Source organism: Vicugna pacos, unplaced genomic scaffold (assembly GCF_048564905.1).
Source record: "Vicugna pacos unplaced genomic scaffold, VicPac4 scaffold_21, whole genome shotgun sequence".
Taxonomy (NCBI): Eukaryota; Metazoa; Chordata; class Mammalia; order Artiodactyla; family Camelidae; genus Vicugna; species Vicugna pacos.
In genome coordinates, this window is record NW_027328742.1 from 6628724 (window position 1) to 6734050 (window position 105327).

At 42.9% G+C, this 105327-nt stretch overlaps 1 long non-coding RNA gene across 1 annotated transcript; it reads right to left on the minus strand.

Moving 5' to 3' along the window:
• Nucleotides 1-34872: 34872 nt before the first annotated feature.
• LOC140694310 (uncharacterized) lies at nt 34873-85414 on the minus strand. The gene is made up of 8 exons (XR_012070040.1): nt 85282-85414; nt 82346-82443; nt 66622-66708; nt 66385-66530; nt 65691-65834; nt 64438-64498; nt 63688-63912; nt 34873-35127 (listed from the first exon to the last, which is right to left on the minus strand). It is a non-coding gene; the product is annotated as an uncharacterized lncRNA (long non-coding RNA).
• Nucleotides 85415-105327: the final 19913 nt, after the last annotated feature.

Consider the following 105327-nt stretch of genomic DNA (forward strand, 5'->3'; position numbering starts at 1 on the left):
AATAGAGTGTAGTAGTCCCTAAGAACTACGGCTCCCTCTTTCTTTCTGTCATTATACAATCCCACCAGAACTCATTACATTGCTGTCTGCTCCTCTGGCAACCAAACTCAGAGAAGAGTCAACTCAGCAGAGCGTCCTGCTGGGGAGAACCCCCGCAGCAGCACTACAGGCTGCCTGCCCTCCCACACGCTCTGACGACCGCTAGTGTCCTCCGTGGAAACCAGGCCAACAGAGCTGTTCCCTACAGCTACAAAGTCCCAAATATTAAATAAAACCTTTCATTTTATACTATATGTTACATATATATACCCATCTCTGAAAACAGCTTTGCCAGAAGCCCAAATCTTCAACATTAATCTGCAAAGGCAAATCAGGTCCCCAAGGGAAAACAAGTCTTAAGACGATGCTAAGACCTCCAAAGTCCTCTCCACGACCATAAACCAAACTGCCTGTAGGTCTGCAGCTGCAGGAGGCTACATGTCTGCTTTTAAAGCAACCCCTTCCTGCCCTCGGGTGCTACAATGCCCTTCTACACCCTCCCATCTCAGGGTAAGAGCAGCCACTGCAGAACCTTGCAGGGCAGCACTGACAGGACTGGACAAAGATGATCAGAGCTAAACTAAGCCTTCTGATGACACGAGTTGTCACTCTGTCACTTTACAGATGAAGATATATATATAGAGAGGTGGGGTGATATTGTTCAAAGTCACACAGATAAAAAGTGACAAAGTCTATAACTCTGCTCCTCCCTCTGGTGTGACGCCCCAAATGGGACAACCACAGGGTTCTCTCGTGCCTGCCTGACCAGTTCTTTCCTATCACTCATGACCCACCACAGGGTCTGATATTAGCCTGCATTTGCAGCATCTTTTCCCTCCAGTTTCTCAGGAACAAGGCTGTTCGGGCCACTTTATGACTTCCAGGTCCCCGAAATCTCCGTGCTCAGGCTGCTCTTGTCTGTGCATCCGGCCCGCTGCTCAGAGGCTCTTCCTCCCCAGCAGGAGGACGTTTCTACTCTTCACAGGGACACCCCCTTAGGGGATCCATCCTCTCGCCCTCAGCATGGCAGGTGTCCCAGGCCACATTGCGAGATGCCCCAATAGGACTGCATCTGCCCAGGTCTGCTAGTCAGAACAGCAGCTTCAGAGCCAGGGATTATGCCCAGGTCACACTGCAAACCTACTGCCCGCCTCACAGCCCCCAGCCAGCAGGTCACCTGGAAGTCACAGTAAGTGCCCCACCCAATCCAGAAGCCTCTTCATTTCCCAGCACCACTGATGACTGGTTTCCAAACTTTGGTCAGTTTCGCACAAAACAACACCTTCTACTGTGAAGCGGGTGGTTTTCGCTTCTGTGCCCCATTCTTACTGAAAACGTTAAGGGAAACCAAAAAGCCTCTTCTCAACCCTTTTCTGATGATACCCTCCCACCCACAATATACATATGCTCAAGAGATTTGGATCCACGTGATTTTGTTTCCCTTACAGTAAGTGGCTCAAAACACTGCAGGATTATTTCTCCCTTGAGGGTATTAGGACTCAGTTTCTCGGCTTTAATCTGTTTTTGTCTCTGTCTTCTTTGTTCCTAGCAGTTGCCACCTCTTACTCCCTTCAGCAGCCTCCCTCCCAACTTCTAGTCTAGGAAATCAGCTGTGATGAGGGGCCCAGGGGCATTCACAGAAGATGCAACAAAGGCAAAGAGAGGCTACATAATTTGCCAAAGATATCACCTTCAACCCCCAACAGAGTGTGTCATGTCCCTGTGTTTAACTCTTATTCTAAGCAAGTTAACTTTTTGTAGATTATGTTTATAAACAGCTGAGAAATCAAAATACATACAAGGACACACATCAACTCTAAGATATTCATTATCTCCACTATTTTGTTTCTATTTATTTTATTTGTATTAAAAAATTAAGAAACCCTGCAATCAATATAGCAAAATGTTACTGGGTTTTAAATACAGAATATAGAGGGGTTAAGTGTGTCATTACTCATCCTTATATATATGTTCACAAGATAAAATTATTTGAAAGTCTCTCTCCCCTCTCCCTACTCACTACTGGCTCTCACCTGAGCTCCCAGACCACACATCTAACAACCTTTCACTTTACCCACAGCTGAACTCATCAGTTTTCCCCCAGAACTCCCTCTGCAGCTTTCCCTCCTCAGAACACAGCAGGACCATCATTTAACTCATTAATCCACCCAGAAACCTGGGCCTTACTCCATCCTACCTTCACAGACAGATTTAATTCTTTCTTTTTACCATCTAAACATGCCTTCAATCTGTTCGCTTTTACCCACTATCCTACCGCTCAAGTGGAAGCCACCAACACTGCCCACCTGGACTCACGAGTCTCCCAAGTGGCCCCACAGCCACTCTCCCCTACTTGAGACAAATGGGATTGTGTCACTCCCACGCTTTTTGGGCTCTTTTGAGACCCACTGTTCATAGAAGAAACTCCAATTTCTTCACCTGGTGAAGGTGTTTGCCATGAAACTGTCAGCTCATTGAGGGCAGGGCACGCCCTCTCCCCTCGGCCCCGCCCTCTGGCAGAGCATCAGCTTCGGAGGACCTGCTGAGCTACATCAGCCTGTATCCTAAACCTGGTCTTGAGTTCTTAGCAAACTGCTTCACTTATCCATACATATCCAAGGTAGATAAGAAAGAATTTAGATGTTGAGCTAGACTATTCATTTGGGGATTTTGCACTGGCAACCTGCAAGTATATGTTCTAATGATTGTGTCTTGTTAAAACCACACCCAGATTAAAGGAGTATTTGTGGAATGTCTTCGGAGTAAAAGGGTTCTGTACTTTTACAGATTTTATGTTTTATAACATGAATAACCCGGACAGGGTCACAAATGGAACCGCCTCACAAGTGACAGAAGACAGGTGAGACGCATATAGCAACAGGTCACAAAGATGGTAAGAGCAATGTTGTTTATCCAACCCCCGAAAAAATTCCTCCAAGAACAGAAAACTCAGAATTTTGAAAGTAAAATACTATCATATAAGGAAAGAAAATAAATAATCCTCTTCATCAGGGTTTCAAGATCTGACTGCAGAGTTATTAGCAGGCTATACTGAATCCTAGCACAGAAAAATCAGATGGACTAGTGGTGAGTAAGTTCCAGGAAAACGGCAGTAATTCCTCCACTTGAAAGAGGACACACACTCACTTGTTCAAGGTGATTGTAAACAACATTCTGCAGAAATTCAGAGTATTCAGGCACCGCTTCTAGATGGTGATGACACGGAAGGATGGCTTGGATGCATGCTTCTAACTGAGTCACTGGCATTCTTACACTGCAGGGGGAAACGGAGGCCCTCAGCCAAGAGCAGAGATGTTCCTGTCATGTATCCCAGGCCGTGCCTCGGGGACTCAGTGTCCTGTAGCAGTCCGGCCCCAGGCGAGGACCAGCAGCATGGCCCACCGAAGCAGGAAGGGCACTGTGCTTGAGAAAGCCCACACCAGATGGAAGCAAGAGTGGCTGGTGGGGTTTTGTGAACCTATGAATGCTCATAGAAAAACACCTGCATACATTCAAGTGATACAATTAACAGTAGCATTCTTTTTAACAAAATTTCAAATGTCAGTGTTAATTTTACCATTCCTTTCCTCTTGTCCCCTGCACCCTGAGACAGGCTTAGGCTCTCTCACACTAACAGCTCTGATGCAATAGTTGTGAAGTTATTGTACTTTACTGCAAGTGTCTTCGCTCCACGTGTCGCTGTGACTGTCGTCTCTTAACACAGTCAGATATCTTCCTGGATCTCTCCATGAGTTCCTTGCTCCTGCTTCTCAGATCCTGAGATAAAGAACAGGTGAAGGCACATGACTGGAAAAGTCAATGTGGACTTGAGCAAAGTCTTCAGTGACCCCCTAGGTGAGTTCTGCCCACCCCTTACCTTCGATTCTCAAAGTTCTGCCCAGGGTGACATCCAGACAGGAGGGAGTCCTGGGCCCAATTAAAAGCTGTGTGGCTTGGGTGCGGGGAAAGGTGCAGGAGCTGGTTCCGTAGCCGGGACCCTCCACACCTCTGCTCCTCTCTCTCCCGAGGCCCCGCTGCCAACCCCCCAGGTTCCCTGATCTTCTGTCCTTCTCTTCTCCTCTACTTCAAGCCCTTTTCCTCTTCCTTTATTCCCTGATTATCTGCAGCTGGAGTGATTTTTCCATCACAAAATCTGAAAAAATTTCCTGCAGCTGAAAAAGAGGTCTCCAGAGGTCAATGCCCATATGGTGGTTCCTGAAGAGAGCCCCTGGTTAGGGGGATCCTCACCAACACTCACGGGACATTAGGCATGTTGCAGGGTCGACCATCCCCAACAAGAGTTTGCTGTGACCCCAAGGCACGCACAGCATCCCTGCTCACTAAAGTGTAGTTGTAATCCGTTATTAAGAAGCAAAATTAAAAAAAATTTCTCATGTTTCTTACTAAAATTATTTATGAGTTAGAAAAAGAAATTGTAATAGAAAAGAACAAATTTGACTCCATGTTAGATGTGTTCGTTTGGCTTTAAACCGGTACCTTGTTTTCTAGGCTCCGACTTGCTATCTCTGCACCTTTTGTAAAAAAAGTTGCCTTTAGCTTGAAATATCCAGGACAGCCTATTCTCCGGGTTCTGATCTTTAAGGATATTAGCTCTTCTACACTTATGTACAGATGGCAAGTTGCAAAATAGATAATAACCTTTCTTTTATTTGGAGGTTTTACGGGGGCACCTTAATTTGACCCACATGGACAGCTGCAGGAACAAAGGATTCCAAGGACAAACAATTCGTACAGCGAGAAGTTTGCAACAACCAACCACATCCCTGCCGCTTTTTAGTATAAAAGGAGACTGAATTCTGCTTTGGGGAAGAGATTTCTACTGGATATCAATATGCCATTTTCTGGGTCTGCCAGATTTTCAAATAAAGTCACTATTCCTTACTCCAACATCTCATCTCCCCATTTATTGGCCTGTCATGCAGCAAGCAGAACGAGTTTGGACTTGGTAACAAAATGACTGCATTAGAGGTAGTATGTCTCCACTGTTTCCTCATTTCCAGTATGTCACAACCTATCAATTTTATATGCTGTTTAACAACATGACAAAAAACCTATTATACGGAATTGATTCCACAGAAATAAAATTATTTCTACTCCCTCAAAACATTTTTCTTTTCTATTTTATTTTGTTTTGCTTATTGAAAAGAAAATAAAAGTCAAATCATTTTATTTCACGTATTTTTTATAGCTACATAATGTAAATACTACAAAAATATTTAAATTGCAATAAAAATTGTTCATATATTTGTATAAAGATATATAAACAATCAATGCAGATTAGGAAAGGAGTAGATATTTACTAAAAATCCACTGCACATCCAGTCTTTTACAAGCATATCCTGGAATATAAGCTCTATGATCCAGGGGTCCCCCACCCCCATTCTCACTGCCGATTCCCTTAGTAATCAACTACCAAGGCAACACCATAGAACCATGCGATCACTATTTTAGGTATAAATGAAGGAATTAGCTCATTCAATTCTAAAACAGAAACCTTAAAATAAATACTGAACTTATTTACAGATAAACAAATTTGGACACAAAAAAGTACAGTTTCTCCCCCAAGACACAAAGATAATAATTGGTAAAGGCAAGATTTGAACTAATCTGCCTGATTATAAAGCTAAGGTGGAAATCCCCTTCGACTGGGGAGGTCCAGCAGCACAGCCCATCACCCTATCTTTGTTCAGATCTGGCTTTAGACAGCCTGAGACAGCACCCCATTCCTATGGAACTCGAGGGGAAATGATAACAATAAGGATTTTATATTCAGTAGTTTCTTAGGTCTCAATTATATAAAGTGTCAGCAGGTCAGCAGAAAACTCTGGGAAATATGAGTGGGTCCAGAGCTTTTCGCTGATAAGAAACTCAATCTATCAGGACAGAGTGACATTCCCATGAGTGGCCTCATGAACATAAACTAAAGGCAGCTGAAATGAAATCTAGCAAGAACATGGAAGTGAAGCAGGAAGGATCCCTACTATCCCCTGCCCAGTTGCCTCTTCACCCGCATGGACAAGATGGCAGAAGACCCAGGTTCTTGTCCAAGTTACAACATCATGGATTCTCACCCATAAAATGTTGCGACTCTATGCTGTCTTAAGTCCTTTACAACTAAAATATGATGACACCAATATCTCAGCGGAATGTCTATGTCTCCACTTTCTCTCCTCTATTAGGAGACTATATCTATGGCCACAAACAGAAATTCAATTAAAAACACCATGCACGAAGCCTGGTGAAAGTCTGTGTAAGAGACAATGTTCTCACTCTCTGTGAATGAAAACTCAGAAAAAGTGGACCTTCTCCCTCTGCAAGTGGGAGGTAGACTGATTTTCTTTGTGTGTGTGTTTGCACGCAAATGTGTGTGTGTAAGTCAAATAAAATATATTCTGGGATGTGCAGTTTTTTTTATGATACTACCATTTCATGAGGATGAGCCAACCTTTAAAGTAATTTGAATCTACTTTTCTGAGAGGCTCTTTTGGTGGAGGATGGGAAAGGGGAAAGGAAAGGAGGAAAGAAGTAAATGAAGCAAAGCTGTAAGAATACTGCTAGGGAAAGGCAAGACATTAAATTTGTTCCTACTTGCATCACACACAAATTAGGGACTGGCTTTCCCCCATGTCTTGTCAAGCACTGAGCTGCAGAAGAAGAGGCGACAGCCCATTTCTCACTGAGCTTGTGACTGTACGTGGCATCTTATACACACAAATTATTTAACCTGATCAAACACTCTAGCAGCAGGCTGTAATTCTCCTAATTTGAGAGACAAGAAAACAGGAAGTGAAAGACGGTATATAGCTTGACAAAAGTCAGAGGACAAGTAAACTAAAGAGGATGAATTCAAACTCAGATCTGAATGCAGAGTCTGATCTTCCCACTCCCAGGGCTGGAAAATCCTTAACACACAGGGTCCCCAGCTCCTCTGCATTGTTCCTGGCACCAAGCATTTCCCATGGCGATGGTCTCCAGTTCTCAGACACAGTGCTCTGTGCAGCCAATAACCTCCATTCGACCTTGATCATCTACCTGCCACGCCTACCAGGCTTCACCATACAGGCAGGAAAGCTGGCTTTCAAGTGCATACAAAGCCACCCTGGCTTAAGCTGGACTGTTTATCAGCTTTTCCAGCATAAAGGCAGCCATGAAAGTGCTCACAGTTTGTACATGAGCCACACTACCTCTCTCCATCTGTCTCCCCACCTACACTACTTAGCTATGACCATTTTGAGAATCTTGGAAACAAATTTTTAAAAACAGAAAAGAAAGGATTCTGTAACAAGTACTTAATACTTACAATTTTAAATGAGAAGTTACAAAGTGAGTATTTACAAACCGAATCTGCCTACCTAGGTGTCAGTTTTAACAGTTAAAAAATATAATAGCAAAAATTTCTCACTTAAAAAATTAACAAAAACATCAACAATAATCTGGAATAAACTCAAAAACAATGCCCATGTTGTACATGGAGAAAGTACAGGACTCTACTGAGGGGTAAAGTAAGAAGTGTGAAAGTAGAGACATCAACATATTGTATGGGGGAAAGCAGTTTTAAAGATGTACGTTATCCTAAAGATAATTCAAAATTACTAAAAAATCCCATGACAACACTTATCTGTTTTTTTTTTAACTTGAAAAAATTATATTAGAATTCTTCAGGAATAATAAAGTCATAACACAAGCCATGAAATTTAGGGATCGAAAAAAGAATCAAAAAATTCACACTGTAATATATTAAATAAATTTTTACAAAATGTAAGATATAGTGCTAGAGTAAGAAAGTAAGATTGACAGAAATAAATCATGAGTTCAAAAAGAGACTCTAGTGTACATAAGTATTTTTTACAGGTGGGATTTCAAATTAAAAAGCAAAGTATGAATTCAATAATTGTCTTGGTACAATCAGAGAATCCCTGGAAAAACAAATTCTTTTCCAGTCATAATGACCACAAGAAAAGTTACTGAAAGTGATGTAAATATTAGAAAGTACTAATAAGGGCAAATACAACTCTTTGCTCATATCAATTCAGCTTCTCCTCACTGTAACAAGTACCATTCTCATCTCCATCTTAGAGATTAGAAAAACCTACAGAAGAGATTTGTACCATTATAAGAAAGCATTTCTAAGAATAATATCAAGAATAAAACCCAAAAAGAAGACATTTGCTATCTAAAGGTTATTTTGGGCCACAACAAAAATGAACCTACTGAACAAAATGAAAGGCAAAAAATGACAAGGGAAAGCTCTGTGATACATGTTGATGAAGACAAGGGGCTAATGTTCATAATATACATAGAGCTGTCACAAAGCAACAAGAAGCTCCCCCACTTAAATGTTTGCAAAGGACAAAAGGGATCATTCACTTTTTACAAGTTAGGTGGCTAATGAGTGAAAATTGCTCAAAACCTCACTGGTCATCAAGTGCAAACTAAAATAATGAAAATCATTTTGCTCATCATATTGGCAAATATGTTTAAAAGATATTATAGCTAGTGTCCATCTTTGAGACAACAAACTGTGAGCGATCTTTTGGAGGATGACATGTCAATGGATATGTAAACTCTGAAAAACGTGTGTGCACACAGGCTGAACTCCACTTTTAGGAATTGTTACATTTAGAAAAAATCAGTTCAAAAAGATGTACTCATCAGAACGTTTACACAGCACTGTTTACAACGGTGGGAAGAAAAGCTGAAGTGAAATCATATCCAGCGATAGAGAATTGGTTACATAATTTATTCTACATCTTTTCATTCCCCACAGGAGAAGGAATTTCTAGATTCACTTGAAAGGATCCTGTGATGTATGAAGTTGTCACATCCAAGGACTAAATTTCCAGAAACCTTAGCTAAAGGAATACTCATACAAGATCACAGGAATGTTTGTACAAGAAGGATGCCAGTCAAACACCCTTTCTGACAGTGGAAAATGGAGAAAACTTAAGTGTTCACCATCAAGACAATGATGCGGTAAATCACGGCGAGCTGTGGGCACTAAAGTTGCGGCGTTTCGGCGTGGTCCAAGGCCTTGTCCACAGTACTCTCCCACGAAAGGTGTCCTTACACAAGAGACCAAACCTGCACATCAGGAGACCCCTTTACTCTATCTGAAAGGACCGGGTGAGTCTGGAGGGGGAGGACGTCTATGATATATACATTAGTGAATAAATCGAGCTGCAGAAAACATATAGTATGGCCTTATTTTTCAATAAAGCATATATACACACACATATACATAGATTTCTCATATACGTGTATGTATGTGTGTATATATATATGACAAAGGCATAAAGGTCATGAAATATATACTCCACATTGTCAGCAGCTTTTACTCTCAGGAAAAAAGGGGAAGGGAAGTAGGGGACTTTCGGTACCACCACAGTTCTCTTTTCAGAATTTCAATTAAGTATACTTGGAATTTAAAAGTTTACTTAAGTACAAAGTAAAATGGACGATGCCTCCACAAAACAGAATGCTATACTGGTCATTAAAAATCATGTCAGGGGAGATAGAATATTGTAGAAAAATGTGTAATAAGCCGAATGGAAAATTGAGGTCTCCACACAGTAAACAGGCACACAGTGCTCGCTGGTTTTTATGACAGAGCTGATACACACTGATGAAAAGAACAGAAAATAGATGTTAAAGTGTTAATTATTATCTCTGAGTACTGGGACCAGGATAGAATCTTTTGACTCTTTTTTCAGACTTTTATATTAAATACACATTATTTTTCATCGGAAAAATGCATTTTTAGATCTCTAGTACCACACATTGGAAAAAATATATGAGTAGTTACAGAAACAAATAACTAGGAGACACCGCAGCACCGTCACACAGTGTATAAAGGGCGATCCTGAATAACACCACGCAGTTACATAAGGACCCACAAAGTGAGAGCACCCCCTGTAACAGGCCGCGGCTCCCTTCTATTTGTCAGTTGTGTCTTCAGGGCTGAGGCATTTCTGAGCACGGCCAGTGTCAGTGCTGGTGTCTGGATGGATGCCACTGGAGGTGAGGGCACCTGCAAGCCGAGAGGAAGAACAGAAATAATCCTCTGCTTTTTCTGTCTTGTTCCTTTTTCACTTTTAAAGAGAGGCGGAAATAAGATAAACTGAATCTTCCCTACTGAAATTTCAGTATTGAAGCCATTTTTAAAGTGTTCACAACTTATATTCTGCCTATAACTGTCTTTTCAAAAAAGCCTCATATTTATTAAATGTTAATTAACTCAGTTAATTAACTACCTGTTGAAACCTTTTAAAAAACATGAAATGCACTACGTGAAAGCACCACACATGCAGTGACTAGCTCAGCTGTCTTTATGGCAGTGCAGTCAGCCCCCACCATCCCGAGACCCTGAGTTCCTGATGCTGGGAAGAGAGCACGCTGCTTCCTCAGATGGAGAGAAACGGTAAAAGCATTTTCTGAAATCTACAGCACTGACAAAACATAACTGACAAATCCCAGGCTCCTTTGAGGCTGTCATTTTCCGTTTCTGGCCAACACCCGTCAATGAGCAGAACCACCCCATTCCCGAGTCATGGGACTCACATGGGCAGCAGTTTTGGAGAAATTTCCAGTTATATAATGTTAACCAACTATACATAAAACTCTGAAAAAAAAAGATGCAATACTCAGATTTTGGAAGACACTCAAAATATTCTCCTAAGTCTTAGTAGTTGGAAAGGCTGGGCTTCTCCTAAGCCACCTATTTATTTCACAGCCAGTGAGCATCTCCCACAAACCCTGCTTCCCTGTGTGTGCTGGGAGCCTCAGGCACATTGATGCTGTCTATCTTATAAGTCACAAGGCAGAGGCGTGTGTCTCACGCCTGCAAATCTCACACAGGCTCAACTCTGAGCCTCAATTTGTGAACTTGGCCCCATTTTCTCACCTGTTTATTTGGTATCTGTTCTTCTGTAAGCTGCCTGAAGTGCTTCTTGGAACAAGTTAGAAGAATGAGTGGGTAGAGAAATGGACAGATGGACAGGTGAGAGATGGGAAGACAAACAGGGAGACTCCAAGAGAAGGGGAGCAAACAAAATTTCCAATGCAAAACCCTCTTCTAGTCAAGGAAGGAAACCATCACGAAGAAGTGTGAAGAGGCAGGTGGCTTAGGACTGTTTCCTGGATTCCATGAAACGTCACACCACGTGATGAGAGGGTAGACGTATAAATAATAAAAGAAAAAAAGCATGCATGTTTGAAAAATATATCTACATTATGTACTTTCTAAAGAATAGATTTATATCAGCAAGGCTCAATAACACAATCTTTGGGTATTTACAGAAGTGAGAATCCCTTCTCCAATCAGCAAGGCATCCATTCGGAGCACTGAGAGTCTACACGGTGTGGTCATAAAGGCGTCACCGCAAAAGCTGTGCTATCCTGCACTTGCGAGGAATGAGCAGGTGTGCTCGGGCTGCCCACTCGCATCATTTACACCCCACAGCACCTCTACAGGGTAGGGATGCCTAGCGAACCCCGTCTCTGCAGGACAGAAAACCAGTCCTGGAGAGGCTAAGCCGATCTACCAGTTCTCTATCTCACAATACTTGTCACTCCAGAGCAGGACTCGAACTCGGACCCACGTTTGTAACCACAGTACTACCGTACTTTATGTGCTTATTGTGTGTATAATACATTTGTTTCTGGCATGAAAGGGTATTTAATAAATGATCGGTTGTCTTGTATATTTCATTAGCTCACAATCTTTATATTTTTGAATTGTACTCTTCCCCTGGAGAAATGAACGGAAAGAGCAGTGGTCAGAATGAGGTGGGGCTCCATTCTTTATCTGTTACCTCATCTCATCCAAGTCCCCAAGCAGGGAGAAGGAGCAAATGTTCTCTTCATCTTTTAAAGAGAGGGCTCCAGTGATGGTGATTTACTCAACTCCAAAACTAAGTCTGGGGGAAGGGCACATGCAGCAACGAGAACAGTATCACCTGTAGGAAAGCAAAAAGAGCTCAGGGGATGGCTCAATGGGTCAGCCTGATTTAATTCCAATTGATAATTCAATAACACACTCTAAAAATATTAGCATGCAATGGATTTGCTCTTTCTTGACATCTAGCAAGTTTCCACAGCCGACATGTAACATTATCATGAACTAGTGAAAGGAAGAGTCCACAGACAAGGAAAATCAATGCCACAGGCAGGCTGAAACCCAGGCTGGAGGAAAGGAAGAGAAAGGGCATATTTAAGAAGAGGGGAAAGTCTGGGAAAAAGACATCATCACAAGGACTCTGAAGCATCATCCAGCAATCATATAATCATTCTTTCAAGAGAGAGTTACTTAGGTCCTATTCTGTGCGAGATTTTACAAATGGCAAAGAGAGACCGCAGCGTCCATGGTGGCAGCAAGTTGCGGGGCTATAATACAATTCTAATCCTGGTACCTTGCACACTTGTCCTCAGTATAAAGGCAAAAATTAAAGTAAAATAATACTATGTAAACCATACACATTGCTGAAATAAATTAAAGAAGACCTAAATACCTGGAAAGACAAACCACGCAAATTCCTGGATCAGATGACAATATTCTTGGGATGGCAGTGCTCCCCAGAGTGAAGCACACATAGAACGTGGTCTCGATCACAATCCCAGCGGGCTCCTCTGCAATAACTGACTAGCTTCTGCTACAATTCATATGGAAATTCGAGGGTCTCAGTAACCAAAACGTACTTGAAAGAGTAGAACAAAGTGAGAGGACTTGTAATTCTCAATTTCAAACATTACAACTGTATCTACAAGTGAGATTAGAGGCCATTTTTAAGTTATTATTGTGTTTATCCTTATTTTCTAAATTCTGTACAACGAATATACCTGTTAGAATAAGAAAAATAAAAAGTAAGGTATCTTTTAAAACAAGCACACCGATTCATTCATTGGGGAAAAATTATTTTAACTATAAAGAGGTAAACAAATGCCTAGTGAAAAAGGACTACTTAAAAACAAGTGTGCATTTACAATTTTCATAAATTGAAAACTGAAAAGCACAAACACATCAAGTTTCTAGGGAGACTGGTGAAACATATTAATAATTATTTTCAAAAATTCTAATTGCACAATGAAAACACAAGAAAGGGAAAATCGTGATTGACAGGCAACTGCGAACACGTGGAGAGCAAAGGCCTTGAAATCACTGTTCCTTTAACTCTGCTACTAGCTCAATACGAGAGGAAATTCCTCACTGAGGGGACAGTGGAATCCCATGCATAAGATAGGATACACAGTACAAACTGCAGTAGTATCGGGAGTGAATATGTTAGAAGAATTCTGAAGTTACAACATTGCTGAAAAACTATAAAAACACTGAAAGACAGATTAAAACACATAGTCATACATATTATATAGAAACATGAACTCTGCTCCCATGTTGCATAGAAATACAAACATATTTGTTCATTTATGGGCACTGATTACTTTATCCCAGGTAGAATATTTCAACTAAAACAAATAATCAATTTTACACTCCTATTGTCAAATGTACTTGATAAGTTACTCTGCTATGTAACCATATGTGTCTAAGATAGATCTAAAATTAGTGAAAAAGAGCTTTGTATGGTTTCTTGAATTCTTCTCAAAATTCCAAGCTTAATTTTAAAATAGATCTGAGCAGTATTTCTATATTACCTTTTCCCTTGTGAAATGAACAACACAGTCTTTTTTCAAAATTCTGTCCTTACAATGATTCACGAGCACCTTATCCTCACAAAACTGCTGGACAGCAAGTCACTATCCAGACACTGTGACCAAATAAATGAAACACAAGGAAGACAGTGACCCTATTCTGGAGGGCTTATAGTCTGTGTCAACACTGGGGTTTTTACTTGATTGGTTTGATTGGGTAGCAAAATAAAATCAATCAAGTACTTTCTTCTTTGAGCATTCTATAAGTCATGACTGTTTTTAGTGTCATTAGCAGGAAAGACTTCAGCATGACTTGGTTAGGTCAACTAGCAACAATCATCACTGGAGAGTGAGTAATAAAGAAGTTAACTGATAGCAATGCTTCTGCCTACATGAGACCTAAAATAAATCTACACTGATATCCGAAAGGAAAATAAGGAGATGAGGTCCCCAATGAGAAAACAAACTAACAAGAAATCAAAAAATGAAAGTCATTTTCATTAACGATTCCAGGCAGTAGTGGAGCATGGTGGTGAAGATCACAAATGCTGGGGACAAACATGAGGGTCTGAAATCCCACAGCACTAGGTAGATGTGACACCTATATTTCAGTGAAATTTTCTGCATCTCAGTCTCCTATCCATAGACTGGGGACAACAACTGCACCCATCTCCTATAACGGTCCTAAGAATTAAGTTATTTTATATATAAAAGCTTAAATAAAATACCTCAGAGTTTAAATAATACCACAAAAGCACAAGAAACAAAGAAAACAGAGACAAATTGCAGTTCATCAAAATTTAAAACTTTGCTTCAAAGGGCACCATCCAGAAAGTGAAACAACAACACAGAGGAGAAAATTTTTTCAAATCACTTATCTGGTAAGGAATTTGTATCTCAAAATGAAGAAAAAAAAATACCCTACAACTCAACAATAAAAAGGCAACTCAATTAAAAGGTTAATAAAGTATCTGAAAAGGTAATTTTCAAGGAAAATATACAAATGTCCATAAAGCACAATGTAATGATGTTCAATAGCATTAGCTGTAAGGGAAATCAAGTCAAAACCACTAGGAGAAACCACTTCACACTCACTACAATAGGGTATAATAAAAAAAAAAGGGTAACAAGCACTAAAGAGGACACAGAGGAAGCGGAGCACGCAGCCCTTGCTGGTGAGGACGTAACACAGCGTGGTCACTTCGGAAAACAGCCTGGCAGGGCCTCAGAGACTTGAACATTTGGTTTCTGACTGACCCAGCAATTCTGCTCTCTGGGCACACACGTAAGAGAACTGAAAACAAATATCCACATAAATAATACCACATGAGTGTTCACGGCGACATTACTCATCACAGCCAAAAACAGAAACAACCCAAATGCGTATCACCTGATGAATGGGTAAACAGTGGGGCCCAGCCATAGAGTGGAATGTTATTCAGCAATAGCATAGCATAGAATAGTGGCTAAGGCCACAACATGAGCAAACATTGAAAACGTTACTCAGTGTGAAAGAAGTCAGTCACAATAGACGTTTCCACTTATATGAATGAAGTGACTCGATTTACATGAAATGTCCAGCACAGGCAAATCCACAGAGAGAAAAGTGGCTCCTTGGGGCTGGGGGAGCATGGGGAAGATGGGAATGTCTGCTTATGCATACGGGGCTTCCTGTTGGGGGGATGAAAATGTTCTAAGATTGACTGGGATGCACAATTCTGGGCATAGAGTAAAAACCAATGTACATTTTAATGGGTGAATTGTATTAAAACTCTTAAGAAGAAAAGGACCTTGGGCCAGTATCTTCCATAGTAAATGCAAATTGCTAACTTTTATTAGAGGAAAAAGAAACTGCTCTCAGCATGAAAGCAGGAGATCAGCAAATGTGAGTTAACTGAAATTGGACAAGAGCATTTCACTTGAAACAGTTGCTGAGTGTACACGAAATATTCAGAAATAGGAAAATCACCTTGACATCACGAGGAAGCATTCTGTTTCAAATACAGATCAAGGATTCGGCAAGCCCAGCTGCCAGAAATGACCAGAGAAGAAACCTGGTTTATAAAACTAGCACCAGAGACAACAAGGAATGGTGATGAGGAAAGCACGCGGCGAATATCTGGAACAGTTCGCTACAAATAATTTCTCCACCAAAAATAAAATGAAAAATAAAATGAAAGTGATGAAATGCTCTGTTGACCTCTCAAGAATGGGCTTCCTTCGGTGCTCGACTGTTCTGTAACCCAGATTGAGAGACTCAGGAGAATCAGCATGGCTCCTGGGGGTCCCCAAAGGACTGCCCACCAGCACGCTGACCACCATCACATCTGCCAGGTTTGAATTGCAGAGAAGAGACCAAGTTCTGAAAGGCACAGGAAATATTGACAAGGGAAGAAAACGCTGAGGTCAGTCCTGGGACAGAGGCCCTCTGAGCAGAGGCCAGAAGGCTGCAGGTGAACTGCAGTAGACCTGGGGCAGGAAGGGATCACAGGGGAGCATATCTCAATTCTCTTCTGTCTCTGCCTCCGGTAGGAGAGATAAAGCCTGCATCCTTCTCACCTGGAACTGTGGGTTCTGGCTGGCAGAAGTCTTACTGACACGGAATGATTATTCAAGACTCTGTGGAAAAAGTCAAGAAATCGAGAGGGAGTAGGGAGCCATCTCCATGAGCCTCTCAAATGCTCCCATATTTATAGGGTATAATCAAAGGAAAACTTCGTTAACAGTTGTGAGATAGTAAGGAGGAAATTCGGGAAAGACAGGATGAGGCAGAGATTGTAGAATACACAATGAGTACAAAGGATTAGTGTATCTTTAGGGAAGTCATGGGTGAGGGGAACAAGATACATTTTTATATATGTTCATTACAAAGCAGACCACCAGACCAGCCAGGTCCTTGTTTTGGGGATAATACACTATCTAACAACACACAAGCCCAGTGTTTATAGCTGAGGGTCTCGGTCCTTGCTTTACAACCAGCAGAGTGCTATCTAAAACCTCAACTACACAAGCAAAGCATTGTCTCTGCTTTTTAAGGCAAGGAGTCTGGAGTGAGGATGCACAGGAACTTGCTTGTAAAGCAGTATCAAAGCATATTTTTTCTTCTTAAAATTCAGACGCGACTGGGGTGTGTTACAATTTGTTAACCCAATCATCTGCTTCCACATGGAACCATTATGGAGGACACCCTAGGATGAAAATCCTGGATGTGGGTCTTTTCCTGCCATCTTCAGCCACTCTATCAGGGTCTAGGCACATCCGTGAATAACGATCCTACAGTACCACTCACTCTCTTAACTCCTGGTGCTTGAAACTTAATTTTAGCTCTACACAACTTTCCGTAGAAAAGTTTCAGCAATAAAAGATATAATATTCCATTTATATCTCATCATATTACTGATTTTCTGATTGCTCTAAGCTGCTTCTACTTGGTAAAGCACCTCATTCTGAAGCTGAATTCAGTAATTTCCATTGTGCATTTCTAGCCAGTTTGGGCTCCCTAACATCTTTTGATCAAATATCGATACACTTAATTGATTTCTTTGTTTATCAATTTCAGCCAGGAGGAGAGGGAGTGTCACGCGTTTCCTCAGCCCACCCTCAACTCTTTTCCCATCAACTCAGGCCTCCTGAAAACAAAACAAAGTATTTTTTTCCCTTCTACTCTTTCCACAAACCCAACAGGAAACATCAGCCTGGAGAAAGAATTCAACACAAATGTTAAAACAAAAATCTATAAACCTGAAACAATACCATCTCCGAATCATGATACACAATGACATGAGAGTAAGTGTGTCAGGCACAAAGCATGCGGGAGCCTGACTACCTGATTTCTATTCTTCAAAGGAAGGAAGGTTTTCGTATTTTTTATTATCATTCTTGGTCATTGTTTCTGATTATGCCAAAAAATAGTTTATGAAATAATTATGCACTGCAATAACTGATTTTAATTGTATCAATTTTAGAAGGCATTCAGAGGGGATAGGAAAACCCACCTCTGTAAAAAATGCAAAATTTCTTCCCCTGTTAAGAACACGTATACAAAATGCAACAGAGAATTCAAATTCTTGTGGAGAGGAGCAAAAGCCACAGAATCAAATCAAACTCATTACAATGAGTCAATTTAAAATTCACTGGACAAACATGCTCAATGCATACAAATAATTTTAAAGGCACACTGCAAACCATTCACTTAATGATCTGCAGGCTAAAGGAAGAATTTCACTCTTTAGCAGACAACAGAAATCAATAGGGTGCCCCACCAAACAAGGAGCAGTGAACAATCAGGTTTTTAACAGTTCTGTTAAATCAGCATGTTCTAAAGATCAAAATCCAGAAATTTTAAACATTCATTCAAACCACAATGAAAAAAGCACTTAAAGAAAAAAAAAAAGAAAGTAAGCACATAGATCATTTCAACAGAACAATGAGAATTTCTTGTACCGCTGGAAGAAAGAACAGGCTATAGCCTTTTACTTGAAAAGAGACTACTTTTAAAAATAACTGCTAAAACACATGTCATCATTCATGTTGCCTTTAAAAATCTGAGGTACTTGTATCTGATCAGAAAAGCAATTCTGAGTAATAGTATGTTAAAATTCAGTGCCAGTTTGCTTTAGAAGAAAAGAGAAAAGTTACTGTTTCTAATTCTGCACAAAGTGTAAAGAACCTCCCTGCCTCTATCTCCTCCCATTTCCTAAGCTCATGCTCCCTAACCCTTCTGAAACAAGTATGAGAAAGTCTTATTCCCAATATGCCAAATGACAACTGAATATCAATTTATTAGTGTAAATATATGCCAACACCTTGAAATGGAGGAGAAAGGTATCAGAAGTCTATATGGAATTTCTTTCTACCTTCCTGAAATCACACACACCAACGTTCACACAGACACAGACACAGACACAGACACATACCCCCTGGATTACTGGGCACTTCACAAGCTTAGTGCTTACAACTTGTAGAAGGTAACTTTGTAGTTACTTTAAAATACAAAACTGTCAGCTTTTGAAAGCCTTCATCATCTGCTAAACCATCCAAATATCAAAGAGACCCAATTAGCCTTCTCTGTAGAATGTAATTTCCCTTGATGGCAAAACAGACTCTAAGAAGTACTGGATCAAAGATTCGTGTTTATCACTACCTATGATCGTTTTTAAGCACATTAACAGATTCAGAAATGTATGTCTCAAAAACATTTATTCCTATTGAAATAGTATACGTGTTCAATTGTCTATACAGTGACTAGGTCCCATGACGGTGTTTAAGAGCTATTTTGCGTATAGCAATATTTACTTTCAAGTGCAGAAAAGGAGGGTGTGTATTACTCAGTTGTAGAGCACCTGCTTAGCATGCACAATGTCCTGTTTTCAGTCCCCAGTACCTCCAAAAAAAAATAAAAATAAGTGCATATTTAAAAATAAGAATAAAGTTATAAAAAATGCAGACTAAAAACCACTGCAATCTAGATGCTACAATTATACTTAAAAAACAAGTGTTTCTATCAAATATTAACTATATGCCAATCACAGAGACAACCACAAGTCACACCTGAAGCATCACGTGTGATTCTCAGCAACCCTACTAAGTAGACACGGATGAGAAACCCGGCTCTGCGGATGAGGAGACGGAGCTCGGAGGAGCCGGGGACGCTGACCGTCCTGCTCCCCGTGACACCGCGTCAGCCCAGGGCAAGCGCTGACAGTGTTGCGCTGAGGGGACACCAAGCTGCATGGAACCTTGGGGCACTGGGGAGTCCCAGAAAACACCAAAAACTTTTCAGTGAAAAACCAGCTAAAATATATTACACTGTGCTGCATCCTTTAAACAGGGAAAGTGACTGAGACCTTTTTGATGCCTCCGTGTCCTTTCTGCCATTATCAGGTACTTGCCCTCACAGTGCGACCAGTGATGATCTGGACCCCATATGAAGTGCACTCAGATGGAAGAGCTTTTCAAGCTGTTTTATGAAGTTTGTAAGACTGTCTATGACTTACAAAGGCGGTCATCCATCACTTCTCACTGGTGTGGACGTACCACCTGAAATGACTCCTTTCTGCTTTTTAAAATCCCTTCATCTACTCCAGACTTTTCAACAGCAAAGAAGTAGCTCAACCACAGACAGTGGACAGCTTTTCACCAAATGGACTCGAACAGCCCATCTGAAAACCTGGAAGCCCTTGTCTTCTATTAAACCCACTTCCAGGTACTTCATCATTTTCTGATTGGTGGACTCGGCCTCTGACTGGCCTACTCAGAGAGCTCCCAACCTCACATCCAGGGGTGGGAGAGGACCATGCTGTTGGGGGAAATCAGTGAGGAAGCTGGACATCCTCCAGCCACGTCTGCACGGGTAGAAGTGCCCCAACGTGCTCAGAAATTATACCGTCATCATCCCTGGGCTCCCATGGACTGGTTTCACATTAACCAAACTCATGAGACACTGATGCAAGAAAACCAGAAACTTAACTTTTTAATGTAACAGAAGACGTGAATCTATGAACCAGACTGAAATATCAGAGTTCAACCATGAGTACATTTTCTCCTCCACGGCCCAATCACGGGCAGGCAGTCACATGGCAAGCATGGACAGAAACGGAGCAGGAAGGGTTTCTAGATTAATTCAATGGACTATATTTCTATTATACGAACAGATCTACTGCCCAGAATTCAATTAACGCCAATCACGGTGCACTCTCCATGGACAGTGGCCAAGACATGACTATGAGCTCCTGTGTAACACTCCTTTCCCTGTCCTTTCTAGGCTAACTGATGCACAGAGGTACAAAGATTCAGGGATGCTGATAATGCTAAACACCCAAAGCCCATCTCTGGGAACCTCAAAACCAGACAGCCAGGGTTTAAATACCAGCTCTGCCAATTACTAGTTCTGTGATTTTGCCAACTTAATTGCCCTCTGTGTGCCTCAATTTCCACACTGTAAAACTGGGATAACAATCAAACCTTCCTTACTCGCTTGTTGAGAAGATTGAAGGATTCATTTCTGTAAAACTCTCAGAAAAGAATGTAGCACATTTTGGGTGTTCAACAAATGTCAACTTAATATCAAATTGTTTTACAAGTCTCCCCTCTAATCATCTTATGTGTTTCCTGGCTAGCCTATGTCCCAAATAAAATCCTTATTTCTCCTTTTATACACTCTTGGGGAGCACCCTTATGTTCCACCCAACCACCTGTTTAAACTGAGGGAGTGGATGTCTCCTAACCACTCCTCTGGGCCATGGAGAGTGCTTCTCCCTTCACACCCCCGGCCCCTGGCCCACAGCTAGCACTCATTACACTAACAGAGTGAGGTGTGAGTCCAGGGAGACAAGCAGGGCATGTGAAACCCTTCCTTTCACTCCAGTGTTGGTCACCATTGGGAAGCACGCAGGATGCTCAGCTCCATGGCAGGAAAGCCCTGTGCATGAAAGGGCAGGTCTTCTCAAGGGAAGGCTCGCTGTGGCCCAGAGCTACATGGGACAGGGTGATTCTGTATTTCTGGGACACAGTATCATGACACGCATTTTCCCACAGCCTTGAAGTTCATGGAGAACGTGGCTTCATCAGTAACAAAGAAGACATTTATCGCCTGTATACTCTTTTGTGTCATCTCTCAGTAGGCTGCTGGAGACAACATGTGTATAAGTATTGGATCTCCTTAAACCCCAAAATATATGAAGTAACAAATAATTCTGTGGCTTAACGTTGGTTTAGGGCGACTGTGTAACAGTTCTGACTCTGCTGATGCTAAATTATGGGTATAGGAACTATGGAACCTCCTCAAATATCTTTCATCATAAAACCATCTCTTCTTATTTTCCTGTTTCTTAGTAATTGCCAAAGACTCTCAAATGATGGCTTCACACGAAACAGTAGCTAAAGTTTAAGAGCCCTCTTGACATACTCACTGTGGTAAACACTGCACATAATTTCTAATTCTCACAATTCTACAAATCAGATACGAATGTCCCCATCTCACAGACGAGGGAAAAACTCAAAACGAACTGACTCAGGCTCAAGTGGCTCAGTGGCAGCGCTTGCAGGCAAACCATATCAAAAACTACACCCCTTCGTATATGTACCAAATCTCCTACCACCAATTAACACACAGCGGCGGGGTCAAAACTCAGGGAACTCAATACACTTTTCACCTTTAAGGTCCTCCAGATGCCGCTTCTAGCTGTTTTATAAAATCCCGGCTCACTGGTTTCTAACACTAGAAGAAAAGCCTGATTTTGCTATTGTTTGCACAGCAAGTCTGAAATGTTCACAGTGAGATGACAGAATAAATCTAAGATATAAGCAGAATAACTTTTCCAGTTAGACAGACATAATGGACATTGGGCTATTCTGAAGCATTAAGCAAATAAACCAAAATAAAATAACGTTGTTTAAGCCTTCTTTTACAAACAGGAAAGTTAAGACTGTAAGAAGGTGCAACAGTGCCACCTATGGCTAAAATGACCTTCCAGGTTATCGGGAATGATGCAACACAAAAATTGCCTGTAGGATCAGTAACGAGTATCAGATAAATAAACGCTTATGTAGCACATGCTGCACTTTGATTCGGGGGAAGGGAGGGATATTCAGTATTTAATCTGATATTGCTAATACTCCTGAATATAAACAGAAGACATAGGCTCATGGAAACTCATCTTAGAAGAGGAAAGAATCCAGTTCAGCCACTTCATTTTACAGGAGGGGAAACTGAGACATGGGATCTGTCCTCCTGGCAATCTGCAGCAAAGCTCTCCTATGCCTCATGTCTTGCACTGTAGCAAAAACCAACAGATCTGTACTAGGCCTATATTCATAAAATTCACGTTTGTATTTTTCCAACAGTAGGTTATCTAAGTATCTTGCAAAATACTAAAAGAGCCAGGATATCATACAATTTTGTTGCCATACCAAAACATTTATTTACATAATAAAACAGCATGAGCTTTATTCTCTCTATTAAAAAAGTGACATGTCAAATCAATGTTTTGATATTTTAAACCTGTTAAGAATGTAGAAAAAAATCAAAATTTTCTTTAATCACAAAATAGAGGAGCTTATTCCCTGAAAATGATCAATATGGATTTTACTAAACTTAATGGATCTGGTCAGAATCCCACGAATTTAAATGTCTGAGTGGATGGTTACACGGCAACATAAATTCTGATTTGTAACAATACATATTCTGTGTAAATAATCTTCAAGGTCATCTGATTAAGGCAATTTAACTAGTCCCTGTCTCACTAGAATGATACAGATTTCATTAAAACTTCATACTACACCAAAAAAAAATGACTCCTTGTTACTTTAAACCATATTCAAATATATCATACAAATACATATTGAATATGTATCAGAAATAAGCGACACTCTTTAGTATTCAGAGTTGATCCTTCTAAAATATCTGTCATTGTGACAGCACACTTTTATTAAGCACCTCTTGGGTTCTTTGTATACAAGGCATCTACCTCTCACAGTCAGACAAATTAAACGATATTACTCAAATTTCACAAATGAGGAAATGTACTTAAGCCATGAAAATAACGTACATATTCATCAACAGGAAAGAAAAGAGTAAAGACTTTTCTTACAATATTCACTGACAATCTTTTCTTCCATATTAAAACTACATAAAACCAATTCAATCTTTGTAAGTATTTCTGTCAAAAAGGGCCACAAGAGAAAAACAAGCAACATCATTAGCAGTGGTTGGACTTTAAGAGCTCACTTCTCTTTTGCACTATAATTATTTTTAATGTTTTGTTTTTAGTGCTTACAGAGCACTAAAATAAAAAAACAACTTTTTATGTAATTACCTGAGAATTAAAAAATTGTGAAAATGAGCAATTTTAATTTCTGCCACTCTGTCTCAACTTCTCAATGGTGTCTCTCCTTTCAAGGCCTCATCAGTCTGAGATCACTAAACTCGGCCATTTATGGAGTCACAGGTGTTCGGGTAACCACTTAACGGGAGGCTGATAAGAGGAGCAATTAAGAATGCATTCTGTGCAGCCTGGGTTCCAGCACCGAGCTAGCCACAGCCTGCTGCGTGTAATTTGGGACAAGTTGCTCCATCTCTCAATCCCTCAGCTGCAAAAAAGGAGACACTGATACCTACAATCAAACACCTGCTATGAAGTAAAACATGAGGAAAGCATTTTAGCCTTAGGTAGGTGTCCACCCACAGCGAGTTTGGTCATTATGATGATGAGGATGCCTGTTAATAAATTAAGCTAGACAAAACAGGAGAAATCACCTTAAAGGAGAAACATTTTAAGTCAAAGAGCATTTCCTTTTGGATGAATTGCAGAATATTCTAATGATTTTTTAATAAACCAAATTTTGTCCATTAATTATAGATTTACAGGTTCATGGACAAGTCTCCAGAAAAAGAATTAGAGGCCTCTTACCTCTGTAAACTAAGAAAGTAAATTTAAAAAAAAATCACGGAGGAGATTATACCTCATTTGGGAGAGTATGTGCTTAGCATGCATGAGGCACTCAGTTCAGTCCCCATTAACTCCATTTAAAAACATTGTTTTTTTAAGAAATGGAAAATTAAAGCAAAAAGATGGAGGAATACAGAATTTTTTAGAGACTCATCTCAGATTTAAGATGGGGAAGAAACCATCCATTTCTCAGAAGAAATCTTGAGGACTATGTAAACTGGATCTGAGATGTCTTGTCCTTTAACATTATTCAAGAATTCATATTACCAAGTCTTAAAATTACCTGATAACGCACAGTGGTGATACTGATCATAACAGCTGCCATCACGGATCGAGCTCCGGCTAGGACTGCTCTGTTCTGACATCTCTGCCCCTCAGGCCTCACCAGGCTGAGAGCACTAAATTCGGTCATTCAAGAGCATCTTTTGTAAGTCCTCCATTTGTGCTTCTGACTCTCCCCTCACCAGCTCCTCTGAGGGAAGCACTGTTATCATCTTCCCCACTCACAGATAAGGCCACTGAGGCACAGAGACTAAACCCGTTCCAGGTCACATTGGCATTAAAGGACTTCTGTATTTCTGCTGTTTGCTTTTGACAAAGGAACCTGAGATATCAATTCAAGGTAGACTGTTAAATAATCAAGTCTGTCAGGTCTTCACCTCAAAGAGCAGATACTATAAATTCCTGATGTAGGATGAGGCTGCCGCCACAAACTGACTCAGCTTGAAATTAATATCCAAAATGAAGCAGCGGATACACGTAAATATTCACAATTGTCAAGTCTGCTCACGGGTCTGGGCCCTTCACTGCCTGAACGGGGGTGAAATCCCCACCCATGTCTGGGAGAGCAGTGTGGCTCTTCCCCGGCTCCCCCAGGCTTCACGGGGTATTTCCCCCCACAGACTGGCCTCAACGATTAAAAGATCTCAAGATTTTTACACCATGCAAATCTAAAAGACATTTCTGCAGATGGAGCACTTTCTCAGGCTTAAATCTTTTTTGCCTACACTCAGCCAGGGGGAAAAAAGAAACATGACTCTACAAAGTCTCTGACCCGCACCACTCACAGGAGTAGAACGGCCAGAGCAGAAGATGGTTCTTCACATTGCAGGATGAGAAAAAAATAAAGATGCCCCGACAACAGGCACTTCCAGAGACAGTGCTCAGCAGTCTTCTGCACACTCACGGTTGTGCAGCCCTAATCACCTTCTATTTCCAGAACACTTCATCACCCCAAAAGAATCCCCCTGTCACTAGCAGTCACTCCCTAATCCCCCTCCAACCAGCTCCTTCCAAACATCACCTGCTCTCTGCCTCTGCATGTGCCTATTCTGGGCTTTTCATATCACTGAAATCAACAATATGTGGCCATTTGTGTCTGCTTCCTTTCAATTAACATGCTGTTATCAAGTCTTGTACATTTTGAAGTGGTATCAGCATCTCTTTCTTTTTTTTTTTGAAAACTTTAAAGATTATTAGAAGGTGGTAAGTACTATCAAAAAGAGTAGAGTGGAGCATAAGTGATTGGGTTTCAAAGGGAAAAGTGTGGGTTGAACAGTCAAAGTGGACTTCCCAAAACAGGTGGCATTTTTCATTTTCCTCTTCTTTTTTGTCTTTTTTATTAACTCTTACGTGTGAATAATGTTCCACTACATGGAGATACTATATTCTGTTCATCCATTCAGCAGCTATTTATGGACGAGGCCAGAAAAATGAGTGTAAGAGGTGACTAGCATGGATGGCCTTTAAGCAAAGGGCAAAATGTGCTTTCAAAAAAAGCCAACAAAGAGAGGCACAAGGAAATTCAGTGTGTTTCTGAGCAAAGTGCTTGCTTGCTTCGGCAGGACTACCGTGCAGGGCTGGGGTGGATATTGGCAGGAGTCACGGTGAGGGAGTCAACTAAGACTCCCCACTGCAAGCAGCTCAGCCAATCCTCCTCCCTCATCCTGTATTGTTAGAGAAATGTTTCTAGGTTACTCTTACTTCAAGTAATAGCAATTTAACTGCACATCTGATCATCTCCATCAGACCACATTATCTCCAAGCCACAGAAAATCATTCACTGACCGGAGCAGCTCCAGGACATAAAGGTGAATGATCAGGGAGTCCTGCCGCATTCCAGCCTGCAGGCACAAACCCCACATGTGCCCTGGTGATGTCCAGAAAATAAAATGCATGGAAATTTCTCACTGCTGGTACACGACATCTGCCCTCAAATTGCCCCAAAATCATGCTGGAAAGCACTACTCAACCCTCTCACTATAAAAAAACCAAAAAGCTAAGAAGGCAAATTTAGGCTCTTCCATTGAAAACCAGCAACCATCACTGCCAGTATCTGAGCAGGAATGCTCCTGACTTCGAAAACCACTGCGCAGATACTTTTCAAACGTGAAACTCATATATGTATTCCAAATAGATGATATTGCAGTAGGATTTTTCTTTTCAAAATTTCCAGTTGCAACATTAGCACAAGAAAATTTATGTTTAGGCTTTAAAAAAATCATTTATCCTCCACTTTCTTAGTTTTGAACTTATTATTATTTTATAAATGGAGTTATGCTGTGTATTATAAACCGTTTGATTTCTGAAAACAAGACCTTTATGACCTCACTTTTTCAGAGCAAACTTTAACGATTCTTTGAGAGGTGGGACCTGGGGCGCTCACTAACAGCTCTTTAAATACTGACAAGGATGTGCTATTAAGTAATGCAAAGGCTCTAACTCCACATTAGCTCAGAAAGCAAAGAAACTACACCAAAGACTTCCTTAAATATTTTATATATTCATATTCTTTTGAATATTAAAATTCTTAAAAGATGATTTTTTTTGAAAAAGACAACAGCTGTTTTAAATTTCCTCTCACCAAGAAAGCAATCTTTATCAAGGATAAAAACCCATATGGAAATCGAAATGACAGGACGTTTCTAGCTAAGTGAACATCCAGATCTGAACACAAACCTAAATCCAATCAGATCTCACTCGAACGAGCTCAACAAAGTCCTGGGCAACCCTGGAAATTAGCTCTTTTGTTCCAAATGTTGGCTGAGCTAAGATCATCAAACAAGGAAGGGAAAGAGAGAAGACGAAAGTCCACCTGGCAGCCTCCATCAGTTTTCTTCCAGCCACAAGGTGCCTCTAGGGCGGCCCCGCTAACAAGCCCCCCATAAAGAAAGCCGGCATCCACACTGCCCCTGCCGTCCCCAAGTAGCCCTGATGCCCATATTCCAGCCTGTGAATGGTCTTCTAATGATCCCCCAGTTGGTGGCACCCACCCCCTCATCCCCGCCACACACACAGAGCCACGGCAGCCTTCCCAAATCACACATTTGATTACATCAACCCCACTTCAAATGCTTCAGAGGCTCCCTGTTAGAGTTCTAGCCCCACCCCAGACCCTGCTTGCCCAGCCTCACGTCAGTACACAGGTTCCCAGTGACCTCAGGGGTCCCCTGACATGCTCCTACCTCTCACTTGCCTCCAGGCTCATTTTGACTGTTTCCCAAGGAAGCCTTCCCTCCCTCCAACCTCCATAATTTGTTCCTCTCTTCCTAGAGCTTTCTAGGCTAAGTCAACTTCTGACAATGCTAAGCTCTCAAGAAGCAAATACATTTTGCTTATTATCGTGGCTACACCCTCTCTCCCCTATACACACAGAAGTGCACGTGTTATGAATAAATAAATGACGGGTTGGATCTCAAAGGGACAGACATACCGGCTCTCGCCCATCCCGATCCTTCTGTCTATAGAATATCAGAAGCAAAACCTGAAGTACCTTTCCTGAGGGTCACTTTCTGTTGACACCCTTCACTGCCTACTGTGTCAGTTCTAGTAAAACTCAACTTATTCCAAAGCCCTAAACCCCAGACTCTCTCCAGTGTCCTCCCCAGCAGGGGCTCCCTCCACCCTGGACTGCACAGGGCACTCTCCCCGGGTCCCCACGCCACAAGCCTCCAGGCCTCTGCCCGGGCTGCACCTGCGACCTGAGCCACATTCTTGACTCCTTCTCCTGGCTGACTCTTACTCTGTCCTCACAACTGAATTTAGAGCCCATTTCTTCCAGGAAGTCCTCTCTGATAATGTCCTTAAGTCTTGTCTGGGCTCTGTCTATAGCAGCAATATATGGAGACCAACTGGGTGCCTGCTCCTAATAAGACCACGAACCCTTGGGGGCCACGTGGGAAGGAGTGAGAGATTACAAGACGGTGGGGGAATCAAAAAGCAAAAATCACAGCCCAAGTCCCAGATTCAAGGATACTTTCTCAGAAAAAAGTATAAACTATTTCACACGTGTGCAATTTGGCTACTATTTTTGTGGCTTGTGGACAGCAAGAACTTGGTGTTCTAGTCCAAAACCCAGGTTACATGCAAAGAAATGTATATATTCATATCCAAAGGAAACCAGAGCTGCTCAACAACAGTTTGCAGTTAGAACTGAAAGGAATTTTGATAAAGGCAATCTCTCTCTCTCTCTTCTTTCTTTTCTGGAATCATATAATTTTAGAAGTATTTGCGTGACTAACAGATGGCTACAGCCCGTGATTTTGCACAGGAGTGTTTGGGGCTTAGGAAGACCAGATTACATTCACTCTGTAAATGAAATCACACCAACAAACTGATAGGTGCCGTGGTGGTGGAGCTGATGTTCCAAAGCAGGCAACCTTATTCTGTAAGAGAACTCTAAATAGAAAGCAAGAAATGCAATGTCCTATACTGAATTTCATTTGCTATATGGGTCATTAACTGATAGTATATCTTGACTAATGGAACCCAAAAATAAATTGTCAACGTCGGTTTTCTTCATCTGACCGTTTTATGCTAACTTTGGATATTAAACACTCACTCCATACGGAAAGCTCAGGCTTACGCTGCAGCACAGTTACATCCCGCGGAAGAAAGCTGACCAAGGGAGAACTGGAGAGTTTCCGTTCAGAAGCTGCAAAGTCTGGTTTTGCACCTGTACATCATTTGCAACCACGTCATCTTCAAAGGAGTTAGACGTTACCTCTGTGGGGCGAAAAGCACTGCGTGCTTCAGAATCATCAAAGAACGCTGAGCTTTTGAAACAGTCCTGAGGCACTTAAATCATACTTTTTCTGAAAGGCTCCAAAACTGACCCACTTCACCATTCCAGGTATAACAGGGAAGTACTGGAAACAGTAGAGAGAACATGACCTTGAAGTCTGACAAGGCCCTGCTTGAATCCTGCTACAGCATTTACTAGCCTCTAAACAGACCAATTCCTTAACCCCTCTGAGAAGGCTTCCCAATCTTCAAAACGGGGCTGCCACCGCCCACTTTGGAGGCATGGATGTGAATGCAACACGCAAGTAGGTCGGCCGACTGGTACCTGACACGGGGCCTGGCTAGTTTCCCTCCGCTGCCCTTCTCCCCCTTTAAACTTGCACTGTTCCCCCGGTAACGATCAAGCCACCAGAACAGACTACCCGTATCTTCTGTGTATCCCTGGATACATGCCTTACCCTTAGGAGGCCAGAAAAACAACTGCCTCCTCCCAAATCACTAACAATGTTCTTAAGAGTCTGGGTATTTTTAACACTATTTTTCAGGGAGACTACTCCAGAACTTTCCAAGCACCATTCTCCAGGTTGGCTTCCCTCCCTTTGCCCATCACTTCTCACCTCAGATCCTCTGTCTGACTGCCTTCTGTTCATGGGAAAGAGAGTCTGGTAAGGTGGGGACTCCCTAGGCCTCCCTCCCTCCCTCACAGGTGACTGTGACTACCTTCTCCCCACTCCCCACTCCAACTTCAGCTTCTGAGGACTCTACCCTCCCAGACCCTGCAGTCTCTGCACCTTCCCAAGACGCACATGTGGCCACGACCCTCCCTGCAGATTTCTTCCTGGCTGGCCCTGCCCACCCCCCGGACCCTTAAGGATAAATAGCATTGCTCAGAAAATGGCAAACGCCGCTAACTGACACACCAAAGCTGCATGGTCTGGGCTTTCCTCCAACCCAGGCACAGCCCTGCCCCCCCTCAGCCTCAGTCTGCAGCCCTCGAGAAGATCTAATTCACATGCAAGGCTGTGAACACCAGCTAAGAATGACGACTCCCAACGTGTATCTCTAGTCCGGCTCCTTCACTTGAGCCCCAGTCTCATAGAGCCGAGTGCCTCTTTGAAGTCCTAACTTGGATGAAAAATGGCATCTTAAAAATACCTCATGTCCACCATTTACTCTGGAATTCGATTCCTGGCAGGTATCTCCCAGACTCCCCATTTTAGTAACAGCCCCAGCACCCACCTAGTTGTCTGAGGTCACATTCAATTTCCACTCTTCCCTCCCCCAGGCCCTGCCCTGTAATCAGTCCTGTTATTTATGGCAATAAGTCCATCTCAAGTGTGGTTCTGCAGGGAACATTGCCGGAACCCTACAAGCTCACAGCATGGTGCACTGAATAACAGTCCTCCGTAGGGTGCTCCCCGGCGGGGGAGGCATCTCCTGCCACTGGCCATCTCAGAAGGCACTGGATTCTCACACAGGAGGCCCAGGAGAAGGGAGTCAAGGTTCTCCCGTGGTCTGAGCTTTGAAGGGCCCGAGGTCTGGGGGAGCTCCTAATTAGCAGACACACTTGAAAGTGAGCAGATGAGGATGAGGGAACCCAGGCAAGGCTATTCTCACTCCAACTCCTGGGCTCACGGGAGCCACGGGAAAGGCCTGTGTCCAGGGTACAGCCCGGCCATCACAGATCCCAGCCTGCAATTGCCAACCCGGACAGCCTAGACTCCATCTACTTGCGACACTTACTTCTGTTCTGTTCACCACCCAGAATGTGATGGACTCATTCAGATATTCTGGCCTGTCTCAAGTGAGACAAATTCAGTGAAAAATGAAGTGTCCACATTTGGACCAGAGCATGAAAGGAGAAACAAGGCCTCATGGTCAGCATGATGGTGGTGGCCACACCCTTCCACCGGGTGAGATGAACCATGGTGAGGGTGAGAATCCAAGGTCCTAGGTCGGCCAAATCATCTTCCTTCACGGTTGTCTGGGGTGTTGGAGACTGACTACCACAAACTAATGACACGGCCGTCAATGGTGAACGTCAGCTGCAACAGAAACGGATTCAGCTATTTACTACCAACATGGGTTAAAAGTAAATCCCTGGGTAGGGAGGTCTGCACGGCTGCTGAGTCAAACCACAGACCCAGCTCTGAATGCCCACTGGCTGAAGCAGAGAGGAAGCTATGGCCCTTTTAGCTGTCCCTGTGTCCAACAGATCCAGGTGAGCCAGCTACTTAGGAGAAGGCCATGTTGTCCTGATACTCAGAAAAACCAGCCTCGTAAAGGGAACAAAAGAGTGGCATGGATTTTAGACCCAATTCGGCCCCTTTATGAAGGCAAAGTAAAGTAAATGGCACGGGGAAGTTGAATGCAAAAAAAAAAAAAAAATTAAAGAACCAAACGGTGACTGCTTCCTCCAACAGCGTCCCCTGCAGATGCTCACCCCCAAGCCGGCCACTTCCTCACCAGTGACCGCCGGCCAGGAAGCGCCGTCACGCACGTCACACAGCGACAGCCAGGAACCGCGTGCCGAGCACGTTTGTATAAAAGCAGGAATCGTGCAAGTTGCCGCAGAATTTGACTTTACAAGTTTAAATACTCCATGAAAAGAATCCCTCAGCAGCTGCCTAAATCAATTCGCATCTCACTTCTTCAAAACAATGAAACAAATTTAATAAGGGCGCATTTGTCACCAAATAAAAGGAGGACCAAACAGGTTCCTCAAAGCAAGGATTTTAACAGGTATAAAATACCATTGGGTAATGTGCAAACAAAGTAAATATTCCAAAAATTAAGAAAATAAAAAATGACGAGGATAATACATGGATCAAGACAGCTGTTAAGTTTTTGCTTTTTAAAACGATTGAGACAGCACGGATGGCAATCTGGCTATTTCCAATGCAGGATGTGCACAGCCCGCATTTTCAGATGCAACAACATGCTCACTGGGCAGTACAAGTGAAAAAGGAATAAAGAAAAAGGAAAAGATGAAGAAGAGAAAATGAGAAATACACAAGAACAAAAATGATTTTGACAGCATGTACAAGAATTTATGTGAGTGTGTGAGGCCAGGGACGCGGGGACGGTGAGACCCACCCTCACCTCCTGCTCCAGGGAAGGCAGGGGCCTGAGGGGAGCGGTGCTGCCGGACGACCCCAACGTGGTCAGCGCCCCTAACCCAAATTCCACCTACAAGCGTCTAGGCAGATTTTGAGCTACAAATTGTGGTCGCATTTCATTCTGGACCGTTTTACTCACTTCCACCAAGAGTAGCAGGAGAGAATTAGGCTCTGCTCCTGCACCAAAGCATTGTTTAAAAAACTAATGACTGTGGAATACTAAAAGCAACAATGGGGTAAAAGTGACTGGAGGAGAATGTGCTTGACCCGAGCTCACTGGCCGTGTTATCTCACTGACGTTCAGATGCTGGCTGAGCTCTTATGGTACCAGGACAGACAGACCCACAAGGAGGGAGATGTAATGCGCTGCTGTATTTTGATGCCGGGAGCCATGCCTGGTACATGAGGTTCTGGTAATCAATGGTGACAGTGTCAAACACTGTGGGCTAAGTACACATTCGGCTACTCCGCCAAGTCCCAAGGGCAGTCTTCAAAAGACAAAAACAAGCTGGCATTCTTTGGTGGCTCTGCAGACTCAGAGACAAGCATTTGTTGAGTAAAAATGTCACCAGTGACTCCCATGACAAAAGAGGAGGCAGTGGCGTGGGGGCTGGGGCAGGGCTCAAGGCTTCCACTGAACACTCACCAGTCTGTCCAGGGGGAGAAGGTGGTCCCTGCTTACGTTGCACCGATACATCTACCTTGACTAATGCCTGGGGCCTCAGCAGGTGTTGACAGGTGAGGTGAACAGAGCCAGACTCGGTGTAGCACGGTGCTGGGAGCTATGCCCTCAGCAGTGCCCAGGCTCCTAAATATACCAGCACATCCCCAAGAAGCAGAAGGGGAGTGCGGGCATGTAGATCACAGGGCCCTGTGAGGACAAGCACAGATCATGGCCACGACAAGCCTCTCCCCTTCCTTAAGCCATACAGGTATATCTGGGAGGAACAGAAAATTCATCCAGAGACCGCTAGGTGGGCTCCCGCAGGTGGGACTGGGGTCCACTTCTCTTCTCACTCACAGGGCTGGTCTAGACATTCTTTTTATCAATTCTCTAGCATCTTCTCCTCCAACTTACCAACAACCAGAAAGTAGGATCTGATCTTAGGTAAGTTCAAGAATCACAGAGCACTGCCTTCACGGCGGGCCCAGCAGCATGTGCCAGGTTCTCCGACCGTCACCTCTGGGACCACCATGAGCCCTCTCCAGACTCAAGGACAGAGGCTGTAGGACGGGGGGACACAGCTTCCCTCACTCTCCCCAGCAAAGGGGGACCACTTCTCGGCAAAGACATCTCACCCTCTTCTGCCCGAGGGACAGCACGATAGATACACCAGGAAACAGAGCAGAAGTTGGGGGGGTAGGCAGCCCAAAAGAGCTCGTCTGTACTTCCGAGGCAAAGTGGGGCCTTTGACTTAATCACAGGGACAAAGTGAGAATGAACATTTCCCTGCTCTGTCCCATACACCGTGATACGCCTTTCCCTGCATAAGGAGTTCATTCGGAAGTCCCTGGCGGTGTTTCTGATGTCCTAACTTGGCATGGTGGCTGTCGGGCAAGAAGAGAGGGCCTGAGCCGAACAGGTGCTGGGCCTGGGAGGCAGGAGACACCGGCTCCAGCCCCAGCTCAACCAGCGCCTCGTTCTGCCTCTAGGGGTTAAGCATCTCATCCAAAAGCAAAGGGATGAGACTGTCCCAGGACAGGCTGCCCAACAGAAATGAAATGAGAGCCATGTAAAAAATGTTTCCCAGTTGCCACGTTTAAAATAGTAAACAAAGAAACAAACCAACAAACAAAAAACAAATACAAGAAACTGATTTTAAGAACAGATCTTACTTAATCAACTGTATGTAAAATACTATCATTTTGACATGCAATCAATGTAGGAAGTAAAGAGATAGTTCATATACTTTTGCTAGACAAGCCTCAGCGTCTGATGTGCATTTGACCTACAGCATATCTCAGCTCAGTCCAGCCTCCTACCCAGTGCTCCTAGCATCAGTGGCTTTGGCTAATTTATTGGACAGCAACTCCAGGGTTCCCACCATGGTCCTGGCTGTAAAGCGGGAGTAAGTGCCCACACTAACCCTAAAAGGATCTCTCTGAAACAAAGGCGGATTCACTTTGAAATGTCTGTAAACCAGGGGGCTGCACCTCCCTCCCCCCTTGGCTACAAGACAGACTTCTTCCTTGCTGATCCCTTTCTGGATGTAGGGAAGAAATCCGGCACACAGCCAGGGTGGGCTGGCCTCCAGGTAAACTTACCTGCTGTCTGTGTCCAGTCCCATGAAGTCCTCCTTCTCAAACAGGATGCAGAGGAGGGGAATCTTGCCCCAAAATTCTTGGGGCCACCATCCAGCCACTTGGACTTGAGCAAGATGAAGAGTGACTCAGTGAAGTCCTCGATCCTCTTCTCCACCACCCTGCAGTCCTCGTAGTTTGAAGTACACGTCGGTGAACGGCTGCTCGGCTACCTCCCCATGCAGCACAAAGACAAAGAGCTGAGAGTCATTAAGCGCGGTGCCATACAGCCCCTCTGCACGTGCAGCTTCTCCAAGGCCTTGGCAGAGAGACAGTTGGTAATGGTGACAAGGCCCACGACTTTGCGGTGTGTCTGGAAGACGCTCCACCCATTCTCGGGCACATAGTGGTGCCTGTAGTGGATACAGAATGTCCACTGGGAGCCGCATGGGCTGATATGGCTCACCGAGGTGAGTAGCTGATAGATGCAAAAGAAATTCTCCTCTGAGATGATCTCCATTGGTTGGACCACAACGGGAAGTGTCTGGTGGTCCTCAGCACACTGCACGTAGTCAGGGATGCTCATGTTGCTGGCCCTGCCGAGAGGGGTGAGGAGACCGAGGTATATAATCTGCTGTGTGCTATGGGCCCATCTGGGTTGCGGTGACCTGGTGTGTACCAGCCAGAAGGCAAGGGAAGCCAAAGCAAATCCGGGGGTACAGTTTGTCCTCAGAGTCTGCACATGGCTAATGTATCTCGGATCAGATTACCCAGCTTTTGGTCTAGGCTTCCTGCCTCTGCAGAGAAGGGTCATTTCTTATTTTCTATTTCCAAGCACCTAGCAAGGCCCTGATGCAAAGTCACTGCTCAAAAATGCTGAATTAAAAATGAACAAAGAAAATGCTTTTCCCAAACCCCTTCAACAGAATATAAAGAAAAGGACCACAGTAGGATTAAAAGATCTGGATTTCTATCCAAATTATTTGAACCCCTAAGCTTCATAATAATGGATAAGAAAATTGCCTAGGGGAAGAGGATACAGTTCAGTGGTACAGCACATGTTTACCATGTACGAGGTCCTGGGTTCAAAACCCAGTACCTCATTTTAAAAAATGAAACAAATAAATACACCTAATTACCCTCCTGAAAAAGTGTTTTTTAATTCAAAAGTCAAAAAACACCTTGCAATTGACACAACATTGTAAACTTGACTATACTTCAATTAAAAAAAAATCCTTGCCTTACAAGAATATATCTGAATTACGGATGTTTGCAAATGTAAAATGTCTAGGGTACCACCTGCATAAAAAGAGGTGACTGTACAATTGTACTGTCCCTCCTTAATGAGCTATACTTCCTTTGGGGGAGTTATAACCTCTCAGAGCTAATTTTCTCAGATTAAAAAATACAAACTTTGCCTGATTCTCAGTAGTGATGAATAATCAGATAAGCCAAAGAAAGCATATGACCCACAGAGTTTACTCAATAAATGTTTGTTGAATGAATGAATAAACAAGCAAGTGAATGCTGCTCCCTGCCACAGACCATCATAATGGTACTGCCTGGAAATCCCAAGCCCACGTTCACCCGACTCTGCACTAACATAGTGGGTGACCTGGGCAGGCCTGTGTGCTTCTCTAAGCCCCAGTTTAATCATGAATAGAAATGAGGGCAATAACACAAACCTCAAATTGTTAGTGAGTCAGTAATGAATTGTACCTCACCACTGCAAGATGGATCCATGAAGGAAAACTGGACAAAAGGATCCATAAGCCCTCTCCATATAATCTCTTACTACCACATGGGAATCAACATTACGTCTCAAAATAAAAAGTCTAATTTTTTTAAAGAGGTTATTGAGGTTAGGTGAGCTCACTGTCTCAAATTAGGAACACACAGTACAAATAGGTCAATGCCCAGCCCATGAGATACACTCAGTTATCATTCCCACTGAACCCACTGGTACCTCCAAATTCAGAGCAAGAGGATGGGTCCTCGTGGCAACAGGCCACAGCACCTGAAGCTAACAAAGCTAATGGTGTCCATTTCAAAGAGCCCCTGAAACCACCCTTGTTCTAATTTTCTATTTGTAATTTTTTTTTCCTTTTCATTAAATAGAAACTCCAAATTCCATAGAATTCTTACCAGATATCATGATGGCAGCCCTTCAAAGCCTGACCAAAGAGATCATGATGGCAGAACTTCTTGGTGAAACAATAAAATGAAAAGCTATTTCCACAAGACCTCTGAGTAAATCTACAAGGGAACTTCATCCTGGACTGAGGAAGAGGACTGGGGAAGAGGGGGTAATCTGGGGCATAGAGAACTATGGGCCACCTGTCCCACGTTGGGCTTTAGACTCACCCTCACCCTCCAGGAACTTAAAATACACACAGACAGTCTGCTATGGACAAGATTTTTTTTAAACAAATCCCTGAATCCCTAGCAGGTCTTGTTTCTACCGAGACACAAATGGCTTATGTGTATAATGTTTCAGAAAAGCCTTAAAATATTATCACCCCAACTTGACACATCAAGAAACTGAGGTAGAGAAGTTTATCACATTCTACAAGATTAGAGAGAGGCCACGTCAGTCACCATATTTAAATCCAAGCCCCTGCTCCAGTGCTCACACTAGAAAGTGAGACATAATGCCCCTTTCCTGCCCTCTCCCTGCAATCAATCTCTGAAGAGTCTTTTCTGTTTCACCTGGGATCACAATCACATTCATTTTCCACAAAGAGCTATGTCACTCCTTGGAGGACTTATCAAAATCTAAAGGGTTGGGCTGAGAGGAGAGATTTGCATTTTCTGTTTCTCAAAGGAAACATGGCTTTAAAAGAAACTGAAAAGTACTTATCAAGTCTAAGCCCTCATTGTGCAGAGAAAGAACTGGAGGCTCAGATGAGAAGAGGAAAGGGCCTTATTAACAAATATTGCCTCAGCGCAGCACCAAGCCAGCCCTGGGCCCTTCTGGGGGAGGATCTGGGAGGCCCAGGAGAATGAGTGTAATAAAACAGAAAGAGAAGAAGCATACAAGGCCCTGTCTCTACACCACCATACCATGAATTTCCACCAAATTACCCAGTATGGGTGCAGCCAATATTAAGGTTGTCTAAACAGGTTATAGAACCCTGGAATTCTCAACCATAGTTGAAATTCCAAAATTTACTGTGCCTTTTTCCCAGTTCAAGCATCAATTCAGTGGGCACTCTGTACCAGGGACTACAGAGGCCTGAATTTCTCTCAAATACAGATCTCTATTACCACGTGTGCAAACCACATAAAGGCCACCAAAATAAAAGCACCCACAGATAAGATGAAATTACTGAAACTGAAAGCAGCCAAAGAGCATATATTACTAGGAAAAACGGTGCTCCTAGAAATGGACTCATGAACATAGAAAGTAAACTGTGTTTAGCAGCCAGGAAAGGGGGGATTAACAGATACAAATTAGTAAATATAAAATAAATGAGAAGGACCTGCTGTATAACACAGGGAACTATATTCAATTTCTTGTAATGAGTTATACTAAAAACAATCTAAAACATATATATACATATTCATATGTTTATAACTGAATCTCTTCTGTACACCTGAATCTAATATTGTAAATTGACTACACTTAAATAAAAAATAATTTAAAAAAATAAGTAAAAATAAAAACAACGCCATTAAGAAAAAATAAAAGAACACTCTAATCCCCTTAACTGTAGGTGGTAGAGAATTCTGGTTGCAAGCACCAAGTCCACTAGATCACTTCAGCAATGGCTGTCACTCTTTCTGACCATCAGAGAGTCACTTGCTTCACTGAGGTTTCTTTTCTCTTCTGTGAAAGGCTACAGCTGCAACTAACGATGTATAGAATCTCATCATTCACAAGCCCAACAAGTAGTGAGGACTTCCCATGGGCCAGGCAATGGACAGATGAAAAGATAGGGTCCCAGATATATTCATGGATAGAAGAAGTTTATGCCATAATGACATTAATTCTTCCAGTTTTGATAGACAGATTCATTGCAATTCTGATTAGAATTCCTACCAGATTTTTCTTGGAATGTAACAAGTTAATTTATGATCAGGAATAGCCAAGAAATTTCTTTAGAACCACCACTGGGGAGGGGTGGATAGGTCATTAATTTCCACTGGTCTTTCTGAAGTGATGAAAACGTTCTGGAATAATAATGGTTGCACCACTGTGAATATGCTAAAAGCTGCTGAATTGTACCATTTAAATGGATGGAATTCATGGTGTGTGAACTATATCACAATAACACTGTTACATGAAGAAATATTTCTTGACAATTATTTTTCTGTTTATACCACTAGTCTATCACACAATTTAAGAAAAACAAAAAACCAAAACAAACCAAACTGTGCCAGGAGCTCTTTAGGACTGCAATATCCCTGGGTCTCCAAGGCCTCTGGTGGTGCTGTTCCTCTTAACACACACTAGCTGGGCTGGGCAAGCTAGGGACTGTAACTATCTTTTTAAAATCGAGGATCACTCCTTTCACCCTGGGAGAGGGAAGGAAGGAGGATGTCACAGCCTCATGCCTTAAGCTCATTTTTAACAGAACCAAGCCCTGCTTTCACCACTGTAATCACTCTCACTATAAAAACACGTGACATCAACAAGCACAGCCATGATAACACCTGAAAGTGTTAAAAGTACTTACCTGCAGCAGAAAAACTGAGGGAGGAGACAGAAGCTCGCTCAGCACTGAGGCTCCCTTTTCCCGACTCCAACTGGAGAAGCAGGGCGTTACAGCCAGAGGTTCTCAGCTCAGGGAGCAGTGCCCAGGCCACTGAGCTGGTCCTCCGGGAGCGGGAAAGGGAGAGGAGGGCTGCCCCGGGGGGGAGGGAAAGGGGAGGGACGCGGGCTGCAGCCCTGCTCGGAGGCCAGCCCCAGCCCCAGCCACAGCCGCCCGCCCCGTCCGGGTCCACAGTCCCCGCCCGCCCGGACACAGCCCTCCCAGGGGCGTGATCGGGCCTGCGGCCGAGGAGAGGAAGCCAGGGAGGAGAGGACTCGCGGGCGGGAGAGGGGAAGGGGACGCCAGCCGCGGACTGAGGGGATCCCGGCTGGGTGAGAGGTGGCAGGTGCACACCTGGCCCTTGGCAGCTGTGGCCGGGGCGCCGGGGCAGGTGGCGCGGGTAGAGGGGTCTGGCCTGAGCAATTCATCTGAACACGGGCTGACTGGCGCCCTTTGGGACTGTGACAGGCGGACCGCCCTCCCGCAGCCGCCTGATCCCTTTCCCGGGAGCCCCCCACCTTGCACTTCCACAGCCAGAGGCCCCGGCCCCAGACAGGAACCAAAGGCCTAACGGGCGACAGAGTTGAGAAACCTTTGGGCCCGATCCCCAGCTAGGATATGGAGCTTCCAACCAGCGGACCACTTGGCACTGACTGCGCGTGCGCAGGAGGGCCATCGATCCTCTCTGGGTACTGTGAGAGAAGGTGGGACAGGGAGGGAGGGAGAAGATGGGAGCGGGTGGAGAGGACGGGAAAATTGGAGAGATACAGATGGACACGATGAGCAGAGAGTAGGGAGGGATCTGGAGAGGGGAGGGTCTTAGTGGAGTTGGAGAGAAAAAGCTTTACCTCTGGGGCACCCCTAGGCTGCAGACCTGCCTCTGTACCATTCTGTAACCCTTCAAGTCCCGCAGCTCAAGTTTTACCTCCCTGATCCAGCCCTCCATCAGATGCTTCTGCAGAAACCCTATGGGGATCACACCCATTGCCCCCACGCGGACCTGGGTTTTCTCTTGCTCTGAGAACCAAGCACCCGCAGGTGTTGTCGCTCAGAACTACCTTGGGAAAGGTACATAATCCCCTTTTACACGCTGGGAAACAGGCAGGCAGGATCACTGCCTTAGCTCCACTGTCCCAGGTGTTGGGCTGGCGGGGAGCGGGATGGTACAAGATCAGAGCCCCAGACAGAGCAGACTGCCTGAGTGTTGGTGCATAGTCCCCATCCCTCCTGGGTAAACCATACCCAACACTAGTGGAAACATCAAGGGCTCACAGTAGTTCCCTGGGTGTGGGAGAGCTGTCCTCATGTGAAGGAAAAGTCCAGCTGGGCTAACAAGCTAAGTCACAAATCTAAGTGTGATTAGTGTCGGTTTAATGATCTAAATTCTGCTGGGCTATCTCATATATCTGAAGTTTAGTGTCAGTTTATTGGGCTAACAACCTAACTCGTAATTCCAAGCTCAACAAGTGTCAGTAATGTGATCTACTACAAATTGATAAGCTCCAGTGTACTGATTCCTTGCTTTTTGTTCTTTGAGCCTTATTGGCTAATTCCCCCTTACTTGTAATTAAGCCTCTAAAACCTCATGTGGACGTCTTGAAGGTGCTCAGAACTTCGGAGCAGGAGCCCCTCTGAGCCCACCGGCATAATACTTCTGAGTACACCAACACCCCGATTGATGCTTTTCATGGCTGGCCTGTTTCCATAACACTCAGCTCCAGTGCCCAGCTTTCTAGGTAGATAGGAGTGTTACCAAGTCGAAATTCTTTCTCCTCAGTGCAGGGCAGGACAATAAGTTGGGAGACCAGATGTTGGGGCATGGAATAGCAAGTTTCTGTAGACCTAGATGGCAAACTAATGTCCTGGAAAACCATCCCCCAAGTCACAATTCAGGCTCCTTTCCTATGTGCTTGGTTGTTGCAAACTTCTTAGTGTAGGAATTCCTTCTTGTTAGAATCCTTTGTTCTTGCAGCTATCTGCGTGGGTCAGATCCCTGCAAACCTCCAACAAAACAAACGTTATTTTCTATTCTGTAATTTGCTATCTTTAAATGAATGAAGAAGTGTTAAATGTCCTTAAAGGTCAGAGGCTTCAGAATAGGCTCTCCTGTATATTTCAGGCTCCAGGCAACATTGATTACAAGCAAGATGAAGCCTAGGAGACAGAGCATAGGGTTAAATTCAAAGGAACAGATCTAATATGGAGTCAGATTTGTTCTGTTCTATTACCCGGCCAGAAGCCACTTGAGGATTTAAATCCGTTTAAGTTAAAAATAACTAAAATTTTAAAGGAATTTACATACATATGTGGGAATGTGCAAAGCATATCTGGAACAGCACCCAAAGGATAGCAAACAGTGGCATCTCCAGAGAGGGCTGAAAGAACAGAAGATGAGGGAAAACTTCTTTCACTTGTGTATTTTTGTGCTCTGTTTGAGTTTTTTTTTTAACCATTTGCTTGTATTTCTTTTTCAGTTAAAAAAAATGTGTAATGGAACAAAGGAGTAACTAGCATAGCAAATACAGCAGCCATGGAATCACTGAGTCATCACTTTTGATTTAAGCCAGAAAGCATTTATTGACTCTCTCCAATGTGCAGTCGTGTTTTAAGAATTCTTTCAATATAATTATTATTATTATTATTATTATTATTATTATTATTATTATTATTACTACTACTACTACTACTGCTACTACTATTAATATTACTATTATTACTATTATTTTATGAAATAATAACACGGTTTATCTCACCCCTGCCCATGGCTGGTGGAAAACCAACTGAGTTTTTCTTGAGTTGTTTTCCAAGGAGTAGAGATGAGTTTATAAACAGAACACATCTTCAGGGTAAAACAGGCAGAGTGCTTTTCCAGCAGGCCAGACAGCTATGAAGGGTTTTCAACAGAGGCACCCAGAAGCTGAGAGAGAAAGCCTCCAGGACACTACAAAAAGCTGCCCAAACTGCCTTCTCCATGGCACTACTGAAATAGGAAAGAACAAATCTGACTCCATATTTGATCTGTACCTTTGACTTTAACAAAGCCAAGTTAATATGCTCCGGTCCTTTCATGGGTTATGATGTCACAGAGGAGATGGACAGGCCAATAAGGAACCACTCTGCCGCGATTACAGAGCCGGAGAAAGGGATGGGCTGCAAGATGTATGACGCAGCCGCAACTGTGCCCGTGCTTCTAGGCAGGTATCCAAAATCGCCTCGACAATGTGTCAAACACTTGTGCCCACGTCCTCAACAACAGACATGTATTAAAGGCAAATGGAACCATATAAAAGGCCAATACCCTTGCTGGGTACACCGTCCAAATAACAAAGTCTCAGTTTGACAACTGGCCATCTCGGTTCCCTGGGATTCATTCTTGGAGAACCTTAAAAACCACTCCTCTGTCCTCAAGAAGTACTGCATATTTGTCCTATCTTTGGCTCAGGGATGGAACACGTTCAAGTGAACTTTAATGTCTGCACAGATTTGACTGTCTTTCTCCAGGTTCACTTGTCCATTCCAAAGAGGCCTGAGCTGACTCCATCCTCCGTAAGATCTATTCCCTCCAGGGACAGCTCATTGAGCCTGCAATTAAAAGCCAAGTGAACAAGACTGTCCTCAGCTAAAAAGTTCACCCACCCTTCACTGTTTTCTTAATCTCCTCTCCTGGCTAATTGCAACAGACTAACACCTCCCTCCACCAAGATACCCAACTATGTCATTTTGTCTCCCCAAAGAGAAAGTAAGGTCCATAAAAGAGGAGAAAACTACATAGTCACCTCTGAATTCTTAGCATATAGTAATGTCAATAAATAGAACTCAGATTATTGCTACTTTCCTTTAAAACCATTCTGGTTATTTGAATGAGACCTTGGAAGAGAGGTGTTTGCTGTCCAGTATCTTGATCCACAAGACTCTGGAGGCCTTTTTCGGAATAGCTGTTCACTGATTCATTCAAAACACAACTTATCAATCAAGGAGTAGCTGTGGTTTTCTGCCAGGAGTTTGTGGTCACTCTCATGCCAGAACAGCTTTAAACTATATCCTTACTTTGGATTTGTTATTTTTCCCCTCTTCCAAAAAATTGACTTTCCTTACTTTCTTGTCTTGAGGAATTTTTTTTTTCCTCTTTCACCCTTTAGTAAACCAAGATTCTCAGGATGGGCTAGGCCCATTATATGATCACCCATCCAACTCCTAGTGTGAGAGACCTGGGGCTAAACTCCTGCCCTCCTGTCAAGGCAACTGAAAATCAGTTCAGGAGCCAACCAGCACACCACGGATTCTAATGCTCACTTATCTCCCAGAATCCCTGTTTTCTCGTTTGTCTTCGCTTCTGAGGATTTCCCCTTTCTTGACAATTAGTTGTGCAGCTTGAAAGATGAGGAAGGAAGGTTTTATTTCTCAATCAGCATTTTAAGAAACTTGTCTAATGAAGGTTTCCAAGAGGTTCTACAACCCTCCATTGCCGAGATAGAAAACACACTAGACATTTTCTAAATTTAGCTCTCATGTGCATTTTTTCTTTGCTTTTTTTTCTTAACTGCTAACAGACATTATTTAATTAAAAAAATATAAGGCCCCAAAAAGGGTAGAACACTGAAGGGGCAAACAATATTAAAGGGCAAAGACAGAAAAATGACAACTACTCTACAAAGTTAATATAATACATACACTATGTATCAGATCAGCACTTCTCAGTAACAGCTAATTGAAACATGACCATGAGGTAAAATTTCTCTCCTGTCAGGACATGGCCAACAGAAAATACAATTAAACCAACACACTAATATCCTAAGTCTGGCAAGGTACCGAAGGCTACAAGCTAAATGTGTCTTCTTCTGGAAAAGAAGGAGACACACCAGCTCTTCTCTGTGGAGCCGGAGCCCACGGGAGGACGGTGAAGTGAGCTCTGTAAGTACCCAATTAGCAAAGTGAGTGATGAATAAATAGACGTGAGCTTTGTTGACAGTGATGATACTACTATTCATTTGTCCTTTAAAGTATGACTTCACTTTCAGTGATCAATACTTCGGCGTCCTCAGGAGTTGAGATTTTAGGAAAATGCACAGCCTGGGCCCAGACTTCCTCTTTAAGCTCGTGACTCTGCGTAGATATCTCAAGGGCACTCCCAACTCAACCTGCAAAGAGCTGACTTCACGGTGCTCCTCCCATAGCCGTCCTGCCCAGGGCTCCTGGTCGGAGGGTAAGGTCTCCCTGCGTCTCCCAACTCAGGCCCATTACTCACAGATGTGAATGGACCCCTCCTTCAGGGACCAGATATCCTCAGTCACAGAGTACCACCACCCTCAACTGACCTACCAGATACTCACTGGCACTCACTCAGCACTGACTCTGTGCTGGAGACCACACTGCACACTGCACAGTGTATCTCTCTGGATCTCCACAACAGTCCTGGGAATTGGGTACATCACTGCTTCAATTGATTAGATAAATTGTTTCAATTCCTTGCGTGTGTCATTCAAACTGTCACGGCTACTAAGCCACAAGCCTGGGCCTGAAAACCACTTGAAAATTGAACACTGCTACACCTCGCAGCCACCCTACTCTGACTCATCACATCACCTCCTGCCAAGCCTTCTTAACTTTTCCAAGCATTCTACAAGACAAATGTGAACTACGAGAGCACCCTACTCTCCTACTTAAAATCTGTCAAGGATGGTGCACTGCCCTTAGGAGAAAGCCCCACCGGGCTTGAGCACAGCCTAAGACCCCAGCGTCCGCGTTCCCTGCGTGGCTGCGCTGCCTCACCCACCACGCAGCTCTACACGTGCCGTGTCCAGGACAGGGATGCTGACTCCGCACAACCCAGGGCTTGTCTCACTCGAACAATGATCACATTCTTCAGTGTTCATCTTCATTACTGACTCTCACAATAATGTTTTCTCATGATGAATCAATATCTTTTTCCTTACAATTTCCCATCATTGATAATGAGCTCCCCCCAAAAGAGAGAAGACCTAATTCTGTCTCCTTATCTGTAAAGTGAGAATAACAAGGAAATATATGAGGTTTTAAGAGAAATAATATTCATGTGAGGCTGAGGGACAATTCCATCATACAGTAAGCACTCAATGTGTGCTTACTTAATATTAGTAAGAATATATTGCATTCTAGCAACCTTCAATCAATGTTTTATGACTTTGTCCAACAGACTACTGACAAACTGTTGGACAAACCACTTTGAGCAGATCAGCACTAGCGTACTGGGAGAGGTAAGCGCTGACTCCAGTTACAGCTTCAGCCACCCAGCACTACGGGGCGGGGGCAGTTTGCTCAAACTCTTACATGTTGCTTGAGCATTTAGTCCTCGTTATAGAATAAAGACAGGTGTACTTTAGTCAAATCTCCTGAAACATAAATCTTCAAAGATTGATGCAAATTAGGTTTCAAGTACAACACTCTCACTAGAATTTATTTGAAAATTATAGTCTTAGCTACTCCGCACATCAAAAGGGCATAATCTTAATGTATCTGACTAAATACACTGAAAGGGTTGTTTAAAAGAAATTAAGAAGAAGCCATTCTGAATAAGCTCTCAGTATCATCTGCACAAAGCCCCACCCATGGGTCTCCTTTTTCACTTCCACATAGGTGTTTTCAAGTAGCTTACCTTGGGTCTTGGTTTCTTATAACACGGGGCGGGGAATAGTTGTGGATAGATTTATGTAGCAAATATATACCTAGGGTATTTGCTGTGAAGGAATTCTAGAAATAAGAAGATTGATATATAGTACCACCCATAAGAAACTCAGCCTTTCCATTTACAACAGCATTAAGAATAAAGTGAGAGATACATTTAACAAAAATTTACAAGATTTGTACATTGAACTTTTTGAAGTATCACCAAAATAAATTTTAAAAGATCTACATATATGGAAGACATTCCATTTTCATGGAATGATTGACAATATTATTAAAAATGTTAAGACTCCTCAAAGTGATCTATATATTCAGTGGAATCCCTATCAAAATTCCAGCTAACTTCATTGCAAAAATTGAAAAACTGATCCCTAAATTCATATGGACGTGCAAGGGGCCCAGGACAGCAAAAACAACCTTGAAAAAGAAGAGTAAAGTTGGAGGACTCACTTTAAAGTGTACTAAAATGCTATAGCACTAAGTCAGTATGAAACTGGCATAAGTTTGGATAAATAAATTTAAGAGACACAATAAAAACCCACGGGGAAAACTTTCATTTACAGACAGTTTTCCACCTGGGGGCCAAAAACACTCCATTGAAAGAATAGTCTATTCAACAAATGGTGCAGGGACAGCTGGGTATCTGCAGGCAAAAGAATCAATCTGGAATCTGAACACCCATATTTTATATAACAAATAAAATTAATTCAAAATAGATCACAGACAGAAATGTAAAAATTAAACTTATAAACTTTCTAAAAGAAGACACAGTATAAATCTTTGTGGGCCTAGGATAGGCTTTGGTTTCCTGGATACAATACCAAGAGCACAAGTGATAGAAGAAAAAAGCAGATAAACTGGACTTCATCAAAATTAAAATTTTTTATTACAAAGGACATCATCAAGAAAGTGAAATGACAGGGGAAATGGTTATCTCAAGTCAGAGAGGGCTTAGCAAGAAAAATAAAATAAATCATTTCATCTATCTGCCTCCCCTGTAAAGAAATTGTTTTAATGTTTAAAAAAATATAGTGAAAAGACAGTTTGCAGAATAGAAGAAAAATTTTGCAAAGCATGTATCTAATAAGAGAGTAGTATCCAGGATATATAACGAATGCTTTCAACTGAACAATACAAGGAAATAGACACAATTTTAAATTTACCATGAATTTAAATAGATATACAAATGGCCAATAAGCATATGAAAAGATGCTCAGCATCACTAGCGAAATCAAAATCAAAATGAGATCTCATTTTACACCCACTAGGATGGTTATAACCAAAACATGGACAATAACAAATGTCATTCAGGAGGCAGAGAAACCTCATATGCGGCCAGGGGAAAGGGACAATGGTGCAGCTTCTTTGGAGAAGTCTGGTATTTCCTCAAAAGCTTAGAGTTATATGGCTCAGCAATTCCACTCCTATATGTAGAGTCATCCCTCAATACCCTTGGGTAGTTGGTTTCTGGAACCCCACACCCTGGATACCATAATCCAAGGATGTTCGAGTCCCTTTACAATCAGCCATCTGGATCCATGTAGTGGAAACTACAGATATGGAGGGCCAAATGTACAGCCAAAAGAATGAAAACATATTCTCATAAAAAATTTCACATCAATATTCATAGCAGTATCATTCAGAGTAGCCAAAAGTTACTAACAATATCCATCCATCAATGAACGGATAAACAAAATTACCAAGAATAGGCCCACAAACTTTTGGTCATTGAAACTTTGACAAAGGAGGTGACAACATACAATGGAGTAAAGACAGCCTCTTCAGCAAATGGTGTAGGGAAAACTGAACAGCTGCATCTTAATCATTGAAGTTGGACTACTGCCACACAGCATACACAATAAAGAATTAAAAATGTGTTAAAGACTTAAACATGTAGACAAGACACTGTAAACCTCTTAGAAGCAACCATAGGCAAAACATCTGACATACATCTCAGCAATGTTTTCCTAGAGCCGTCTACTCAAGCAATAGAAAAACAACCAAAAATATACAAGAGGGATCTAATTAAACTTACAAGCTTTTGCACAGCTATGGAAACAGTAAGCAAAACAAAAAGAAAACCAACCAACCTATGGAATGGGAGAAAATATTTGCAATAAATGAGACTGCTAGTGGCTTAATTCCCAGAATATGTAAGCAGCTTTTACAGTTAATATGAAAAAAAAACAATCAATTCAAAAATTGGCAGAAGTCCTAAAGAAACATTTCTCCAATGAAGACGTACAAATGGCCAGTAGCCACATGAAAAAATGTTCAATATCATTATCAGAGAAATGCAAATCAAAACTGCAATCAAGTATCACCTCTCACCAGTCAGAATAGGCATCATTCAGAAGTTCACTGACAATAAATACTGGAGAGGCTGCGGAGAATTGGGAACACTCCTACACTGTGGAGGGAATTCAGTTTGGTGGAGCCATTGTGGAAAAGTGTATAGCTGTTCCTCTAAAGACAAAAAATTGACCTCCCATATGAACTAGCAATGCCATTCCTGGGCATATATCCAGAAGGAACCCTAATTCAAAAAGACACCTACACCCCAATGTTCACAGCAGCACTATTTACAATAGCAGAACATGGAAACAACCGAAATGTCCACTGAGAGATGACTGGATTAAGAAGGTTGTAGCATATTTGTCCAATAGACTACTATTCAGCCATAAAATAATAATAAAATAATGCAATTTGTAGCAACATCAATGGACCTGGAGAATGTCATTCTAAGTGAAGTAAGCTATAAAGAGAAAGGAAAATACCATATGAGATTGCTCACATGTGGAATCTAAAAAAAAAACAAAGAAACAAAAAGATAAACTTATCTACAGAACAGAAACAGACACAGAGTCATAGAAACCAAACTATGGTTACCAGAGGGGAGAGGGTGTGGGAAGGAATAAATTGGGAGTTCAAGATTTGCAGATACTGAGTATGTAACAAATAAACAGCAAGTTTATACTGTATAGCACAGGAGAATATATTTAATATCTTATAGTATCTTGTGTTTAAAAAGAGTATGAAAATGAATACAGGTATGTTCCTATTTAACTGAAGTGTTGTGTTGCACACAAGAAACTGACACAAAATTATAAACTGACTAGACTTCAATGAAAATATTTTTAAATAGACCAAAAACGAATAAAAGGAAAATGATATTATCAAACAAAAAGAATAAAGTACTAATTCAAGCTACAATATGGATGAACCTTGAAACTTTATGCTAAAAAGCCAGACACAAAAAGTCAAATAGTGCCCTTTAAGGTGAACTGTATCTAAGCTTTTATTTTACTACTCCTGTAAATTTTCCGGTGGTTTGAAATCTATCAATATCAAAATAAGATGTATTATACATTAAAAGCTTAAAACACTTCCTCACAGGAGGGCTTTTATTATTAAATTCAGAAACGCATATAAAGCTCTTGGAAAAACACTTTGCACCTCCACACACAATCACTGCTGTCACTGCCACTCAGAGGGTGGTGCCAGCACTGATGAGAGCAGCCTCCACTCGCTCCCCTGCAGAAAGGAGTGAAGGCCTGAGCTCTGACAGGCAGGGTGAGCGTGAACCTGGGTCAGACACAGCCATGTCCCAGGCTCTGCGTTACCCAACTTTCTTATAAAAACTGCAACATGAAATGTAAACACGCTAGAGGGATGTATCTTACAACACAGGGAATACAGACAATGTTTTACAGTAACTATAAATGGAGCATCTATTGTACACCTGAAGCTAATATCATATTTTAAATCAGCTATAACTTTCTAAAAAATTAATAAATATTTCTAAATTGTTTTCACTTTAATATTCAATTCGGTTTTTAAGTAACTACTAAACAGCTTAGAATGTATAAAAGCATTTAATTGTGCTGTTTGTTTACATAATTATTCACATTCAGCCTCTTGCTAAAGAGAATTTAAACAATTCTTTTAAAAACAGCTTAACAACCTTAACAACAAAAAGGCAAACCTGAGAGTGAAGAGAAAATGGAGATTCAATACTTAAATGAAACCAGGGGGAGATAAACTCATAAAAATGGATTCCATGAAGTCAGAGCAAGTGTTAAAGGCTGACTAGAAATTCAGCTGTAGGATTCTTGGCAGCTAAACCAAAAAGAAAAGATGATGGGGCGGGTGGTAGAGCGTGTGCTTAGCGTGCACGGGGTCCTGGGTTCAAGCCCCAGGGCTTCCACTAACAGATAAATACATCTAATTACCTGCCCCCATAAAAGATCACCAAAGAAAAGAAAAAGAGAAATTTCTTTCCCAAAAAACCCTGATATTAAATTTGGATTAAATACTTAAAAAAAGCAAAGAAGAAAAATAGAAAAGATAAGTGACACTGTGAAGGAAAACCACAGCTGGTCTAACAAGCTAAGTCACAAATCTAAGTGTGATAAGTGTCGGTTTACTGATCTAAGTTTTGCTGGGATACCTGGTAAATCTGAAGTTTAGTGTCAGTTTACTGGGCTAATAAGCTAACCCGAAAATCCAAGGTCAACAATTGTCAGTAACGGGATCTGTTCCAAATTGATAAGTTTCAGTGTACTGATTCCTTGCTTTTTGTTGTTTGAGCCTTATTGGCTGATAGCCCCATACATGTAATTAACCGTATAAAACATCATGTGCACATCTTGGAGGGGCTCAGAGCTTTGGAAAAGAAGCCCCTCTGAGCCCACCAACATAATAAATCTCAATACTCCAACACTCTGAATGATTCTTGTTTCTTGGCTGGCCTGTTGTTTCCATAACAACACAAGGGATAATGCCCGTGAGATAAATCTGCAGTGGCTGCTGGCAGGTCCCCATGTCTCACGTGGGAAAATCTGAAACATCCTTCTCAATACTCAGAGTCATCATAAGCCCACCCCAAACCTGCAGCCTTTAAATGCGGGAGCACAGGTAGGGCCTGGCCTTTGCTGTCTCTGTGTCATCACAGTTAGACAGGATGGAAGGGGGAAGAGCACAGCCATTCAAGGAAGGCCACCGCAATTAACAGAAAAATGGTGAAGGATTCAAACCCCAATAGGTCTTGAGGCTCAGGATGAAGAGATTTAACTTCTAGCAGATCTTGAGATTCAGTAAACATCCATTGTAATAGTAATGTGGTGAATAACATGCCCCAGGCAACATGGCAGTCCCAATGATAGCTACAAAAGGTCAAAGGGTGGGAAATGGCCAACTCCCTGGAAATCCCAGCCCCTTGCCCTAAGGCTGGTCCTTCTACTTATTAGCATATGAAACCACCAAGCCCAAGAAAACAAGCAACACAGCGCCACCTCGTGGTCACCAATCTCTTTCCCTCTTTGGTGAAGGTCCACACTCTGTCTGTGAAGTGTGTACCTACTTCTAATCTGAGCATCAAACCCCCACACCTCGTGAAGTTTCTCTTGCCTATCAATGTATCTCTCTGAATAAATATACCTTTACTCAACACTGGCTTGCTCTTGAATTCTTTACTGCATGAAGTCAAGGAACAAAATCTGGTGGGGCATATCCCAGGGACTCAACAAAAGCCTGGGACACAGCCCTTCTCATGCCCAACCTTTTTTTATTCTTGTATCAACAGGACTGGTCTGTGAAGGGAGGTCTGAGACCCCAGCTAAGAGACAGAAGCAGCCTCCAGGGCTCCAGCTTGCAGGCAGCCTCTCCCCCAGCATGGGTCTTGGGGCCTGCCCGGTTCTCTGTGTTTCTCTGTTGTGCTGACTCCCCAGCCAGACAGCGTACTCCTAGGCCTGTCCCCACAAAACCCTTCTCTCCAAAATACAAGCACATCATGTCACAATCCTCTTGTTCAACCAGGAAATGTTCAGCCCACTTTTTTCCTCCCCAATAAAGTACCCAACTGTCCTCCTTCCCATCACATCACTTCTTTTTTTGTGAGAACTCTGCACTCGCCACACCCCATCCTGAACACAGGTGTCTTGCTAGCTGTGACCGAGATGTTTCTTTCTCACATAGCCTGCGTCCTTTCTCTTTCCCTTTATTACCTTAAAAAAGCCTTTCCTGAGTCACCCACCCCACTGATTCTGAACTCACAAAGTGCTGAGGTTGCAGTCACTATGTGCATACATCCCAGTTTTGGTTAAGTTTCCATCGCAAGATCTTCATTAAGGAGCTGCATCAAGAAGTTTAAAGAGGCTATTCTTACATCTGAGTGGAGGAGCCTGCAAAAAATTTACATGGCTTTGAAGAGAGAGTTAACCAGGGACAGAGAAGTCACGGGTCCTAGTCAAAAGTTTCATGAGGCAAAATGTTCTCCCAAGGCTCAGAGTGGCTTCTGAACATGGAGTCGGCAGGAAGGAGGTGACAGGCAGTGATTAGGGTGGGTGATACAGGGTACGCTCCCCCAGCCGGGAAAGAATAGGTTTTTTTCTAGTTTTCCAAACAATTTCTTGCTGCCTTTCTTCCCTTATTACCACATACCATTTCCTATGAATTAAGCATATCAATGTAAGTCATTTGGGGCACTTGGGAGAAGCTACACGATGCCATTCACAGGGCCGGGACATGACAGCCACACCTGTCAAGGTTGAAAGACCAGTGGGAATATTTCCATGGTAATCATGGGCATGCAGCAAACTCCCCAGCTTCAATGACCTCCTCTCAAAGTTGGCGCCAATAAAGCTACCAGTCAAAATGCGTGATGATTATGGCCAACATCTGTTTATTAGTTAAGTGCCCGAGACAGCTGTCGCTTAATGGGGAATGAGTACGATCAACGAGGCCCTGTCCACCTGGCCACACGCGCCCTGCCTTCCTGCTTTGGTGCAGCAGCAGAGTTTGTTAAGCTGAGGTGAACGCCCCACAGCAGCCCGACGGGAAAGCTCCCAGCTCTGCACGGCGAGATGTGTTCCTTTCCTTCTCAGAGCTGATCACAGTTTGCTGTCGTCTGTTTTTATGTTTATCCCTTTTGTAACTGCCTCTCCTCCGGAGATTTTGCTCAAGCAGCACGGGGCCAGTTGTGTCTTGCGGCCTGCCGGATATTTTGGGCAGGGAAACAGCCGAGCCCACATCTGGCTCTGGTACTGAACGGAGAATGCACAAGGCCCAGGAGCCCATGCTGAACCGAGGCCCCTGCATCCAAAATTATGGTCTGACTTTGGGCAAATCACATAGTCTTTTTTACCCTGAGATTCCTCATCTGTCTATGAAAATAACTGCCCATGGAACACAGAGTTACAAGTATTAAAGGAAATCACCAAATTCACAACCTAGCCAAGGGGCTACCAGTGCATCCTCAACAGATAAATACTGCCTTTACAGTTCTGACACACGCCAAGCTTGGTGGCCGCACAAAGTGTAAACTGCTAAGTGCCAGTGTGTTAAGTGTTTCATGTGTGCTATAATACCCTTTAGAACTTACAACAATCCCAGGAAGTAACGAATATTATCATGCCCATTTCACAGATTCACCAACAGGTTAAGAGTGGTTACATTCTAGTCCAAGGCGCTACGGTGAGGTAATGGCGATTTCAACGTGAATATGGCCCCAGGCCTGGGCTCCATCTCTGTCCCATCCACCTGACCACTTGCCTATGAAATCCACCTGTCCAATACCCAAGTTTGAAGCCGGCCAGCTCTTAAATGCAATGTGTGCCACCGTTTGTCTATGTTCCTTAATTACCATAAACAGTTCTCAGAAAGCACTTCAGAAAGGAAAGTTGGACTCACGTCCCTGCCCACAAAGAAGAGGAATTCTGCCTTGCCTTCTCCTGTAACGTGCAGAAATCCTTCCCATTCACCACCGAATACTTTTGTATGCTCCCTCTGTGTTCATGTTTGCACACGGCTTATTAAAGTAGAAGTTACCTGCAGTAATTCCATCTCGGTTCCTTTCCAAGGTTCCAGATTATCCATAATCAGGGTAATATGATAATTTTCTGTGAACGAAAATACTACAATGTGAATGAAAATACTGCAACCATGTCACTAAACAAAGAATGCTGAAAACAAGTCATCAGCGACTGCTGCCGCACCCCAGTGAAAACAGGCCTGCAGCCACTCACAACGGTGCCCTCTGAGCAGACTCAGAATAAGAAAGGACAGATTACTGGCCCTAGATAGCTAGGTGCTTGTCTAAAGAATATATTCAGTGAGCCCAAATGTTGGCTTCCTCCCATATATTGAAAAGCACTAAATTCTTGAACGTGAGATACCTGGCTTTCTTTAGATAACAAGCAATGTTTTATTGTTCTAACTACCTGGTCTTTGTTGTAAAGCTCCTATATAATCCTAGCTTCTCCACTACTCTTGGGAGCAGTCCCTCAGAGTGTTCCGAGAGGCAGTCATCCTGGCTCGAGTCCTCCTGACAAATAAAACATAACTCTTAATATTCAGGCTGCACGTTTATTTCAATCAAGTCCCAGAATAGACACAACTCATCAATTCTGTAATGGGACACACTGGATCAGGAACCAAAAGAGTGTAGTAGTCCCGAAGAACTACGGCTCCCTCTTTCTTCCTGTCATTATACAATCCCACCAGAACTCATTACTATGCTGTCTGCTCCTCTGGCAACCAAACTCATAGAAGAATGAACTCAGCAGAGCACCATGCTGGGGAGAACCCCCCGCAGCAGCACTGCAGGCTGCCTGCCCTCCCGCACGCTCTGCCGACCGCTAGTGTCCTCCGTGGAGACCAGGTCAAAAGAGCTGTTCCCAACAACTGCAAAGTCCCACATATTAAATAAAAACATTTTATTTTATACAATATGTTACATATATACCCATCTCTGAAAACAGCTTTGCCAGAAGCCCAAACCTTCAATATTAATATGCAAAGGCAAACCCGGTCCCCAAGGGAAAACAAGTCTTAAGACGACGCTAAGGCCTCCAAAGTCCTCTCCACGACAATGAACCAATCTGCCTGCAGGTCTGCAGCTGCAGGAGGCTACATGTCTGCTTTTAAAGCAGCCCCTTCCTGCCCTCGTGTGCTACAATGCCCTTTTATGCCCTCCCATCGCAGGGCAAGAGCAGCCGCTGCAGAAACTTGCAGGGGGCTCAGAGCCAGGGATTATGCCCAGGTCACACTGCAAACCTACTGCCCGCCTCACAGCCCCCAGCCAGCAGGTCACCTGGAAGTCACAGCAAGTGCCCCAATCCAGAAGTCTCTTCATTTGCCAGCACAACTGATCACTGGTCTCCAACCTTCGTCAGTTTTGCACAAAACAGCACCTTCTACTGTGAAGCGGGTTGTTTTCGCTTCTGTGCCCCATCCTTACTGGAAACGTTAAGGGAAACCAAAAGGCCTCTTCTCAACACTTTTCTGATGACACCCTCCCACCCACAATACTCATATGCTCAAGAGTTTGGATCCACGTGATTTTGTTTCCCTTATGCTAAGTGGCTCAAAACACTGCGGGATTCTTTCTCCTTTGAGTGTATTAGCACTCAGTTTCTCGGCTTTAATCTGTTTTGGTCTCTCTCTTCAGTGTCCCTAGAAGTTGCCACCTCTTACTCCCTTCAGCAGCCTCCCTCCCAACATCTATTCTAGGGAATCAGCTGTGATGAGGGGCCCGGGGGCAGTCACAGAAGATGCAACTAAGGCACAGAGAGGCTACATAATTTGCCCAAGAAATCACCTTGAGCCACCAACAGAGTGTGTCATGTCCATCTATTTAACAGTTATGCTAAGCAAGTTAACTTTTTGTAGATTATGTTTATAAACAGATGAGAAATCAAAATACATACAAGGACACACATCAACTCTAAGATGTTCATTAACTCCACTGTTTTGTTTCAATTTATTTTATTTCTATTAAAAAATTGAGAACCCCTGCAGCCTATATAGCAAAATGTTACTGGGTTTTAAATCCAGAATATAGAGGGGTTATGTCATTACTCATTCTTATATGTATGTTCAGAAGACAAAATGATTTGAAAGTCTCTCTCCCCGCCACCTACTCACTACTGGCTCTCACCAGAGCTCCCAGATCACACATCTAATACCGTTTCACTTTACCCACAGCTGAACTCATCAGTTTTCCCCCAGAACTCCCTCTGCAGCTTTCCGTCCTCAGAACACAGCAGGACCATTATTTAACTCATTAATCCACCCAGAAACCTGGGCCTTACTCCATCCTACATTCACAGACAGCATTCATCCTTTCCTTTTAACCATCAAAACATGCCTTCAATCTGTTCGCTTTTACCCACTGACTGTCCTACCGCTCAAGTGGAAGCCACCAACACTGCCCACCTGGACCCACGAGTCTCCCAAGTGGCCCCACAGCCACTCTTCCCTACTTTAGACAAATGGGATTGTGTCACTCCCTCGCTTTTTGGACTCTTCAGACCCAATTTTCTTAGAAGAAACTTCAATTTCTTCACCTGGTGAAGGTCTTTGCCATGAAACTGTCAGCTCAGGGAGGGCAGGACCCGCCCTCTCCCCTTGGCCCTGCCCTCTGGCAGAGCTTCAGCTTGGGAGGACCTGCTGAGCTAAATCAGCCTGTATTATAAACCTGGTCTTGAGTTCTTAGCAAACAACTTCACTTATCCATACAAATCCAACGTAGATTAGAAAGATTTTAGATGTTGAGCTAGACAATTGATTTGGGGATTTTGCACTGGCAACCTGCAAGTATATGTTCTAATGATTGTGTCTTGTTAAAACCACACACAGATTAAAGGAGTATTTGTGGAATGTCTTCGGAGTAAAAGGGACTGTACTTTTACAGATTTTATGTTTTATTACATGAACAAGCAGGACAGGGTCACAAATGGAACCGCCTCACAAGTGACAGAAGACAGGTGAGACGCATATAGCAACAGGTCACAAAGATGGTAAGAGCAAAGTTGTTTATCCAACCCCCGAAAAAATTCCTCCAAGAACAGAAAACTCACAATTTTGAAAATAAAATTCTATCATCTAAAGAAAGAAAATAAATAATCCTCTTCATCAGGGTTTCAAGATCTGACTGCAGAGTTATTAGCAGGCCATACTGAATCCTAGCACAGAAAAATCAGATGGACTAGTGGTGAGTAAGTTCCAGGAAAACGGCAGTAATTCCTTCACTTGAAAGAGGACACACACTCACTTGTTGAAGGTGACTGTAAACAGCATTCTGCAGAAATTCAGATGATTCAGACACCGCTTCTACATGGTGATGACACGGAAGGACGGCTTGGATGCATGCTTCTAACTGAGTCACCGGCATTCTTACACTGCAGGGGGAAATGGAGGCCCTCAGCCAAGAGCACAGATGTTCCTGTCATGTATCCCAGATCGTGCCTCGGGGACTCAGTGTCCTGTAGCAGTCCGGCCCCAGGCGAAGACCCGCAGCGTGGCCCAAGCAAGCAGGAGGGGCACTGTGCTTGAGAAATCCCATCCCCGATGGGGGCAAGACGGGCTGGTGGGGTTGTGTGAACCTATAAATGCTCATAGAAATAAACCTGCATACATTCACGTGATAAAATTAACTGTAGCAGGCTATTTAACAAAATTTCAATTATTAGTGTTAATTTTACCATTCCTCTTGTCCCCTGCACTCTGAGACAGGCTTAGGCTCTCTCACACATGCAGCTCTGATGCAATAGTTGTGAATTTATTTTATTTTGCTACAAGTGTTTTCGCTCCTAGTGTCGCTGTGACTGTCGTCTCTTAACACAGTCAGATGTCTTCCTGGATCTCTCCCAGTGTTCCTTGCTCCTGCTTCTCAGATCCTGAGATAAAGAACAGGTGAAGGCATATGACTGGGAATGTCAATGTGGACTTGATCAAAGTCCTCAGTGACCCCCTAGGTGAGTGCTGCCCACCCCTTACCTTCAATTCTCAAGGTTCTGCCCAGGGTGACATCCAGACAGGAGAGATTCCTGGGCCCAATTAAGAGCTGTGTGGCTTGGGTGCGGGGAAAGGTGCAGGAGCTGGTTCCGTAGACGGTCACTTCCATATCTCTGCTACTCTCTCTCCCGAGGCCCCGCTGCCAAGCCCCCAGGCTCCCTGATCTTCTGTCCTTCTCTTCTACTCTAATTCAAGCCCATTTCCTCTTCCTTTATTCCCTGATTATCCCCAGCTGGAGTGATTTTCCCATCACAGATTCTGAAAAATTTTCCTGCAGCTGAAAAACAGGTCTCCAGAGGTCAATGCCCATATAGTGGTTCCTGAAGAGAGCCCCTGGTTAGGGGGACCCTCACCAACACTCACGGGGCATCAGACATTTTGCAGGGTCAACCACCCCCAACAAGAGTTTGCTGTGACCCCAAAGCACGCACAGCATCCCTGCTCACTAAAGTGTAGTTTTAGTCCTTTATTAAGAAGCAAAAATAAAATAATTGCTCATGTTTCTTACTAAAATTATTTATGAGGTAGAAAAAGTAATTCTAATAGAAAAGAACAAATTTCACTCCATGTTAGATGTGTTCGTCTGACTTTAAACCTGTACCTTGTTTTCTAGGCTCAGATTTGCTGTTTCTGCACCTTTTGTAAAAGAATGTTGCCTTTAGCCTGAAATACCCAGGAGGGCCTATTCTCCGGGCTCTGATCTTTAAGGATATTAGCTCTTCTACACTTATGTACAGATGGCAAGTTGCAAAATAGAGAATAACCTTTCTTTTTTTTTGGAAGTTATACGGGGGCACCATAATTTGACCCACATGGACAGCTGCAGGAACAAAGGATTCCAAGGACAAACAATTCGTACAGCAAGAAGTTTGCAACAACCAGCCACATCCCCGCTGCTTTTAGTATAAAAGGAGACTGAATTCTGCCTTGGGGAAGAGAGTTCTACTGGATATCAATATGCCATTTTCTGGGTCTGCCGTCTTTTCAAATAAAGTCACTATTCCTTACTCCAACATCTCATCTCCCGATTTATTGGCCTGTCATGCAGCAAGCAGAACGAGTTTGGACTTGGTAACAAAGTGACTGCATTAGAGGTAGTATGTCTCCACTGTTTCCTCATTTCCAGAATGTCACAACCTATCAGTTTTATATGCTGTTTAACAACACGAACAAAAAACCTATTATACGGAACTGATTCCAAGAAATAAAATTATTTCTACTCCTTCAAACATTTTTTTATTTTGTTTTGTTATGCCTATTGAAAAGAAAATAAAAGTCAAATCATTTTATTTCACGTATTTTTTAAAGCTACATATTGTAAGTACTATAAAGATATTTAAATTGCCATAAAAATTGTTCATATATTAGTATAAAGATATATACACAATCAATGCAGATTAGGAAAGGAGTAGATATTTACTAAAAATCCACCGCACATCCAGTCTCTTACAAGCATATCCTGGAATATAAACTCTATTACCCCGGAGTCCCCCACCCCCATTCTCACTGCGGAGTCCCTTAGTAATCAACTACCAAGGCACCAGCATAGAACCATGCAATCACTATTTTAGGTATAAATGAGAGTATTAGCTCATTCAATTCTAAAACAGAAACCTTAAAATAAATACTGAACTTATTTACAGATAAACAAATTTGGACACAAAAAAGTACAGTTTCTCCCCCAAGACACAAAGATAATAATTGGTAAAGGCAAGATTTGAACTAATCTGCCTGATTCTAAAAGCTAAGGTGGAAATCCCCTTTGACTTTGGAGGTACAGCAGCACAACCTATCACCCTATCTTTGTTCAGATCTAGCTTTAGACAGCCTGAGACAGCACCCCATTCCTATGGAACTCGAGGGCAAACAATAACAATAAGGATTTTATATTCAGTATTTTCTTAAGTCTCAATTATATAAAGTGTCAGCAGATCAGCAGAAAACTCTGGGAAATATGAGTGGGTCCAGAGCTTTTTGCTGATAAGAAACTCATTCTATCAGGACAGAGTGACCTTCCCATGAGAGGCCTCATGTACATAAACTAAAGCCAGCTGAGCAATGAAAACTAGCAAGAACATGGAACTCAAGCAAGAAGGATGCCTGCCATCCCCTGCCCAGTTGCCTCTTCACCCGCATGGACAAGATGGCAGAAGATCCAAGTTCTTGTCCAAGTGACAACATCATGGATTCTCACCCATGAAATGTTATGACTCTATGCTGTCTTAAGTCCTTTCCAACTAAAATATGATGACACCAATATCTCAGCAGAATGTCTATGTCTCCACCTTCTCTCTTCTATTAGGAGACTATATCTATGGCTACAAAGCCGAAATTCAATTAAAAACACCATGCACGAAGCCTAGTGGAAGTCTGTGTAAGAGACATTGTTCTCACGCTCAGTGAGTGAAAACTCAGAAAAAGTGGTCCTTCTCCCTCTGCAAGTGGGAGGTAGCCTGATTGTGTGTGTGTGTATGTGTGTGTGTGTGTGCACACGTGTGTGTGTGTAAATCAAATACAACGTATTCTGGGATGTGCACAGATTTATTTTTTATGTTACTATTATTTCGTGAGAATGAGCCTACCTTTAAATTAATTTGAATCTATTATTCTGAGAGAGTCTCAGGCTCTTTTGGTGGAGGATGTGAAAGGGGAAAGGAAAGGAGGAAAGAAGTAAATGAAGCAAAGCTGTAAGAGTACTGCTAGGGAAAGGCAAGACATTATTTTTGTTCCTACTTGCATCACACACAAATTAGGGACTGGCTTTCCCCCATGTCTTGTCAAGCACTGAGTTGCAGAAGAACAGGCAACAGCCCTTTTCTCACTGAGCTTGTGACTATACGTGGCATCTTATAGACACAAATTATTTAACCTGATCAAACACTCTAGCAGCAGGATGTAATTCTCCTACTTTGAGAGACAAGGAAACAGGAAGTGAAAGAGGGTATATAGCTTGACCAAAGTCAGAGGACAAGTAAACTAAAGAGGATGAATTCAAACTCAGATCTGAATGCAGAGTCTGATCTTCCCACTACTAGGGCTGGAAAATCCTTAACACACAGGGTCCCCAGCTCCTCTGCATTGTTCCTGGCACCAAGCATTTCCCATGGCGATGGTCTCCAGTTCTCAGACACAGCGCTCTGTGCAGCCAATAACCTCCATTCGACCTTGATAATCTACCTGCCACGCCCACCAGGCTTCACCATACAGGCAGGAAAGCTGGCTTTCAAGTGCATACAAAGCCACCCCTGGTCTAACCTGGACTCTTCAGCAGCTTTTCCAGCATAAAGGCAGCCATGAAAGTGCTCACAGTTTGTACATGAGCCACACTACCTCTCTCCATCTGTCTCCCCACGTATACTACTTAGCTATGACCATTTTGAGAATCTTGGAAACAAATTTTTAAAAACAGAAAAGAAAGGATTCTGTAACAAGTACTTAATACTTACAATTTTAAATGAGAAGTTACAAAGTGAGTATTTACAAACCGAATCTGCCTTCCTAGGTGTCAGTTTTAACAGTTAAAAAATATAATAGCAAAAATTTCTCACTTAAAAAATTAACAAAAACATCAACAATAATCTGGAATAAACTCAAAAACAATGCCCATGTTGTATATGGAGGAAGTACAGGACTGTACTGAGGGGTAAAGTAAGAAGTGTGAAAGTAGAGACATCAACCTTTTGTATGGAGGAAAGCAGTTTTGTAAAGATGTACGTTCTCCTAAAGATAATTCAAAATTACTAAAAAATCCCATGACAACACTTATCCTTTTTTTAACTTGAAAAAATTATATTAGAATTCTTCAGGAAAAATGAAGTCATAATAATAGCAAAGAAAAATAGGGATCAAAAAGCAAGTCAAAAAATTGCACTGTCAGATATTAAATAAATTTTTACAATATGTAAGTTATAGTGCTAGAGTAAGAAAGTAAGATTGACAGAAATAAACCATGAGCTCAAAAAGAGACTCTAGTGTACATAAATATTTTTTACAGGTGGGATTTCAAATTAAAAAGCAAAGTATGAATTCAATAATTGTCTTGGTACAATCAGAGAATCCCTGGAAAAAACAAATTCTTTTCCAGTCATAATGACCACAAGAAAAGTTACTGAAAGTGATGTAAATATTAGAAAGTACTAATAAGGGCAAATACAACTCTTTGCTCATATCAATTCAGCTTCTCCTCACTGTAACAAGTACCATTCTCATCTCCATCTTAGAGATTAGAAAAACCTACAGAAGAGATTTGTACCATTATAAGAAAGCATTTCTAAGAATAATATCAAGAATAAAACCCAAAAAGAAGACATTTGCTATCTAAAGGTTATTTTGGGCCACAACAAAAATGAACCTACTGAACAAAATGAAAGGCAAAAAATGACAAGGGAAAGCTCTGTGATACATGTTGATGAAGACAAGGGGCTAATGTTCATAATATACATAGAGCTGTCACAAAGCAACAAGAAGCTCCCCCACTTAAATATTTGCAAAGGACAAAAGGGATCATTCACTTTTTAAAAGTTAGGTGGCTAATGAGTGAAAAATGCTCAATACCACACTGGTCATAAAGGGCAAACTAAAACAATGGAAATCATTTTGCTCATCATATTGGCAAATATTTGTAAAAGATATTCTAGCTAGTGTCCATTTTTGAGACAACAAACTGTGAGCGATCTTTTGGAGGACGACATGTCAATGGATATATAAACCCTGGAAAACGTGTGTACACACAGGCTGAACTTCACTTTTAGGAATCGTTTCATTTACAAAAAGAATCAGTTCAAAAAGATGTACTCATCAGAGCATTTACACAGCACTGTTTACATTGGTGGGAAGAAAACCTGAAGTGGAATCACACCCAGGGATAGAGAATTGGTTACAAAATTTATTCTACATCTTTTCATTCCCCACAGGAGAAGGAATTTCTAGATTCACTTGAAAGGAGCCTGTGATTTATGTAGTTGTCACATCCAAGGACTAAATTTCCAGAAACCTTAACTAAAGGAATACTCATACAAGATCACAGGAATGTTTGTACAAGAAGGATGCCAGTCAGACACCCTTTCTGACAGTGGAAAATGGAGAAAACTTAAGTGTCCACCATCAAGACAATGATGTGGTAAATCACGGTGAGCTGTGGCCACTAAAGTTCCGGTGTTTCGGCGTGGTCCAAGGCCTTGTCCACAGTTCTCTCCCACGAAAGGTGTCCTTACACAAGAGACCAAACCTGCACATCAGGAGACCACTTTACTCTATCTGAAAGGACCGGATGAGTCTGGAGGGAGAGGACGTCTGTGATATATACCTTAGTGAATAAACCGAGCTGCAGAAAACATATAGTATGGCCTTATTTTTCAATAAAGCTTATATACACACACATATACATAGATTTCTCATATACGTTTATGTATGTGTATATATATATGACATAGGCCTAAAGGTCATGAAATATATACTCCACATTGTCAGCAGTTTTTACTCTCAGGAAAAAAGGGGAAGGGAAGTAGGGGACTTTCGGTACCACCACAGTTCTCTTTTCAGTATTCCAGTTAAGTTTACTTGGAATTTAAAAGTTTACTTAAGTCCAAAGTAAAATGGACAGGGATTCCACAACACAGAATGCTATAATGGTCATTAAAAATCATGCCAGCAGAGATAGAATACTGTAAAAAAAATTGTAATAAGCCGAATGGAAAATGGAGGTCTCCATACAGCAAACAGGCACACAGTGCTCGCTGGTTTTTATGACAGAGTTAATACACACTGATGAAAAGAACAGAAAATAGATTTTAAAGTGTTAATTATTATCTCTGAATACTGGGAACAGGATAGACCCTTTTGACCCTTTTTTCAGACTTTTATACTTAATACACATTATTTTTCATCTGAAAAATGCATTTATAGATGTCTAGTACCACACATTGGAAAAAATACATGAGTACTTACAGAAACAAATAACTAGGAGACACCGCAGCACCATCACACAGTGCAGAATGGGTGATCCTGAATAACACCACGCAGTTACATAAGGACCCAAAAAGTGAAAGCACCCGCTGTAACAGGGTGCAGCCCCCTTCTATTTGTCAGTTGTGTCTTCAGGGCTGAGGCAGTTCTGAGCACGGCCAGTGTCAGTGCTGGTGTCTGGATGGATGCCACTGGAGGTGAAGGCACCTGCAAGCCGAGAGAAAGAACAGAAATCATCCTCTGCTTTTTCTGTCTTGTTCCTTTTTCACTTTTAAAGAGAGGCGGAAATAAGATAAACTGAATCTTCCCTACTGAAATTTCAGTAAACAGCTTTATATTGTTCACAACTTATATTCTGCCTATAACTGTCTTTTCAACAAACCATTATATTTATTAAATGTTAATTAACTCAGGTAATTAACTACCTGTTGAAACCTATTAAAGAACATAACATGCACTACGTGAAAGCACCACACCTGCAGTGACTAGCACAGCTGTCTTGACGACAGTGCAGTCAGCCCCCACCATCCCGTGGCCCTGAGCTCCTGATGCTGGGAAGAGAGCACGCTGCCGCCGCAGGCGGAGAAATATGGTAAAAGCATTTTCTGAAATCTACAGCACTGACAAAACATAACTGCTTAATCCCAGGCTCCTTTGAGGCTGTCATTTTCCGTTTCTGGCCAACACCCGTCAATGAGCAGAACCACCCCATTCCCGAGTCATGGGACTCACGTGGGCAGAAGTTTTGGAGAAATTTCCAGGTATAGAATGTAAACCAACTATACATAAAACTCTGAAAAAGAAAAGATGCAATAATCTGATTTTGGAAGACACTCAATATATTCTCCTAAGCCTTAGTAGTTGGAAAGGCTGGGCTTCTCCTAAGCCACTTATTTATTTCACAGCCAGTGAGCATCTCCCACAAACCCTGCTTCCCTGTGTGTGCTGGGAGCCTCAGGCACATTGATGCTGTCTATCTTATAAGTCACAAGGCAGAGGCTTGTGTCTCACGCCTGCAACTCTCACACAGGCTCAACTCCGAGCCTCAATTTGTGAACTTGGCCCCATTTTCTCACCTGTTTATTTGGTATCTGTTCTTCTGTAAGCTGCCTGAAATGCTTCTTGAAACAAGTCAGAAGAATGAGTGGGTAGAGAAATGGACAGATGGACAGGTGAGAGATGGGCAGACAAATAGTGAGACTCCAAGAGAAGGGGAGCAAACAAAATTTCCTATGCAAAACCCTCTTCTAGTCAAGGAAGAAAACCACCTCAAAGAAGTGTGAAGAGGCATGTGGCTTAGGACTGTTTCCTGGATTCCATGAAACGTCACACCAAGAGATGAGAGGGTAAAAGTATAAATAATAAAAGAAAAAAGCATGCATGTTTGAAAAATATATCTACATTTAGTACTTTCTAAAGAATAGATTCAAATCATCAAGGCCCAATAACCCAATCCTTGGGTATTTACAGAAGTGAGAATCCCTTCTCCAATCAGCAAGGCATCCATTCGGAGCACTGAGAGTCTACACGGTGTGGTCATAAAGGCGTCACCGCAAAAGCTGTGCTATCCTGCACTTGCGAGGAATGAGCAGGTGTGCTCGGGCTGCCCACTCGCATCATTTACACCCCACAGCACCTCTACAGGGTAGGGATGCCTAGCGAGCCCCGTCTCTGCAGGACAGAAAACCAGTCCTGGAGAGGCTAAGCCGATCTACCAGTTCTCCATCTCACAATACTTGTCACTCCAGAGCAGGACTCGAACTCGGACCCACGTTTGTAACCACAGTACTACCGTACTTTATGTGCTTTTTGTGTGTATAATACATTTGTTTCTGGCATGAAAGGGTATTTAATAAATGATTGGTTGTCTTGTCTATCTCATTATCTCACAATCTTTATATTTTTGAATTGTACACTTCCCCTGGAGAAATGAACGGAAAGAGCGGTGGTCAGAATGAGGTGGGGCTCCATTCTTTATCTGTTACCTCATCTCATCCAAGTCCCCAAACATGGAGAAGGAGCAAAGGTTTTCTTCATCATTTAAAGAGAGGGCTCCAGTGATGGTGACTTACTCAACTCCAAAACCGAGTCTGGGGGAAGGGCACATGCAGCAACGAGAACAGTATCACCTGTAGGAAAGCAAAAAGAGCTCAGGGGATGGTCAATGGGTCAGCCTGATTTAATTTCAATCGATAATACAATAACACACTCTAAAAATACTAGCATGCAACGGATTTGATCTTTCTTGACATCAAGCAAGTTTCCACAGCCCACATGTAACATTATCATGAACTAGTGAAAGGATGAGTCCACAGACAAAAAAAATCAATGCCACAGGCAGGCTGAAACCCAGGCTGGAAGAAAGGAAGGGAAAGGGCATAGTTAAGAAGAGGGGAAAGTCTGGGAAAAAGACATCATCACAAGGACTCTCAAGCATCATCCAGCAATCATATAATCATTCTTTCAAGAGAGAATTACTTAGGTCCTATTTTGTGCGAGATTTTACAAAGGGCAGAGAGACCCCAGCGTCCATGGTGGCAGCAATTTGCGGGGCTATAGTACAATTCAAATCCCGGTAACTTGCAACTTGTACTCAGTATAAAGGGAAAAAAATAAAGTAAAATAATACTATGTAAACCCTACACATTGCTGAAAAAGAATTAAAGAACACCTAAATACCTGGACACACAACGCAGATTCCTGGATCAGATCACAACATTCCTGGGATGGCAGTGGTCCCCAGAGCGATGCAAACATACAACGTGGTCTCGATCACAATCCCAGCGGGCTCCTCTGCAGAAACTGACTAGCTGCTGCTACAATTCCTAAGGGAATTTGAGGGTCTCAGTAACCAAAACGTACTTGAAATAGAAGAACAACGTGAGAGGACTTGTAATTCTCAATTTCAAACCTTACAGCTGTATCTCCAAGTGAGATTAGAGGCCATTTTTAAGTTATTATTTTGTTTATCCTTATTTTCTAAATTCTGTACAATGAATATACCTGTTAGAATAAGAAAAATAAAAAGTTAGGTATCTTTTAAAACTTGCACACCGATTCATTTATTGGGAAAAAATTATTTTAACTCTAAAGAAGTAAACATATATCTAGTGAAAAAGGACTACTTAAAAACAAGCGTGCATTTACAATTTTCATACATTGAAAACTGAAAAGCACAAACACATCAAGTTTCTTGGGAGACTCGTGAAACATATTAATAATTATTTTCAAAAATTCTAATTGAAAAATGAAAACTCAAGAAAGGGAAATTCGTGATTGATAGGCAACTGCGAACACGTGGAGAGCAAAGGCCTTGAAATCACTGTTCCTTTAACTCTGCTACTAGCTCAATACGAGAGGAAATTCCTCACTGAGGGGACAGTGGAATCCCATGCATAAGATAGGATACACAGTACAAACTGCAGTAGTATCGGGAGTGAATATGTTAGAAGAATTCTGAAGTTACAACATTGCTGAAAAACTATAAAAACACTGACAGACAGATTAAAACACACAGTCATACATATTATATAGAAACATGAACTCTGCTCCCATGTTGCATAGAAATACAAACATATTTGTTCATTTATGGGCACTGATTACTTTATCCCAGGTAGAATATTTCAACTAAAACAAATAATCAATTTTACACTCCTATTGTCAAATGTACTTGATAAGTTACTCTGCTATGTAACCATATGTGTCTAAGATAGATCTAAAATTAGTGAAAAAGAGCTTTGTATGGTTTCTTGAATTCTTCTCAAAATTCCAAGATTAATTTTAAAATAGATCTGAGCAGTATTTCTATATTATCTTTTCCCTTGTGAAATGAACAACACAGTCTTTTTTCAAAATTCTGTCCTTACAATGATTCACGAGCACATTATCCTCACAAAACTGCTGGACAGCAGAGCACTATCCAGACACTGTGACCAAATAAATGAAACACAAGGAAGACAGTGACCCTATTCTGGAGGGCTTATAGTCTGTGTCAACACTGGGGTTTTTACTTGGTTGGTTTGATTGGGTAGCAAAATAAAATCAATCAAGTACTTTCTTCTTTGAGCATTCTATAAGTCATGACTGTTTTTAGTGTCATTAGCAGGAAAGACTTCAGCATGACTTGGTTAGGTCAACTAGCAACAATCATCACTGGAGAGTGAGTAATAAAGAAGTTAACTGATAGCAATGCTTCTGCCTACATGAGACCTAAAATAAATCTACACTGACATCTGAAAGGAAAATAAGGAGATGAGGTCCCCAATGAGAAAACAAACTAACAAGAAATCAAAAAATGAAAGTCATTTTCATTAACGATTCCAGGCAGTAGTGGAGCATGGTGGTGAAGATCACAGATTCTGGGGACAAACATGAGGGTCTGAACTCCCACAGCACTGGGTAGCTGTGACACTGATATTTCAGGGAAATTTTCTGCATCTCAGTCTCCTATCCATAGACTGGGGACAACAACCGTACCCATCTCCTAGAATGTTCCTACAAATTTAGATATTTTATACATAAAATTTTAAATAAAATACTTCAGATTTTAAATAATACCCCAAAAGCAGAAGGAACAAAGAAAACAGAGATAAATTGGAGTTCATCAAAATTTAAAATTTGCTTCAAAGGGAACCATACAGAAAGTGAAAAAACAACACACTGGAAAAAATTTTTTCAAATCACTTATCTGGTAAGGAATTTGTATCTCCAAATGAAGAAAAAACAACCCTACAACTCAACAATAAAAAGGCAACTCAATTAAAAGGTTAATAAAGGATCTGAGAAGGTATTTTTCAAGAAAAATATAGAAATGTCAAATAAGCACAATGAAATGATGTTCAATAGCATTAGCTGTAAGCGAAATCAAGTCAAAACCACTAGGAGAAACAGCTTCACACTCACAACAATAGGTTATAATAAAAAAAAAAGGGTAACAAGCACTAATGAGGACACAGAGGAAGCGGAGCGCACAGCCATTGCTGGTGAGGACGTAACACAGCGTGGCCACTTTGGAAAACAGCCTGGCAGGGCCTCAGAGACTTGAACATTTGGTTTCTGTCTGACCCAGCAATTCTGCTCTCTGGGCACACACGTAAGAGAACATAAAACAGATATCGACATAAAAAATCCCACATGAGTGTTCACGGCGACATTACTCATCACAGACAAAAAGCAGAAACAACCCAAATGCCTATCACCTGGTAAATGGGTAAACAGAGGGGCCCAGCCATACAGTGGAAAGTTATTCAGCAATAGCAAAGAATAGAAGAGTGACTCAGGCCACAACATGGACAAACATTGAAAACGTTACTGAGTGTGAAAGAAGTCAGTCACAATAGACGGTTCCACTTACATGAAGTGACTCGATTTACATGAAATGTCCAGCACAGGCAAATCCACAGAGAGAAAAGTGGCTCCTTAGGGCTGGGGGAGGATGGGGAAGATGGGAATGTCTGCTTATGCATACGGGGCTTCCTGTTGGGGGGATGAAAATGTTCTAAGATTGACTGGGATGCACAATTCTGGGCATAGAGTAAAAACCGCTGTACATTTTAATGGGTGAATTGTATTAAAACTGTTAAGAACAAAAGCATCTCGGGCCAGTACCTTCCATTGTAAATGCAAATTGCTAAATTTTATTAGAGGAAAAAGAAACTGCCCTCAGCATGAAAGCAGGAGATTAGCAAATGTGAGTTAACCGAAATTGGACAAGAGCATTTCACTTGAAACAGTTGCTGAGTGTACACGAAATATTCAGAAATAGGAAAAATCACCTTGACATCACGAAGAACATTCTGCTTCAAATGCAGATCAAGTATTCGGCAAGCCCAGCTGCCAGAAATGACCAGAGAAGAATCCTGGTTCATAAAACTAGCACCAGAGCCAACAAGGAATTGGTGGTGAGGAAAGTAGGTGGCAAATATCTGGAACAGTTTGCTGCAAATAATTTCTCCACCGAAAATATAAAAATAAAATGAAAGTGATGAAATGGTCTGTTGACATCACGTGAATGGGCTTCCTTCGGTGCTCGACTCTTCTGTAACCCAGACTGAGAGATTCAGGAGAATCAGCATGGCTCCTGGGGGTCCCCAAAGGACTGCCCACCAGCACACTGACCACCATCCACCATCACATCTACCAGGGTTGAATTGCAGGGAAGAGACCAAGTTCTGAAAGGTACAGGAAATGTTGACAAGGGAAGAAAAGGCTGAGTTCAGTCCTGGGACAGAGGCCCTCTGAGCAGAGGCCAGAAGGCTGCAGGTGAACTGCTGTAGCCCTGGGGCAGGAAGGGATCACGGGGGAGCATATCTCAATTCTCTTCTCTCTCTCCCTCCAGTAGGAGAGCTAAAGCCTGCATCCTCCTCACATGGAACTGTGGGTTCTGGCTGGCAGAAGTCTTACAGACACGGAATGATTATTCAAGACTCTGTGGAAAAAGTCAAGAAATCGAGAGGGAGTAGGGAGCCATCTCCATGAGCCTCTCAAATGTTCCCATATTTATTGTGTATAATCAAAGGGAAAATTCGTTAACAGTTGTGAGAGAGTAAGGAGGAAATTCGGGAAAGACAGGATGAGGCAGAGATTGTAGAATACACAATGAGTACAAAGGATTAGTGTATCTTTAGGGAAGTCATGGGTGAGGGGAACAAGATACATTTTTTATATGTTCATTACAAAGCAGACCACCAGACCAGCCAGGTCCTTGTTTTGGGGATTATAGACTATCTAACAGCACACAAGCCCAGCGTTTATAGCTGAGGGTCTCGGTCCTTGGTTTGCAACCAGCAGAGTGCTATCTAAAACCTCAACTACACAAGCAAAGCATTGTCTCTGCTTTTTAAGGCAACGAGACTGGAGTGAGGATGCACCGGCACTCGCTTGCAAAGCAGTATCAAAGCATATTTTTTCTTCTTAAAGTTCAGAGGCGACTGGGCTCTGTTATAAATTGTTAACCCAAACATGGGCTCCCACATGGAACCATTATGGAGGACACCCTAGGATGACAAATCCTGGATGTGGGTCTTTTCCTGCCATCTTCAGCCACTCTAGCAGGGTCTAGGCACATCCGAGATTAACGATCCTACGGAACCACCCACTCTCTTAACTCCTGGTGCTTGAAACTTAATTTTAGCTCTACACAACTTTCCGTAGAAAAGTTTCAGAAATAAAAGATATAATATTCCTTTTATATCTCATCATATTACTGATTTTTCTGATTGCTCTATGCTGCTTCTACTTGGTAAAACACCTCATTCTGCAGGTGAATTCAGTAATTTCCATTGTGCATTTCTAGCCAGTTTGGGCTCGCTAACTTCTATTGGTCAAATATCGATACACTTAATTGATTTCTTTGTTTATCAATTTCAGCCAGGTGGAGAGGGATTGTCACTCGTTTCCTCAGCTCAACCTCAACTCTTTTCTCATCAACTCAGGCCTCCTGAAAACAAAACAAAGTATTTGTTTCCCTTCTACTCTTTCCACAAACCCAACAGGAAACATCAGCCTGGAGAAAGAATTCAACACAAATGTTAAAACAAAAATCTATAAACCTGAAGCAACTCCATCTCCGAATCATGATACACAATGACATGAGAGTAATTGTGTCAGCCACAAAGCATGAGGGAGCCTGACTACCTGATTCCTATTCTTCAAAGGAAGGAAGGAAGGTTTTCGTATTTTTTATTATCATTCTTGGTCATTGTTTCTGATTATGCCAAAAAAATAGTTTATGAAATAATTATGCACTGCAATAACAGATTTTTAATGTATCAATTTTAGAAGGCATTCAGAGGGGATAGGAAAACCCACCTCTGTAAAACATGCAAAATTTCTTCCCCTGTTAAGAACACGAATACAAATTGCAACAGAGAATTCAAATTCTTGTGGAGAGGAGCAAAAGCCACAGAATCAAAGCAAAGTAATTACAATGAGTCAATTTAAAATTCACTGGACAAACATGCTCAATGCAAACAAATAATTTCAAAGGCACACTGAAAACCATTCACTTAATGATCTGCAGGCTAGAGGAAGAATTTCCCTCTTTAACAGACAACAGAAATCATTAGGGTGCCCCACCAAACCTGGAGCAGAGAACAATCAGGTTTTTAACAGTTCTGATAAATCAGCATGTTCTAAAGATCAAAATCCAGAAATTTTAAACATTCATTCAAACCACAATGAAACAAGCACTTCAAGAAAAAAAAACACAAAGAAACTAATCACAGAGATCATTTAGATAGATCAATGAGAATTTCTTGTACCGCTGGAAGAAAGAACAGGCTATAACCTTTTACTTGAAAAATAAAACTTCTTTTAAAGGTAAATGCTAAAACACATTTCATCATTCATGTTGCCTTAAAAAATCTGAGGTATTTGTATCTGATCAGAAAAGCAATTCTGAGTAATAGTATGTTACAATTCAGTGCCAGTTTGCTTTAGAAGAAAAGAGAAAAGTTACTGTTTCTCATTCTGCACAAAGTTTAAAGTACCTCCCTGCCTCTATCTCCTCCATTTCCTAAGCTCAATCTCCCTAATCTTTCTGAAACAAGTATGAGAAAGTCTTATTCCCAATATGCCAAATGAAAAAAGTATATCAATTTATTTGTGTAAATATATGCCTACACCTTGAAATGTAGGCGAAAGTTATCAGAAGTCTATATGGAACTTCTTTCTACCTTCCTGAAATCACACACACAAACGTTCACACAGACACAGACACATACCCCCTGGATTACTGGGCACTTCACAAGCTTAGTACTTACAACTTGTAGAAGATAACTTTGTAGTTAATTTAAAACACAAATCTGTCAGTTTTTGAAAGTCTTCATCATCTGCTAAAGCATCTAAATATCAAAGAGACCCAATTAGCCTTCTCTGTAGAATGTAATTTCCTTTGATGGCAAAACAGACCCTAAGAATTACTGGATTAAAGATTCGTGTTTATCACTACCTATGATCGTTTTTAAGCACATTAACAGATTCAGAAATGTATGTCTCATCAACATTTATTCCTATAGAAATAGCATACGTGTTCAATTGTCTATACAGTGACTAGTTCCCATGATGGTGTTTAAGAGCTATTTTGTGTATAGCAATATTTATATTCAAGTGCAGAAAAGGAGGGTGTGTATTACTCAGTTGTAGAGCACCGGATTAGCATGCACAATGTCCTGGCTTCAGTCCCCAGTACCTCCAATAAAATAAATAAACTAAGTGCATATTTAAAAATAAGAATAAACACAGGGAAATATACACAAAATGTTATGATAAATCACAGAGAAAAAATGTGACAATGAGTGTGTATATGTCCATGAATGACTGAATCATTGTGCTGAACACTGGAATTTGACCCAACACTGTAAAATGATTATAAATCAATAAAAAATGTTAAAAAAATAAAAATAAAAATAAATAAATAAAGTTGCAAAACAAAAAAAATAAGAATAAAGTTACAAAAAAATGCAGACTAAAACCCACTGCAACCTAGGTGCTACAATTATACTAAAAAAACAAGTGTTTCTATCAAATATTCACTATGTGCCAATCACAGAGACAACCACAAGTCACACCTGAAGCATCACGTGTGATTCTCAACAACCCTACTAAGTAGACACGGATGAGAAACCCGGCTCTGCGGATGAGGAGACGGAGCTCGGAGGAGCCGGGGACGCTGACCTTCCTGCTCCGTGTGACACCGCGTCAGCCCAGGGCAAGCACTGACAGTGCTGCACTGAGGGGACACCCAGCTGCATGGACCCTTGGGGTACTGGGGAGTCCCAGGAAACACTAAGAATTTTTCAGTGAAAAACCAGCTAAAATATATTACACTGTGCCGCATCCCTTAAACAGGGAATGTGAATGAGACCTTTTTGATGCCTCCGTGTCCTTTCTGCCATCATCAGTTACTTGCCCTCACAGCGCGACCAGTGATGATCTGGATCCCATATGAAGTGCACTCAGATGGCAGAGCTTTTAAAGCTGTTTTATGAAGTTTGTAAGACTCTGTCTATGCTTCACAGTGGCGGTCATCCATCACTTCTCACCAGTGTGGACATACCACCTGAAATCATTCCTTTCTGCTTTTTAAAATCCCTTCATCTACTCCAGACTTTTCAACAGCAAAGAAGCAGCTCAACCACAGACACTGGATAGCTTTTCAACAAATGGACTCGAACAGCCCATCTGACTACCTGGAAGCCCTTGTCTTCTATTAAACCCACTTCCAGGCACTTCATCATTTTCTGATTGGTGGACTCGGCCTCTGACTGGCCTACTCAGAGAGCTCCCAACCTCACATCCAGGGGTGGGAGAGGACCCTGCTGTTGGGGGTAATCAGTGAGGAAGGTGGACATCCTTCAGCCACGTCTGCACGGGTAGAAGTGCCACAGCGTGCTCAGAAATTATACCGTCATCACCCCTGGGCTCCCATGGACTGGTTTCACATTAACCAAACCCATGAGACACTGATGCAAGAAAACCAGAAACTTAGCTTATTAATGTAACAGAAGACGTGAATCTATGAACCAGACTGAAATATCAGAGTTCAACCATGAGTACATTTTCTCCTCCACGGCCCAATCACGGGCAGGCAGTCACATGGCAAGCATGGACAGAAACGGAGCAGGAAAGGTTTCTAGATTAACTCAATGGACTAAATTTCTATTATACGAACAGATCTACTGCCCAGAAGACAATTAACACCAATCACGGTGCACTCTCCGTGGACAGTGGCAAGACATGACAATGAGCACCCGTGTAACTCTCCTTTCCCTGTCCTTTATTGGCTAACTGATGCACAGAGGTACAAAGATTCAGGGATGCTGATAACGCTAAACACCCAAAGCCCATCTCTGGGAGCATCAAAACCAGACAGCCAGGGTTTAAATACCAGCTCTGCCAATTACTAGTTCTGTGATTTTGCCAACTTACTTACCCTCTGTGTGCCTCAATTTCCACACTGTAAAACTGGGATAATAATCAAACCTTCCTTACTCGCTTGTTGAGAAGATTGAAGGATTCATTTCTGTAAAACACTCAGAAAAGATTGTAGCACATTTTGGGTGTTCAACTAATGTCAACTTAATATCAAAGTGATTTACAAATCTCCCCTCTAATCATCTTATGTGTTTCCTGGCTAGCCTAAGTCCCAAAGAACATCCTTATTTCTCCTTTTATAAACTCTTGGGGAGTACCCTTATGATCCATCCAACCACCTGTTTAAACTGAGGGAGGGGATGCCTCCTAACCACTCCTCTGGGCCATGGAGTGTGCTTCTCCCTTCACACCCCTGGCCCCTGGCCCACAGTTACCACTCATCACACTAACAGAGTAAGGTGTGAGTCCGGGGAGACAAGTGGGGCATGTGAAACCCTTCCTTTCACTCCAGTGTTGGTCACCATTGGGAAGCACCTGGGATGCTCAGCTCCATGGCAGGAAAGCCCTATGCATGAAGGGGCACGTCCTCTCAAGGGAAGGCTCGCTGTGGCCCAGAGCTTCATGGGACAGGGTGAGTCTCTACTTCTGGGACACAGTATCATGACACGCATTTTCCCACAGCCTTGAAGTTCATGGAGAATGTGGCTTCATCAGTAACAAAGAAGACATTTATCGCCTGTCTACTCTTTTGTGTCATCTCTCAGTTGGCTGCTGGAGACAACATGAGTATAAGTATTGGATCTCCTTAAGCCCCAAAATATATGAAGTAACAAATAATTCTGTGGCTTAACATTGGTTCAGGGTGACTGTGTAACAGTTTTGACTCTGCTGATGCTAAATTATGGGTATAGGAACTATGGAACCTCCTCAAATATCTTTCATCATAAAAACAGCTCTTCTTATTTTCCTGTATATTCCTGTCTTCACCTCAAAGAGCAGATACTATAAATTCCTGATGTAGGATGAGGCTGCCGCCACAAACTGACTCAGCTTGAAATTAATATCCAAGATGAAGCAGCGGATACACGTAAATATTCACGATTGTCAACTCTGCTCACGGGTCTGGGCCCGTCACTGCCTGAACGGGGGTGAAATCCCCACCCGTGTCTGGGAGAGAAGCGCGGCTCTTCCCCGGCTGACCCAGGCTTCACGGGCTATTTCCCCCCACAGACTGGCTTCAACGATTAAAAGCTCTCAAGGTTTTTACACCATGCAAAACTAAAAGACATTTCTGCAAATGGAGCACTTCTCAGGCTTAAATCTTTTTTTGCCTAAATCACCCAGGGGGAAAAAAGAAACATGACTCTGCAAAGTCTCTGACCCTCACCACTCACAGGAGTAGAACGGCCACAGCAGAAGATGGCTCTTCACATTGCAGGATGAGAACAAAATAAAGATGCCCCAACAGGCACTCCCAGAGACAGCGCTCAGCAGTCTTCTGCACAATCACGGTTGTGCAGCCCTCATCACCTTCTATTTCCAGAACACTTCATCAGCCCAAAAGAATCCCCCTATCACTAGCATTCACTCCCTAATCCCCCTCCACTCAGCCCCTTCCAACCATCACCAGCTCTCTGCCTCTGCATGTGCCTATTCTGGGCATTTCAGATCACTGAAATCAACAATTTGTGACCGTTTGTGTCTGCTTCCTTTCAAGTAACAAGCTGTTATCAAGGCTTGTATATTTTGAAGTGGTATCAGTATCTCTTTCTTTTTTTTTTTGAAAACTTTAAAGATTATTAGAAGGTGGTAAGTACTATCAAAAAGAGTAGAGTGGAGCATAAGTGATTGGGTTTCAAACAGAAAAGTGTGGGTTGAACAGTCAGGGTGGACTTCCAAAAACAGGTGGCCTTTTTCATTTTCCTCTTTTTTTTTTCTTTTTAATTCGTTCTTACGTGTGAATAATGTTCCACTACATGGAGATACTACATTCTGTTCATCCATTCAGCAGCTATTTATGGACGAGGCCAGAAAAATGAGTGTAAGAGGTGACTAGCATGGATGGCCTTTAAGCAAAGGGCAAAATGTGCTTTCAAAAAAAGCCAACAAACAGAGGCACAAGGAAATTCAGTGCGTTTCTGAGCAAAGTGCTTGCTTGCTTCGGCAGGACTACCATGCAGGACTGTGGCGGATATTGGCAGGAGTCATGGTGTGGGAGTCACCTGAGAAGACACCCTACTGCAAGTAGCTCAGCCAATTCTCCTCCCTCATCCTGTATTGTTAGAGCAATGTTTCTAGGTTACTCTTATTTCAAGTAATAGCACTTTAACTGCACATCTGATCATCTCCATCAGACCACCTTACCTCCAAGCCACAGAAAATCATTCACAGTCCGGAGCAGCTCCAGGACATAATGGTGACGGATTAGGGAGTCCTGCAGCATTCCAGCCTGCAGGCACAAACCCCACATGTGCCCTGGTGATGTCCAGAAAATAAAATGCATGGAAATATCTCACTGTTTGTACACGACATCTGCCCTCAAATTGCCCGAAAATCATGCTGGCAAAGCACTACTCAACTCTCTCACTACAAAAAAAAAAAAAAACTAAGAAGGCAAATTTAGGCTCTTGCATTGAAAACCAGCAACCATCACTGCCAGTATCTGAGCTGGAATGCTCCTGACTTCGAAAACCACTGCGCAGTTACTTTTCAAGCGTGAAACTCATAGATGTATTCCACGTAGATGATATTGCAGTAGGATTTTTCTTTTCAAAATTTCCACTTGCAACATTAGCACAAGAAAGTTTATGTTTAGGCTTTAAAAAAAATCAATTATCCTCCACTTTCTTAATTTTGAACTTATTATTATTTTATCAATTGGGCTATGCTACGTATTATAAACCGTTTGATTTCTGAAAACAAGACCTTTATGACCTCACTATTTCAGAGAAAACTTTAACGATTCTTTGAGAGGTGGGGCCTGGGGCGCCCACTAACAGCTCTTTAAATACTGACAAGGATGTGCTATTAAGTAATGCAAAGGCTCTAACTCCACATTAGCTCAGAAAGCAAAGAAACTACACCAAAGACTTCCTTAAATATTTTATATATTCCTATTCTTTTGAATATTAAATTTCTTAAAAGATATGATTTTTTTGAAAAAGAAAACAGCTGTATTAAATTTCCTCTCACCAAGAAAGCAATCTTTATGAAGAAAAAAACCCCTATGGAAATCGAAATGCCAGGACGTTTCTATCTAAGTGAACATCCAGATCTGAACACAAACCTAAATCCTATCAGATCTCACTCGAAGGAGCTCAACAAAGGCCTGGGCAACTCTGGAAATTAGCTCTTTTGTTCCAAATGTTGGCTGAGCTAAGATCATCACACTAGGCAGGGAAGGAGAGAAGAGGACAGTCCACCTGGCGGCCTCCATCCGTTTTCTTCCAGGCACAAAGTGCCTCTAGGGCGGCCCGCTAACAAGCCCCCATAAGAAAAGCCGGCATCCACACTGCCCCTGATGTCCTCAAGAAGCCCCGATGCCCATATCCCAGCCTGTGAATGGTCTTCTACTGAACCCCCATTTGGTGGCACCCACCCCCTCTTCGCCGCTACACAAACACACAGAGCCACGGCAGCCTTCCCAAATCACAAATTTGATTAGATCAACCCCCACTTCAAATGCTTCAGAGGCTCCCTGTTAGAGTTCTAGCCCCACCCCAGACCCTGCTCGCCCAGCCTCACCTAAGTACACAGGTCCTCAGTGACCTCAGTGGCCCCCTGACCTGCTCCTACTTCCCACTTGCTCCAGTCTCATTTTGACTGTTTCCCAAGGAAGCCTTCCCTCCCTCCAAACTCCACAATTTGTTCCTCTCTTCCTAGAACATTCTAGGCTAAGTCAACTTCTGACAATGCTAAGCTCTCAAGAAGCAAATACATTTAGCTTAATAAAGTGGCTACACTCTGTCTCCACTAGACTCACAGAAGTGCACGTGTAATGAATAAATGAATGACGGGTTGGGTCTCAAAGGGACAGACATACATGCTCTCTCCTGTCCCGACCCATCTGTCTGTAGGATATCAGAAGCAAAACCAGAAGTTCCTTTCCTGATTATCACTTCTGTTGACACCCTTCACTGCCTACTGTGTCAGTTCTAGTAAAACTCAGCTTATTCCAAAGCCCTACATCACGGACTCTTTCCAGTGTCCTCCCCAGCAGGGGCTCCCTCCACCCTGGACCACACAGGGCACTCTCCCCGGGTCCCCACGCCAAAAGCCTCCAGGCCTCTGCCCGGGCTGCACCTGTGACCTGAGCCACATTCTTGACTCCTTCTCCTGGCTGACTCTTACTCTGTCCTCACAACTGAATGTAGAGCCCATTTCTTCCAGGAAGTCCTCTTTGATAATGTCCTTTAGGTCTTGTCATGGCTCTATCTATAGCAGCAGTACATGGTGACCAACTGGGTGTTTGCCTGCTCCTTTGAGACCACGAACCCTTGGGGACCACGTGGGAAGGAGTGAGAGATTACAAGACGGTTGAGGGAAGCAAAAAGCAGAAATCACAGTCCAAGTCCCAAATTCAAGGATACTTTCTCATAAAAGAGTATAAACTATTTCACACGTGTGCAATTTGGCTACTATTTTTGTGGCTTGTGGACAGCAAGAACTTGGTGTTCTAGTCCAAAACCCAGGTTACATGCAAAGAAATGTATATATTCATATCCAAAGGAAACCAGAGCTGCTCAACAACAGTTTGCAGTTAGAACTGAAAGGAATTTTGATAAAGGCAATCTCTCTCTCTCTCTTCTTTCTTTTCTGGAATCATATAATTTTAGAAGTATTTGCGTGACTAACAGATGGCTACAGCCCGTGATTCTGCACTGGAGTGTTTGGGGCTGAGGAAGACCAGATTACATTCACTCTGTAAGTGCAATCACACCAACACACTGATAGGTGCCGTGGTCGTGCAGCTGATGTTCCAAAGCAGGCAACCTTATTCGGTAAGAGAACTCTAAATAGAAAGGAAGAAATGCAATGTCCTATACTGAATTTCATTTGCTATATGGGCCATTAAATGATAGTATATCTTGACTAATGAAACCCAAAAATAAATTGTCAAGTCGGGTTTCTTCATCTGACCGCTTTATGCTAACATCGGATATTAAACCCTCACTCCATATGGAAAGCTGAGGCCTACGCTGCAGCACGTTTACATCCCGTGGAAGAAAGCCGACCAAGGGAGAATTGGAGAGTTCCCTGTAAAAGCTGCGAAGTGTGGTTTTGAACCTATACATCATTTGCAACCACATAATCGACAATGGAGTTAGACGTTACCTCTGTGGGGCGAAAAGCACTGCATGCTTCAGAACCATCAAAGAACGCTGAGGCACTTAAATCATACTTTTTCTGAAAGGCTCCTAATCTGACCCACTTCACCATTCCAGGTATAAGAGGGAAGTACTGGAAACAGTACAGAGAACATGCCCTTGAAGTCTGACAAGGTCCTGCTTGAATCCTGCTACAGCATTTACCAACCGCTAAACAGACCAATTCCTTAACCCCTCTGAGAAGGCTTCCCAATCTGCAAAAGGGGGCTGCCACCGCCTACCTGGGAGTCATGGATGTGAATGAAATACGCAAGTAGGGCGGCCGACTGGTACCTGACACGGGGCCTGGCTAGTTTCCCTCCGCTGCCCTTCTCCCCCTTTAAACTTGCACTGATCCCCCTGGTAAGGATCAAGCCCCCGGAACAGACTGCCCCTATCTTCTGTGTATCCCTGGATATATGCCTTACCCTTAGGAGGCCAGAAAAACAACTGCCTCCTCCCAAGTCACTAACAATATTCTTAAGAGTCTGGGTATTTTTAACTATAGTTTTCAGGGAGACTATTCCAGAACTTTCCAAGCACCATTCTCCAGGTTGGCTGCCCTCCCAGTGCCCATCCTTCTCACCTCAGATCCTCTGTCTGACTGCCTTCTGTTCATGGGAAAGCGAGTCCGGTAGGGTGGGGACTCCCTAGGCCTCCCTCCCTCCCTCACAGGTGACTGTGACTACCTTCTCCCCACTCCAACTCCAGCTTCTGAGGATTCTAACCTCCCATATCCTGCAGCCTCTACATCTTCCCAAGACTCACAAGTGGCCAAGAATCTCTCTTCAGATTTCTTTCTGGCTGGCCCTGCCGACCCCCAGGCCCCTTAAGGATAAATGGCTTTGCTCTGAAAATGGCAAACGCCTCTGACTGACACACCAAAGCTGCATGGTCTGGGCTTTCCTCCAACCCAGGCACAGCCCTGCCCCCCCTCAGCCTCAGTCTGCAGCCCTCGAGAAGATCTAATTCACATGCAAGGCTGTGAACACCAGCTAAGAATGACGACTCCCAACGTGTATCTCTAGTCCGGCTCCTTCACTTGAGCCCCGGTCTCATAGAGCCGAGTGCCTCTTTGAAGTCCTAACTTGGATGACAATTGGCATCTTAAAAATGCCTCATGTCCACCATTTACTCTGGAATTTGATTCCTGGCAGGTACGTCCCAGACTCTTCATTTTAGTTACAGCCCCAGCACCCACCTAGATGTCTGAGGTCACATTAAATTTCCACTGTTCCCTACCCCCGTCCCTGCCCTGGAATCAGTCCTGTTATTTCCGACAATAAGCCCATCTCAAGTGTGGTTCTGCAGGGACCATGGCCAGAACCCCACAAGCTCACAGCATGGTGCACTGAATAACAGTCCTCCGTAGGGTGCTTCCTGGAGGGGGAGGCATCTCCTGCCGCTGGTCACCTCAGAAGGCATGGATTCTCACACAGGAGGCCCAGGAGAAGGGACTCAAGGTTTTCCCGTGGTCTGAACTTTGAAGGGCTCGAGGTCTGGGGGAGCTCCTAGTTAGCAGACACACTTGCCAGTGAGCAGATGAGGATGGGGGAACCCAGGCAAGGCTGTTCTCACTCCAACTCCTGGGCTCTCAGGAGCCACGGGAAAGGCCTGTGTCCAGGGTACAGCCCGGCCATCACAGATCCCAGCCTGCATTTTCCAACCCGAACAGCCTAGACTCCATCTACTTGAGACACTTATTTCTGTTCTGTTCCCCACCCAGAATGTGATGGACTCATTCAGATATTCTGGCCTGTCTCAAGCGAGACAAATTCAGTGAAAAATGAAGTGTCCACATTTGGACCAGAGCATGAAAGGAGAAACAAGGCCTCATGGTCAGCATGCTGGTGGTGGCCAAACCCTTTCAACGGGTGAGATGAACTATGGTGAGGGTGAGAATCCAAGGTCCTAGGTCGGCCAAATCATCTTCCTTCACGGTTGTCTGGGGTGTTGGAGACTGACTAACACAAACTAACGACACCGCTATCAGTGGTGAACGTCAGTTGCAAGAGAAACGGTTTCAGCTCTTTACTGCCAACACGGGTTAAAGGTAAATGCCGGGGCAGGGAGGTCTGCACGGCTGCTGGGGCAAACCACAGACCCAGCTCTGAATGCCCACTGACTGGAGCAGAGAGGAAGCTACAGCCCTTTTAGCTGTCCCTGTGTCCAACAGATCCAGGTGAGCCAGCTACTTAGGAGAAGGCCATGTATTCCTGATACTCAGAAAAACCAGCCTCGTAAAGGGAACAAATAGTGGCATGGATTTTAGAACCTATTCTGCCCCTTTATGTAGGCAAAGTAAAGTAAATGGCACGGGGAAGTTGAATGCAAAAAAAAAAAATTAAAGAACCAAACGGTGACTGCTTCCTCCAACAGCGTCCCCTGCAGCTGCTCACCCCCGAGACGGCCACTTCCTCACCAGTGACCGCCGGCCAGGAAGCGACGTCACGCACTTCACACAGAGACAGCCAGGAATAGCGGGCCGAGCACGTTTCTGTAAAAGAAAGAATCGAGCAAGATGCTGCAGAATTTGACTTAACAAGTTTAAATACTCCATGAAAATAATTCCTCAGCAGCCGCCTAAATCAATTCGCATCTCACTTCTTCAAAACAATCAAATTTAATAAGGACGCATTTGTCACCAAATAAAAGGAGGACCAAACAGGTTCCTCAAAGCAAGGATTTTAACAGGTATCAAACACCAGTGGGTAATGTGCTAATAAGTAAATATTCCAAAATATTAGAAAATAAAAAATTACTAGGATAATACATGGATCAAGACAGCTGTTAAGTTTTGGCTTTTAAAAGCGATTGAGACAGCACGGATGGTAATCTGTCTATTTCCAATGCAGGGTGTGCACAGCCCGCATTTTCAGATGCAACAACATGCTCACTGGGCAGTACAAGTGAAAAAGGAATAAAGAAAAAGGAAAAGAGGAACAAGAGAAAATTAGAAACACACAAGAACAAAAATGATTTTGACAGCATGTACAAGAATTTACGTGAGTGTGTGAGGCCAGGAACGCGGGGATGGTGAGACTCAACCACACCTCCTGCTCCAGGGAAAGCAGGGGCCTGAGGGGAGCGGCGCTGCCCGTGGACCCCAACGTGTTCAGCGCCCCTAACCAAAATTCCACCTACAAGAGTCTAGGCAGATTTTGAGCTACAAATTCTGGTCGCATTTCAGTCTGAACCGTTTTACTCACTTCCACCAAGAGTAGCAGGAGACAATTAGGCTCTGCTCCTGCAACATATCATTGTTTAAAAAAATTAATGACTGTGGAATACTAAAAGCAACAATGGGGTAAAAGTGACTGGAGGAGAATGTGCTTGACCCGAGCTCACTGGCCGCATTATCTCACTGACGTTCAGATGCTGGCTGAGCTCTTATGGTACCAGAACAGACAGACCCAAGAGGAGGGAGGTTTAATGCGCTGCTGTATTTTGATGCCGGGAGCCATGCCTGGTACACGAGGTTCTGGGTAATCAATGGTGACAGTGTCAATCACTGTGGGATAAGTACACATCCGGCTAATCCGCCAAGTCCCAAGGGCAGACTTCAAAAGACAAAAACAAGGTGGCATTCTCTGGTGGGTCTGCAGACTCAGAGACAAGCATTTGTTGAGCAAAAATGTCACCAGTGCCTCCTATGATAACAGAGGAGGCACTGGCGTGGGGGCTGGAGCAGGGTTCCAGGCTTCCACTGCTCACTCACCAGTCTGTCCAGGGGGAGAAGGTGGTCCCTGCTTACGTTGCACCGATGCACCTACCTTGACTAATGCCTGGGGCCTCAGCAGGTGTTGACAGGTGAGGGGAACGGAGCCAGACTCTGTGTAGCACGGTGCTGGCAGCTATGCCCTCAGCAGTGCCCAGGCTCCTAAACATGCTAGCTCATCCCCAAGAAGCAGATGGGGAGTGCGGGCATGTAGATCACAGGGCCCTGAGAGGACAAGTACAGATCATGGCCACGACATGCCTCTCCCCTTCCTTAAGCCATTGAGGTATTACTGGGAGGAACAGAAAATTCATCCAGAACCCGCTAGGTTGTGTCTCACAGGTGGGACTCGTGTCCCCTGTGCTTCTCACTCACAGGGCTGGTCTAGACATTCTTTTTATCAATTCTCTAGCATCTTCTCCTCCAACTTATCAACAACCAGAAAGTAGGATCTGATCTTAGGTAAGTTCAAGAATCACAGAGCACTTCCTTCACGGCAGGCCCAGCAGCATGTGCCAGGTTCTGCGACAGTTACCTGTGGGACCACCATGAGCCCTCTCCAGACTCAAGGACAGAGGCCGTAGGCCGGGGTGACACAGCTTCCCTCACTCTCCCCAGCAAATGGGTCCATGTCTCGGCAAAGACATCTCACCCTCTTCTGCCCGAGGGACAACACGATAGATACACCGGGAAACAGAGCAGAAGTTGGGGTGGTAGGCAGCCCAGAAGAGCTCGTCTGTATTTCCGAGGCAAAGTGGGGCCTTTGACTTAATCACAGGGACAAACTGAGAATGAACATTTCCCTGCTCTGTCCCAAACACCGTGATACGCCTTTCCCTGCATAAGGAGTTCATTCGGAAGTCCCTGGCGGTGTTTCTGATGTCCTAACTTGACATGGTGGCTGTCGGGCAGGAAGAGAGGGCTTGAGCAGAACAGGTGCTGGTCCTGGGAGGCAGGAGACACCGGCTCCAGCCCCAGCTCAACCAGCGCCTCGTTCCGCCTCTCGGGGTTCAGCATCTCATCTATAAGCAAAGGGATGAGACTGCCCCAGGACAGGCTGCCCAACAGAAATGAAATGAGAGCCATGTAAAGAAAGTTTCCCAGTTGCCACGTTTAAAATGGTAAACAAAGTAAGAAACCAACAAACAAAAACCAATACTAGAAACTGATTTTAAGAACAGATCTTACTTAATCTACTGTATGTTAAATACTATCATTTTGACATGTAATCAATATAGGAAGTAAAGAGATAGTTTATATGCTTTTACTAGACAAGCCTCAGCGTCTGATGTGCATTTGACCTACAGCACATCTCAGCTCAGTCCAGCCTCCTACCCAGTGCTCCTAGCATCTGTGGATTTGGCTACTTTATTGGACAGCAACTCCAGGGTTCTCACCATGTTCCTGGCTGTAAAGCGGGAGTCAGTGTCCACACTAACCCTAAAAGGATCTCTCTGAAACAAAGGCGGATTCACTTTGAAATGTCTGTAAACCCGCGGGCTGCACCTCCCTCCCCCCTTGGCTACAAGACAGACTTCTTCCTTGCTGATCCCTTTCTGGCTGTAGGGAAGCAATCCAGCACACAGCCAGGGTGGACTGTCCTCCAGGTAAACTTACCTGCTCTCTGTGTCCAGTCTCATGAATTCCTCCTTCTCAAACGGGATGCAGAGGAGGGGGATCTTGTCCCCAGATTTCTTGGGGCCACCAGCCAGCCACTTGGACTTGAGCAAGATGAAGAGTGACTCAGTGAAGTTCTCAATCTTCTTCTCCATGACCCTGCAGTCCTCGTAGTTTGAAGGCAAAGTCGGTGCACGGCTGCTCGACTACATCCACATGCAGTACAAAGACAAAAAGCTGAGAGTCATTATCGAGGTGCCATACAACTCCTCTGCACGTGGAGCTTCTCGAAGGCCTTGGCAGAGAGACAGTCGGTAATGGTGACAAGGCCCACAACATTGCGGTGGGTCTGGAAGATGCTCCACCCAATGTCGGGCACATAGTGGTGCCTGTAGTGGATAAACAGTGTCCACTGGGAGCCGCATGGGCTGATATGGCTCACCAAGGTGAGTAGCTGATAGATGCAAAAGAAATTCTCCTCTGACATGATCTCTAAGTATTGGACCACAACGGGACGAGGCTGGTGGTCCTCAGCACACTGCACGTAGTCAGGGATGCTCATGTTGCAGGCCCTGCCGAGTGGGGAGAGGAGATCGAGGTACATAATCTGCTGTGTGCTTAGGGCCCATCTGGGTTGCGGTGACCTGGTGTGTACCAGCCAGAAGGCAAGGGAAGCCAAAGCAAATCCAACGGTACAGTTTGTCCTCAGAGTCTGCACATGGCTACTGTAGCTCGGATCACATTACCCAGCTTTTGTTCTAGGCTTCCTGCCTCTGCAGAGAAGGGTCATTTCTTATTTTATATTTCCAAGCACCTAGCAAGGCCCTGATGCAAAGTCACTGCTCAAAAATGCTGAATAAAGAAATGAACAAAGGAAATGCTTTCCCCAACCCCCTTCAGCAGAATATAAAGAAAAGGAACACAGTAGGATCAAAAGATCTGGATTTCTATCCAATTTATTTGAACTCCTAAGCTTCATAATAATGGATAAGAAAACTTGCCTTGGGGAAGAGTGTACAGTTCAGTGGTAGAGCACATGCTTAGCATGTACGACGTCCTGGGTTCAAACCCCACTACCTCATTTTAAAAAAATGACACAAATAAATACACCTAATTACCCAGCTGAAAAAGTATTTTTTAATTCAAAACTCAAAAAAAACCTTGCAATTGACACAACATTGTGAACTTGACCATACTTCAATTAAAAAAAAAATCCTTGCCTTACAAGAATATATCTGGATTACGGATGTTTGAAAATGTAATATGCCTAGGGTACCACCTGCATAAAAGGAGGTGACTGTACAAATGTTCTATCCCTCCTTTATGAGCTATACTTCCTTTGGGGGGGTTATAACCTCTCAGAGCTAATTTTCTCAGATTAAAAATATAAATATTACCTGATTCTCAGTACTGCTGAAGAATCAGATAACCCTAAGAAAGCATCTGACCCACAGAGTTTACTCAATAAATGTTTGTTGAATGAATGAATAAACAAGCAAAGTGAATGCTGCTCCCTGCCACAAACCATCATAATGGTACTGCCTGGAATTCCCAAGCCCACGTACACCCGACACTGCACTAAAAGAGTGGGTGACCTGGGCAGGCCTGTGTTCTTCTCTAAGCCCCAGTTTAATCATGTATAGAAATAAGGGCAATAACACAAACCTCAAATTGTTAGTGAGCCAGTAATGAATTGTACCCCAACACTGCAAGATGGAACCATTAAGAAACCTGGGCAAAGGGTCCATATGCCCTCTCCATATAATCTCTTACTACCACATGGGAATCTACATTACATCTCAAAATAAGAAGTCTAATATTTTAAAGAGGTCATTGAGGTTAGGTGAGCTCACTGTCTCAAATAAAGAACACACAGTAAAATAGGACAATGCCCAGACCATGAGATACACTCAGTTAACATTCCCACTGAACCCACTGATACCTCCAACTTCAGAGCAAGAGGATGGGTCCTCGTGGCAACAGGCCACAGCACCTGAATCTAACAAAGCTAATGGTGTCCACTTCCAAGAGCCCCTGTCACCAACCTTGTTCTAATTTTCTATTTGTAATTTTTTACTTTTCATTAAATTGAAACTCCCAATTGCATACAATTCTTACCAGATATCATGATGGCAGCCCTTCAAAGCCTGACCACAGAGATCATGATGGCAGCCCTTCTTGGTGAAACAATAAAATGAAAAGCCATTTCCACAAGACCTCTGTGTAAATCTACTAGGAAACTTCATCCTGGACTGAGGAAGAGGACTGGGGAGTAGTGGGTAAACTGGGGTACGGAGAACTATGGGCCACCTGTCCCACGATGGACTTTAGACTCACCCTCACCGTACAGGAACTTCAAAATACACACAGACAGAGTGTTATGGACAAGAATTTCTTTTTAATCAAATTCCTGAATCCCTAGCAGATCTTGTTTCTACCGAGACACAAATGGCTTATGTGTATAATGTTTCACAAAAGCCTTAAAATATTATCACCCCAACTTGACCCATCAAGAAACTGAGGTAGAGAAGTTTATCACATTCTACAAGATTAGAGAGAGGCCACGTCAGACACCGTATTTAAATCCAAGTCCCTGCTCCAGTGCTCACACTAGAAAATGTCACATACTGCCTCTTTCCTGCCCTCTCCCTGCAATAAATCCCTGAAGAGTCTTTTCTGTGTCACCTGGAATCAAACTCACATCAATATTTCACAAAGAGCTATGTAACTCCTTAGAGGATTTATCAAAATCTAAAGGGTTGGGTTCATAGGAGAAATTTGCATTTTCTGTTTCTCAAAGGAAACATGGCTTTAAAAGAAACTGAAAAGTACTTATCTAGTCTAAGCCCTCATTGTGCACAGAAAGAAACGGAGGCTCAGAGGAGAAGAGGAAAGGGCGTTATTAACAAATATTGCCTCAGCGCGGCACCAAGCCAGCCCTGGGCACTTCTAGGGGAGGATCTGGAAGGCCCAGGAGAATGAGTGTTAGAAAATAGAAAGAGAAGAAGCATATAAGGCCCCGTCTCTACACCACCATACCATGAATTTCCACCAATTACCCAGTATGGGTGCAGCCAATATTAAGGTTGTCTAAACAGGTTATTGAAACCTGGAATTCTCAACCATAGTGGAAATTCCAGCATTTACTGTGCTTGTTTCCCAGTTCAAGCATCAATTCAGTGGGCACTCTGTACCAGGGACTACACGAGGCCTGGAGTTCTCCCAAATACAGATCTCTATTACCACGTGTGCAAACCACATAAAGGCCAGCAGAAGAAAAGTGCCCACAGATAGGATGGAATTACTGAAACAGAAAGCAGCCAAAGAGCATATATTACTAGGAAAAACGGTGCTCCTAGAAATGGACTCATGGACATAGAAAGCAAACTGTGTTTAGCAGGCAGGAAAGGGGGGATTAACAGATACAAATTAGTAAATATAAAACAAATGACAAGGACCTGCTATATAACACAGGGAACTGTATTCAATTTCTTGTAATGAGCTATACTAAAAACAATCTAAAACATATGTATATACATATGCATATGTTTATAACTGAATCTCTGCTGTACACCTGAAACTAACATTGTAAATTGACTACACTTAAATAAAAAATAATTTAAAAAATAAGTAAAAATAAAAGCAACGCCATTAAGAAAAAATAAAAGAACACTCTAATCCCCTTAGCTGTAGGTGGTGGAGAATTCTGGTTGCAAGCACCAAGTCCACTGGATCACTCCAGCACTGGCTGTCACTCTTTCTGACCATCAGAGAGTCACTTGCTTCACTGAGGTTCCTTTTCTCTTCTGTGAAAGGCTACAGCTGCAACTAACGATGTATAGAATCTCATCATTCACAAGCCCAACAAGTAGTGAGGACTTCCCATGGGCCCGGCTCTGGACAGAGGAAAAGATAGGGTCCGAGATATATTCATGGGTAGAAGAAGTTTATGCCTTAAAGACATTAATTCTTCCTGTTTTGATAGACAGATTCATTGCAATTCTGATTAGAATTCCTACCAGATTTTTCTTGGAATGTAACAAGTGAATTTATGGTCAAGAATAGCCATGAAATTTCTTTAGAACCACCACTGGGGAGGGGTGGATAGGTCATTAATTTCCACTGGTCTTTCTGAAGTGATGAAAACGTTCTGGAATAATAATGGTTGCACCACTGTGAATATGCTAAAAGCTGCTGAATTTTACCATTTAAATGGATGGATTTCATGGTGTGTGAACTATATCACAATAACACTGTTATATGAAAAAATATTTCTTGACAAATATTTTTCTGTTTATACCACTACTCTGTCCCACAATTTAAGAAAAACAAAAAACCAATACAAACCAAACTCTGCCAGGAGCTCTTTAGGACTGCAATATCCCTGGGTCTCCAAGGCCTCTGGTGGTGCTGTTCCTCTTAACACACACTAGCTGGGCTGGGCAAGTTAGGGACTGTAACTATCTTTTAAAAATCGACGGTCACACGTTTCACCCTTGGAGAGGGAAGGAAGGAGGATATTACAGCTTCATGCCTTCAGCTCATTTTTAACAGAACCAAGCCCTGCTTGCACCACTGTAATCCCTCTCACTATAAAAACACGTGACATCAACAAGCATCGCCATCATAACACCTGAAAGTGTTCAAGGTACTTACCTGGGGCAGAAACCCTGAGGGAGGAGACAGAAGCTCGCTCAGCACTCATGCTCCCTTTTCCCGACTCCACCAGGTGAAGCTGGGCGATACAGCCAGAGGCTGTCATCCCGGGGAGCAGCACACACGCCACTGAGCTGGTCCTGAGGGAGGGTGAAAGGGAAAGGAGGGCAGCCCCTGGGGGAAGGGAAAGCGGGGCGGGGGGGGGGGGGGACGCGGGCTGCAGCCCCGCTCGGAGGCCAGCCCCAGCCCCACCATAAGCAGCCCGCTCCCGTCCGGGTCCGTAGACCAAGCCAGCCCGGGACACAGCCCGCCCATTGGTAGAGACAGGCAGGCGGCCAAGGAGAGGAAGCCCGGGAGGAGAGGACTCGAGGGAGGGAGAGGGGAAGGGGACGCCAGCCGCGGACTGAGGGGAGCCCGGCTGGGTGAGAGGTGGCAGGCGCACACCTGGACCCGGACAGCTGTGGCCGGGGCGCCGGGGCAGGTGGTGCTGTCAGAGGGGTCTGGCCGGAGCAATTCAGCTGAACACGGGCTGACTGGCGCCCTTGGGGGCTGTGAAAGGCGGACCACCCTCCCGCAGCCGCCTGACCCCTTTCCCGGGAGCCCCCCACATTGCACTTCGACAGCCAGAAGCCCCGGCCCCAGGCAGGAACCAAAGGCATACCGGGCGACAGAGTTGAGAAGCATTTGGGGCCAATCCCCGGCTCGGACACGGAGCTTTCAACCAGCGGACCACCTGGCACCGACTGCGCATGCGCAGGAGGGCCATCGATCCTCTCTGGGTTCTGCAAGAGAAGGTGGGACAGCGAGGGAGGGAGAAGATGGGAGCGGGTGGAGAGGAGGGGAAAAGTGGAGGGATACAGATGGACAGGAAGAGCAGAGAAGGGATGGATCTGGATAGGGGAGTGTCGTAGCGGAGTTGGAGAGAAAAAGCTTTACCTCTGGGGCACCCCGAGACGGCAGACCTGCCTCTGTACCATTCTGTAACCGTTGAAGTCCCGCAGCACATGTTTTACCTCCCTGATCCAGCCCTCCATCAGATGCTTCTGCAGAAACCCTATGGGGATAACACCCGTTGCCCCCACGCGGAGCTGGGTTTTCTGTTGCTCTGAGAACCAAGCACCCGCAGGTGTTGTCGCTCAGAACTTCCTTGGGAAGAGTACATATTCCCGGTTAACACGCTGGGAAACAGGCAGGAAGGATCTCTGCCTTAGCTCTACTGTCCCAGGTGTTGGGCTGGCAGGGAGCGGTGTGGTACAAGATCAGAGCCCCAGACAGAGCAGACTGCCTGAGTGTTGGTGCATAGTCCCCATCCCTCCTGGGTAAACCATACCCAACACTAGTGGAAACATCAAGGGCTCACAGTAGTTCCCTTGGTGTGGGAGAGCTGTCCTCATGTGAAGGAAAAGTCCAGCTGGGCTAACAAGCTAAGTCACAAATCTAAGTGTGATAAGGGTCGGTTTACTGATCTAAATTCTGCTGGGCTATCTCATAAATCTGAAGTTTACTGTCAGTTTATTGGGCTAACAACCTAACTCGTAATTCCAAGCTCAACAAGTGTCAGTAATGTGATCTATTACAAATTGATAAGCTCCAGTGTACTGATTCCTTGCTTTTTGTTCTTTGAGCTTTATTGGCTAATACCCCCTTACTTGTATTTAAGCCTTTAAAACCTCATGTGCACGTCTTGAAGTTGCTCAGAATTTCGGAGCAGGAGCCCCTCTGAGCCCACTGGCGTAATAATTCTGAGTACTCCAGCACTCAGATTGGTGCTTGTTTCTTGGCTGGCCTGTTTCCATAACACTCAGCTCCAGTGCCCAGCTTTCTAGGTAGATAGGAGTGTTACCAAGTACAAATTCATTCTCTTCAGTGCAGGACAGGCCAATAAGTTTGGAAACAAGATGTTTGGGCATGGATTTGCAAGTTTCTGTAGACCTAGTTGGCAAACTAATGTCCTGGAAAACCATCTCCCCAAGTCACAATTCAGGCTCCTTTCCTACTTGCTTGGTTGTTACAAACTTCTTAGTGTAGAAATTCCTTATTCTTAGAATCCTTTGTTCTTACAGCTATCTGCGTGGGTCAGATCCCTGTAAACCTCCAACAAAAGAAACGTTATTTTCTATTCCGCAATTTGCTATCTTTTAATGAATGAAAAAGTGTTAAATATCCTTAAAGGTCAGAGCCTTCAGAATAAGCTCTCCTGTGTATTTCAGGCTCTAGGCAACGATTTTTTACAAGCAAGATGAAGCCTAGGAGACAGAGCATATGGTTAAAGTCAAAGGAACAGATCTAATATGGAGTCAGATTTTTTCTGTTCTATTACCCGGGCAGAAGCCACTTGAGGATTTAAATCTCTTTAAGTTAAAAATAACTAAAATTTTAAAGGAATTTACATACATAGGTGGGAATGTGCAAAGCATATCTGGAGAAGCACCCAAAGGATAGTAAACAGTGGCATCTCCAGACAGGGCTGAAAGAACAGAGGATGAGGGAAAACTTCTTTCACTTGTGTATTTTTGTGCTCTATATGAGTTTATTTTTTTTAACCATTTGCTTGCATTTCTTTTTCAGTTAAAAATTGTGTAATGGAGCAAAGGAGTAACTAGCTTAGCAAATACAGCAGCCATGGAATCACTGAGTCATCACTTTTGATTTAAGCCAGAAAGCATTTATTGACTCTCTCCAATGTGCTCAGTCCTGTTTTAAGACTTCTTTTATTATTATTAATTATTATTATTATTATTATTATTATTATTATTATTATTATATTATTATTATTATTTCTATTACTATTACTATTACTATTATTTTATGAAATAATAACATGTTATACCTCACTCCTGCCCATGGCTGGTGGAAAACCAACTGAGTTTTTATTGAGTTGTTTTCCAAGGATTAGAGATAAGTTTATAAACAGAACACATCTTCAGGGCAAAACAGGCAGAGTGCTTTACCAGCCGGCCAGACAGCAATGAAGGGTTTTCAACAGAGGCGCCCAGAAGCTGAGAGAGAAAGCCTCCAGGACACTACAAAAAGCTGACCAAACTTCCTTCTCCATGGCACTACTGAAATAGGAAAGAACAAATCTGACTCTATATTTGATCTGTTCCTTTGAATTTAACAAAGCCAAGTTAATATGCTCCGGTCTTTTCATGGGTTATGATGTCACAGAGGAAACGGACAGGTCAACAAGGAACCACTCTGCCGTGATCAAGGAGCCGGGGAAAGGGATGGGCTGCAAGATGTATGAAGCAGCCGCATCTGTGCCCCTGCTTCTAGGCAGGTATCCAAAATCGCCTCGACAAGATGTCAAACATTTGTGCCCACGTCCTCATCAACAGACATGTATTAAAGACAAATGGAACCATATAAAAGGCCAATACCCTTGCTGGGTACACCGTCCAATGTGCAAAGTCTCAGTTTGACAACTGGCCATCTCGGTTCCCTGGGATTCATTCTTGGAGAACCTTAAAAACCACTTTTCTGTCTTCAAGAACTGCTGCATATTTGTCCTATATTTGGCTCAGTGATGCAGCACGTTCAAGTGAACTTTAATGTCTGCACAGATTTGACTGTCTTTCTCCAGGTTCATTTGTCCATTCCAATGAGGCCTGAGCTAAGTTCATCCTCCGTAAGATCTATTCCCTCCAGGGACAGCTCATTGAGCCTGCAATTAAAAGCCAAGTGAACAAGACTGTCCTCAGCTAAAAAGTTCACCCACCCTTCATTGTTTTCTTAATCTCCTCTCCTGGCTAATTGCAACAGACTAACACCTCCCTCCACCAAGATACCCAACTATGTCATTTTGTCTCCCCAAAGAGAAAGTAAGGTCCATAAAAGAGGAGACAGCTACATAGTCACCTCTGAATTCCTAGCATATAGTAATGTCAATAAATAGAACTCAGATTATTGATAGTTTCCTTTAAAACCTTTCTGGTTATTTGAATGAGACCTTGGAAGAGAGGTGTTTGCTGTCCAGTATCTTGATCCACAAGACTCTGGAGGCCTTTTTCGGAATGGCTGTTCACTGATTCATTCAAAACACAACTTATCAATCAAGGAGTAGCTGTGGTTTTCTGCCAGGAGTTTGTGGTCACTCTCATGCCAGAACAGCTTTAAACTATATCCTTACTTTGGATTTGTTATTTTTCCCCTCTTCCAAAAAATTGACTTTCCTTACTTTCTTGTCTTGAGGAATTTTTTTTTTTCCTATTTCACCCTTTAGTAAACCAAGATCCTCAGGATGTGCTTGGCCCATAATTTGAACCCCCATCCAACTCCTAGTGTGAGAGGCCTGGGGCTCACATCCTGCCCTCCTGTCAAGGCAACTGAAAATCAGTTCAGGAGCGAACCAACACCCGAGGGATTCTAAGGCTCGCATATCTCCCAGAAACCCTGCTTTCTCGTTTTTCTTGGCTTCTGAGAATTTCCCCTCACTTTCTTGACAATTAGTTGTGCAGCTTGAAAGATGAGGAAGGAAGGTTTTATTTCTTAATCAGCATTTTAAGGAACTTGTGTAATGAAACTTTTCACGAGTTTCTAGAACCCTCCATTGCCGAGATAGAAAACACAGTAGACATTTTCTAAATTTAGCTCTCATGTGCATTTTTTCTTTGCTTTTCTTTTCTTAACTGTTAACAGACATTTTTTAATTAAAAAAATATAAGGCCCCAAAAAGGATAGAACACTGAAGGGGCAAACAATATTAAAGGGCAAAGACAGAAAAATGATAACTACTCTACAAAGTTAATATAATACATACACTATGTATCAGATCAGCACTTCTCAGTAACAGCTAATTGAAACATGACCATGAGGTAAAATTACTCTCCTGTCAGGACATGGCCAACAGAAAAAACAATTAAACCAACAAACTAATATCCTAAGTCTGGCAAGGTACCGAAGGCTACAAGCTAAATGTGTCTTCTTCTGGAAAAGAGGGAGACACACCAGCTCTTTTCTGTGGAGCCTGAGCCCACGGGAGGACGGTGAAGTGAGCTCTGTAAGTACCCAATTAGCAAAGTGAGTGATGAATAAATAGACGTGAGCTTTGATGACAGAGCTGATACTAATATTCATTTGTCCTGTAAAGTATGACTTCCGTTCAGTGATCAATACTTCGGCATCCTCAGGAGTTGACATTATGGGAAAATGCACAGCCTGGGCCCAGACCTCCTCTTTCAGCTCGTGACACTGCACTTAGATGTCACAAGGACACCTCCAACTCCACCTGCATAGAGCTGACTTCATGGTGCTCCTCCCATAGCCGTCCTGCCCAGGGCCTCTGGTCGGGGGGTAAGGTCTCCATGCCTCTCCCAACTCAGGCGCATCACTCACAGATGTGAATGGACCCCTCCTTCAGGGCCCAGATATCCTCAGTCACCGAGTCCCACCACCCACACCTGAGCTACCAGATACTCACTGACACTCACTCAGCACTGACTCTGTGCTGGGGACCACGCTGCACACTGCAAACGTTATCTCACTGGATCTCCACAACAGTCCTGGGAATTGGGTACATCACTGCTTCAATTGATTAGATAAATTGTTTCACTTCCTTGCGTGCGTCATTCAAACTGACACGGCTACTGAGCCAAAAGCCTGGGCCTGAAAACAACTTGAAACTTGAACACTGCTACACCTCGCAGCCACCCTACTCTGACTCATCACATCACCTCCTGCCAAGCCTTCCAAATGTTTCTAAGCATTCTACAAGACAAAAGTGAACTACGAGATCACCCCACTCTCCTACTTAAAATCTGTCAATGATGGTCCACTGCCCTTAGGAGAAAGCCCCACCGGGCCTGAGCAAAGCCCAACGGCCCAGCATCCGCGTTCCCTGCGCGGCCGCGCCGCCTCACCCACTACGCAGCTCTACACGTGCCTTGTCTAGGACAGGGATGCTGACTCCGCACAACCCAGGGCTTGTCTCACTAGAACAATGATCATCTTCTTCAGTGTTCATCTTCTTCTTTGCTGACCCTCAGAAAAATGTTTTCTCATGATGAATCAATATCTTTTTCCTTATAACTTCCCATCATTGATAATGAGCTCCCCCCAAAAGTGAGAAGACCTAATTGTCAGTCTCCTTATCTGTAAAGTGAGAATAACAAGGAAATATGTGAGGTTTTATGAGAAATAATATTCATGTGAGGCTGAGGGACAATTCCATCATACAATAAGCACTCAATATGTGCTTAATTAATATTAATAAGAATATATTGCATTCCAGCAACCTTCAATCAATGTTTTATGACATTGTCCAACAGACTACTGACAAACTGTTGGACGATCCCCTTTGAGCAGATCAGCACAAGCGTACTGGGAGAGGTAAGCGCTGACTCCAGTTGCAGCTGCAGCCACCCAGCACTATGGGGCGGGGGCAGTTTGCTCAAGCTCTTACATGTTGCTTGAGCATTTAGTTGTCGTTATTGATTAAAGACAGGTGTTCTTTAGTCAAAGCTCCTGAAATTTAAATCTTCAATGATTGATGCAAATTAGGTTTCAAGAACAATACTCTCACTAGAAATTATTTGAAAATCATAGTCTTAGCTACTCCGCACATCAAAAGGGCATGTTCTTAATATATCTGACTAAATACACCGAAAGGGTGGTTTAAAAGAAATTACGATGAAGCCATCCTGAATAAGCTCCAGTATCATCTGCACAAAGCCCCACCCAAGGGTCTCATTTCACATTTCCACATAGGTGTTCAGGTAGCTTAACTTGGGTCTTGGTTTCTTATAACACGGGGCGGAGAATAGTTGTGGATAGATTTATGTAGCAAATATATACCTAGGGTATTTGCTGTTAAGGACTTCTAGAAATAAGAAGATTGATATATAGTCCCACCCATAAGAAACTCAGCATTTCCAATTACAGCAGCATTAAAAATAAAATGAGAGATACATTTAACAAAAATTTACAAGATTTGTACATTGAAATATTTGAAGTATCACCAAAATAAATTTTAAAAGATCTACATATATGGAAGACATCCCATTTTCATGGAATGATAGACAATATTATTAAAAATGTTAAAATGATCTACATATACAGTGGAATCCCTAGCAAAATTCCAGCTGACTTCTTTGCAAAAATTGAAAAACTGATCCCAAAATTCATATGGACGTGCAAGGGGCCCAGGATAGCCAAAACAACCTTGCAAAAGAAGAGTAAAGTTGGAGGACTCACTTTGAAGGGTACTAAAATTCTATAGTAATATGTCAGTATGATACTGGCATAAGTTTGGATAAATAAATCTATGAGACACAATAAAAACCCAGGGGGAAAAACTTACACTTACAGACAGTTTTCCACAAGGGGGCCAGAAACACCCCATTGAAAGAATAGTCTATTCAACAAATGGTGCAGGGACAGCTGGGTATCTGCAGGCAAAAGAATCAATCTGGAATCTGAACACCCATATTTTATATAACAAATAAAATTAAAACAAAATAGATCACAGACAGAAATGTAAAAATTAAACCTATAAACTTTCTGAAAGAAGACACAGTATAAATCTTTGTGGTCCTAGGATAGGCTTTGGTTTCCTGGATACAATACCAAGAGCACAATTGATAGAAGAAAAAAGCAGATAAACTGGACTTCATCAAAATTAAAACCTTTTTCTTACAAAGGATATCATCAAGAAAGTGAAATGACGGGGGAAAAGGGTGTCTTAAGTCAGATAGTGCATGCTTAGCAAGAAAAATAAAATAAATCATTACATCTAACTACATCCCCTGTAAAGAAATTGTTTTAATGTTTAAAAAAATATAGTGAAAGACAATGTGCAGAATGGAAGAAAAATTTTGCAAGGCATGTATCTAATAAGAGAGTAGCATCCAGGATATATAATGAATGCTTACAACTGAACAATACAATAAAATAGACCCAATTTTTAAATTTACCACGAATTTAGATACATATACAAATGGCCAATAAGCATATGAAAAGATGCTCAGCATCACTAGCCAAATCAAAATCAAAATGAGATCTCATTTTACACCCACTAGGATGGTTATTACCAAATCATGGACAATAACAAATGTCGTTCAGGAGGCAGAGAAACCTCATATGCGGCCAGGGGAAAGGGACAATGGTGCAGCTTCTTTGGAGAAGTCTGGTATTTCCTCAAAAGCTTAGAGTTATATGGCTCAGCAATTCCACTCCTACATAAAGAGTCATCCTTCAGTATCCTCGGGGGGTTGGTTTCAGGACCCCCACACCCTGGATACCATAATCCAAGGATGTTCGAGTCCCTTTACAATCAGCCATCTGGATCCATGTAGTGGAAACTACAGATATGGAGGGCCAATTGTACAGCCAAAAGAATGAAAACATATTCTCATAAAAAATTTCACATCAATATTCATAGCAGTATCATTCAGAGTAGCCAAAATTTACTAACAATATCCATACATCAATGAACGGATAAACAAATTTACCAAGAATAGGCCCACAAACTTTTGGTCATTGAAACTTTGACAAAGGAGGTGACAACATACAATGGAGTAAAGACAGCCTCTTCAGCAAATGGTGTAGGGAAAACTGAACAGCTGCATCTTAATCATTGAAGTTAGACTACTCCCTCACAGCATACACAAAAATGAATTCAAAATGTGTTAAAGAATTAAACATGTAGACAAGACACTATAAACCTCTTAGAAACAACCATAGGCAAAACATCTGACATACATCTCAGCAATGTTTTCCTAGAGCCGTCTACTCAAGCAATAGAAAAACAACCAAAAATATACAAGAGGGATCTAATTAAACTTACAAACTTTTACACAGCTAAGAAAACAGTAAGCAAAACAAAAAGACAACCAACCTATGGAATGGGAGAAAATATTTGCAATAAATGAAATGGCTAGGGGCTTAAATCCCAGAATATGTAAACAGCTTGTACACTTAATAAGAAAGAATAACAAACAATTCAATTCAAAAATTAGCAGAAGTCCTAAAGAAACATTTCTCCAATGAAGACGCACAAATGGCCAGTAGCCACATGAAAAAATGTTCAATATCATTATCAGAGAAATGCAAATCAAAACTGCTATCAAGTATCACCTCTCACTAGTCAGAATAGCCATCATTCAGATGTTCACAGACCATAAATACTGGAGAGGCTGCGGAGAATTGGGAACCCTCCTACACTGTGGTGGGAATGCAGTTTGGTGGAGCCATTGTGGAAAAATGTATAGAGGTTCATCAAAAGACAAAACCTTGACCTCCCAGGTGACCCAGCAATCCCACTCCTGGGCATATATCCAGAAGGAACCCTAATTCAAAAAGAGACCTACACCCCAATCTTCACAGCAGCACTATTTACAATAGCAAGACATGGAAACAACCGAAATGTCCACTGACAGATGGCTGGATAAAGAGGTTGTAGCATATTTGTCCAATAGACTAGTATTCAGCCATAAAATAATAATAAAATAATGCCATTTGCAGCAACATCAATGGACCTGGAGAATGTCATTCTAAGTGAAGTAAGCTATAAAGAGAAAGGAAAATACCATATGAGATTGCTCACATGTGGAATCTAAAAAAAAAAAAAAAAAGAAACAATAAGATAAATTTATCTACAGAACAGAAACAGACACAGAGTCACAGAAACCAAACTATGGTTACCAGAGGGGGGAGGGTGTGGGAAGGAATAAATTGGGAGTTCAAGATTTGCAGATACTGAGTATGTAAAGAATAAACAGCAAGTTTATACTGTATAGCACAGGGGAATATATTTAATATCTTATAGTAACTTATATTTAAAAAAGTATGAAAATGAATGCAGGTATATTCCTATTTAACTGAAGTGTTTTGCTGCACACAAGAAACTGACACAACATTATAAACTGACTAGACTTCAATGAAAATATTTTTAAATAGACTAAAACCAAAAAAAATGGAAAAGGATATTATCAAACAAAAAGAATAAAGTACTGATGCAGGCTACAATATGGATGAACCTTGAAATTTTATGCTAAAATAAGCCAGACACAAAAAGCCAAATAGTGCCCTTTAAGGTGAACTGTATCTAAGCGTTTACTGTACTACTCCTGTAAATTTTCCGGAGATTTGAAATCTATCAATATCAAAATAAAATGTATTATGCATTAAAAACTTAAAACGCTTCCTCACAGGAGGGCTTTAATTATTAAATTCAGAAACGCATATAAAGCTCTTGGAACAACAATTTGCAAGTCCACACACAGTCACTGCTGTCACTGCCACTCAGAGGGTGGTGCCAGCGCTGATGAGAGCTGCCTCCACTGGCTCCCCTGCAGAAAGGAGTGAAGGCCTGAGCTCTGACAGGCAGGGTGAGCGTGAACCTGAGTCAGACACAGCCACGTCCCAGACTCTGCATTACCCAACTTTCTTACACAAACTGCAACATGTAATGTAAACACGCTAGAGGGATGTATCTTACAACACAGGGAATACAGACAATGTTTTACAGTAACTACAAATGGAGCATTTTTGTACACCTGAAACTAATATCATATTTTAAATCAGCTATATCTCTATAAAAAATTAATAAATATTTTTAAAATGTTATCACTTTAATATTCAATTCGGTTTTTATGTAACTACTAAACAGCTTAGAATATATAAAAGCATTTATTTGTGCTGTTTGTTTACATATTTATTCACATTCAGACTCTTGCTAAAAGAGAATTTAAACATTTTTTTAAACACAGCTTAACAACCATAACAACAAAAAGGCAAAACGGAGAGTGAAGAGAAAATGGACATTCAATACTTAAATGAAACCAGGGGGAGATAAACTCATAAAAATGGATTACATGAAGTCAGGGCAAGTGTTAAAGCCCGACTAGAAATTCAGCTGTAAGATTCTTGGCAGCTAAAGCAAAAAGATGATGGGGCGGGTGGTAGAGCGTGTGCTTAGCGTGCACGGGGTCCTGGGTTCAAGCCCCAGGGCCTCCAATAACAGATAAATACATCTAATTACCTGCCCCCCAAAAGAGCCCCAAAGAAAAGATAAAGAGAAATTTCTTTCCCAAAAAACTCTGATATTAAATTTGGATTAAATACTTAAATAAAAGATAAAAAGAAAAATAAAAAAGATAAGTGACACTGTGAAGGAAAACCCCAGCTCGGCCAGCAAGCTAAGTCACAAATCTAAGTGTGAGAAGTGTCGGTTTACTGATCTAAGTTTTGCTGAGCTACCTGGTAAACCTGAAGTTTAGTGTCAGTTTACTGGGCTAATAAGCTAACAGGTAAATCCAAGGACAACAATTGTCAGTAACGGGATCTGCTCCAAATTGATAAGCTTAAGTGTACTGATTCCTTGCTTTTTGTTGTTTGAGCCTTATTGGCTAATAACCCCATACTTGTAATTAACCCTATAAAACCTCATGTGCACGTCTTGGAGGTGCTCAGAGCTTTGGAAAAGAAGCCCCTCTGAGCGCGCCAGCGTAATAAATCTCAGTACTCCAACCCTCTGAGTTATTCTTGTTTCTTGGCTGGCCTGTTGTTTCCATAACAACACAAGCGATAATGTCCATGAGATAAATCTGGGGAGGCTGCTGTCAGGTCCCCATGTCTCACGTAGGAAAATCTAAAACATCTTTCTCACCACTCAGAGTCATCATAAGCCCACCCCACACCTCCCGCCGTTAAATGCAGGAGCACAGGTAGAGCCCGACCTTTTCTGTCTTTGTGTCATCACAGTGAGACAGGATGGAAGGGGAAGAGCACAGCCATTCAAGGAAGGCCACAGCAATTAACATCAAAATGTTAAAGGATTCAACCCCCAATAGGCCTTGAGGCTCAGGATGAAGAGATTTAACTTCTAGCAGATCTTGAGATTCAGTAAACATCCATTGTAATAGTAACGTGGTGAATAACATGCCCCAGGCACATGGCAGTCCCAATGATAGCCACAAAAGGTCAAAGGGTGGGAAATGGCCAACTCCCTGGGAATCCCAGCCCCTTGCCCTAGGGCTGGTCCTTCTACTTATTAGCGTATGAAACCACCAAGCCCAAGAAAACAAGCAACACAGTGCCACCTCGCGGTCACCACTCTCTCTCCCTCTTTGGGGAAGGCCCAAAATCTGTGGAGTGTGTACCTACTTCTAATATGAGCATCAAACCCCCACACATCTTAACGTTTCTCTTGCATTTCAATGTATCTCTCTGAATAAATCTACCTTTACTCAACACTGGCTTGCTCTTGAATTCTTTACTGCATGAAGTTAAGGAACAAAATCTGGTGGGGCACATCCCAGGGGCTCAACGAAAGCCTGGGACACACCCCTTCTCATGCCCAACGTTTTTTATTCTTGTATCAACAGGACTGGGCTGTGAAGGGAGGTCTGAGGCCACTGCTAAGGGACAGAAGCAGACAACAGGGCTCCAGTTGGTGGGCAGTCTCTCCCCCAGCATGGGTCTTGGGGTCTGCCCAGTTCTCTGTGTTTCTCTGTTGTGCTGACTCCCCAGCCAGACAGCGTACTCCTAGGCCTGTCCCCACAAAACCCTTGTCTCCAAAATACAAGCACATCATGTCACAATCCTCTTGTTCAACAAGGAAATGTACAGCCCAATTTTTTCCTCCCCAATAAAGTACCCAACTGTCCTCGCTCCCATCAGACCACTCTTTTCTTAGTGAGAACTCTGCACTCGCCACACCCCATCCTGAACACAGGTGTCTTGCTGGCTGTGACCGAGATGTTTCTTTCTCACACAGCCTGCGTCCTTTCACTTTCCCCTTATTACCTTAAAAAAGCCTTTCCTGAGTCACTCACCCCTCTGATTCTGAACTAACAAACTGCTGAGGTTGCAGTCACTATGTGCATAACTCCCAGGTTTTGGCTATGTTTCCTTCGCAAGATCTTCATTACGGAGCTGCATCAAGAAGTTTAAAGAGGCTATTCTTACATCTGAGTGGAGGAGCCTGCAAAAAATTTAAATGGCTTTGAAGAGAGAGTTAACCAGGGACAGAGATGTCGCGGGTCCTAGTCAAAAGTGTCATGAGGCAAAATGTTCTCCCAAGGCTCAGAGTGGCTTCTGAACACGGAGTCGGCAGGGAGGAGGTGACAGGCAGTGAGTAGGGTGAATGATACAGGTTACGCTCCCCCAGCTGGGGAAGAATAGGTTTTTTCCAGTTTTCCAAACAATTTCTTACTACCTTTTTCTATTATTGTCACATACCATTTCCAACGAATTAAGCATATCAATGTCAGCCATTTGGGCCACTTGGGAGAAGTACACGATGCCATTCACAGGGCTGGGGCATGACAGCCACACCAGTCTAGATTGAAAGAACAGTTGGGGTATTTGCAAGGTAATCACCGGCATGCAGCAAACTCCCCAGGTTCAATGACCTCCTCTCAAAGTGGGGCCAATAAAACTACCAAGCAAAGTGCGTGATGATTATGGCCCACATCTGTTTACTAGGTAAGTGCCCGTGAAAGCTGCCGCTTAATGGGGAATGAGTACGATCAACGAGGCCCTGTCTACCTGGCCACACGCGCCCTGCCTTCCTGCCTTGGTGCAGCAGCAGAACTTGTTTAGCTGAGATGAACACCCCCAGAGCAGCCCCGACGGGAAAGCTCCCAGCTCTGCATGGAGAGACGTGTTCCTTTCCTTCTCAGAGCTGATCACAATTTGCTGTCGTCTGTTTTTATGTTTATCCCTTTTGTAACTGCCTCTCCTCCAGAGATTTTGCTCAAGCAGCACAGGGCCAGATGTGTCTTGCGGCCTGCCGGATACCCTGGGTAGGGAAACAGCCGACTCCATATCTGGCTCTGGTGCTGAACAGAGAGGGGAGAAGGCCCAGGGGCCCATGCTGAACCGAGGCCACTGAACCCAAAATTATGGTCTGATTTTTGGCAAATTATACAGTCTTTTTACCATGAGATTCCTCATCTGTCCATGAAAATAACTGTCCATGGCACATAGAGTTACAAGGATTAAAGGAAATCACCAAATTCATAACCTAGCCAAGGGGCTACAAGTGCATCCTCAACAGACAAATGCTGCCTTTACGGCTCTGACACATGCTAAGCGGGGCGGCCCCACACAGTGAACGCTGCTACCTGCCAGTGGGTTAAGTGCTTCATGTGTGCTATAATACTCTTTAGATCTTACAACAATCCCAGAATGAAACGAATATTATCATGCCAATTTCACAGATTCACCAACAGGTTAATAGAATTTGAATTCTATTCCAAGGCCCTATGTTGAAGAAATGGCGATTTAAACCGGAATCTGGGCCCAGGCCTTGGCTCCATCTCTCTCCAATCCACCTGACCACTTGCCTATGAATTCCACCTGTCCAATACAGAAGTTTCAGCCGGCCAGCTCTTGAATGCAATTTGTGCCGTTTGTCAATGTTGTTTAATTACCATAAAATGTTCTCAGAAACCACTACAGTAAAGAAAGGTGGACTTAAGTATTTCTGCATTGCGTTCTCCTGTAATGTGCAGAAACCCTTCCCTGCACCACCAAATCCAAGTGCATACTTCCTCCATGTTTATGTTTGCACACGGCTTATTAAAGCAGAAGGTACCTGCAGTAATTCCATCTCGGTTGCTTTCCAAGGTTGCAGATTATCCATAATCAGTCTGTGAACGAAAATACTACAATGTGAATGAGAATACTGCAACCATGACAGTAAACAAAGAATACTGAAACCAAGTCATTAAAGGCTGCCGCCACCCCCCAGCGAGGACAGGCCTGCAGCCCAGCTGCTACAGCAACTCACAATGGTGTCGTCTGAGCAGACTCAGAATAAGAAAGGACAGGCTACTGGCCCAAGATAGCTAGGTGCTTGTCTAAAAAATGAATTCAGTGAGTCCAAATATTTGCTTCCTCTCATACATACAAAAGTACTAAATTCTTGAACTTGAGAGACCTGGCTTTCTTTAGATAACAAGCAATCTTTTATTGTTCCAACAACCTGGTCTTTGTTGTAAAGCTCCTATATATCCTAGCTCTTCCTCAACCTCTTGGGAGCAGTCCCTCATAGAGTTCTGTGTGGCTGTCCTCTCAGCTCGAGTCCTCCCGCCAAATAAAACATAACTCTTAACTTTTAGACTGCACATGTATTTCAGTCAACAGTTTTGGACACCATGAAGCACCACAGCAGATTTCTCTCCACCTGAACTCTCCGAGTAACCGGAGCCTTGGTACCAGCAGTGGCCCTTTGTGCCCATCCGCCTCCTCGGGGAGTCCAGATGAATTTGGGTGAGTCTCTCCTGGTTCTCGGATCTCACATATTGGTTGATGATCCTAAGTTTTATCTGGCGGTGTATCCAGGTACGTGGCCCTCCAGTTGAAAGAAACTGAGGTGAATTACCCACCCAGTGGAGACATACTGGGTGGGGCCTGGTTGAAAGGTAATAGGAAATACCCACCTTG